This window comes from Thamnophis sirtalis, unplaced genomic scaffold (genome assembly GCF_051295495.1).
Source record: "Thamnophis sirtalis isolate CommonGarterSnake01/CBP01778 unplaced genomic scaffold, rThaSir2_p1.2 scaffold_13, whole genome shotgun sequence".
NCBI lineage: Eukaryota > Metazoa > Chordata > Lepidosauria > Squamata > Natricidae > Thamnophis > Thamnophis sirtalis.
In genome coordinates, this window is record NW_028261393.1 from 46,963,954 (window position 1) to 47,097,438 (window position 133,485).

Consider the following 133,485-nt stretch of genomic DNA (forward strand, 5'->3'; position numbering starts at 1 on the left):
GACCCCACACACCCACTTCATGGTCTGTTTCTGTTGCTCAGCTCTGGGAGAAGGTTTTGAAGTATTTCTAACAGGACTACCTGATTCTCTAACAGTTTTGTTGGCCAGCTGCTCACTTCCAGGTTCAGGTGCGCACATGTGCCCTCTGGCCAGCTGGTCTTAGCACAAAAGTGCCAAAAAGGTTAACCTTCACTCGATGCCCAAAAGGTTAATCATCACTGCCCTATACCATTTCAGACAAGGGGTTGTCCAATCTCTTCTTAAAAACCTACCATAATTTTATTTGTAAGTGTAGTTTTAATGCCTCTTGGGACTGCAAGGGCAGCTGAAATAAATGTAGACAGAAGCTTGAAAGAATTTCAAGGTCTTTAACCGGAATAGAGGAGCTGTGAGGTGACCTTGGCTACAAAGATCTTGTGGGTTTGGAGTTGAAAACTCTTGTGGGAGGTGAGCAGCTTCATTGGTCAATCCTTGCCAGATATAGCAAATGTTTCAAGGGGTCCTTGGTGCTCTATGAGCTTGGTGGTTTTCTTGCAGATGTTTCATTAACCAAAATAGATAACATCATCAGTGCTAGAAGGGAGTGGGAGAGGAGGAGGAGGAGGAGGAGGAGGAGGAGGAGGAGGAGGAGGAGGAGGAGGAGGAGGAGGAGGAGGAGGAGGAGCGGGGGGGAGAGGAGGAGGAGGAGGAAGAGGAGGAGGAGGACTGTGTGGTCCTTGGGGCTCTCTGAGCTTGGATGTTTTCTTGCAGATGTTTCATGATCCAGAATAGATAACATCATCATCCCTGATCAAAGCACTGATGACATTACCAAGTTTGGTCATGAAACATCTGCAAGAAAGCATCCAAGCTCAGAGAGCACCAAAGGAACCCCACATTTCAACCCTGAGCTACAAATATTCTCCTTTACTGGAGAAAATGTTCTCTCCAGCGTAGCAAAATCTGGAAGCATTTATAAGCTCACAACTCCTTGAGAACATTCACACTGATTTGCCAATCATGAATTGTAGGATAATTTTGTGCATTGACTAGGCTTTTCAACTTCCGGTCAAAGACAGCTAGTTTTTCCTTTGAAGAGAACAGAGACCAAAGCTACAGGCCTGACACATATCAGATGTTTCTTTTTAACTGACACAGCTTACATCCTGATAAAAATTTAATCCTCTCTCTTTCTCTCGCGCTCTCCCTCTCTTTCTCCCTCTCTTTCTTTCTCTCTTTCTCTCTCTCCCTTTCTTTCTCTTTTTTTGTCTCTTTCTTTCTCTGTCTTGCTCTCTCTCTCATGCACACTTAAAAACACTGAATCCATCTGTTTCCTTTTCTAATTGAACTATTATTTACATTTCAATGTTATTTTTTAAAAAGCATCATTTGTTTCCTTTATTTTTCATGGTGTTTTTTTTAACCGTCCCCCTTTTCGGGCGGGCTAATTTTATGAGATGAGTCCTCATGTTTCTGACTGCCTTTTTGTAACCTTCAGCTGCCATCGGAAGAGGCGAAGTTCCTTTGTTTAAGCTTTGTCCCTTTGAAGTTAGCACCTCCCAGTGAAAACCTCAACGTTTTTCAACCCAATTCTTTAAAAAAATAAAAACAGTTCCATTGGAGCATATTGCTCAGAGCAAGACCTCACTCACAGGACGGTTGCCCAGACTGAAACAAACAAGACCTCCTCCCACTTGATTCTTGCTGTGTTTTACAGTTTCATTTTCTTCTCTATCTGTCACACTTATACGCTGTTGATGTTACCTCCACCCACTTCAGACTCCAGAGACAAGACTTGAGTGGTATAAACACCACTGGGCCAAGGAAAAGCTGGGCCTTGTCTAGTTCTTCGTAAGACACCCAGATCTGACCTGCAACATACTGGATGATTCCTAGATGTTTGGTATTTCCTTGTTGGATTTTCATAGGCTTCGTGGGTTTCCCTCCCCCAGATCGACAAGCCTGGACTGGACCCAGGAAACAACTGGAGGGTAAAATTGAAGATATAGAACTGGTTTAGTAGCTTCTCCTGTTTTGTTTTGGAAAAGCAGCATGAAAGCGCAGATGTTCCAGAAAGAAAGATAAGAAAGGCACTTTTGGATGCTGAAATCTGGACTTTGCATTTCTCTCTTTCTCTCTATCACGTGCTATTTGCTTCATTGGAGAAAAGAGGAAGAGAGGTATTGTCAGCCAGATAATCTGGAAAGTTGTTTGGACTGCTCTGGACTGATCTTCCACCTTTGAGAGGTTAGCAAAAGTTGGACTCTCACTCTCACCTGCTCGATGGATTAAACCTGTTCCTGAGATTATTCTCTTGGCAGCGTCACCAGTCTGAGGAAGGACATGGCCTCAGTTTCTTACCTCCTACGAGCCTGGGTTTTCCTCTTCCTTCATGGTATGTATTGTGGTTTGAGAGCTTGGACGCTCTTTCCTGGATCTGAGAAACCAGGAGAAAGGATGTTCTCGTTTGTGTTTCTCTGGAGATTAGTTCTCATGACTTTGGTGGTATGGTGAGTACATCAAAACTAAAAGTACTTATCTGCGTTGGTTTGACCCGCAATGTAGCAACTGACAGTGAGATTTCTTTCCTGGGCACCTGCTGAAAGATCGCATGGGAGACATTTTCGTCACTTTCATTTCCTTTTCTTAGTTCTGCAGGACCTCCTGATCTGGGGGCCATGGGAAAAGTCTTGATTAGATGCGCTCCAAAGGACAAAGCAGAAAGGCATGGGGTTATGGGAAACATAGTTCCCTTCTGTACAATATTAATGTTGTTGTTTCTTCTTCTTCTTCTTCTTCTTCTTCTTCTTCTTCTTCTTCTTCTTCTTCTTCTTCTTCTTCTCCTCTCCTCCTCCTCCTCCTCCTCCTCCTCCTCCTCCTCCGCCTCCTCCTCCTCCTCCTCCTCCTCCTCCTCCTCCTCCTCCTCCTCCTCCTCCTCCTCCTCCTCCTCCTGTGTGTGTGTATGTTCCAGCATATCTCTGGAACACCTCAAGCAATTTCAACCAAACTTGGTACACAGACGACTTACTCTCTGGAAAAAAAATACTGTGGGGGATAAGATACCATTAACACCCCTCCGGATGTGTATTCTGTTAAGATACAGCCTGTTGTGCCTTAAAATGGCTTCTACTGTACTGCCTTAAAACAGCCTCTACTGTACAGCACAGTGGGGTTGCCATGGTACCATCTTGACAGTACTCCACAAGGGAGCTCCCTCTGGTAAGGGGAAAAATCCAACATTAGAAATTACGCTCTGGGGGCACAAGGGAAAACATTTTTAACTAATTTATTTGTCGCTGAAATCAGGGCTCAGGGAGAAGTTGCTCTCGCCATTGTCTCTTCAGGAATTGTGGCGATGTTAATGGAAGGAGGGAGGCCACTTGACCTTACTATTCCTCTCTAATACAGGATTGGGATAAATAAATACCCAGGCAATGTTTTAATAAAAGGGAATAATGAAGGGAAAAAAAACATGAATGCGAATTACTTGGATTACTGGGCTGTTCGACCTTCCAGGGCATTTAAAGAAGGCTTCCTTGAATGAAAAGTTTTTCCTTTCACCCTAGGCTGCATCACAAGTTATCCTACACAAATACGCTCCACATCCGAAGACACAAGAAACTGTACGACTAACCCACAGGTGAGTTCCTGAACTTTGCCCAAAATGTTTGTTCTGCTAATATGCTACCATGATTTCTCCAAAAAAAATATAAGGTTTTGGCAACTTCTGATGCCTGAGCAAAGCCCCATCCTTCCTGGTCAGAAGAGACAATCCAGTCCCACTTTTGCAGCCCCCCCCCCCCCCAAGTCCTTCAGGATCAATTTGGGGGCCAAATCCCCATTTTCAGCCATGTCTTTCTGTTTCTTCCTCTTTATGGTTTATGTCATAAAAAGTTGTGCTGAACCATTAAAAGAAAGTTTACACACCTGTTTTCTGTAAATCACCCCAGGGATGTCCACAGACAGATGGTCAGAAAAGTGGAGATGACAACCAAAACCATCCAATTGATGTCCTATGCTCATCTTTGGTTTATGGCTGTGTAGGTAGGTAGGTAGATAGGTAGATGTTCTGACCCCCTCCTCCATCCAGTAACGAAAGCCGAGACACGCTTAATGAGAATGTCCTTTAATAACAAGACCAGACTCTTGGTGGCTGAAAGCCAAGTAAACAAACAGATAAGGACCTTGGCAGCAAGGCCGACAAACCTTGGCAGCAATTCAGACAAACTCTGGCAGCAATCCAGCCTGCCAAGTTTGTTTCTCTTTAGTCCAAGCATTGACTTCTGCAAGAAGGGCGTGGCACAAGCAGTCTTTTTTATAGTCTGGAGAGTAGCCTAATGACCATCAGCTGAGCGTAATTACCTCCTGTAATTATGTAGTTGTTCTTGACGCCGAGTAGCTCTTCGACGGCGTGCATCCCGGAACAACTCACTGTTGGTTTCTGGATCACTCTCCCTTGTCTCCTCCCCACTGGTCCAAGGCTCAGACGCCACCTGGTGGCCAACCAGTCCCTCTGCGCCCTGCTCGGAGTCAGAACCCTGTCCAGGGTCCTCCACATCCTCCAGGGCCTACTCATAGGGCCCCTCGCTGTCGGAGTCTGGTGGCAGCTCCAACAGCTCCTGCTGGGCCACAACAGGTAGGTAGGTAGGTAGGTAGGTAGGTAGGTAGGTAGGTAGGTAGGTAGGTAGGTAGGCAGGGAGGCAGGCAGGCAGGCAGGAAGGAAGGAAGGAAGGAAGGAAGGAAGGAAGGAAGGAAGGAAGGAAGGAAGGAAGGAAGGAAGGAAGGAAGGAAGGAGTCCTGTACTTTTTAAATGCGTGGGGCTTTGATCACATAGTTGAGTCCCCCATTTTCCTTTCTTTGATCCTACCCACCCACACTTCGGATACCGCTGCCCCAACCTCTAAGGAAAAAAGGCAAAAATTATGATTATTCTGCTGAATTCACTACCCTGTTTTCCCCAAAATAAGACCCAACTGGAAATGAAGCCCTAGCATGATTTTTCAGGATGCTCATAATATAAACCCTACTGCCCCCCCCAAAAAATAAGCATCAGTTAAGATCATCAACCCGATGGATGCATTCAGTACCGTATTTCCCCCAAAACAAGACCTAAATGGAATATAACCCCTAATGCATTTTTGGAGCAAAAAATAATATAAGACCCGGTCTTATTTTAGGGAAACACGGTGCTTCATTACCACATCCTGGCCTATCATCCTGGAAGCTGTGCATTCTTTTCGTAAAAACCAAAGTCTTTTTCTCAACGCCTAGCTCAGCTGCTACACTTAATGGGTGCCCTGTTGGATTTATTTATCGACCATCATTTGTATGCTGCCTGCCTACCCAACGGACGGATTTGACAGGTCTTGAAGCTCTTAAGCCAGGTTATTTTTTTCTATGGCAAGGAAACAGAACAGGTGTTTCCTCCTCTTCTAACTTCCCAATCGTACCCTGGGATTTTCTCCAGATGGGTCACCCTCAAGGCCTAAATGACTCTGAACCTGTTGAAGCTTTTCAAAACCATCTGGGTACTGGCTGTATACCTAATGGTAACTCTACAGAAAAGGGACGTGGCGGCTCAGTGGCTAAGATGCTGAGTTTATCGATCAGAAAGGTTGGCAGTTTGAATCCCTAGCACTGCGTAATGGAGTGAGCTCCCGTTACTTGTCCCAGCTTCTACCAATGTAGCAGTTTGAAAGCATGTAAAAATGCAAGTAGAAAAATAGGAACCACCTTTGGTGGGAAGGTAACAGCGTTCCATGCACCTTCGGCGTTTAATCCTGACCACGGAGACGTCTTTGGACAGCGCTGGCTCTTCAGGCTTTGAAATGGAGATGAGCACCGCGCCCTAGAGTCGGGAACAACTAGCACATATGTGCGAGGGGAACCTTTACCTTAACTGTACAGGTGCTAACCTCTTTATCCTTCTGTTCTTCTCTTCTCACTCCTAAACCCTCTGCCGCCATGTTTTACTCTGCCGTAAGTACTTACCACCCACCGCGATTGTGACGAGCGAGCGTCTGAAGGCCCTACGGGAGCAGATGAAAACCCACAAGCTGTCAGCCTATATTGTGCCTAACACAGATGCACACCTGGTAAGTCAATGAAGACAGGAACAGATCCACTGGGGCAGGGATGGAGCAGCAGGGCAAGGAGATAGACCCCTTAACTATGGTTGAATTTCCACCACAGGATGAACAATAGCAATCGCAATAGCCCTTAGACTTATAGACTGTTTCACAGTCCTTTAAGCCCCTCTCTAAGCAGTTTACAGAGTCAGCCTCTTGCCCCCAACAATCTGGGTCCTCATTTTACCCACCTCGGAAGGATGGAAAGGTGAGCCAAATCAAATCAAACCTTTATTGTCAATGCACAACATGCGTACAATGAAATTGAATGATCCTCCCTTGGTGCAGCCCACTTAAGAACACAGAATATATCTCAATAAATCAGTAAGTAAAAAGAAATCCCTAAACCCAATAAGTCATAAACTAGCACACATAACATCATACATACATACTGTATGTCCTATTACATCACGCCGGTATATACATGTTGCACATTACACTGGCACTGTAGCTCTATCACATTAAGCCTGATTGTGATGTTATGTTGCATTTAAAACTCTGACAGCCCATGGATAAAAGCTATTTTTCAGCCTATTTGTTCGGCTGGCTATGCTTCTATATCTCCTTCCCGATGATAGGAGAATAAATTCTCCATTCTCAAGTGGTAAATATGAAGGAACAGTAGAGGAAGCAATGATGTAACCCCAAATTTCAAACTCCTACCATAATTCAGTTCCATCCTTTTGGGAAGTCCATGTAGAATGCTGGGAGTTTTATGTTTTAGGAGTTTTAGGAGTTTTATGAAAATTCATGTGGCCAACTTGCCATGGCCAACTATCTACAGGACAATCGCCATGGCCAACAACTTGTGGGACAACTCATTGCAGGACAAAGAGTTACACTGATATCGAAGAAATGGTGGAATAGAATCATTTAAAAAATGTCTATAGAGACTCTCAGTCATCCAAGTCACCATTGTCCCAAAGGTGCTTTTTTTTTCAAGAGGCAACTGGGCTTTCTGGTTTTTCTTTGAAGACATTTCACTTCTCACCCAAGAAGCTTCTTCAGCTTCTCTCAGAAACGTCTCCTGCGCTCAGAGCTGAAGAAGCTTCTTGGATGAGAAGCGAAACGTCTTCAGAGAAAAACCAGGAAGTCCAGTTGCCTCTTGAAAAAACAAACACCTGTGGGACACTAAAGAAAGGATGCAAAAGGAGGGACAAAATGAAATCTGAATAACAGAAATAAAAACAATTTTTGTCTATGTTAAATAATTAAATTGAATCGATCAATTGTCTTGGGGTGAATTGTCCTGCAGCATGTTGGCTGTGGTGAGTTATCCCACAATGACTTGGCCGTGGTGACTTGTCCATGGATAGTTGTCCGTGGTGAGGTGGCCACAGCAAGCTGGCCATGGCGAGTTGCCCATAGCAAATTGGCCATGGCAAGTTGGTGATTGCAAGTTGGCCGTGGTGAGTTGGTCATGGAAGTTGGCCGTGGTGAGTTGGTCATGGACAGTTGGCCGTGGTGAGTTGGTCATGGACAGTTGGCCATGGTGAGTTGGTCATGGATAGTTGGCCATGGTGAGTTGGTCATGGACAGTTGGCCATGGTGAGTTGGTCATGGAAGTTGGCCATGGTGAGTTGGTCATGGACAGTTGGCCATGGTGAGTTGGTCATGGACAGTTGGCCATGGTGAGTTTGTCATGGACAGTTGGCCATGGTGAGTTGGTCATGAACAGTTGGCCATGGTGAGTTTGTCATGGACAGTTGGCCATGGTGAGTTGGTCATGAACAGTTGGCCATGATTAGTTTGTCATGAACAGTTGGCCATGGTGAGTTGGTCATGGACAGTTGGCCATGGTGAGTTGGTCATGAACAGTTGGCCATGGTGAGTTCGTCATGGACAGTTGGCCATGGTGAGTTGGTCATGAACAGTTGGCCATGATTAGTTTGTCATGAACAGTTGGCCATGGTGAGTTGGTCATGGACAGTTGGCCATGGTGAGTTGGTCATGAACAGTTGGCCATGGTGAGTTCATCATGGACAGTTGGCTGTGGTGAGTTGGTCATGGACAGTTGGCCATGGTTAGTTCATCATGGACAGTTGGCCATGGTTAATTCATCATGGACAGTTGGCCATGCTGAGTTGGTCATGGACAGTTGACCATGGTGAGTTGGTCATGGACAGTTGGCCATGGTAAGTTGGTCATGGACAGTTGGCCATGGTAAGTTGGTCATGGACAGTTGGCCATGGTGAGTTGGTCATGGACAGTTGGCCGTGGTGAGTTGGTCATGGACAGTTGGCCATGGTGAGTTGGTCATGAACAGTTGGCCATGATTAGTTCGTCATGGACAGTTGGCCATGATTAGTTCGTCATGGACAGTTGGCCATGGTTAATTCATCATGGACAGTTGGCCATGCTGAGTTGGTCATGGACAGTTGGCTGTGGTGAGTTGGTCATGGACAGTTGGCCATGGTTAGTTCATCATGGACAGTTGGCCATGGTTAATTCATCATGGACAGTTGGCCATGGTGAGTTGGTCATGGACAGTTGGCCATGGTGAGTTGGTCATGGACAGTTGCCTGTGAAAGTTCCCATTCCAAGTCTTAGCTACAAAAGATTACTTTGGTGATTTACTAAAAAAGTACTGAATTGTCTAAAAGGAAAGAGGCTAGATAGGCCTGGGATCCCGTCTGCAAAGGACAGCCAGGAGCTGTCTCTTGTTTCTGAAAACCTTCCCATCTTCCAGAGTGAATACGTCGCAGAACGGGACAAGAGACTCACTTGGATGTCAGGTTTTTCAGGATCTGCAGGTGAGTCCCCTTCCAGAAATGCAGCCACCCTCAAATCCTAAATTTATTAGTTGAACCTCAGGTCCCCAGGAATCAAATTAGCAGCTGTTCTGAATGCTTGTCGGTAGTCCTCAACTTAACCGCAGTTCATTTAGAGACAGTTCAAAGTTACCATGGTGCTAAAAAAAAAAAGTGACCGGTGACCATTTTTCACACTTACGACCATTGCAGCTTCCGCATAGTCATATGATCAAAATTCAGACGCTTGGCAGCTGACTCCTATTTATGATGGTAGCAGTGTCCTGGGGTCGCACATGATCCCCTTTTGCGACTGTCTGACAAGCGAAATCCATGGGGAAGCCAGATTCACTTAACAATCCCGTTACTAACTTAACAACTACAATGATTCACTTAACAACTGCAGCAAGAAAGGTTGTAAAACGAGGCAAAATTCACTCAACTTTCGCTTAGCAGCAGAAATTTTGGGCTCAATTGGGGTCGTACGTCGAGGACTACCTGTAGGAACTGTGAACTAAGCAAAAAATAAAATATAATCCGTACATCCTTAACTGTCTGGTTTGGCTCTGCAACCCAACAAGACAGACACAGACTTCAACAGATAATTAGAAAAAAACATGGCTACTAACCTGTCTTCCATGGAGGACCTGTATACTACATGAGTCAAAAAGAGGGCTGTGATTACACACCCCTCAAATCCTGGACATAAATTGTTCCAACTCCTACCCTCAAAACAATGCTATAGGGCTCTACACACCAGAACAACTAGACACAAGGACAGTTTTTTTGCCAAATGCCATCACTCTGCTAAACAACTAATTCCCACAACACTCTCAAACTATTTACTAAGTCTGCATTACTATTATTCTTCTCTTCCTTCCTAGTACCTATCTATTCCCACTTATGACTATAACCATGTTGCTTGGATCTTTCAATTCATATTATTTTTATTTGTTTCCTAGTATGATTTGATAGCTTATTAGTAACCTATGACTATCACTGTGTTGTATCTTTTATTCTTGATGAATGTATTTTATTCTCCTTATGGATACTGAGAGCATATGCACCAAAGACTTGTGTGTCCTTGTGTATCCAATCACACTTGGCCAATGAAGAGTTCTATTCTGTTCTATTCTATTCTATTCTATTATTCTATTCTATTCTACCCCACCCAAACACCCTTGTCATTGTAACTTTCTTGAAAATAGCATAGTTGTGCCCTAATTCCAGGGCAAGGGGAAGCAACATAGATCATATTTTTGTTGTTTTGAATACGCAAAAGCCATTTTGCTAAGCTTACAATGGCTCGTCCCCAGTCCCAGAAGAAATGCAACATCAGATCGCTCCACCCCGTGGGTGAATTACGGCTACATTTAAGAAAGAAAGAAGAGCAAATGTCTTGATGCAACATTATAAAAACGAAAGTCTTTTTTCTTACTGAATCTTGTCTGCAGTCCAACGGCTCTATTTAATGTATTCAATATGCTTAAATGTGTTAGATGCATTCCCACTCTGCACTTTCTCAAAATCAACAAAAAGAGAGATAAAACCTCCCACGTGTAATTTCCCATGTCTGTCATCCAATCGCTGAACCTACAAATGTATGTAAACTAAAAATGTCTCGGCAGCTTTCTCCATCTAGCCTGACATTAGCAGATTTCAGAAAAGGCACACTGGAGATTTAAAACTCATGTGTAGCATTAATTGGAAAAATATTTTCACCTTCCATGGGAGCTGGATTTCAGAGAGACTAGCACCCACTCTACATTTAGGCCTAAAAATCTTAATATTGTGTGTGTGTGTTTGTGTCTGTGTGTGTGTGTTGTGTGTTGTGTGTTCCAGCATAACTCTGGAATGTCTAGAGCAATTTCAACCAAACTTGGTACACAGATGACTTACTCTCTGGAAACAAATACTGTTGGAGTAAGACACCCCTAAAACCCTTGAGGGGGGTGTTCTGTTAAGATACAGCCTGTTGTGCCTTAAAATGGCTTTCACTGTGCAGTGCAGTGGAGTTGCCATGGTAACGGCTTCACGGTAGTCCACAAGGGGGCTCCCTCTAGTTAGGGGGAAAAACCAACAGTAGAAACTACATTTGGTCTGGACATTTTCCCCTATAAATAAATACCCCGGCAATGCCGATACCCAAGTTGTCAGCTAGTTTATAATAAAAATCCACATGCTATGAAGCTTGTGCAATACGTCCCTTCATCACCAACCAGAAAATGACATCCAGGGAAACAGCAGTGAAAACTAAACTTAAGATGTTGTTTTTCCAAATAAATTTTGTCTTCGGCGCCTCTGATTTTTAGAATTTCATCCTTAGGGACTGGTGTGATCACCCTGCAGAAAGCTGCTCTCTTCACAGACAGCCGGTATTGGATCCAGGCTGAGCGTCAGATGGACTGCAATTGGGAGCTGCAGAAATCAGGTTGGTCCTTGTCTTAATTTTGTTTTAGAGCCTCCACATTCTCTCTTTTCGGTTCCATGGTGACTTGGCCATGGAGAGTTGTCCATGGTGAGGTGGCCACAGTGAGTTGTCCATGGCCAGTTGTCCATGGTGAGTTGTCCATGATGAGTTTGTCCATGGTAAATTGTACATGGCGAGTTGTCCATGGCCAATTGTCCATGGTGAATTGTCCATGATGAGATGGCCATGGTGAGTTGTCCATGATGAGTTGTCCATGATGAGTTTGTCCATGGTGAATTGTCCATGGTGAGTTGTCCATGGCAAGTTGCCAATGGTGAAGTGGCCACAGTGAGTTGTCCATGGTGAGGTGGCCACAGTGAGTTGTCCATGGTGAGTTATCCATGGTTAGTTGTCCATAGCGAGTTGTCCATGGTGACCATAGTGAGTTGGCTTGACAAGTTATGCCATTCCGATTTTCCAGCTCTTCCTTGGAAGTCCTAGAAATCAGACCTGGGTCCTCTGTCTACTCAACAAGCGCTCAATGGTCCTTCCTACAGAGGATTCACAGGCTTGCTCTTGTGACCACTGAAATGGGACTCAGCTCCTGCCACGTTGGTCCATGCTTATGACCATCTAGTCCTTCTGCTAATCCAGAGACAGAGACATGGCTCACTGATGTCTTTTCTTTTGCAGTGTGGCTCACCTCTATTGGACAATGGATACTCAACGAAGTTCCTGCTGGGGAAGCCATTGGATTGGATCCCTTCCTCTTTTCTATCGGTATGAAGCATCTCTGGAGTTTCTTGGGCATGTCAGGGCAGGCTCAAGAAGCAGATGGCTGGTCCACCAAGGAAGATGAGGCTACCTCACAGCCCTGCATTAGCAGCTTGCACTGAAATGCTGAAATGCCAGCTGTTGTGACTTCCCTCATCTCCCATTACATTCCCCTGGCTGACAGCTGTTCTGCTCTGATGTTTCAAGATCTCCCCTTCTCATTGTCTTTCCTTAGACAATTGGTACAGCTATCAACAGATCCTGGAAGGTGCAAATAGGAACTTGAGTTTCCCTGAAGTTAACCTGGTGGACCTCGTGTGGGGCAGTGAGCGGCTTCCTCCACCTACCAACACAATCTATCGACTCGCCGATGACTTCGTTGGTAGGTTTGGGGCACAAAGAAAGTGCCAAGATGAAATTGGTGGGGAGGTTGGGCCATTTTGCCCGGAGACAAAGGATGTTTGTAGTGCAATATTTGTCAGGCCCTAAGGATCGGGAACATTCATTAAGTTGGGGTACAGAAGATTTATTCAAATCTATTTTTCTATTATTTATACCATTTTTGGACTGTTATAATTTATATATATTTTATAATTATCTATTCAAATTTATTCAGATCAAGAGTCTAGTCAACTAAAGTTCAGCAATAAATTGGAGGCAGATAAGGGTCAACAAAATTCAGAAGTTGGATTTGGGGTTGGTCTTGGATCATTTGTGGCAATGTAAGGATTCTAAGCTAATGACACATTTAACTCCACCACCACCACCACCACCACCACCTCAGCTCTGTCTGCTCTTCTCTTGCAACATTTCTGGAACAGCTCAATTTGAGAAAAGTGGTCTTAGGGCAATCCCCCTCACCTTAAATTGGCTGCCTATCAATTCTGCTGTTTAATAGCACGGCTGGCCATAAGAAAAAGGTATTGTTTTTCTTGCTCTCTTGGATGCTGTTTTATAGTGAAGGCCAGGAAATTGGCATTTCCATCAGCCCGACCTCCCATTCCCATGATCTTTTCTTCCTTTAGGAAGTACCTGGCAAGAGAAGGTTGCCCACGCTCGGTCGCAGATGGAGCAACACAGCAAGAAACCCACAGCAATCTTGCTCTCTGGCCTTGAGGAGACGGCATGTAAGTCGGTTAATATTTAACAGGCTTCTATTTATATCTTTCTCTCCTAGATCCCTCTCCATCTATCTATCTATCTATCTATCTATCTATCTATCTATCTATCTATCTATCTATCTATCTATCTATCTATCTATCTATCTATTGTAGATATCTAGATATGTATGTATCAGAGGTATGTTGCTAATTTTTTTTACTACTGTTTTGGTGCTCACACGCGCGTGCAATGCCTCCCACTGCCGCTACTACCAGTTCACCCAATTCGGACCGAACTGGCAGCAAACCACCTCTGGTATGTATGTATCTGTCTGTCTATCTAGGTGTCTATCTCTCTATCTATCTATCATCTATCCATCCATCCATCTCTCTATTTCTCTATCTCTCTATCTCTCTATATCTCTATATCTCTATTTCTATCTCTATCTCTAAATCCACCAACTATCTAGCTAGCTCCAATCTTATTTTTATAAATACCTCAAGGCATTGAACATACCTAATACTCCTTCCTCCTCCTTTGTTCTTCCCAATAACAACCCAAGTTGGGCCCAAAGTCACCGAGCTGCGTTCATGCCTACATTCGTACTAGAATTCATAGTCTCCTGGTTTCTAGCCTGTAAACTCTAAGCAGTTTATAGAGTCAGCCTATTGCCCCCAACAATCTGGGTTCTCATTTGACCGACCTCAGAAGGATGGAAGGCTGAGTTAACTTTGAGCCGGTCAGAATCAAACTGCCAAACTGCTGGCAGTCAGAAGAATTAGCCTGCAATACTGCATTCTTACCACTGGGCCGCTATGGCTCTGTGCAGCATATTAAAGATTCGATTGTGTGTCTTGTTTCCTCGTTACACAAAAGCTGTCGTTATCTCCTCTTCCCATCTTTGTCTCAAATTCTTCTTCCTGGCCCCCTGCAGTGGCCTTGGCTCCTTTGCGTCCCTCTCCTGCTATTGTCTCTTCCTTTAATCACTTAACCGCTGTCCCGGTTTAATGCGGAAGTTATTAGAGATGTCTTTTTCTTCCCCTGTAGGGCTCTTCAATCTTCGAGGAGATGACATTCCTTACACCCCCGTCTTCTACGCTTACACGCTTCTCACCAAGACAGATATCAGGTACTTGATCTCCCTGCGACAATTCAGACAGCCGTCTGGTTCCCATCGTAAGTGGGGAACCTCCGCAAAATGTGGCCAAGGTCCAACGGAGCATTCAGTCACCCGCTTTCCATTCCTTTCCTTTCCCCTCCCATTCCATTTTTCTTTTGATTTCCCATCTCCGCCCCCACAGATCACCAGTGCTCAGACAATTCTCTTCTCTTGGTTTGCTGAAGAATTTTTGGGTCCCCTGGGTTCTCTTAAGCTGCCTGAGATCCTTCCTCTGTGCAGATTCATTTGGGCGGCATATATGGGAGTTGCTGAGGTCCTGGCAATGACCTCTGAAGTTCTTCAGGAAAGCAGAGGGAATAATAAAGCCCTTGGTGCCCATCTGAAAGTCTCGTAAGATCCAGGACAACCTCATGGGGCTGTCATCAGGTTTTAGGGTTTAGAGCGGTAGTGGGTTCTTACCAGTTTGGACCGGTTTGGCCCAACTGGTAGTGATATGGCAGCTTGCCCTATCACTACCGGTTCCCTGGTCTCTTCTGCTGTCACCGGCATGTTTCTGCACATGCGCAGAACAGTTTCGGTCAACTGTGCAGGCGCAGCAACGCACAGCGTAATTAATTCGTAATTTGTAATTTAATAAACTTATATGCCGCCCAATCCTGTAGGGCTCTGGGCGGCTTACAAATACGAGAATAAAACAAAAAATAAAAAAATAGGGCAAGGACAAGAACAGGTTTAAAAGGAACACAACATACACTCAACTTAGATGGGGGCTGCACCTTATACATGGGTCAACAGCCCCAGGCCTGCCGGAACAGCCAGGTTTTGGTGGCTTTTTGGAAGGCCGAGAGAGTAGGAAGGGTCCGGATCTCTGTGGGTAGATTGTTCCACAGGGCTGGAGTAGCTACAGAGAAGGCCCTCCCCTGAGGGGCCGCCAGCCGGCATTGTCCGGTCGACGGCACTTGGAGGAAGCCCAGCCTGTGAGTTCTTATGGGCTGTTGGGAGGCGTATGCGCAAGTGAAGTGAGCAGAGCGCAAGTAAAACGTCCTCTCAGCGAACCAGTAGTAAGCTGATTAGCAACCCACCTCAGGTTTAGAGCAGAGGTGGGCTGCTACGGGTTCATCCAGGTTCGTGAGACTAATATTATGGCCAGTTCAGAGAACCTCCAAATCCCACCCCTGGCTGGCCCCGCCCACCCTGCTCACCCTGCCTCTCCCACCCCAACCCACCCCTCTCAGGAGTCTCCACACGGCCCATTTTGCATGCAAGTGCAGCACCCGCATAGAGGCTCGGCGAGGGGAAAAAACAGGCCTCCTGGATGTTCCGGAAGGCCAGAAATGGACCTATTTTTTGGGCCTCTGGATGGCTTCCGGAGCCTAGGGGAGGCAGTTTTCACCCTCACAGAGTCTCAAGGAAAGCATCTAGAGACTGGGGAAGGTGAAAATGCCTCCCCCTGCTGTGATGCAGGAGGCCAATTAGGCCATGCCCACCCAGCAACTGGCCAGAGAACCCGTTGCTGAAATTTTCGAAGCCCACCCTTGGTTTAGAGCAAGGATGTCCAACCTCATCAACTTTAAGACTTGTGGACCTCAACTCCCAGAATTCTCCACGTTGGCTGGGGAATGCTGGGGATTGAAGTCCACAGGTCTTAAAGTTGACAAGGTCGGACACTCTTGGTTGGATTCCAAGTTAAATGTTGTCTGCAAACAGAATACAAGAATGTCAGAACAAGGAGGCTCCTGACCACAGCAGCAACGTGGCAGGTCCACATTTAGAGACAGTGAAAGGGTTGGTCCATGGGCTTCCAGAGCCTCTTGGCTGGGTGCCACAAAGGAATCCAAGTCCATCCAGCTGGACCTTTGAAACCATCTGGTACTTTGAACTCTGCCTAGAAATCTGAACTGATCTGGCAAGGCAAGGCTGACGTCCTTAAGGAGGAAATGAATTACAAGGCTTGTAAAATCATGGCGGGAATGGGAAAAGGGCCATGTTTATACACAGTGAACTTTGTGTAGTGGAAAGCAAGCATACATCTTGCATTTGAATTCACAGGCAGCAGAAGGAAGAGGGAAGCCTGCAGTGGGTCTGCCTGATAGAGCTTTGGGTTAAAATAACTTCACTGTTTAGGATAACGCAGATGGGGAGATTCAAAAACAAATGAACGATCCGCCATCGTCCGTGTTAGATTTGTATATGTTTTCAGCGAAGAGCAAAACAAATGCAGGGGAAGAGAGGCCTGTGTCAACCCGATGTCCTCCAGATGCCCTGCACTACAAGTTCCAAGAGCCTTTGTCCGTATGGGAATTGTAGTTCAGCGTCTCTGGAATGGGCCGAGTTCAAGGAAGCTGACTTAAGCCTTTTTCTTCACTGCTTGGAGAAGGGTTGTGGAAAGGCCTTTGAACTCATTCGTCTTCTTCTCAGTCGATGGTCAAGTAGGTTGAAAGCTGCAAGAAGTGCACTGAAATCTTGTCATGGCCAAAATTCAGCGGGTTGATGTTATCTCGATCATCAACTTTTAACCGGGGTGGGATTGAAAAATTTTAGCAACCGGTTCTCTGCCTGATTGCTGGGTGGGCGAGGCCAAGGTGGGCATGGCATACTCAGCCTCCTACACCATGGTGTGTGTGTGTGTGTATTTTTCACCCTCCCCAGACTCCAGAGTCTTTCCTTGAGCTTCCAGGAGGGCAAAAACAGCCTCCCCTGGGCCCTCCGGAGGCCAGAAATGGGTCTTTTCCCAGACTTCCAGAACTTCTGAGAGGCCCATTTTCCGCCCTCCCCAGACTCTGGAAGTGTTCCTTGAGCCTCCAGGAGGGCGAAAACAGCCTCCTCTTGGGCTCCAGAGGCCCTCTGGAGGCTGGAAATGGGGCCATTTTTGGACTTCCGGAGCTTCCGGGAGACCCATTTTTCACTCTCCCGGAGCCTCCGTGTGGGCACTTACTTGGTATCCACAATGGGCTGCATGGAGACTCCTGAGAGGGGTGGAGCAGGGTGGGGCCAGCCAGTACTTGGAACTACTGGTTTGGCGAACGAGATATAAAATTAACATCCGGTTCTCCTGAACCGGTCCAAACTGGTTGAACCCCACCCCTGCTTTTAACTGTGCCTAATTGGCAAAGGGGTTATGGGGCTAAAAGGAAGAAGCATGGCCAGGAAAATCTGCCCAACATTCGTAAAGGCCACATTTTCCTGATTAAACTCGCTTCCTTTTTTTTTTTTTCAAAAAACATTTTTATTAAGTTATAAAATATTATAAAATACAAAAGCAAATAGGAGGACAATGAGGGGAAAGGGAAGAGAAAAGTGAGGAAAGGTAGGGAAAGAAAAAGAAACATGGACTCCTGACTCTCTTGGTTACAGTAGAATAAGGCATTCACAACAAATCACAACTTTTTATTTTACCATAATATTATCAACCAGTCGTTTCTACAAAATTTCTATCAATCTAATCTGTGAAACCCAACATCAAAGTTTCATTCTTTTCCACCTCGAGCAAGGAGTTCAGAAGCGGTTTCCATGTAGAAACAAAAGTACTTCTGTACTTTTCTTTGAGCAGAGTAGTCAATTCTGACATTTCAGCCAACTCCCATCAGCTTCTGCAACCGTTCTTCTATAGGACGATTAAACTCATGTCCCGTCCCCCACATGGACATCTCAGTTTCCTTTGATTTGCCCCCAGTCTGTTTGTGAACCGGAGTCGGCTGAGCACCGAAGCACTCCAGATGTTGACAGCAGGGTGCCCGGGGTCTCCGTGTGTGAAGGTGGAAGACTACGGCCAGATAGGTGACAGCCTGAGAAAATATGCCCATCAAGACGGGGTGATCATCTGGATCGGAACAGAATACACAACTCTGGGCCTTTACAAGGAGATCCCTCAAGTAAGAGAGAAGAGCAAAGAAAGATACACTAATTCTTCTTCTCCCTCAACCTATCCTAATCTCACATTTCTCCCACGATTATAAGGAGAGTATCTCCTAACCCAGAGGTCAGCAACCCACGGCTCTCGAGCCGCATGTGGCTCTCTCATCCCTCTGCTGCGGCTCCCTGTCATCAGTCGCCACCACAATTTTGAGAGGAGTTTGCAGTTGAGGGTGAGGAAGCAGGGCACAGCAGGAAGAGACTCTATGGCAAGTCCTCCGGGATTGGGCAGCCTATAAATTTAATAAACAGTAAACAGTAAGTGGCGAGTTTTCCGGTCAGCTCCACAATTGATAGGGCTTTCGGTTAGGACAGGTAGAGGAAAAAGGATGCTGCGCTAGGAGGAGACTCTATGGTAGAGAAACCGGACTTCTGGTCGGCTTCAGAATTGAATGGGGAGCTTCCGGTTAGGACTTTTGTGGCTCTTTGAGTGTTTAAGGTTGCCGACCCCTGACTTAATGGCTCCCCACTTATGAGCTATCTCTTCTAACACCTGTTCAATCCAACAACTGAAATCCATTTTTAGAAGACCAGGGTTTAAGTAGAAGCGCAACAGAAGTTGTAAACAAGGACACGGCAAATAGAGCAAGTAGAAGAGGATAACTATCACGTGTCCATTATTACAACAGGCTATCAGCCAATTTAAAAAAAATAAATACCGAATTGGGCCTGTGCTACTATTTGCACCATGCTCCCAAGCACAAAGCAAGACCAATATAATTCTTGATTTCTAGGTGGGGGAAAAAAGAATAAATGTTTGATTTCCACTTGAGGAGGGCTTCATTCCACTTCCTTTTTCCTAGCTCTGATCCTTTAGATCGTGAATCTTCCAGAATCGTGACAAGCAAAGGAATCTGTGTTGATTGCAAAAAGGTTTGAAGATGACACGTGAAGAACAGAGGGCAGATTAATGCAACTGATTAATGGGATTTGCTGTGATGAGGGATGCAGTTGGTTAATATTTAAGCTCTGAAGGAGCCTCTTATAGATATGCTAAACCTTTCCCCAGTTTGAGCTTCTGGAGCCAACTCAGGGCCTGGGGACAGGTTAGGACTTTTTTTCTCCTCCCATCTCCAATAGTGGAAGGGTGCAGATTTCCTGAGATTCATGGACTAGCAAAAAGCTCTTGCAGGAAGTGCTCCATTCCAGGATCAACCTGACCTCAAATGAAATGTACCAACCGCAATAGCACAATAGACTTATATCCCACTTCACAGTGCTTTACAGCCCTCTCTCCAGGGGTGAAATCCAGCAGGTTCTGACAGGTTGTGGAGAACCAAGTAGCGGAAATTTTGAGTCGTTCGGAGAACCGGTGGTGGAAAGTTTGAGCAGTTCGGAGAACCAGCAAATGCCACCTCTTTTGCAATATCCTACCCCTGCCACGCCCACCAAGCCACACTCACCAAGCCACACCACACCCACCAAGCCATGCCCACAGAACCAGTAGTAAAAAAAAAATTGAATTTCACCACTGCCTCACTCTAAGCAGTTTACAGAGTCAGCCTCTTGCCCCCAACAATCTGGGTCCTCATTTCACCCAACTCGGAAGGATGGAGGCTGAGTCAACCTTGAGCCAGTCAGGGTCAAACTCCTGGCTATGGCAGAGTTAGCCTGCAATACTGCCCTCTAACCAATGTGCTGCTGTGTAGCTCTTTATGCTGAGACCCCAGTGAAGACTTGTTACCAGCTGTGCATTTACAGGTGCATCGCTCAAAAAATTGCTCTAATTCCCACAGTGCTGTCTTAGCCCTATGAAATTTACCCATGTAGTAGGCTGTATTGCTATTATCATCTTTCTCCTCTTCTCTTTTCTCCTCGTCTCGTTTTTCCTGTTCTCCTATTGTTATATTATGATTTATCACTTGTTATTTGTAGCTTATGATTAATTATTGTTAATTATGAACTATGACCTATAACTTTGTTGTTGTACATGTGTACACTAAGAGCTTATGCACCGGAGACAAATTCCTTGTGTGTCCAATCACACTTGGCCAATAAAGAATTCTATTCTATTCTATTCTACACATTATTCTAACCCTTACTCAACTCTACTCTATTCTACCCTACTCTATTCCTAATTTTATTCTGTTCTACCCCACTTCTCTATTCTATTCTTCATTATTCTATTCTATTCTACTCTATGCCTTACTCTACTCTACTCTTCCTAATTTTATTCTGTTCTATTCTATTCTTTCTCTATTCTATTCTGTTCTATTTATCTATTCTATTCTTCATTATTCTATTCTATTCTACTCTACTCTACACCTTTACTCTACTCTACTCCTAATTTTATTCTGTTCTGTTCAATTCTATTCTATTCTACTCTACATCTTACTCTACTCTACTCTACTCCACTCTACTCATAATTTTATTCTGTTCTATTCTGTTCAATTCAATTCAATTCTACTCTACTCTACACCTTACTCTACTCTACTCATAATTTTATTCTGTTCTGTTCAATTCTATTCTATTCTACTCTACTCTACACCTTACTCTACTCTACTCATAATTTTATTCTGTTCTGTTCAATTCAATTCTATTCTACTCTACACCTTACTCTACTTCACTCCTAATTTTATTCTGTTCTCTTCAGTTCAATTCTATTCTATTCTATTCTACTCTACTCTACATCTTACTCTACTCTACTCTACTCTACTCCTAATTTTATTCTGTTCTATTCTGTTCAATTCTATTCTATTCTACTCTACTCTACACCTTACTCTACTCTACTCCTAATTTTATTCTGTTCTGTTCTATTCTATTCTATTCTACTCTACTCTACACCTTACTCTACTCTACTCATAATTTTATTCTGTTCTATTCTGTTCAATTCAATTCTGTTCTACTCTACTCTACACCTTACTCTACTCCTAATTTTATTCTGTTCTGTTCAATTCTATTCTACTCTACTCTACTCCTAATTTTATTCTGTTCTATTCTATTCTATTCTATTCTATTCTATTCTACTCTACTCTACTCTGTTCTGTTCTATTCCATTCCATTCCATTCCACTCCTTTCTAAAGCCCCACATTCCTATTTGCAGGAAAGCCTCTTAGAAGACGACTACTCCCCTGTCATGCTCTCCAAGGCTGTCAAAAACTCCAAGGAGCAGAAGATGATGGAAGCCGCTCACGTATGTAATCCACAGCAGGGACACTTCCCCCGTGTGATGCAACGGCCTTGAGAGCCAAGGTCCAAAAGGGACCTTCAGGAATCAACAAAGAGGAACTCCCATAGCGGGAAAGATTTTCAGTGTTGCATTGTGAAGGTTGGGAAGCAAACTGGCCTAAAAGCTGAAGGACAGATGGGGCAGAGGGGCAGAGGTTAGAAGAACACAGTGTGTAGCTAGTCCTCAACTTATGACTACAATGGAAGCAGAATTTCCATTGCTAATTTAAGTGAGTCATAACTGAATTTATTAACTTTTTTTTTTTTTGCAATGTCTATGGAGATTCAGTCTTACAGGTCATATTTGTCCCAAAGGTGCTTTTTCAAAAGGCAACTGGACTTTTTTTCCCCCCCTTGAGAAAGAAGGAAAAAAAAGAAAGAAAGAAAAGAAGAAGAAAAAGAAAATATTTCAGTTCTCATCCAAGAACTCTTATTTAGGCTTTCTCCACTGATTCGAAGCATTCCAGGGGTGGTGACAGGACGCGGTGGTGGACGCGGTGGCCCAGTGCCTAAGATGCTGAGCTTGTCGATCAGAAAGGTCGGCAGTTCAGCGGTTCAAATCCCTAGCGCCACATAACGGAGTGAGCTCCCATGACTTGTCCCAGCTTCTGCCAACCTAGCAGTTTCAAAACAGGTAAAAATGCAAGTAGAAAAATAGGAACCACCTTTGGTGGGAAGGTAACAATAGCAATAGCAATAGCAATAGCAATAGCAATAGCAATAGCAATAGCAATAGCAATAGCAATAGCAATAGCAGTTAGACTTATATACCGCTTCATAGGGCTTTCAGCGCTCTCTAAGCGGTTTACAGATTCAGCATATTGCCCCCAACAACAATCCGGGTTCTCATTTTACCCACCTCGGAAGGATGGAAGGCTGAGTCAACCCTGAGCCGGTGAGATTTGAACAGCCGAACTGCAGAACTGCAGTCAGCTGAAGTAGCCTGCAGTGCTGCATTTAACCACTCCACCACCTTGGCGTTCCGTGCGCCTTCGGTGTTTAGTCATGCCGGCCAAATGACCACAGAGACGTCTTCAGACAGCGCTGGCTCTTCGGCTTTGAAACGGAGATGTGCACTGCCCCCTAGTGATGGGAAGCTGGCAGAAGCTAGGACAAGTTACACAGCACTAGGAATTCGAACCGCCGAACTGATGATCTTTCTGATTGACAAGCTCAGCATCTTAGTCACTGAGCCACCGTATCCCCATAAACTTCTTCTACCAGCTGGTTTTTCATCATGTGCAAAAAACTATGTGCCCAGACCTCTTCTTCCCCATTCTGCTTTTATGAATCACATTGAGAAGGAGAGTTAAAAATGTGTCAGAGGCTTTTGGTAATGTTCTCATTTCCCCCAAAGATAAAGATAAAAAAATTTTTTAAAAAGAGGCTTAGGAAGGCTGTGAGGCTGGAAATTGGTTCTTAGAATCACACTTTCGTAGCTATGTACACACGCTGTGTTTAACCTGGCTATTAAATTAACCTATTTGGAAGCAGGAGATTCTCCCCATGGACTGGATCGCACTAACCCCAAAAGCCAGATTACCACATCAGGATAAACCATTAAAAAAAATCCAAACATTATTCAAACTCACCCAAGCAGACTGTTGTGTAAATATAGCTCCAAGGGTTTTATTAAACCAGGGAAAGTGCTGAGAGAGCAGAACAAGAAGTCCCTATTTCAATCTTATTTATTTTATTTCATTATTATTTTATTTTATTATTTTTATTATTTTTTATTATTTTTATTTACAGGTGAAACTCGAAAAATTAGAATATTGTGCAAAAGTTCATTTATTTCAGTAATGCAACTTAAAAAGTGAAACTAATATATGAGATAAGACTCATTGAAGCATCCTGGTCTTTCATAACCGCTCAGCAGTGCCACAGGCTGATAGCTTCCATGCCACACCGCATTGAGGCAGTAATTGCTGCAAAAGGGGCCCAAACCAAGTACTGAGTACATATGCATGCTTATACTTTTCAGAGGTCCGATATTGTTCTATGTACAATCCTTGTTTTATTGATTGCATGTAATATTCTAATTTTCTGAGATGGTGGATTTGGGGTTTTCATGAGCTGTACGCCATAATCATCCCAATTGTGACAAATCACGGCTTGAACTATCTTGCTTTGCATGCAATGAGTCTTATCTCATATATTAGTTTCACCTTTTATGTTGCATTGCTGAAATAAATGAACTTTTGCACGATATTCTAATTTTTCGAGTTTCACCTGTATTATTTTATTTATTATTTTATTTATTTTATTTATTAGTTTGTCAAACATGTACAAGATAGCGAGGATAAGTATGAACATGGACATGAACAAAGGAAATAAGCACAAATAAATGGGGACAGTAGGACAGGGAAAGTAGGCACACTGGTACACTTATGCACGCCCCCTTTATGGACCTCTTAGGAATGGGGTGAGGCCCACGGTAGAGAGTTTAAGGTTGAAGCTGTGAGGGTTTGAGGCTGTAACAATGGAGTCAGGTAGAGCATTCCAGGCGTTGACCACTCTGTTGCTGAAGTCGTATTCTCTGCAACTGAGTTTGGAGTAGTTTACCTTGAGTTTGTATCAATTGTTTGCCCAATTGATTGTGGTTGAAGCTAAAGAAGCTGTTGACAGGTAGGACATTGTAGCAGACAATTTTGTGTACTACACTTAGATCAGACTGAAGGCGGTGCAATTCCAGATTGACCAAGCCCAAAATTTCAAGCCGGGTGGCATAAGGGATTCTATTGTGACTATTCTGACTCCGGAAAAAATAAAAAGAAAACAAGGCATGGGTGTTTTCCTATCCAAACTTGGTATTGCTACTTCTCCCCCTCCGTGCTAGTTCTCCTGCTTTAGTGCAGGGTGAGTGACAGAGGGCCTTGCCTGGGTCTCTCTTTGCTTTGCGTTGGCTCAGATACGAGATGCCGTGGCGCTGATCCGGTATTTGGTTTGGCTGGAAAAGAACGTGCCCAAGAACTCTGTGGATGAGGTGTCTGGAGCACATTACCTGGACGCGCTACGAAGGTCAGTTTGAGTGGGGCAATTTTAGGTGCCACTAATAAGCAGAGGGAAATAGTGCAACTAGTGAGGCAGATAAAACATTAGCAGAATGAATGCATCTATTCCCCCAAAAGGAATGAATGAATTAATTAATTAATTAATCTATCTTTCTCTTTCTTTCTTTCTTTCTTTCTTTCTTTCTTTCTTTCTTTCTTTCTTTCTATCCTATCATCTATCTGTCCTATCATCTATCATCCATCCATCCATCTATCTCTTTCTATCTATCCTATCATCTATCTATCTATCTTTCTACCTAACCTATCAATCTATCTGTCCCTCCGTCCATCCTATCTATCTATCTATCTATCTATCTATCTATCTATCTATCTATCTATCTATCTATCTATCTATCTATCTATCTACCTATCTATCTATTTATCTATCTATCTATCCATCTATCTTTCTACCTTTCCTATCTATCTATCTTTATTTCTACCTATCCTATCTATCTATCTCTGTCCCTCCATCCATCCATCCATCCTCTCTATCTATCTATCTATCTATCTATCTATCTATCTATCTATCTATCTATTATCTATCTATCTATCTATCTATCTATCTATCTTTCTACCTTTCATATCTCTCTATAGATCTATCTTTCTTTCTACCTATCCTATCTATCTATCTCTGTCCCTCCGTCCATCCTATCTATCTATCTATCTATCTATCTATCTATCTATCTATCTATCTATCTATCTATTATCTATTATCTATCTATCTTTCTATCTTTCTATCTTTCTATCTTTCTACCTTTCCTATCTCTCTATCGATTTATCTTTCTTTCTACCTATTCTATCTATCTATCTATCTATCTATCTATCTATCTATCTATCTATCTATCTATCTATCTATCTATATCTATACATCCATCCATACATCCATACATCCATACATCCTAGCTAGCTAGCTATCTGGTGCTGCTATCAAAATTAATTCCACAAATTGGTTGGCACCTTGATGCTTTGAATTGTCAACCAGAGATCAAATTGTTCTGATATTTTAAACTAGAGAACTCTCTTGAACTCTTGAGATATTGAATTAATGATGCAAATCAGCTAGAATATATCCTATAATCCCAGTAAGAAATTCAGCTCAATGGATGCATTGCCCTGAAGGATAATAGGAATTGTTCACGTTTTAGCTTGGTGCACTATGCAAACCCAGCGACTAGGAGCTTATTCAAGAAACTCTGATTGTTTTAACACAAGGTGGGGGTCCAGTCACAGAATGCCAGATGTCCTTCCTTCTTCCACAGGGAAGAGTCGTACTGCAAGGGGCCGAGCTTTGAGACCATCTCAGCCAGTGGCTTGAATGCAGCCTTGGCTCATTACAGGTACCGGGAAGACGAGGGGGGAAGAGGGAAGATTTTAACAGAGGGTGTAGAACAGGCAAATGTCTCCTCAATAACCATCTAAATAAGAGCTAGCAGTGTGCGGCGGCAGCCAAAAATGCCAGTGCAATCCTAAATTGCATAACAGAGGGATACAATCAAGATCAAGTGAGGTAGTAATACCACTGTATAAAGCCCTAGTAAGACCACACCTAGAGTACTACATCTAGTTTGATCACCACACTATAAAAAAGATGTTGACCCTCTAGAAAGAATGCAGAGAAGAAGCAACCAGGATGATTACGGGACTGGAGGCTAAAACATACGATGAACGGTTGCAGGAACTGGGCATGGCTACTCTAGTGAAGAGAAGGACTTGGGGAGATGTGATAGCAGCATTCTAATATTTGAGGGGCTGCCACAGAGAGGAGGGGGTCTAGCTATTTCCCAAAGCACCTGAAGGCCAGACAAGGAACAATGGATGGAGACTGAACAAGGAGCGATTCAACCTGGAAATAAGGAGAAATTTCCTGACAGTGAGAACAATCAACCCATGGAACAGAAGTTCCCTTCGGAAGTTGTGGGAGCTTCATCACTGGAGGCTTTCGAGAAGAGACTGGACTGTCCTCTGTCAGAAATAGTGCGGGGTTTGCTTGGGTGGGGAGTTGGACTAGATGATCTACAAGGTCCCTTCCAACTCTGTTAATCGGTATCTGTATCTTTCTATCTAAATGCGTGAAAGGGATTATCTTTGATACTCTTTAGAGCCGAGGTGGCACAGTGGTTAAATGCAGCACTGCAGGCTACTTCAGCTGACTGCAGTTCTGCAGTTCGGCTGTTCAAATCTCACCGGCTCAGGGTTGACTCAGCCTTCCATCCTTCCGAGGTGGGTAAAATGAGGACCTGGATTGTTGGGGGCAATAGGCTGACTCTGTAAACTGCTTAGAGAGGGCTGAAAGCCCTATGAAGCGGTATATAAGTCTAACTGCTATTACTATTGCTATTTAGCCATGGATTTCTTTGAAGGCAACGTACCTTTCCTTGTTTTTCTTTCAGCCCATCCAATTTTACCGCTCGAAAGCTGTCTCTGAATGAAATGTACTTATTGGATTCTGGAGGACAATATTTGTGAGTATGGCCATCAAGAGCCACCTTCTGGATCAAGGTCAGAGGCCAGCATTTGATGGAAAGGTTTCAAAGGATCTTCCTGGCTAAGGGTTAAAATTGGGGTGAACTCAGAGAACAGCCATTTAGTATAGTTTATTACGCTTCATTGAATTGATGTTGAGTCTTGTTACCCAGATAGATACCGTAGATAAGAGTTTTCTCCAGTAGGATCTGATCCTTCAGGTCTTCCAACCATACACCCATATAATTGAGTCCATTCACCTTGTGCTGGTTGGCACCTTCTCTTTCCTTCCTCAGCTCTTTAGCACAAAGTTGTTTTTCTTTGACTAACCATCCACTTCCTCCTTAAAGGGATGTGGTGGCTCAGTGGCTAAGACGCTGAACTTGTCGATCAGAAAGGTCGGCAGTTTGGCGGTTTGAATCCCTAGCACCGCATAACCGAGTGAGCTCCCGTTACTTGTCCCAGCTTCTGCCAATCTAGCAGTTTCAAAGCATGTAAAAAATGCAAGTAGAAAAAATAGGAACCACCTTTGGTGGGAAGGTAACAGCGTTCTGTGCACCTTTGGCATTTAGTCATGCCAGCCACATGACCATGGAGATGTCTTTGGACAGCGCTGGCTCTTTGGCTTTGAAACGGAGATGAGCACCGCCCCCTAGAGTCAGGAACGACTAGCACATATGTGCGAGGGGAACTTTTACTTTTACCTTACCACTTCCTCCTTAGTTGAAATTTTGAGGTTTAGGGGCAACAGAGTGGATCTATCAGAAGAACATTATCCAAATAAATAGTGATATTTGATCTTCACAGAGAGGAGTAAACATAATTACATACACAAGTCCTTTCTTGGAGGAAGGAACACCAGAATAGAGTTGTGAAAAATGTCATTTCAAAGTGTTCTCTTTCAGGATAAAAACAGGCAGGTATTACGAATCTACCTTTTAAAAGAAACCAGAAGTCTCCCATTCATCAAAGAATTCGAGGCAAAAGTTATTCCTTCGGAATGAAAGAATTTAGTTTTGAATTGCAGTATTGCAAAGAGCCTGATTAGGTAGGATTTATTGTGCAACATTGGGGCAATTGGTTTGTTGTTGTTAGTTGCGAAGTCGTGTCCGACCCATTGCGACCCCAGGGACAACATTCCTCCAAGCCTTCCTGTCCTCTACCATCCTCCAGAGTCCGTTTAAGCTCACGCCGACTGCTTCAGTGACTCCATCCAGTCACCTCCTTCTCTGCTGTCCCCTTCTTCTTTTGCCCTCCATCTTTCCCAGCATGAGGCTCTTCTCCAGGGAGTCCTTCCTTCTCATGAGGTGACCAAAGTGTTTGAGTTTCATCTTCAGGGTCTGACCTTCTAAAGAGCAGTCAGGGTTGATCTCCTCTAAGACTGACCGGTTTGATCACCTTGCAGTGAGGTGATTGGTTACCATTCTTATAAAATAATCCAGCATCAGGAAATCTATCCCTGATCTGGCATAGGTAACCCAGGGACCATACACCAGACCTGGCTTTACTCCTCTCTGTCCTTTAGAAGGGCTAAAACAAAGATTTTGCTCTGTAAAGCCGACACGATGGCCACAGGATTCTCCCGGGACGCCTGAAGATCGGTGGCTCGGTAGAGGGTCCGCGGAGGAAGTTCCGTCTTGACATAGCTTCTTCCTTGTTTCTCATTTCGTAGTGACGGCACCACAGACATCACTCGGACCATCCACTGGGGGGAGCCCACAGCTTTTCAGAAGGTAAGGCTGAATCTCAAACACACCTGAATGGTACACGTACGGTAGTATTGCTTTCCTCCAAAAAAAAACAGCTCCAGAGATGCCTCACTTTTTATTTCCTCGCTGTTGGCTTAGAAGGAGATTTTTCAACAGACTGCTCAGAGTTTACTTTGAGACTAAGCTTCAGCTGGCTTTCTCCAGGAAATCTAACACCTTCCTAGGGGGAGCAGAAGGACTGGGGTTCCCCCCCCCACCCATCCAAAGCATCCAATTCAGGCTCTCTGGTGAAACGAAGGGTGTCCCAAAAATCCATAATTGGCACCATATGGGAAAAGTTACAAGCACTTCTCATGAAAACAATCAAATTTCTAGCCTTTTGTCCAGCGAAGTGTAGAGTAGAATGTTCACTAAAATGTACTGTGGTGTTTTCCAACAGCTAGAGGAGAAATGCTTTATATAGACAAGAAGAAGGGATATATTATAGAGCCGTGGTGGTGCAGTGGTTAGAGTGCAGTACTGTGGGCGTCTTCTGCTGACTGCCGGCTACCTGCAATTTGGGAGTTCAAATCTCACCAGGCTCAAGGTTGACTCAGCCTTCCATCCTTCCGAGGTGGGCAAAATGAGGACCCAGACTGTGCGGGCAATATTCTGACTCTATAAACTGCTTAGAGAGGGTAGTAAAAACACTGTGAAGCGGTATATAAGTCTAAGTGCTATTGCTATCATTGCTATTATCTTCAACAAAGTACTGGATGAATAATGAGAGAGATGGAATATGGAGGTCTTGTGAGAGAGAGGCAGTGGTGGGATTCAGCCCGTTATTGGCATGCATGCATGCGTGACAATCAGCCGAGCCATGTCGTCTGGCACGCATGGCATCGCCTGTTCCTCTTTTGGGTTTCTGGCATGCATGCGCCCCGCGATGATCAGCTGGCATGCTCACACCAGAAAACAGAAGACCAGCTCTTCCAGTTTCCGGCACTGAATTCATGCCAAAAACCTGGGAGAGGAATGGGCGCGTACCAGAAAACATGACTCCGTGTGCCGCTTCGGGCATGGGTGCCAAAGGCTTGCCATCACAATTCTAGGATTCCTATAAATTCAACTGACCCTTTTCTTCCCAAATATGACTTCAGGACATCTTTTCTTCTGTAGGACGCCTACACGAGAGTGCTGATGGGAAATATTGACTTGAGCAAGCTTGTTTTCCCACCCAGAACGTCAGGTGAGAGAATATGGGAGAGAAAGGGGGGGGGAGAGAAAGCAAGGAAAGCTAACATCCTTACTGATGATTTCCCCGGTTTTCTTCTCTGGTTGTGAAGAAATCCAACAACTCTCACATTTTGGGCATAAATATAGACAGGGCTCCCTCAAGGGGTAAAGACCTTGAGAGATAATATGCAGTCTGCTCAAGCTGATGCCAGCCTGATGGGCTCCAGATGTGTTCTTGACATCCTTGGCCAGAAGGAACGGAAGCTATTTGAAGCATCTGGAAACCAGTATGTTGAAAGAAGCTGAGCTAGAATAATCGTCATTTCACCGCACGTATCTTGGACCGCCTTCTCTGCCTCCTAAACATCTTAGGCTTTAGAATACTTGCCTGCCTTTGCTTTACCGCAACAGCCTAGAATTGCATCTCCTCCAAATTTCTACTCGGTGTACGACATTCCTGTACCCTCGTTTTGTTTTTGTTTTTAATTACACATAAATAAATCAACCTAAATATTTTCCCCGCAGAGACTAAGCGAGATTTTATTTCCGCGTTGCAGGAAGAATGGTGGAAGCATTCGCTCGCCGGCCCTTGTGGGAAGCGGGGTTGAACTATGGCCATGGCACGGGCCATGGCATCGGCAACTTCCTGTCTGTTCATGAGTGTAAGTGGCATGAAGACCAGGTCAGACCGCGTGTCTTTGGCTGCTCGGGGACAGTAGGTCTGGGAGGGAACCACTGATCAGCATGAGGAATGGAGAAGCTATGGCTTTCCAGATGTTGCTACAACTGCCTCTGCAAGCTGGCGGGTCAGCTGAGAGTTGTAGCGCTGCAGCATCTGAAAGGCCTGTCTGATTATTTAATAATTCAATTCTCATTGGCTCAACTGTTTCTCCAGTCCTAGAGCAGACAGTATGATTTCATGGGGGAAAGTCTGGGGTTTTTTATATGTATGTTTACCGATAGAAGAGAATATCTGTGGCTTGGGGTTGAACTGCAAGGTCCTTGGTGCTCTCTGAGCTTCGTTGTTTTCTTGCAGATGTTTCATTACCTAACTAGGTAACCTCATCAGTGCTAGAAGGGAGAGGAGGAGGAGGAGGAGGAGGAGGAGGAGGAGGAGGAGGAGGAGGAGGAGGAGGAGGAGGAGGAGGAAGTTGAGGAGGACTGTGGAGTCCTTGGTGCTCTCTGAGCTTTGCTGTTTTCATGTAGATGTTTCATTACCTAACTAGGTAGCCTCATCAGTGCTAGGAGGAGGAGGAGGAGGAGGAGGAGGAGGAGGAGGAAGAGGAGGAGGAGGAGGAGGAAGAAGAAGAGGAAGAGGAAGTTGAGGAGGACTGTGGAGTCCTTGGTGCTCTCTCAGCTTGGTTGTCTTCTTGCAGATGTTTCATTACCCAAGTAGGTAACAGCATCAGTGCTAGAAGGCAGAGGGGTTTGCTGTCTGTTTATATACAAGTGATTTGCCCTGCCTGTTAGGAAACCCCTCTCCCTTCTAGCACTGATGCTGTTACCTAGTTGGGCAATGAAACATCTGCAAGAAGACAACCAAGCTGAGAGAGCACCATGGCCCCCATGGATAGGTTTTCCAGTTTCTCACCATTCCTCTCCACACGTTGCTAAGCACATTCCCCAAATACTTACCTGGATGAACCAGCTTTCTTGGGACAACGCTGGGTTGTCCCTCTGTCCCTCGGGTTCTGAAGAGCCCTTAGTAGGCATCGCAAAGAGGGAAAACATCAGGGGTGAAATCCATGTACCTCCACTACCAGTTTGCAAATGTTGAGTGCTCGCGTGACCTCCTCGCGTGCACAGGACCTTCCGCACATGCGCAGAATGTCAAAAGCAGGACGTGATGAGGTCCAGGTGAGTTGGGTGGAGCCTCACGCCACCACCGCTACCGGTTCACCTGAACTGGATAGATCTGGTTGAATTGCACCACTGGAATACATCCTTCTGATTCGAGATGATGGAAGCAAAATTTGAGGTGATAGAAGCAAAATTCGAGATGATGGAAGCAAAATTTGAGATGATGGAAGCAAAAGAGCTTCGTATGATAAAGAGCCCCCACTTTGCACCCAGAAAATTCCAGTTCAGGCTTTTCACACCTTCAGATAGACTTGGAAAGATTCAATTCAAAACCAGATCTAGGATTGCCATTTATGGGCTGAAAAAAAAAATCCAACCAGAAACCAGTCAAGGTTTATTGCTTTGCTGGCATCTAGTGGCAATTTGGATTTTTATAGCTCATTAGTCCTAATTTAAGTCAATTTCCACATCAACTTCGTGAATGAGGTCCAATCCCGCTTACTGAAATGATTGAAAGGTCCACATTAATTCCCTTTGAATCGTCCGTTTGATTGTACCATCAGGGTACTAATTTCATCGAAAAGACCAGCTGGAGATTGTACAAGAACTTTTATCAATCAAACCAGCTTCATCCAACGCAGCATATTCGATTTGATCATCCACTAGCAGAAACGGTATTGACTTTTTACGCAAGAGAGGTTTTGCAGAGCCACACTCCCTAATGTTTTGTGATGTGCTCCAGGTGTGGCTGTGAAACACACTGCACAACGCATGGTGAGTTTGTCAGGGAAAGTCACAAGAAGAAGAAAAAGCAGCGCCTCTTACTGTATAACGGCTTGAGTTGGCCAACTATTTTGGTTTTCAGAAATAACATTTTCCTTCCTCCATCAGGGCCTGTGGGGTTCCAGACCAGCAACGTTCCTTTGGACAAGGGGATGTTCACTTCCATAGGTAGGTCAACCTAGCTTCATTTCATTTCTTGTTCTTGGGCCATATCCGTCATTGGACGTTGGCGATCATGTTGGCGATCCTATTTTTATCAACAGCCACACGAAAAAGTTCTACTGTGTTTTGGCCAAACCAGCCCTTAGATTTTGAAGCCATGATGTTCTTTTTCTGCCTGGACCTTGTTTGCCGGTTCCACCACAAAACCGTGTTCGACTAAAGCGCGCTCGACGAAACCGCGTACCTGACGTCATCAAAGCGCGACGAAAAAAGCACGCTGTGAACGCTAAAGCTAAAATTAACCCCTAAACCTAAACCTAACCCCCCTAAACCTAACCCTAAACCTAACCCTAAACCTAACCCTTAACCTAACCCTAAACCTAACCCTAAACCTAACCCTTAACCTAACCCTAAACCTAACCCTAAACCTAACCCTAAACCTAACGCTAAATCTAACCCTAACCCTTAACCTAACCCTAACCCTAACCCTAACCCTTAACCTAACCCTAAACCTAACCCTAACCCTTAACCTAACCCTTAACCTAACCCTAACCCTAAACCTAACCCTTACCTTAACTTGAATCGGCTTTCTTTCAAAGCTCTTTGTAAAGCACCCTTTTTTCTCCGCAGTCGCTGTTGTCACGCTGCTGATGACATCAGCGACGCGGTTTAATTGGGCGCGCTTTAGTGGACCGCGGTTTTGTTGTGCCACGTGTTTGCCTTCAATTTTTCCCTGGAGGGTTAGGGTTAGATCGTATTTTTCTGGGTGTTGCATCACAGGCCCGAAATATTCTAATTTTTACTTTTTAATGGTTTTTTTTTAATATATTTTTATTCTTTTTAAACAAAACAACAGATACAAAACAAAGCAAGAGAAGAAGAAAAAGAACAACTTTCCTCCATTTCATCAAGCATGTTGTTTGGTTACAAGATTTTGTGCATCAATTCTTAAGCTCAGGATAAACATCACTGGTTTACATTAAACATAACTAAAGGTTTCACTGTCATTCAGCATTATGTGTTCAAATTTCCATTAATATTCTTTCATTTGTAACAATCCTTGTTTCCTTAAATTCATAATTATCTATCAAATAACAAGGAGTCTTTAAAGTATTACAGTGTCACTTATCTCTAAGGAGAAAGAGTGAAGAATAGAATAGAATAGTGGCGCAGTGGTTAGGGTGCAGTACTGCAGGCCACTTCAGCTGACTGTTATCTGCAGTTCAGCAGTTCAAATCTCACCGACTCAAGGTTGACTCAGCCTTCCATCCTTCCGAGGTGGGTAAAATGAGGACCCAGACTGTGGGGATGATATGCTGACTCTGTAAACCGCTTAGAGAGGGCTGAAAGCGGAATATAAGTCTAACTGCTATTGCTATTAATTTATAATATACATTCATATTTTCAATTGACCATAATGTCACCAATCATCCAGAATTCCAAGAAGAGTTTCCCATTATTAATGATTAAACCATATAGTGGTTAAGTATTTCAATTCATGTATATATCAATTATTCCTTACATCATCAATGATCCGTTTAATATACAAAGATCTTTCTAATATAAAATGGTCACTACATACAATTATACCAAAGTATTCAAATCATCCCATTCTTATTACATTAAAATCATTATTGTCCTTTATATATCATGTGAGTAGTACTCTATATCATAACAAGAAAAGAAGAAACAAAAAACTATTACAACATAAGTAAACAATTTCATTCCCAGATGTTTTTATCTAACCATTGGTAAAACAAGTCCCATACTTTTGGTTCCACCACAAATGTGCGTACGACAAAAGCGCGTGTGACTAAACCGCGGTGACAAAACCACGCCGTCAAAACCGCGGAGACGAATGAACGCTGAAGCGTGCTGACAAAAGCGCGCCGACAGAAGCGCGCCAACAGAAGCGCGCCGACAGAAGCGCGCTGTAACATAACCCTAAACCTAACCCTAAACCTAACCCTAAACCTAACCCTAAACCTAACCCTAAACCTAACCCTAAACCTAACCCTAAACCTAACCCTAAACCTAACCCTAAACCTAACCCTAAACCTAACCCTAAACCTAACCCTAAACCTAACCCTAAACCTAAACCTAACCCTAAACCTTACCTTAACTTAAATCGCGCTTCTGTGGCGCGCTGTTGTCGGCGCGCTGTTGTCGGCGCGCTTTTGACATCGCGGTTTTAGCGCCGCGGTTTTCTCGGCGCGCTTTTGACGTTCGCGGTTATGTCGTGCCACGATACTTTTTAATGGTTTTGATGACGTCCCTTGGCTTTCCCAGGAGGCTTATCACCACCTCCTTTCTGATTTTGTCAACCCAACTTATACGTAACAGCCGCCTCTAAATCCACATTTCAAATGCTTCTAATTTCTTCAAGCGGCTTTTGGTCAGAGACCGACTCTCCACTCCGTAGAGCAGGGTAGAAAAGATGTAGCATCCTCCGAGCCTGATTTTCAGTCTTAGGTTTATGTCGGGAACTGCAGAAGACCTTCTTCGTTATGAAGAATGTTGTCCAAGCTTTCTCTAGCCTTGTCTTTCCTTCAGTGTCTTTACTAACTTTATTTCATTTATTTATCACATTTATTTGCCCCGCACCTCGCGGCTCAAGGTAATTCTGAGTGTCTTGCAAGATAAAATTCCGCAAACATTTGACAATTTATAAACATAACATCGGAAATATCTCAGATTTTGTTCCTTGCTCCTTTTCTTCCTTCCTCTGCCCTCCAGAGCCTGGTTATTATCATGATGGGGAATTTGGAATCCGTCTCGAGGATGTTGCCCTTGTGGTACAAGCTAAGACCAAGGTGAGGCCCTTTTTTCCTGCCTTTGATCAGTCCACTCACAACACGCCATCCATCAAAGGATCGCCTCTGGGCAGGCGGTTGGCTATGAGAAGCTAGGAAAATCAGTCTTAGCAGTAGATATATTGCAATGCAGAGAATTAGATGTGTGGGATCTGGAATGTTACCTGTAGACCAGGGGTGGGTTCCTGCCAGTTCTAACCTCTTCTATAGAAGAGGTTCCACAAATCTACAGTGCCGTTTAGAGCCGCTTCCAGCTCCCTCCCCCCCGCCCGTCCGCATATCATCAAGATGAAGAGCGAGAGGAGGAATTCTGGGAGTTGAAGTCCACAAGTCTTAAAGCTTTCAAGTTTGAACACCCCTGGGTTTTTTTTCTAAAGGGTTTGGGGTGCAAGGGTCTTGTAACTTGACAGCTTTAAGACTTGCGTGCTTCAAATGCCAGAGTTTCTGAGCCAATATTTTGGTTGCTAAGCAAGAGCGTTGTTAAGTGAGTTTCATCACATTCAGTGGTGGGTTTCAAAAATTGTTCGAACGTACTCTGTGGGCGTGCCCTCCTTTGTAGGAGTGGCTTGTCGCCCATGTGACCGGATGGGAGTGGCTTGCCGCCCATGTGACCGGATATGAAGATGCCGACGACACTTGTCAGAACCACCTTAAATTACCTCACACACAGCACTGGCATGCATAAGAATATGATGTAAACTTGTTTTTTAAAAAGCATCTTTGGTTTGCGTTAAAACAACTTCAACACACGCAATGTTCTGATTGCACCACAAATGCAGTAGTCATCCTTACCTTTCACAGAGGCGCTGAGTTTTATAAATACGAGCATGATAGTGTAGAATAATCATATCCAAGGACCAGTGGTGGGTTTAAAAAAATTTTGAACCCTCTTCTGTAGGTGTGGCCTGCTTTCCGGGTCCCCTGGTGGAACCTCTTCTAACCGGTTCGGTAGATTTGACTAACCGGTTCTACTGAATAGGTGCGAACTGGTAGGAACCCACCTCTGAACACATTTTACAAGTTGACCATGCTCACCCAGCCACATGGCTGGCAAGCCACTCCCACCCAGTCACATGGCCAGCAAGCCACTCCCACAAAGCAGGCCACACCTACAGAAGAGGTTCTAAAAAAATTTGAAACCCACCACTGCTGTAGACTCATCCGTGGCATGCTAGAGGCACCTGGGGAAAAGGAATCTGGGATAGTGGGAAGGTAACAGCGTTCCGTGTGCCTTCGGCATTTATTCATGCCGGCCACATGACCACGGAGACATCTTCGGACAGCGTTGGCTCTTCGGCTTTGAAACAGAGATGAGCACTGCCCCCTAGAGTCGGGAACGACTAGCACATATGTGCGAGGGGAACCTTTACCTTAATACATACTTGTAATAACAGATGTATACAGTGGTTAGGACCCCAGCTGGAGAGTAGGCAGGGGATAACTCATTATCCCATGCCCAGAATTTCAATGGAAAAAACGTTTTTATTTATTTCTTCAAGAAGCAACGCATACATTCTAATGATAGGCACGCTGGAACGAACTCCCCGTGGAGATTCGCACCCTCACCACCCTCCAGGCCTTCCTCAAAGCCCTTAAAACCTGGCTGTTCCGACAGGCCTGGGGCTAAAGAACCGTGCCCCTATCTCGAATGGTATGATTGTTGCGCTTTTAAATTATGTATTGTTTTATGTTGTCAAATTGTTTGTATCCCCCCCTTCCCTTGTTTTGAGCTGTGAGCTGCCCTGAGTCCCCTTCGGGGGGAAAGGGCGGCATACAAATGAAATAAACAGTTAAACAGTTAAACAGTTGACTCAGAGGCCTTTGAAAGATGTCTCTCTGGGCTCATTCCAAGGTGCCACCCGAAGGGCAAACCAGGGGTCTTGCTTGCATGTCCTACAAGAATTGAGCCCCCTCCCCTCTTTTGATCGATTGCAGCATCCAGTGCACGAAGAGCCCTACCTGACCTTCAAAGTGGTGTCCCTGGTACCCTACGCACGGAACCTGATCAACCAGAGTCTCCTCTCCCCAGATCAGGTAAAGGAGGCCTTAGATGATGGGTAAGAGGACCAAGCCAAGGGACTAAGCCATCTTGAAATCCGCTACTGTGTTCCTGCAGATCCAGTACATCAACAAGTACTACGAGACCATCCGCACAGTCATTGGGCCTGAGCTGCAGAGACGGAACCTGGAAGAGGAACACCGGTGGCTGGAGAAGAACACGGAGCCTTTCTCTCACGGCTCCTTGCTGGCAGCTTCTCTAGGCACCTTGGTAGCGAGCACACTGGCTTCTACCGTTCTGCCGGGAGCCCAGCATTGATCCAGGAGCATCCCTACAATTTCCTTGCAACTCTCCACCCTGTGTGTTTCACCATGTGTTCCACCTCAACCCGTATCTCCCAGGCCTCCGTGTTAGGCCTCTATACGTCACTAACCATCATTCTTCCCATCTCCATTGACAGCTCCCAGTGGTGGGTTTCAAAAATTGTTCGAACCTACTCTGTGGGTATGGCCTCCTTTGTGGGAGTGGCTTGCCGCCCATGTGACCAGATGGGAGTGGCTTGCTGCCCATGTGACCGGATATGAAGATGCCGACGACACTTGTCAGAACCGCCTTAAATTACCTCACACACAGCACTGGCATGCATAAGAATATGATGTAAACTTGTTTTTTAAAAGGCATCTTTGGTTTGCGTCAAAACAACTTCAACACACGCAATGTTCTGATTGCACCACAAACGCAGTAGTCATCCTTACCTTTCACAGAGGCACTGAGTTTTATAAATATGAGCACGATAGTGTAGAATAATCATATCCAAGGACCAGTGGTGGGTTTCAAAAAAGTTTGGACCCTCTTCTGTAGGTGTGGCCTGCTTTCTGGGTCCACTGGTGGAACCTCTTCTAACCGGTTCGGTAGATTTGACAAACCGGTTCTACTGAATAGGTGCAAACTGGTAGGAACCCTCCTCTGGTTCGGAGCCAGGCTTCCCAAAATCACGAAGCAGATTTTCACATTCATGAAAGGAACTTGGGACACCTCGGTTGGTCTGGATGAAAAAAATCAGTGCCGACTCCCCTTTGGATGCGTTAATGGGTGGGAGGGGATACAGCTAGTCCTCGACTTATGACAGTTCTGTTAGTGACCGGCCCAAGGTTACACAGCACTGAAAAAAAGGGACCGACGACCACACTTTTGCGACGTTTGTAGCATGCCCATGTTGATCCCGTGGTCAAAATTTAGATGCTTGGCAACTGGTTCATATTTATGACGGTTGCAGTGTCCAGGGGTCACGCGATCCCCTTTTGCGACCTTCTGCTTGTCAGATTCACTTAACAATAGGAACACAACCGATGTGTCCCAAGTTCCTTTCATGAATGTGGAGATCTGCTTCGTGATTTTGGGAAGCCCGGGGTCAGAACAGAGAGAAACCAGAGAATGGGTTTATACACTTCCCGGGTGGAATCAGACGCAGGAGACTCTGGCGCTGCCAATGGAGACGGGAAGAATGATGGTTCATGACGTCTAGAGGCCTAACACGGAGGCCTGGGAGACACGGGTTGAGGTGGAGCACACGGTGAAACACACAAGGCAGAGGGTTGCAGGGAAGTTGTGTTCCTCACATTCGTGAACGGACACGGTCCTCTTGGAAATCGAGCCATAATAGGCACTGCTAATAAAATAACATCTAAAGAATTTCATGGAGTGTTATCTTTTTATGACTCGAAGATTGAAATGGAGGGGAAAAGGGGGGGGGGGAAACTGATGAATTCTGTGCGCCATCTGTGCCCAGGTTCCTTATCACCTCCTAAAAGCACCATATAAAAAAAATAGAGTGGGGGGGGGGTGTAGGAAGTTAGCACCCACCACTCTCCTAGAAAAATGAAATGTTTTAGGAAATATGAAAAGGGTAGAATATTTCCCCCTAAAAGAGAAGCAGAAACTCACCCCCACACACTCACACACCTTTGTCAATGGGCCATTAAGGCCTGAGCCAGTCTATTCTACATAACAAAGACCTCCCCCCTTCAGGCAGAGCCATAATAGAAATCCCAAAGCCCTTTCATTACATCACCACCCAGCAACAGCTCAACCAAGCTTGGGACTCAAAAGAAAAGACAGCCTATAAAGTTAGCTAAGATCCTCGCCTCCTGGGAGTCTGACCACCAATCAGAGTACATTTCTTACACAGGAACAGGAAGCTCTAAGGCAGAGCCCAAGAGAGGGTATAAAATTCAGGCTCTCTCAACATCTCTTCCCTTTTTTTCTTCCAAGATCTTCAAGGCATGTGACCCCCTTTTTCCCCCCAGTAACCCCACCATTAAAACCATCTTTCCAAGCAGCCTCCATGTTTCCAGTGTTTTTCTCCCCACTTGGAACTGAACCAGTGGTGGGATATGACTGGTACGCCCCGGTACGGGGGTACCAGTGCCTGCTGGGAGCACCAGGTACGGGCGTCCCGGTGCCTGCTGGGAGCACTAGGTTCCGTTCCAGGACGGTGCTCCGGAGGGCCCGGCCACCCATCCTCGCTCCTTATCTGTATTTGAGCTGTTTGGGGCTTCCGCGCACGGAGCTCACGGCACTTGCACGACGCTCTGGCGAGCAGTTGGAGCATCGTGGAGGCATCACGGGCAGTAAGTACGCTCGCCCGTACTGCACACGTTCATGTGGTGGACGCCCGACCCCGTTGCACCGTATCGGTTGCCCCAGGATCCGGAACCCACCACTGAACTGAACCTAGATGGACATTCCTTCCAACAGGGGCTTGGTGCAGAGAGGCTACTGTTGACATGAACAGTGGCTGACTGGTGGGTGACCAGGCTCATGGTTGGTTCCATCTGCAGGTTGAAGGTGAAGAAGAGTAGGAGTCCCAGATGGAAACTTGTGACTCAGCAGGAGTTTGTTGTGAGTTGAGTCGGGATGCAGGAATAACAATACAGCTGGGCCTCCTAGTATCGTCTTCTGGAGATAAAAGGACTGATGGTGCCACGCCCTGGTTGCAGAAGTCAACGTTCATTCATTCGTTCGTGGTTCGTCATTCATCGGTCATGGTTTGTTTGTGAGAGGCACTTGGATAAGTGATTTGCTTTCTGTAACCCTGATTCGAAGAGACACTTGGATAAGTGATTTGCTTTCTTTCTGTAAACCTGGTGTTGCTGTAATTAGCTCTTTGTTTTTGCATTCTCCTGCGTAACCTTTTTTGCCAGAGACTTTATTTATGTTTATTTTTGGGCTCGCAGCCAGCATGAGCCAGGACTGATAAAGTTATTTCCTTTTAAGTCTGTCTGACTGTCGTCTGTGAACGAGCGAAGAAAGGGGGTCAGAACAGAAACCCATGGTCAATGAACAACAGTTTTAAGAGAGTGGCTGTAAGGAATGACCGACCTCCATGACTCGTGGAGGGATGACTTCCAGTAGAAAGGAGGGTCTGGCCATTTGGAAATCTAAAACTCTGGGGGCTTTCGCCGGGCTTTGCCACCCACCAAGTTTGCAAATTGAAAGGGAAGCCCGCAGCAATTACCAGCTCAAAAGAAGACCTGCCCCTCCCCCCAATTTGCAGCTTAGTGGAGGGTAGCTTGGTGCTTTGCATGCAAAAAGCATGCAGGAGTTCCACCTTAGCCATTTGCATTGAGGTCTTCCAGAGAGGAATAAAACAGAATTTGTCCTCCACCAGGAAAGAATTAGGGAACTGCTGGAGGAGGAGGGGGGGAGGAAGAGAAGGGGAAGAGGAAGGAGAGGAGGAGGAGGGAAAGAGAAAGGGGAGGAAGATGAGGAGAGGGGAAAAGAGAAGGGGAAGAGGAAAAGGGGGAGGAGGGAAAGAGGGAGGGGAGTTGGAGGAGGGGAAAGAGGGAGGGGAGGAAGAGGAGGAGAGGGGGGAAAAGAGAAGAGGAAGAGGGGAAAGAGGAGGGTGGAAAGAGAAGAGGAAGATGAAGGAGAGGAGGGGAGGGAAAGATGAAGGAGAGTAGGAGGAAGGGAAAGAGGGAGGGGATGGGAGGAAGAGGAGGAGAGGGAAAAAGAGAAGAGGAGGAGGAAGAGGAAGAGGGGAAAGAGGAGGAGGGAAAGAAAAGGGAAGAGAATGAGGAGAAGAGGGAGGAGGAGGAGAGGAGAAAAGAGGAGAAGGGGAGGGGAAGGGGAGCAGCAGAGGGAAAGAGGAGCAGGAGGAGATGAAGGGGAGCAGGAGGAGAAGGGGAATGAGGAAAAGAGGAGGAGAAGGAGAATTGTAAGGGGGGAAATGGCACCCTTAGAGCAGAAAACTCTAAAACTCAGAGAAGTCCCACAGATTGTCACAGAAATGCCGGGGAATCACTTATAGTCACTGCCCTCTCCTTTGCCTTCACATCCAAATCTATGAAAATGTTCTCCAAGGGAGGAAGATCTCTCTCAGTTCATAGTACTTCGACTTTCCTCTTCTGCGTTCCTCACCGCTCGGCGGTGGTTTCCCCCCCCCCCCCTCTGACAGACCTTGTTTCGATTCTTTCTCACTCGGTGCTTCAGGTCTCAAACGTCACAGGAGTGAGAGCGGGCTGAAAGAAGACAACTCCAGAATAGCTGAGACCTCGTAGAGGCCTCAACCTAAATAATTTGTCCAAACTTGCTGCACAGCTAATCAAGGAGAGAAGCAACTTAGAACCAAGGAGAATTTTCCTAACAGTGAGAAGAATTAATCAGTGGAACAACCTGCCTCCAGAAGTTGCGAATGCTCCAACACTGGAAGTTTTTAAGAAGAGGTTGGACAACCATTTGTCTGAAGTGGTATAGGGTTCCTGCCAAAGCAGGGGGTTGGACTAGAAGACCTCCAAGGTTCCTTCCAACGCCGTCATTCTATTCTATTCTAAATCCGGGTGGTGCAAGTTGGTTGCCCAAACGATGACACAAATGTACACACATTTCCTCAGAGCAACCGAGCTCACACGCAGAGAATTGCTCACAAACTTCACTGAAATCGGCTCCACCAGGAAATGACAGGTTTTGTGACCTTTATGTCCAAATCATTATTCTGCATAAAGAAAAAAAAAGGGGGGGAAAGAACCTCATTAAAAGTTTATTAATTATGGATGGTATTCAACTTTGATATTTATGGTGGAACGGAGGCCACAAACTGAGAGTGTAATCCTGTCCTAATTAACCGGATCCGAAAGATTAAAGAACATTCCAAATCAAGCTTAGCTGGTGGTGACTTTGGGGCATCTCTACACAGCTGTCTTAGTAGTAAGGAAGTCCTACAATGGTTTTTTTTTTAAGACAGTTTGGGGATTAAAAAAATAAAATCTATGAAACTTTAGGCTATAAACAGCAATAAAACAATAACATCTCCATCTCTCTCTCTCTCTCTCTCTCTCTCTCTCTGTCTGTCTACACACAGGGTATTTACAGAGAGAGGTGAGAGAAATTGACATACAATATAACTTCCTTGCATTCAAGTGGAACAAAACCTGAGTTGTAACTTTAAAATGCTAGCAAGAAGATCTTAGTTCTTACCATTTTTAATTCAAATTCAAAATTTTGCCAGAGGTGTGTGTGTCTCCTTCCCCCCTCTGTGTGTGTGTCTGTCTGTCTGTCTGTGTCTACACACAGGGTATTTACAGAGAGAGGTGAGAGAAATTGACATACAATATAACTTCCTTGCATTCAAGTGGAACAAAACCTGAGTTGTAACTTTAAAATACTAGCAAGAAGATCTCAGTTCTTACCATTTTTAATTCAAATTCAAAATTTTGCCAGAGGTTATGACTGGAATAAATTCAGTGAACCCTGGGTGATCTTTTTTTTTTTCCTCCACCTGTCAGAAGCAATAGATGCAGTTCCTGGTCTCGTGTGCAAAAAAATGTTGAAGAATCTTCAAAGCAACAATTCCTTAGTTCTGCTGAGAGGCGGTTTGGGGAACGTTATAAAGGTAAAAGTAAGGGCAGAAGGAATCGCTTCCCTGCACTGAACATGAAAAGCTGGTTAAAAAATTAAGGACACGTGATAGACAATGTTAGATGCCCGGATTCTCTGCTCTGACTGGTGTACTACCCATCACCATAAATCTAGGAATATCAGATCTGAGTTGCAAAGATGCAGATGGCCACAAGAGGGTAGCAAAGGGTTAGATGTTCCTGTCTCTCTGCTGCCATCTGGTGGTCATCCATGCATTCTGATACTTCTGACCATCTCAATAAAACCAAAGAATTCAGCCTTGACCTACATCAGAGATGTCCAACCTTGACAATTTTAAAGCCTGTGGTCTATAGAGATTCTCAGTCCTCCAGGTCATGGTTGTCCCAAAGGTGCTTTTTTTCTGGAGGCATCTGGACTTTCTTGTTGTTTTTTTTCTTTTGAAAATATTTTGCTTCTCATCCAAGAAGTTTCTTCAGCTCTGACTGAATGGTGGGGAATGGAAGGATTGATATTCCTTGCAGACAACTGGTCATTTGCATCCTTTTAGAGGGTCCTTGAAGCACTTGGAGGTTTATCTCTGTCCTCAGGGTCACCTGAGTGGTGCAAATGGTTCCCGTAGTCTGCAATTTTTCCTCTGGAAATCCGTTCCTACTCCCACACCATGCCAAGGGTATTCATCCCAAATTGTATAGATAAAACTCCGTAGTGATTCTCAATCATCCAGGTGATGATTGTCCCAAAAGTGCTTTTTACAGGAAGCAACTGGACTTTCTTGGGTTTTCTCTGAAGACATTTCGCTTCTCATCGAGTGGATGGTGGAGAATGGAAGGATTTATATTCCTAGCAGACAGCTGGTCATTTGCATCCTTTTAGAGGGTCCTTGAAGCCGCTTGGAAGTTGATCTGTGTCTTTAGGGTCACCTGAGTGGTGCTCCTGGTTTCTGGTTTTGGGACAGCCACGACCTGGAGGACTGAGAATCTCTACAGACTTTTAGCTGTACAATTTGGGATGAACACCCTTGGAATGGTGGGGGAGCAGGGATGGATTTCCAGAGGGGGGAAAAAATTGCAGACTACTGGAACTTATTATCACCACTCAGGTGATCCTGAGGACACAGTGACACCTCCAAGTGGCCTCAACGACCCTCTAAAAGGATGCAAATGGCCAGCTGTCTGCAAGGAATATAAATCCTTCCATTCCCCATTGTCCTGTCACAGCTGAAGAAGCTTCTTGGATTTGAAGCCTGTGGATTTCAGTTCCCAGAATTCCCCAGCCTGTTAGTGGGGCATTCTGGGAGTTGAGATCCACAAGTCTTGAAAAGGTGTCCCAAAACACTTCTCCCTCCCTCCCTCCCTCCCAAAGTCATCTATTTTTTCTGTAGCTTCAGGCGAGGCCAGTCCTCATGAACGTCAGGTTGCCACTTCCTTCCTGTTTAAAATGTGCAAGCACAGGGCTGGGTCCCGCTTTCGTCTCTTGCAGAGGCCCAGCTGCTGGGAAAGGAGGCCCATGTGATGCACTGATTTCCTGCCTGTTTCCTGGCCTCTGGGCTTCTAGCGTTCCGCTGCTCTCTCTCACTCTCTCTGTCTCTCTGGCGGTCCTCCTGCATTGCCCATCCATGAATTAAGGCCCTTTGGAGGTGGCACCATGCTGCGTCGGAAGCCATCCAATGCCAGTGACAAAGACCCGGTCCAAAAGAGGAAGGTGAGTAGTGGGGGAACGGTCTGTCTGAAGCCCCTTGCAAGGCAACTTCCCGGCCGATCCATGGAAGGGGGAGTGAAAGGCAATGAAGAAGCCTAGAAGGTAGCATGGATTCCCTACGTTGGGTGTCAACCCAACAAAGGTAGAGTTTGAAGGACTCTGGAGAGGGATGCTTCGTGTCAGGTTAGACATGAAGGCATCAAAGAGCCCACGAGTCTTAAAGTTCCCAAGTTTGGATGCCCCTGCCTTAGAGACACCCACACCTGTGTTCCCCCTCCATGTTTTGAATGGTGTCATCAACTCCTTGTGTCCCTTCTTGATCTACCCACGTGGAGCAGGGAGAGGTCCACTCCATTGGGGACACCATAACAGCTACCCAAAGCATTTTTGAGAGCTCTTGTAGCAGGAGCAGGGAGGTTGTGAGTCATGCCAACAAAGAGGAGCATTGCAAGGAGTGTAGATGCATGCCGGAGAGAGGAGAAAGGGGGTGTATTGTAACAGCCCGAAAACATTTAGTGTTTTGAATAACAGTCCTTGGATGTGGTTTGACTGTGCTGCTTTCTGCTGCCAGAACCCGTTTTGTGATGACAGTGGCACTCATATAAGTCCCTAGGTGGTGAGGTTGGGTTTAACATCAAGACTGTTCCAGTAATCCACTAGAATCTACTGTCAGAGCACACAATGATCTTCCTCCGATCATAGGATTCATTACCTGTGCTGTACCAAAATCTGACTTTTGACTTTTCATGAGTTAGTTCTTTTGCTCTTTCTTTCCCTTTCTTTCTTTCTTTCCCTTTCTTTCTCTTTTTCTTTCTTCCTTTTTCTTCCTTACTTACTTCCACTCTCCCTCCTTTTTTCTTCTTTCTTTCTTTCTTTCTTCTTTCTTCTTTCTTCTTTCTTTTCCTTCTTTCCTTCCTCTCTCTCTCTCCCTCCTTTCCTTTCCCTTCCCTTCCTTTCCCTTCCCTTTCTTTGTTCTTCTTTTTTCCTTCTTTCCTTCCTTCCTCTCTCCCTCCTACTTTCCTTTCCCTTCTCTTCCTTTTTTCTTCTTTCTTTCTTCTTTCTTCTTTCTTTTCCTTCTTTCCTTCCTCTCTCTCTCTCCCTCCTTTCCTTTCCCTTTCCTTCCTTTCCCTTCCCTTTCTTCTTTCTTCTTTTTTCCTTCTTTCCTTCCTTCCTCTCTCTCTCCTCCTTTCCTTTCCCTTCTCTTCCCTTTTTTCTTCTCTTCTTTCTTCTTTTTTTTCCTTCTTTCCTTCCTTCCTCCCTTTCTTTTTATACTTTTCTAACTTATTTTGGGGGGTTCCAATTTCCTCCCCCCCCCATTTCTCTGGGTCATATTTTGTCACTGGTTTTATCAGTTGTGTTGTTTCTGTAACCCAACATTCCGACTCTCTACAGCAGCATTCGCTGGCTGGGGAATTCTGGGACTTGAAGTCCAGACATCTTCAAGTTGCCAAGGTTGAGAAACACTGCTCTACAGTTTCCCTAGCTGCCCTCTTTCCCAGTTGGAAAAAGTGACTTTTTCCAACGGAGACTTTTTCCTTCCTTGAGATTAAAGCAAGGAAAGGCAAAGTGGCTCTCGAGATCATTGGAGAGCTGATTGTAGGAAGAGAGACAAGGCGTGACCTCAAGACTGGACTACTGCAATGCGCTCTACATGGGGCAGCCCTTGAAGAGTATTCGGAGACTTCAACTCGTCCAGAACGCAGCCGCGCGAGCGATCGTGGGTGCACCTCGGTACACCCACGTTACACCTATCCTCCGCGAGCTGCACTGGCTACCGATCGGTCTCCGGATACGCTTCAAGGTGCTAGTCGTAACTTATAAAGCCCTTCATGGTATTGGATCTGGGTACTTGAGAGACCGCCTGCTGCCAATTACCTCCCACAGACCCATTAGATCTCACAGGGTTGGCCTCCTCCGGGTGCCATCTACCAGCCAATGCCACCTGGCTATTACCCGGGGGAGGGCCTTCTCTGTGGCAGCTCCAGCCCTCTGGAATGAACTCCCCGTAGGGATTCGGACCCTCACCTCTCTCCAGGCCTTCCGAAAAGCCGTCAAAACCTGGCTTTGCCGGCAGGCCTGGGGGTGATGAGTTCCCTCCCCTCTCGACATGTATGGTTGTGCGATTGTTGTCGACTTTTATTATTTGTATTTTGTCTTTTATGTTCCCCCTTATCCCCTTTGAATTGTTCGCCGCCCTGAGTCCTCCCGGAGAAGGGCGGCATACAAATAATAAAATACAAATACAAATACACTTACTCTTAGCATAATGCAGATGAGCTTAGCAAGCAACTATTAACCTTTATTTTAAAAACAAGGGCTGAAGGGCTGAAAGAAACCACTTTCTCTGCCTGTTGGGTCTTCCTTAAAATCCCTTTAAAAAAAAAAATGTCTCCCTTTATCATCTCCCTTCATTTCCTCCCTTTCTTTCTAGGACCCCAGTTCTACAAAGAGATGAGCTTAATGTCCTCACAAAATCAGCTTGGCAATAGGTTAATTTCAGGGGAAGCTGTCCATCTCAGTCTATTTCATGCATACTGAGCTACAACATCAGTCAGGGAGTTTTTGAATAGGTTTTTCAGAAAATAGCAGCTACACACTTTGGGAGAAAGCTGTGGAAATATCACAGGTTTGCCAAGTACAGGGTTTCCTTCCCCCCCACCCACCCCCGCCCACAATGTAAGGGGCCTCCAGAACAGTGGTTGGGTCTGCCGTTAGGGGTTAGTGTGTATTTGGGTCAATGGTCTGTGGTTTCGCCTCTTTCAAGAAAGAAGACTGATTTCTCGCTTATTTCTTGCTAACCGATATTTGCATGCGTGACTCTGAATATGGAACTAAGGTTGCAGCTCAGCATCCTGTAGTTGCCTCTCTCACCTCAGCATCCTGGACTGGCCCTCATGCACCGAGGCATGTATTAGGGTTTCTGGGGTCTCAGCACATGTCTTTCCAGGAACACCCAAAAGTGGACATGCACCACTTGGCATGGGCATGACTTCTTCTTTCTTCTTCTTTTTCTTTTTCTTCCTTCTTCCTTTTCCTCCTCATCCTCCTCCTCCTCCACCACCACCACCTCCTCCTCCTCTTCTATTTGGGATAGGTTTTTCATTTAGCAAAAGCTTCTATAAACAAAATAGGTTCTTCTTCCTCTTCCTCTTCCTCTTCCTCTTCTTCCTCCTCCTCCTCCTCCTCCTCCTCCTCCTCCTCCTCCTCCTCCTCCTCCTCCTCCTCCTCCTCTTCTTCTTCTTCTTCTTCTTCTTCTTCTTCTTCTTCTTCTTCTTCTTCTTCTTCTTCTTGAAGAAGGTGAGCCGAGGTGGCGCAGTGGTTAGGGTGCAGTACTGCAGGCCACTTCAGCTGACTGTTATCTGCAGTTCAGCGGTTCTAATCTCACCGGCTCAAGGTTGACTCAGCCTTCCATCCTTCCGAGGTGGGTGAAATGAGGACCCAGACTGTGGGGGTGATATGTTGACTCTGTAAACTGCTTAGAGAGGGCTGAAAGCCCTATGAAGCGGTATATAAGTCTAACTGCTATTGCTATTGCTATTGCTATTCTTCTTCTTCTTCTATTTGGGATAGAAAATAGTTTTTGATTTAGCAAAAGCTTCTATAAATAGAACATGTTCTCCTCCTCCTCCTCCTCCTCCTCCTCCTCCTCCTCCTCTTCTTCTTCTTCTTCTTCTTCTTTGGATGAGTTTTTGATTTAGCAAAAGCTTCTATAAACAAAACAACTTCCTCCTCCTCCTCCTCCTCCTCCTCCTCCTCCTCTTCTTTATCCTCCTCCACCTCTTCTTCCTCCTGTTCTATTTTGGATGAGTTTTTGATTTAGCAAAAGCTTCTATAAACAGAACAAGTTCTTCTTCTTCTTCTTCTTCTTCTTCTTCTTCTTCTTCTTCTTCTTCTTCTTCTTCTTCTTCTTCTATTTGGAATAAGTTTTGGATTTAGCAAAAGCTTCTATAAATAGAACATGTTCTCCTCCTCCTCCTCCTCCCTGCCTGGATTAGTCATCGGGTTTCTTGGCAAGGTTTCAGAAGTGGTTTGCCCTTGCCTCCTTCCTAAGGCTGAGAGAGAAGGACTGGCCCCAGGTCACCCATCTGGCTTTGTACCCAAAAGAGGACTAGAACTCACTGCCTCCCAGTTTCTAACCTGGTGCCTGAACCACTACACCAAATTGGCTCTTGATACACCAAAAGATACACCAAAAGAGAGGAAGAGGGGTCCAGCTATTTTCCAAAGCACCCAAAGGCCAGTCAAGGAACAATGGATGGAAACTGATCAAGGAGAGATTCAACCTGGAAATAAGGAGAGATTTTTTGTCAATGAGAACAATCAACCCCTGGAACAGAAGTTGCCTTCAAAAGTTGTGGGAGCTTCATCACTGGAGACTTTCAAAATTGGACTGTCATTAGTCAGAAATGATGTAGGGACTCTTGCTTGAGGGGGGGTTGGACTAGATGACCTACAAGGTCCCTTCCAACTCTGTTAATATGTTATCTGACAGATTGGCTCTTGATACAAACTGGGTTATTGCAGACACTTGATTTCTTTTTTATAACAAAAAACAGAAACCAACCCACCCTCACCCCATTGCTGCTTTTTGCTACTCTCCCAGGTGTTTGGATTCGGGAAACTGCAGTTGCTGGTCACCTGATGCTAACCCACTTCCTCTTCACAGTATTGATCTATGTGTCGATTTTGAGCAACTCTGCAAAACAGAGAGAGAGAGAGAGAGAGAAAGAGAAAGAGCTTCAGGGGGAGGGGGAGGAGCAATCAGACAGAACATAACTAGATGATCAACTTCGAAAAAGCATTGGGACAACCCAGAATTCTGAAGTGAGCAGTGACAGATGTGCAGAGGTATCTCCAAGACAATTCTGCTCTTGGATTTCATTGGTTGAGTACTCCAGGAGAGAGGAATACACAAGCATTAAAAAAAATAAACAAACCACCTTTTAATGAGATTCAGGGGTGGGTTTCAACTGGTTTGCAGCAGTCCCTGCAAACCGGTTGGTCGGCGAACCCGAAAGTAAGTAACTTCCGGGAACGGCGAAGGGTCCACTCACCCGCCCGCGCTCCTTACCCGGTTTTGACGAGTTCTGCGCTTCCACACATATGCAGGACGCATACAGCGCCTGCGCGATCCTTCAGGAGCAGCTGGAGCATCGCACAGACGCTAGTACGCATGCGTGCACCACGCGCGTGCACGAGGACGCCGCCGGCCCCGTTCCAACCGAACCGGTTGGAACGGGGTGAGAAACCCACCCCTGATGAGATTGCAAAAAAACAGAAATGGCTAGGCAGATTTGAAATCCCAGATTTGGTCTTGGAAATAAACAGCATCAAAAGCTTTTCCCTTTATGTAAGCATGTATGAGATTGCCAGCCTACCAGTTTTGGTCACCACGACGTAAAAAAGATGTGGAGACTCCAGAAAGAGTAGAGAGAAGAGCAAAGAAGATGATTAGGGGACTGGAGGTTAAAACATACAAAGAACGGTTGCAGGAACTGGGTATGTCTAGTTTAATGAAAAGAAGGACCAGGGGAGACATGATAGCAGTCTTCCAATATCTCAGGGGCTGCCACAAAGAAGAGGGAGTCAAGCTATTCTCCAAATCCCCTGAGGGTAGAACAAGAAGCAATGGGCGGAAACTAATCAAGGAGAGAAGCAACCTAGAAATGAGGAGAAACTTCCTGACAGTGAGAACAATTAATCAGTGGAAAGACTTGCCTCCAGAAGTTGAGGTTGCTCCATCACTGGAGGTTTTTAAGAAAAGATTGGACAATCATTTGTCTGAAATTGCATGGGGTTTTTTGCCTGATCAGGGGGTTGGACTAGAAGACCTCCAAGGCCCCTTCCAACTCTGTTCTTCTGCCTTTCATTCAGGAGCAAGGGATTCTGCCTAGCAATCCCTTTTCTATATTTTAGTCCCTTGCAATAGCTTGAGCTGAAAGCGAACAAATAGTCGAGAGTCACCCAGTGAGTTTCTATAGTTCAGAATGGGTTGACTTCCCTAAGTCTCCTGATTCGTATCCCAGCACTTTAATCACCACACCACTTTGGCTTTTTAATTAACAATCTTCCAGAGTTAATCCTTCTTAAGGAGCCTGACTTCCACCTCTGATATTGAGTCATCGTTCCCCCATGCCGTTCCACCTCTGTCAAAATCCTCTCTCGTTCCAGGTCAGGGTTTAACCTGTCCTTCCTTAAACATCACCCTCATTATTATTATTATTATTATCATCATCCTTCCAGAGGCAGGCAGGCAGGCAGGCACACCAGAGAAGAGGACCTGGTCCCAAGGACTTTATAATCCAAAAAGTGACAGGTTCCATCAGAGCGTGGGGTGGAGGGAGGGAAGGCAAATGTGTGTATTTTCAGCTACAGGAAAAGGTTTGAAAGAAACGTAAGTGGGAAGTAGGACAATATTTTTTTTAATGTAACCTTCCACATCATCCAGCTTGCAGACTGACTGCCTCTTCTTCTCGGGGAAGGGGAGGCACATCTGTGCACACATGTGTTGCCTTCCCACGTAAAGAGGCACTGAGGGACGGAGAAGGCAAAGGAACAATGGTCTCCTGGCAACTCCATCCACTTCTGGATTGCAGCTCCATTTGCTAACCCCTCTAACAGAGAGAGGAGCCATACAAACCGTAAGCTGCCCAGGGTTGTGGACATGACATGGGCAGCTACAGAAATGAAATGAAATAAATACCAATGGAGAAGGCTGCAAGATTCCCAAGGAATCTTGGCTTTCTCTGCTCTGCCATCCATGCTATTCCTCACCTTCTCTACCTTTCTCCCCACAGCTGTCGCTGCAGCGGTCCAGCAGCTTCAAGGATTTTGCCAAATCCAAACCCACCTCTCCGCTGGTGAACAACAAGGCATTCAGCCTCGAAGAGGAAGAGGTAACGCCCGTCCATCCATCCCCGAAACCTTAGGCTCTTTCAATGACAGCTCTGTGGGCTTCTCATCATCCCCTTTGCCACCAATCCTGGCTCAGGTCCCTCTATTATCAGTAGCCAGTGCCTCCCAATTGTATCTACCTTTGCCATTGTTCTAACCTTACAGCAGGGATGTCAAACTCAAGGCATGCAGGATGGATCCGTCCCGCGATGTGGTGCGACCTGGCTCCCAGGGCCGTCCTGGTCTACCCAATGCAAACATTGGGCCAATGTAGGTTTGGCCCGGTCTACCCAGTGTGAAGAGGAAACATGCCAGCAGTTTGGGAAATGGAATCAGGCTGGCCACACCCACCCAGTCGGCCACATTCACCCAGTTGGCCATGCCTGCCCAAGCCCCAGTGGTGGGTTTCAAAAATTGTTCGAACCTACTCTGTGGGTGTGGCCTCCTTTGTGGGAGTGGCTTGCCGCCCATGTGACCGGATATGAAGACGCCAACGACACTTGTCAGAACCACCTTAAATTACCTCACACACAGCACTGGCATGCATAAGAATATGATGTAAACTTGTTTTTTAAAAGGCATCTTTGGTTTGTGTTAAAACAACTTCAACACACGCAATGTTCTGATTGCACCATAAACGCAGTAGTCATCCTTACCTTTCACAGAGGCACTGAGTTTTATAAATACGAGCATGATAGTGTAGAATAATCATATCCAAGGACCAGTGGTGGGTTTCAAAAAATTTTGGAGCCTCTTCTATAGGTGTGGTCTGCTTTCCGGGTCCACTGGTGGAACCTCTTCTAACCGGTTCGGTAGATTTGACAAACTGGTTCTACCGAATAGGTGCGAACTGGTAGGAACCCACCTCTGCCAAGCCCCCAAGGTCAATCAACAGCTCTGAATTAGCCCTCAATTAAATTGAGTTTGACACCCCTGCCTTACAGGTAGTTCTCCACTTACGACCAAGGCTGGGCACTTCTATCCATTGCTAATCGATAACCGTGGCCAGTTTTATGACCTTTTTGCACCACTCGTTAAGCAAATCACACAATTATTAAATAAATCTGGTTTCTCCTATTGACCTTCCTTATTGTAAGTCAACTGGGAAGATCACCAATGACGATCACGTGATTCTGGCATGCTGCCATCATGGTAAACACGTTGCCAAGCATCCAAATTTTTAATCACATGACCGCACTGAGAAGGGCAGGTCATAAGTCAGTTTTGTCAAGCTCCTCTTAAGTTCAAATGACCATTACACAAGTGGTAAATTCATGGCTATCTGTAGTTGTAGTCCACTGGTTGGCCAGAGAAACCGTTTGCTTTCCAAAAGGCAGACTTCATCTGATATTGAGCCCCAAATCAGTGTCCCAAGCTAGGAAGGGCCATTCCTGAACTCAATTCATCCAAGCCCAACACCAATGAGGAGTCATCTTCTCCCTTCCTGGAAAGCCAAGGTCCATGGTTCTCTCTGCAGGCTCCTGAAGGCATCCCATCCAACCCACCACCTAGCCCAGATGACGCAGGACGCCCAAAGCTGAGCAAGCGATGGAGAGCCGCCATTTCCCGGACCATGAACCGCAAGACGGGCAAGGCAATGGCTAAAGCAATAGTAGATCAGGTGAGAGATGAGACCGTGCCCACTTCACACTGGGTTCTTGGGCGTTTGAGCGAGAGAGTGGCATAAGATGCCTGCTTCCAAAAAGTGTCTCACTATCTCACCATCGCCCAGCATTTAACTTCTTCCTCTCAGCCCATTTGCATGCTCTCTCTCTTTCTCACTCTCTCTCTCTCTCTCACACGCACACACACACACTTCCTTCTCCGTGTGGTTTTGTGAAAGCAGAAAAAAGAGCATGCAACAGTGAAGACTTGCAGGTTCTGCTCGTGAGCTCTTCAGCAGGTAACCAAACCAAGGATGCAAGCTTCTGTTGCTACCTATTTACTACACCCATCTGCACCCAACCGCAGCATGAATATGGATCTCTTTTTTTTAATAGCCTAAAATAGATTTAAGGGTGGTTACATGAAATGAAATCTCATTTCTACCTGATAAGACAGGTCCTTTTGTTTAGTGTCATGGTTCTGTCTCATATCCCCAAATCTCATTATTCCCCTCTCGTGCCAAGCGCAGCTGGGCAATGGTTTAGCCGGTCCATAGAAAAGAGGAGGAGAATTAAGTATTCTGCAAATGATTAACAGGAAGCTCCCAGGAAGATACCTTCAACAAGGGAGGTTGCTTCTCAACTCCTTTTAGAGCAACTGTGGTGGCCCACCAGCAGCCAGCAGAGCTGGCGACAGACTCGGACAATGAGGAGGTTGGGAAGGAACTTGTGCCAGTTCTGGAGCCTGGGGAAGGCTCTGATGGATGCTCTGGGTTGGACGCAGAGATAGAGCCAGGGGCTGTCCGACATTTCCCAGCCACTGGAGCCTTTGGAGGCTGATATGAGTGAGGAGGAAGAACAGCTAGGGCCTGTTCCAGATGTGCGTATATGCAGAGCTGTTAGGAGAGGTGAGCAATGGAGGACATTGACTTGAGAAGCAAAGCACACATAGATGTTGAATGGCCCCTCCCTGGCTGGGAAATAAATAGAAAGAACGGGGAGTGTTGATTGTAGGAGACAACAGTTCGTATTTCTGAAGATTTTGCTCAAGGTTTTTTGGGCCACAAAGACTGCTTGACAAAACTTCATTTGCAGCCTTTCCGCTGGGAGCTCACAGCCTTGCAATTATTGCAAGGAACTGATAAGGTCTGTTGCTGCAGTTAACTTCTTGAAAGACTCTCGCCTGAACTTTTCACTGGATGAATGCAATTCATTCACAAGAGGTAAATAAAGAGAGTTTTTTTTGTGACAAGGAGTTTCTTGCTTCTGCTAAGACTGGGTCAGAACAGCAACCTGATGACCTGTGGAGTGTGAAATGTGCAGTTCCTTCTTTTCAAACACTCTTGTGTGTGCAATATGCTCTTCCTCTTCCCCAAAAATCATGCCTGGGCTTCGTGGAGGGCAGGCCTTCAAAGGAAGCAGGGGTCAAACATAGTATCTATGGCCAACTGTGTTTGTGTCTCGGGAAGAAAGAGTTCTCCATGGTTTCACATTCATCTTGCAGGGACACGATGAATCCGAGAGTTCTGCATCTCCAGCCCACAGTCCTGTTGAAGACCACCATCCTGTCTTTCCGGGCACAACCCAGGAGATGAACAGCCCCGGTGCCTTCAATGGTAAACGGCTCACCCAGCTTCAATGTAACCTTGATTTAAGGCCTACTGTGCATGGAAGTGGTAAAGCTTGGGAATAGGCTATACCGGCCCTAAATGGGGTCTATTTAGAGGTGGAATTCAGTTGGTTCGGACTGGTTCGGACGAACCGGTTTGCTTCAACAAATCAGGTTGGCTCGCCTGCCCCGCCCCCCTGCGCTTTACTTACCTATATCCTCTCAGCTGATTTACTCTGCCGCGCCTCAGCTGTATTACTCCCCAGAAGTAACATGGAAGGTAAGTTTGGCTCAAACTTGGCACACAGACAGAGCGTGTGCAAAACACGCAGTCACCGAACCGGTTGTTAAACCGGCAGGATCCCACCACTGGGTCTATTCCAGACGAGATCTCATTCCCTTTTTACGTAAAGCAACTAAACCTTACAGAGGAAGTTCTGTGCTTCTCTGGCACCTGAGCATCCTTACTTCGTGGGAGAAAATATCTTCTGAGCGAGGGCGGGAAGAGATTCCTACGAGTTATGCTCAGCTCTGAAGAGTCCTCAGCCTTGGTGGGGAGGTTTTTCTTTGACCACAAAAAGGGAAGTGCTCTTCTGCCTCTGGCTTCTTGCCATTTCTGAGTCTCTGCTATAACCCAGGGAGTTTCTGGTGGTCTCCCATCCCTTAGCTTGACCGGACCTTTTTTTAAAATAGCCCACTGTGCCGGCGACTGCATTGCCAACCGGGCAGAATCTCAACAGTGTAGAGGAGAATGGAGCAGTTGCAACTGAATCCAACCAGATACTTCATGCAGGAGTCCAATTTGAATAGCAATAGCAATAGCAGTTAGACTTATATGCCGCTTCCTAGGGCTTTCAGCCCTCTCTAAGCGGTTTACAGAGTCAGCATATCGCCCCCAACAATCCAGGTCCTCATTTTACCCACCTCAGAAGGATGGAAGGCTGAGTCAACCTTGAGCTGGTGAGATTTGAACTGCCGAACTGCAGATAACAGTCAGCTGAAGTGGCCTGCAGTACTGCACCCTAACCACTGCGCCACCTCGGCTCTTAATTCTTAATTCTTCTTGAAGCAGAAGATTGTCTAGTCTGTAGGTCAGGGGTGTCCCCTTTTTGCTATTTGAGCATCCAAAAAGGGGCAGGTAAGGAGAAAGGGAAAGAGAAAAGAAAAAGAAAGAAAGATGAGAAGAGAGCAGGGAAGGAAAAAGAAGAGGAGAAGGAAGAGGAAAGTAAATGAAGAGGGAAGGAAAAAGAGGGAAGGAAGGAAGGAAGGAAGGAAGGAAGGAAGGAAGGAAGGAAGGAAGGAAGGAAGATTATGAGAGGAAGGAAGGGTCCGTGGGAAATCCTGCCTTAGCATTTGGCCTCCACAGCTGCCCCCGACACAAGTGACATCAAGCAGGCCACGCCCACCCTGGCTACTCCAACACACACACGGTTAAGCACAACCCTGGTGCGGCCCTCGATGAAATTGAATTTGACAGCCCTGCTGTAGGTGAATATATTCCACAAAGAGGAAGGTGGCGCAGTGGTTAGAGTGCAGTACTGCAGCCACTTCAGCTGTTAGTTGCAGTTCGGTGGTTCAAATCTCACCGGCTCAGGGTTGACTCAGCCTTCCATCCTTCCAAGGTAGGTGAAATGAGGACCCAGACTGTGGGGGTGATATGCTGACTCTGTAAACTGCTTAGAGAGGGCTGAAAGCTCTATGAAGCAGTATATAAGTCTAACTGCTATTGCTATTGCTATAAGGTCTTGCATAGTCAGCTACATGCTCACAAAGATGCTTTTGTTCAGTAGGGATCTGCCTTCCTGTAACATCATCCATTATTCTGTGTCCTGCAGTTGAGGGCCATAAGAGAAGTCTGGACAGTCTTCAAGTAACTGAAAAGATCTCTCTGTCCTTCCTCCTTCTCAAGACTAAGCCATCCCTCTTCTCTCCTTGTCTTCAGGAGATTCAGCTTCTGGTCTCTGATAGGCCTTTCCTAAACCTCTTCTGGTTTACTGTGTCCAGGACCTGATACTGTATAACATTCCAGAGATAGGGTCTATCTACTATAGAATCATCTTTTAACAACCCCATAATCCCACGCGGGGTGGAGTCTGGGCAACAGAATGGAGCTGAGTGTTTTCTGGCCAGATGCCCTTCCTGTCACCAATGCAGAGTTTTGTTCAGCAGATACATTCCCAATATAGAATTAAGTGCAAATATTACTTAACAAAACCTAGAACTACATGTGCAGAGCAATGATTCTGGTGGTTCGTAAGGTGGAGAAACTCACCCTAAGTCGAGATAGATAGTCCTTGACTTACGACCACAATTGAGCCCAAAACGTATGTTGTTAAGCGAGATGTTTGTTGGGTGAGTTTTGCTCCATTTTACAACCTTTCTTGCAATTGTTAAGTGAATCACTGCTGTTGTTAAGTTAGTAACGTGGTTGTTAAGTGAATCTGGCTTCCCCATTGACTTTGCTCGGTCACAAAAGCAGATCACACAATCCGGAGATCCTGCAATCATCATCAATATGAACCAGTTGCCAACTGTCCGAATTTTGATTATGTCACCGTGGGGGTCATTCTGCAATGATGTGTGAAAAATGGTGACAAGTCACTCTTTTCGGCGACATTGTAACTTTGATTAAAAAAAACTGTTGTAAGTCGAGAACTACTTGAATGAAACTGTCTCCAGGCTGCCACTGAGTCGGCTAACATTTCTTTCTCCTGGCTCTCGTCCCCTTCTAGAAAGGGAATTGTTCAGTCCCACCGTAAGCAGCAAGGAAGAGACCATCTCTATGCCATATGATGGACCCTTCTGTGGAAAGGCCAAGGTCCACACGGATTTTATTCCCAGCCCCTACGATAAGGACTCTCTGAAGCTTCAGGTGGGTGCTGTCAATAAGGAGCTTTGCAAGAGTGTCCCTAATGCCACTGTCAGGGATCCAAAGAGCATCCAAAATTAAATCAGAGTCCAAGGCAAAGTATTGCTCAAAGTTCCAATGCCATAGGTCAGGGGTGTCAAACTCAATCTCATTGAGGGCCACATCAGAGCCGAGGTGGCGCAGTGGTTAGAGTGCAGTACTGCAGGCCACTTCAGCTGACTGTTAGCTGCAGTTCGGCTGTTCAAATCTCACCGGCTCAAGGTTGACTCAGCCTTCCATCCTTCCGAGGTGGGTAAAATGAGGACCCGGATTGTTGTTGGGGGCAATATGCTGACTCTGTAAACCTCTTAGAGAGGGCTGAAAGCCCTATGAAGCGGTATATAAGTCTAACTGCTATTGCTATTGCTATAGAGCTGTGTTTGACCTCAGGTGGCTGGGCGGGCATGGCGGGGGTGAGTGTGGCTAGCCAGTGTAAACGGGCTCCTGTTTCGGCTGCAACGGCCTCCTGCAACACTCTGCCAGGGAAAACTGAGCTCGGCAGCGCCGCCCACAGCCCTCCTGAGCTCCATTTTGGCTAGCAGAGGCACTGCGGGGCTGTCCTTTGCTGTTTCCAGAGCGGTTCCCTGGGCCAGATCTAAGCACCCTGCGGGCTGGATCGGACCCCCGGGGCCTTGAGTTTGACACCCCTGCCGTAAGTGAAAAAGATAGAGCAGGTAATCCTTCTCCCCAAATTCATTTTCTGCGGCAAAGAAAAAGAACAAAAGCAGCAGGAGAAAATGACGGAAAGATTCTACCCAGGAAGGGTGCAAGTTTGCAAGTTTAATAACATTTATATGCCGCCCAATCCCGTAGGACTCCGGGCGGCTTACAGTACAGAAATAAGTCAAAAATAAAATACAGGGAAAGAAAAGATAGATTTAAAAACAGCACACCATACACTCCGTTCTAAATGGGGCTGGACCATATTTTGGGGTCAACAGCCCCAGGCCTGCCGGAACAGCCAGGTTTTAGTGGCTTTCCGGAAGGCCGAGAGAGTGGGAAGGGTCTGGATCCTACAGTCAAGAAACAACCCATTGTGTGCGCGCGCACTGGCCTGATGCCTGCATGAGTCGAACTGTGTGCGCACATGCATATTGCCACTCATGCGGCTCCGGTTGCAAATAGGTCACGACCCGATAGTGGACTGCAGCCCAGAGGCTGGAAACCCCTGACTTAGAATATTGTGGGTTGATAAGCATTTTTGGTGGTTGCCTGAGAGATTTAATTTCGCTTCCTATAAAACCAGGATGTCCAGTCTTGGCAACTTTTAAGACTTGTGGGCTTCAGATTTCTGACCATAGCTGGCTGGGGAGTTTAACTCCACAGGTCTTAAAGATGCCAAGGTTGGACGCCCATACAATAAAACATTGCTCTGATTTTATTAAGAAAATCTGTGCAGAGCCCATTAATACCTATACGTTGTACAATACAGTAGCTATCGGATGATTAGGTTAGTTGCTACCTTCTTTGATGTTCGCTACCGTTCCCCAGAAGTCAACATTGCAACACGATATGCTTTTTGGAAATGTGCAGCTTTTGTTTTCTTAGGAATAAGCGTCATAGGAACCCGACGCGTGTTTTGATTTGGGTTTCCTGCGCTGCATGAATCAAGCTTGTAAACCACAGCTTTAGGGCATAACGTGTTGTGCAAACCTAGACCATTGTGACATGCAGAATGAAGCATAATTGTGATGAATTGTTCAACCGGAGACCGATCAGGATCTGGTTGACAAGACGTTTTTAACGATATGGCATTTGGCACAGAAAGGGGACATCATCCACATCATTGCAAAGCCTCCCGTCGGCACCTGGACCGGCCTCCTGAACGACAAAGTGGGCTCCTTCAAATTTATCTACGTCAGCATCATCCCTGAAGAGATTGTCCCGGCTACAAAGACCTGTTCGCGGCACAGGAGCAAAAGGCCAAAACCCAAAACCTTGCAGGAGCTGTTGCAACGGATGAACCTTGAGGTGGGAACATTGCCCTGCCAATGAAGCACTAACAGGAAAAGGGGGTGGAATGACTCAGTAGGATGCCTAGTCCCCCCTTAGAAAGGAAAGCCAGTTGGGTAACTTTGGGCAAGTCTGTTTCTCAGCCCCAACCCACTTCAGAGGGTGGTTGTGGTGGGGGAAATGGAAGTTGGTAGCATCAACAGAATAATAAGAGTAGGAAGGGACATTCGAGGTCTTCTACTCCAACCTCCTGCACAAGCAGGAAACCCTATACCTTTTCAGACACATGGTTGTCCAATCTCTTCTTAAAAGCCTCCAATGATGGAGCATTCACAACTTCTGGAGGCAAGTTGTTCCACTGATTAATTGTTCTCACTGTCAGGAAATATCTCCTAAGTTGCTTTTCTCCTTGATTAGTTTCCACCCATTGCTTCTTGTCCAGGTGCTTTGAAGAATAGCGTGACTCCCTCTTCTTTGGGGCAACTCCCAAGATGTTGGAACACTGCTATGTCTCCCCTAGTCCTTCTTTTCATTCAACTAGACATACCCATAGAACAGTGGCGCAGTGGTTAGGGTGCAGTACTGCAGGCCACTTCAGCTGACTGTTATCTGCAGTTCAGCGGTTCAAATCTCACCGGCTCAAGGTTGACTCAGCCTTCCATCCTTCCGAGGTGGGTGAAATGAGGACCCAGACTGTGGGGGCGATATGCTGACTTTGTAAACCGCTTAGAGAGGGCTGAAAGCCCTATGAAGCGGTATATAAGTCTAACTGCTATTGCTATTGCTATAATTGTTCTAATTAGAACAACAGAGTTGGAAGGGACCTTGGAGGTCTTCTAGACCAGCCCCTTATTCAAGCAGAAGGCCCTATACCATTGCAGACAAATGGCTGTCCAGTCTGTTCTTAAAAACCTCCAGTGTTGGAGCACTCACAACTTCTGGAGGCAAGTTGTTCCACTGAGTAATTGTTCTCACTGTCAGGAAATGTCTCCTTAGTTCTAAGTTGCTTCTCTCCTTGATTAGTTTCCAACCATTGCTTCTTGTCCTGCCCTCAGGTGCTTTGGAGAATAGCTTGACTTCTTTTGGGCAACCCCTGAGATATTGGAACACTGCTGTCATGTCTCCCCTAGTCCTTCTAATTAAACTAGGCATACTTATAGAACCTAATTGTTCTAATTAGGTTCTAATTAGGGAGTAGTATACTGCATGGATGCAGGTGTTTCTAATTCCTGACCTCTCTTGGTGAAGCTGTGTAAGATCCCGTTGAGAAGTCAGGGTGTATGGTCATTCTCCCCCAGCAAGGACTAGAGGGTGATGGCCATGGTCTTGGCCAGCTGCTGAGGACCAGGGTAGCCAAGGCCAATACATACAATCAGCAGAACTAAATGGGTCCTGGGTTTGACCTGGGTGAGTAAGTTTCCAGGAATTCTCCTGCCTCGTATGCATCAGAGGAGTGCTACTCATCACCTCCAACACTCTGATAGCGTGCCTGGCCAGGACAATACTTTATAAACAGGAAATGGCATTGGTCCATTCTCCGAACATCTCGTGTAATATTAAAAGGGAACTGAAGGAGCGGCTGTGCGGCAGAGGTTTGGACCAGTGGTGAAATTCAATTATTATTTTTTACTGCCGGTTCTGTGGCCGTGGCTTGGTGGGTGTGGCAGGGGAAGGATACTGCAAAATCTCCATTCCCACCCCACTCCAGGGGGAAGGCTATTGCAAAATCCTCATTCCCCTATGGAGCAATATAGAAGTCTAAGGGCTATTGCCATCCCTCCCGCCTTCCTTGTGGTTGGAATGGAGTATTGCAGGGTAATTCTGCTCACTGCCAGCAGTTCAATCCTAACCGGCTCAAGTTTGACTCAGCCTTCCATCTTTCTCAGGTGGGTAAAATGAGGAGCCAGATTGTTGGGGGGGGGGGGGGCAAGAGGCAAGCTCTGTAAACCGCTCAGAGAGGGCTGCAAAGAAGACTGTGGAGTGGATATAGGTCTAGGGGCTATTGCTATTACAGGGACAGGTATAACAAATCCCACCCACCCCTCAGGTAATCTCTTCCAAGTATTACAACGGACCTGTGTCTCTTCCCCCTCCCCAATTAGGAGCACACCTCTACACTGTTACTAAATGGTTACCAGACCGTGGAGGACTTCAAGGAACTGCAAGAGAACCACCTGAATGAATTGAACATCACTGACCCACAGCATCGCACCAAACTGCTTACGGCAGCCGATCTCCTGCTGGATTATGACAGTAAGTGCCCTTTGCCTTCCAAAAGAGCTTCCTTTTGTCCTTCCTCCATTGTCATGCTGGCCACGCCCACAGAGATGTCTTCAGGCAGCGCTGGCTCTTCAGCTTTGAAACAGAGATGAGCACCGCCCCCTAGAGTCGGGGACGACTAGCACGTATGTGCAAGGGGAACCTTTACCTTTATTAACATGTAAACATGTCTCTGTAGAGGGAAGCCACCCAGTTTGGTGGTCCCGATATTTACCATGAGCTCCTGCTCATCACAAGGCAGGTTACAGAAACGTCTGTTTCTCACCCAATCAATCAATCAAAATCAAGCTGGAAGGGACCTTGGAGGTCTTCTAATCCAAAGGGCAGGACAAGAAGCAATGGGTGGAAACTAATCAAGGAGAAGCAACTTAAGAGCAATTAATCAGTGGAACAACTTGCCTCCAGAAGTTGTGAATGCTCCAACACTGGAGGTTTTTAAGGAGAGGTTGGGTAACCAGTTGTCTGAAGCGGTGTAGGGTTTCCTGCCTAAAGCAGGGGGTTGGACTAGAAGACCTCCAAGGTCCCTTTCAACTCTGTTATTCTATCCTCACCCTATGCTCAAGCAGGAGATACAGGTACAGATTAACAGAGTTGGAAGGGACCTTGGAGGTCAGCTAGTCCAAAGGGCAGGACAAAAAGCAATGGGTGGAAACTAATCAAGGAGAAGCAACTTAAGAGCAATTAATCAGTGGAACAACTTGCCTCCAGAAGTTGTGAATGCTCCAACACTGGAGGTTTTTAAGGAGAGGTTGGGTAACCAGTTGTCTGAAGCGGTGTAGGGTTTCCTGCCTAAAGCAGGGGGTTGGACTAGAAGACCTCCAAGGTCCCTTTCAACTCTGTTATTCTATTCTGACCCTCTGCTCAAGCAGGAGATACAGGTACAGATTAACAGAGTTGGAAGGGACCTTGGAGGTCAGCTAGTCCAACCCCTGCCATTCCAGTCCCTTAAGCACCCACGACGACCCAAGAAAACAAATGAGGCCAGACCATCCTTCTTCCCTTCCCAGCGCCACTTTTGGCACTGTCCAACTCTTCTTTTTTAACAGCTGGCTTCTCTCTCCTCACACAGCAAGCAGCGAGACTGAAGAGGAAGGAGGCAGCACCTCGGAGGGCCAGCTCTTTCCCGGAGAGCTCAAAGAAGACATTCCCCGTGATTCCGGCTGTTTTGAAGGGGCAGAGACTCTGGACAGTGGGCGGGAAGACGACGTGAAGCTTCAGGAGGGGCTGCCATCCCACTCTCTGACCAGTTCGAGCTGAGATGGAGGAAGGCTGCTCTCTCTGTATCCTGAGCCCCGGTTGGCTGGCTGGCTGGCTGGCAAGCACCAGCTGTTCTTCCAGGAACAACACGCCTCCGTCCCTCCCCCTGCAAAGATAACTCTTTCGCTGAGTAGGAATACAGCTCCAAGCCCTGGCTGATAAATAAGGAGAAGGCTCAGATCCAAAGTGCTCAGAGGACTGCAGCAAAGACTCTGTTGCCGGGCTCTTGCATGCCAGAGGTGCCTCTTTTCAGAGTTTGGCCTGCGGTGAGATGCTACGCTGAGACTTCCTAAGAAGCAGAGGTTTTATCACAGTTGGAAGGGACCTTGCAGGTCATCTAGTCAAACCCCCTGCCCCAGCAGGAGACCCTACATCTGCCTCTACGGAGGATTGAACTCACAAACTCTGGATTGTGAGGCGAGAGCTCCACCTCTAGGCCACAGCAGTCCATCAAACTCGCCTTTGCCTCCATGTGCCCAGTCTTCTCTTTGGGTGCAAATAGTGTTTGCTTGCCCCCCCACCCCCCAGCTCTGCGCAATCCAAATACCGCCACAAAGAACTTCTGAATGGGACTGGGGCTTCTTCCATCCTCCCCTCACTGAGAAGAGGGTCTTCACTCTTGTAGCTGTAGTTGGGAAGAGCAGGGGGGGGGGGAGAGGTACTCTGTTCTATTTCGTTTCCAATAGGTCTACTTTATTGTAAAAAGCTGGGGTTTTTTGTAGTTTTAGAACAAGATTCTAATGAAGAACAGGTAGGTGCAATTTCTAAACTGGCTTACTCTTATGACATGGCAAGCTCTATTCTCCGGTACTTATTTTTCAAATAAAGCACATTTTTCCCCTCTGGAGTGTAGTTGTGACCTGTATGTCTGTGTTGTTTTTAGAAAAATTAAAAGGTAAAATATTCCAAGGAAGGAAGGGAGGGAGGGAGGGAGAGAGAGAGAGAGAGAAGGGAGGAAGAGGAGGGAGAGAAAGAGGAAGGAAGGAAAAGAAAGAAAAAGAGAGAGAGAGAGAGAGAGAGAGAGAGAGAGAGAGAGAGAGAGAGAAAGAAAGAAAGAAAGAAAGAAAGAAAGAAAGAAAGAAAGAAAGAAAGAAAAAGAAAGAAAGAAAAAGAAAGAAAGAAAATAGAACCAGGACTCTATTATGAAGCACAACTAGGTAGCTTATTCCCCAAGGCTTCATCCAAAAAAGGGTGGAAGATCTCAAAAGACAGGTTTTGCAGAACAGGGAACGTGAAGTGAAGCAGGCCTGATCTTGAAAACTGGCAGCAAAAGGGAGATATCCGTTGCCTGCTTTTCTGCTCCGCGCCCAGGGCTGGTCTGCTTAGCACAGCTTCGTTGGTTATATCAAAAGGGGTGCACTGTACAAAAAGAAGCAACTGCGGGAAATTCTGAATCTTGCACATAAGCAGGAGCGGCCAGGCCTGGCTGCAGAACGGAGGTGAGCAGCAGGGGCCGTTTGAGGCCACAGAACAAAACTTAACAACACACCTTCCAAAACCTTCATTGAAACCACAGATGGACATAGTGGGTAGCTAGCATTCGCCCACTCCCTGAGATAACATGAAAAACCTCATCTTAAAACCGAGCAGGTGATTTCTTTCAGCAGCAAGGGGGGAAAAAACACCAGCAGCCTTTTCTGCTCTTGACACAAGGATGGACAGATACACACTTGGAAAAAGAGTTGTGTTTTCTTTCGACTGTCAATCACAGCAGGCATTGTGGAAACCGCTTCTATTTCTCTGATGCATTGAGGGCCAGGTGGGGAGGGCAGATGGTGTATTATCCCAAAATGCGCCAGGGAGGCCTTGCCAGCCTCCAATCCCGACGGCTCTGGGGCCGAATGATCGATCATCCCAAGGCGAGCAGGAATGCGAAAGATTGAATCACTGCAAAATTCTCTTCCCAGCCGTTTTTCGAGATACGGGGTTTCCCCCCCCGGATTCTCTACAGATGTAAACCAAGTTACTTCCTGGGAACTATCCCAAAGGGCTTTTTCAAAAGGAAACTGGGCTTTCCCTGAAGACGTTTCACTTCTCGTCCAAGAGGCTTCTTCGGTTCTTCTGAAGCGAAAACGTCTTCGAAGGAAAAACAAGGAAGCCCAGTTGCCTTTTGAAAAAGCCCCTTTGAGACAAGCAAGACCTGGATGATGGAGAACCTCCGGAGACATTCCGGGAAGTAGGTTTCAAAGATTCAGGCCTTCTTTGCTTCCCGCTCTAGAGACGGTAGCTACAGGTAGTCCTCGATTTACAACAGTTCAGTTAGTGACCGTTCAAAGTTACAGCGGCACTGAAAAAAGTGACTTGTGACAGTTATTCACACCTGTCACCAGCATCTCCATGGTCAGGAGATCAAAATTCAGAGGCTGGGCAGGTGGCTCATACTTATGACGGTCACAGTGTCCCGGGTCACCGTGATCCCCTTTTACGACTTTTTTTGACAAGCAAAGTCACTGGGGAAGCCGGATTCACTTAACAACCGGGTTACTAATTTAACAAATGCAACGATTCCCTTAATAACTGTGGAAAGTCATAAAATGGGGCAAACTCGAATGAATGTTTCATAGCAGCATAAATTTTGGACTCAATTGTGGTCGTAATTAAGAGGACTACCTGTACTGTACTCGGAGAACAGGCTTTAAAAAAAAAAATCATTCCCCAAACATTCTTTTGTGGGAATAAACTCCAGAGGAAATGACTTTCAGTTGGCTTCCTCTCTCAACCGAACATTAATTTTCCATCACCAAGGAGATATACTGTTCTGACCGAGGCTTCCCAAGAACATGAAGCAAATTCCCGGTCCCGAAAAAAACCCCTTTGTATTAATTGACTGTGAATTCTGCTCATTCACATCCAGCCAAGTCTTTCAAGGGAGAATTTATGGTCACAGACCTTATCTGGCTTGGAGAGCTGACAGGCCGAGATCTGCAGAACTTGGCAAGAAGCCTCGGAGAGTCACGGACCAATGAAGCGAACTAATTGTCTCCTGCAAACTCCACTCCCCTTTCACTCTTTTATTTCCTCTGGGAGGGGCCATTCATCATCCACCTGTGGCCTTACTCTGAAGTCAACCCGTTCTTTAGCTGTTCCCTTTGTATGGCAGCTCTGCAGCTGCGCACACTGGGAACAGGCTCCAGTTGTTTGTCTGCCTCAGTGCTGTCCGACTCTGAAGGCAGCTGATAACTGGCATATGGCTCTGCCCCCCCCCCCTCTGCTTCTGCCACAGAGCCCTCATCAGAGCCTTCCCCAGACTCCAGGACTGGCCCATGTTCCTCCCCAACCTCCTCACTGTCTGAATCTTCTGCCAGCTCTGCTGGCGGGCCATAAAATATACAGCCTTCAAAACATTTACCTCTGTTTTCCCATCCGACTGGCACAATCACCACAGAAGCGTATAGGATACTACAGCTTCACAATATGGTTCTATGGGCAGAGTTGATCTGCAGTGGTTCCACTTGCCCACCCCATCCAAATTCAGAGTACAGGATGGCTTCCCCGGCAGATGGGATTCTCAACGCAGAGAGAGGACTGAATAACACACAAGCATCTGGACTCAAGTCATAATTTAGTCAGGTATTTCCCAAAGCAGCTTCCAGCCCTGGATCAAAAGAGCTTTAAGAGCACAGACATCATGGGACTGTACGGAAGTCACAGACCGAGAGCCTTACCTGGTCCACTTGTACAGCGATAAACATTCTACCCACACAACACTGGCTCTTCTGCTTCCAGAGCGTTTTAACGCTGCCCTTGTGACCCCATTTCCCCAGCAGCCCTTCGGGAACTGCTAGTGAGAAGGAAGGCTCTACCCTTTCCAGGAAATAGAAGAAGATCAGAACCAATCGAAAAGGGAGGAGGGGAAAAGGGAGGGGGGAAAGGGAAGGTTGATACTGCACCACAGATTCCAATACCTGAACAGACGTTGGGGGGAGGGGGAGGGGGCAGACAAAAGGACCTCGTGGTCCCCTGGCAGGGTGTAAAATTTAGGAACTATTTGGGACCTCGAGCTGCCAATTGGCACTGTTTAGTCAGGAACGTTTAAGGAAGGCTGCGATTTCTGAACTTGGCAGGGGGGGCAGGCTTCCGTGGATCCAGCCCAACTCCATTGGCAAACGGGACCAGTCAAACACACAATACTGCAGTCACAAGGAGAGAGATGGCACAGATCACGATCACCAGGTTCCGCCTTTCTTCCCAGCACATTATTCTGTCTTCCAGGGCTGGTGGCCAGAGAGGCACTCCCTTCATTGGGCTAGAGACTGCCGACGGAGGAAGAGTCCGTCAAGCAGCAGCAGCGAGTGCCCAGCCTCTTGTGAGAAAAGGGAGCATTGGCAACTGTCAGTTTGTGGGCACTGTTCAACGACCGCTGGCGAAACAAAACCGCCTAAGGAACAACATGCTGTCCAGCCAGCTGTTCCCGTCCTTGCTCACGCTGCAGCTTCACAAGAGGCAGCCAAGTAAAAAGCACTCTCGGGTCCATCTCGGAGGCTAAGGTGTCATCTGCGCAGGATCGAGTGTCTGAACAGGTGATGATGGTTCTTCTTTTGCAGCAGCAGCAGCAACAACGGGTGGCTTTGTGGCTTCCTGGGGCACCTTGTCTGTTGGCCCAGGGAGCTGGGGAGGAAGAAAAGAAGGGAGGGGGGAGGCAATTCACAGCAGAGTCCTCGCAAACGGCTCCTTGAAAGCAAAACTATCAATCTTATGCACCTTTGGAGACACGTTAAGAGATGCGGCTTAGTATCTTGCCCATTATAGAAATCCTGTGACTTATTAAATGTGGCTTGGTGTCTTGCCCATTATAGCAATAGAACTTAGACTTATATACCATTTTACAGTGCTTGTAAAGCCCTCTTTAAGCGGTTTTACAGAGTCAGCCTATTGCCCCCAAGAATCTGGGTGCTCATTTTACCCACCTCGGAAGGATGGAAGGCTGAGTCAACCTTGAGCCTGGTGAGAGTTGAACTGCCACATTGCAGGCAGCCGGCAGTCAGCAGAAGTAGCCTGCAGTACTGCACTCTAACCACTGCACCACCGTGGCAGTCCTAGAATAGAAATCGCTTCTGGAAATCCATCCACCCCAGTAACTTCCCTCTGGGCTACTAGAAAACTGTGCTGGTGCCAAGCCTGGGAGGAGGTAGTTTTCACCCTAAGTGCACCTGTGCTTTCCACACTTACCAGGCTTTGCTCTGGGAAGGCACCGCCGCCCTCGGGGCCGCCACCGGCTTCCTGGGCACTGCATTCCTTTGCGCTTCTCTCTCCTTGCGTTCTGGGCTCAGGCCCAGCTCCGCTCCCTGAGACAACACTCTCTTGAAGCAAGATGCCCCGTCTATCCAGCACGCTATAAAGCAGAAGCGGATGATCAGGGAAAATAGACTTTTGAGTGGGGGTGGGGGGTGGGGGATGCTTATAGAGATGAGAACAGCTAAATTGCCAATAAAGGAGAAAGTGTGTAAATCAGAAGTTGAAAAAAAGAGGGGTCCTGGGTGCTTCTATGAGCTTGGTGGTTTTCTTGCAGACGTTTCATGAACGAAACTAGGTAACAGCATCAGTGCTTAGAAGGGAGAGGGATTTGAGGAGAGGAGGAGGAGGAGGAGGGGGTCTACTACTGCTGCTGCTGCTGCTTGCTGGTTTTTTTGCAGACATTTCATGGCCCAAACTAGGTAACATCATCAGTGCCAATCCACTGATCTCCAGTATTGATGAACGTTACTCAGTTTGGGTAATGAAACCTCGTGACTCAGAGAGCACCAAGGACCCCTCAACAGCTAGATTCTATCTTGTACTTAAACCTGCGGGAAGGGGCCCTTCCCTCAAACCCCTCTCCACCACAACTGCTGCACCCTTTCATACACAGGGAACAACACAGAGATGGAAGCATCACCTGGGAGGCAAAGGACCACACAGAACTTCGCAGCAGTTCTTCACAATGTTACCATGGCTGTAGGGATTCTGCACACGGTTCTTCCCTGTCCAGGAGCCTTTAATCTGAAAGAACAAGAGCAGTCTCCCAAAATCCAGAACCGATGTTAGCATCGATCTACATGATGATGTACATCCAGATCCCAAATGAAAAAGCATCTTTCAAGTTCCTCCGGCTTCTTCCAACTGATCTCTCCTGGAACTCTTGGCACCTGCTGTTTTTCTAATTACTTTGCCCTAATGAGATGCCTTCCTCATCCACAGAAGAGTTTTCCTCCCCCAGAGTCTGATACACCAGTCAAAGGCTCTTTACTGCTTGCAAATGAAAAGAAAAAAACGGCCCAGTTGAATAGGAAGGCACTATTCTGCTTGAGGATTCGAGAAAGACTGCAAATTGAAGCAAAGGGAGAGAAGATGGAAGTGCATTTATAGTCTTTACTTCAATAAATGAAGATTTCCTTTTTTTAAAAAATCTCGACATGTTTGGAAGAAAGCTTATTGTGTTCTTTGGAAGGGTATTCCAGTGGCTCCAATCCATTCAAAGGAGAATGGATATTCTTTCAAGAAACTTAGTCACGCCTGTTTAGAGCAAGGGCAGACGTCTATGAAAATAGCTCTAATAAATGTTTCCAAAAAAAGAACATTCTCACAGAGATTACGTGTGCGCGCGTGTGCGTGAGAGAGAGAGAAATGGGGAGAGGGGGAGAAAGAGGAGAGAAAGAAATGGGGAGAGGGGGAGAAAGAGGAGAGAAAATGGGGAGAGGGGGAGAAAGAGAGGGAGAGGGGGAGAAAGAGAGGGAGAGAGAGAAGAGAGGGAGAGAGAGAAGAGAGGGGGGAGAGGGAGAGGAGAAGAGGGAGAGAGGGAGTAAAAATAGGGAGAGGGAGAAAGAGAAGGAGAAAAGGAGAGAGGGGAGAGGGAGAGAAAGAAAGAGAGAGAGAGAGAGAGAGAGAGAGAGAGAGAGAGAGAGAATGTGTCTTTGGAAGTACTTACATCTTCATTCGTTGTCTGGTTCAAGGCTACCAGGAACGTGTGGAATCCAGTGAGGCCCACCACAGACCAAAGAGTGAAAAAGCAAATCAAAACCTCCAGAGCCGTGGAAAGCTCAGTTAAGGAACACAAACTCCTTACAGAATCATTAACTTCTCCAAATGCTATCCCTACCACATTCCTCCCCCCCCCCCCCGCCATCCTCCCCTCCCCTGGAGAGAGCAGGGCGGAATAATTTCTCTCCTATTTCTCTCTGGCCAACTTAAAAACGGCTACCGATCAATCAATCAGCAGAAAAGATATGTCCCTGGAGTTTCTTTCAGCGTACTCAAAAAGCCGATCTTCAGGGATTCTGCATAGATGGAAAACACAATGTATTTAATCCACAATGATTAACCACACAAAGATTGAAGGCTTTTTTCCCCCCGTCCTCACCCCCCCCTTTTCTTCCTTCCTTCCTTCCTTTCCAAGATGTCTGTCCAAAGCTTTTTGGTCCAGTTCCCTCCTCCCCTGACTACAAGCCCTACTCACTCAGGGCCACATAGACAATGTTGAAGGAGAAGATGTAGATGGTGAGGAGCGACAGCGAAAGGATGAAGAGGTAGAAATAACGGTAGTTCCTCTTTCCCACACAGTTTCCTACCCAGGGGCAATGATGATCAAAGCGCTCTGTAAAAAAAACACAAAACAGAGAAGCTTTTCCTGCTTTTCTCTTGGCTACTGTCACGGAAACTTCGGCCAGCATGTTGTCAAGTTTCACTCTCATACCAAGCCCACGCTACAATCCTTCCAGCTAACTATGGAACGGATTCATGCTCTCGCTTTCAAGGTGGGAGGAGGATTGTCAAATGGGCAACTTCTGCCTTCAAAGCTCGCTTTGTTTTTAAGAAGCGCATCTCCGTGATAGTGTGAAATACCCAGCAGCCTACAGGAAAAGAGGCTTGCCGAATTTTTATGTGTACGGTAAAGTAAACCTAACGTTGGACTATGTGGGGGAATGCCGAGGGAGCCAGAAGCAATGTGGGAGAAGGTCTAGTTTAACTGAACCTGAAAACAGTAGCAGAACACAAGGTCTGATGGGCTTACTTGAGTTCAGGTATTCTCATCCTCTTATTATAAGGAAGCTGCGTATCACCGCAGAGACTTGTGTGGAGGCTTGCGTGGCAACAAAATTACTAACTTCAAAACTCTGCTTTCGTTTCACTGAAAGTCTAGAACTTACACTTAAAGAGAGGTTTGAAGACTGGCGTCTGTAGGCATCCAGTAAGTGGAGTTGCCAGGTCCTCAATTTTGTTTTTCCTTCAATCAATAGCAAAAGGGAACACTTACTGCCTTAAAGGTAAAGGTTCCCCTCGCACATATGTGCTAGGGAGCAGTGATCACCTCTGTTTCAAAGCCAAAGAGCCAGCACTGTCTGAAGACGTCTCCGTGGTCATGTGGCCAGCATAACTAAACGCCAAAGGTGCACGAAACGCTGTTGCCTTCCCACCAAAGGTGGTCCTTGTTTTTCTACTTGCATTTTTACATGCTTTTGAACTGCTAGGTTGGCAGAAGCTGGGACAAGTAACGGGAGCTCATCCCATTATCCGGCGCTAGGGATTTGAACCGCCGAACCACCGATCTTTCTAATCGACAAGTTCAATGTCTTAGCCCCTGAGCCCCCATGTCCCTTAGTTGCTGTCTTAGAATGTCTTGAATTCTGCAGAGCAGCAGATAGCAGCTTGCTGAGGGACCATCGGGAAAACATAAGGTGCATTTTCTCAGCCCCGAAGGGACTGGATCCCAGCCTCCATCACTCACCTACACAGTTGTCGCAAATACTGCAATGTGAGGCCCGGGGTGGACGGAAGATCTTGCAGGTGTAGCAATACTTCAGCTTCACGATCTGGTTATTGATCTGGAAGTTCTTAATACGTGGAGGTGGCCGCTGGCCGGGAGGCACCGTTCCATTGGTTGCTTCTGAAATGAAAGCAGAGCGTTCTGAAATGAAAGCTGACCTTTGCCCATCTCTCCGGGCGAAACGGGGGAGGGGGGGAGAGAGAGGCAGTCTACATCCTCTGGCTGGCTGGTTTTGCCAATCGGCACCCCACGTACCTATTTCCATTTCAATGAAAGCTGCCTCATCAGGTAGGGCCCGTGGAATGACTCCTGGGTCACTGAAGCTTGTCCGCAACAGGGTTGCCATTGCAAACAAAAAGAGGATTACAGCAAAGACGGGGATGGCTGGGGAGAGGTGGATAGCAAGGTACCGGCACCTGGAATAGGAAAAAATTCAGGTCACTGAAATAACACATAAAGATGGTCGGTTCCTGTGAAGACTTAGGAAGGTTCTTAAAAGGGGGTCCAGGCAAGAATCCGGAGCACTGTAGATCTCAACTCTTTCACTAGAGGCCGTAGAAGGGACTTGTTGAAGCAGTTTGTATTTCAAGAACCCCTTTTCTAAAAACAATACTCATCCATCGCAGGATCTGTAGAGATTCTCAGTCATCTACCTTGTCCCAAGTAGCTAGACTTTCTTTGTTTTTTTCCTTTTGAAGACGTTGCGCTTCTCATCTAAAAGGCTGCAGACTGCCAGCTGTCTGCAAGGAGTATAAATCCTTCCATTCCCCACCATCCTGTCAGAGCTGCTCAAATGAGAAGTGAAACACCTTCAAAGAAAAACAAGAAAGTCCAGTTGCCTCCTGAAAAAAGCACCTTTCCGACAGCCATGACCTGGATGACTAGGAATCTCTACCGACTTTTTAACTATATAATTTGGGATGAACATCCTTTGAATGGTGTGGGAGTAGGAACGGATTTCCAGAGGAAAAAATTGCAGGCTACAGGAACCAGAAGCACCGCTCACTCAGGTGACCCTGAGGACGCCGATAAACCTCCAAGTGCCTCAAGGACCCTGATTCTAAAGGGATGCAAGTGACCCCCTGTCTGCAAGGAATATAAATCCTTCCATTTCCCCAGCTATCCTGTCAGAGTTGAAGAAGCCTCTTGGATGAGAAGTGAAATGTCTTCAAAAGAAAACCCCCCAAAGTCCAGTTGCCTCCTGAAAAAGCACCTTTGGGATGTCAATCCCACATTTGCTGAAAGCTCTTAGAACTGTCTCAGCTGTGCAAGCTTAGAACAAAATCATATTTGTATAAGGACCAACACTGATTTCTGGCTTCCTCCTGTGGCATTTATTGACACTCTAGGTTGGCACTTGTTTTTAGGGAGTTGGTTTCAAACAATCATGTGCCTGTTTTGCAAAATGACTTTTTGAAAAAAAAGAATGATGATTGAGGAAAAGCTCACACGGAAATTGTGCTCGTCTAGGGCAGTTGATCTCAGATTTCAAGCAAAACAATCAAGACATCCTTAATGAGTTAAAATGTCCGGCACTTTAAATATCAAGAGCGGAGAATAAGTGGAATAACGAGAGCAAGAATTGCTGGCTCGTGGATTAGCTTATGTACTACTAAAACTTTCATGGCTGTAACCTTTAACTGGGTGAAATGATGCACGACGGTGGCAAAACGTTTTCAACCATGTGTATCTCAAATGGATATTCACTGAAACAATGGCAATGAGCAACAGGTTGTCTAGTTTTATATATTTTAACTGCACGGGGGTCTGGTTTAGAGGGATCCCAAATGGATCATCCTCCCCATCTATCTCTCCTATTTTGGGTCTTCCGTCATAAACACATACATGACACAATGAAAATGTTGGAACACATGCATTTTTGTATCAAATTGACAGCCCTGCCCCTTGAAGAAAAAGCACATCGCCAAGAATAGTGTTCCATGCCAACATTTTTAATCTGGTTGATCTAAAAGGGAAGGCAGGAAGTATATTGAAACGTAAACAACATTTAAGCATTCATGGAAATCAGTTTACATGACTTAGATAAACCTATTCACAACACAAACATTTTGATAACATTGCTTTTTTTAATAATTAAAAAAAACCCTGAACCAACTCCAAAAGTCAAAAATATTGCTAGGGTAAGAGACCCCACCGCTTAAATAATTGCCTAAGATGAATCACAGTGATTTCTTAAAATAATCCTCCTATAGCTTTCAACACTTCTGGAAGCAAGCTTCAAATGCAAAACATTCTGGTTCTTTCTTTCAAAGTTCCATGTGAATCAGAAGCAAAACGAGTGTTTTGTTTGGAAGTGACACAATCAGCCAATTAACCTTGTCTCTCAGGCTAAACATGCATAACAAAATCAACATTAAGTTGCTATGTACTTTGGCTCTGAACTTATACAATAGTCCTCAATGGCTCTGAACTTATACAATAGTCCTCAATGATACCCTTCACCATGTCCTTTTTCACCTTGTTCTCATTTCTGCTTAAAGAGGAGAATGCCAGGATCTTATTGAAACATTAAGAAATGCAAACAAAACTATTAAAAAATTTAAAGTTCTCTTTCTTTATTTAGAAACATTTCCCCAGCATCGCAGGTGATTATAACATCGTGGTCTTTACCTGTCTAATTTCTTCTTGCAAACCTCAAGAGGGGAGAACAGATTGAAGATTCACACTGAACTAATAACATGAAGTTTTCCAACTTTCACTTTCATCAAAATTGATGAAATTGATATGATTGAATTAACCTTTCTAAAAGTTCACATACAGCAATCTTCTCTATTGTCTTTTAATGCTTATAGCAATAGCAGTAGACTTATATACCGCTTCATAGGCCTTTCAGGCCTCTCTAAGCGGTTTACAGAGAGTCAGCATATTGCCCCCAACAATCTGGGTCCTCATTTTACCCACTTCGGAAGGATGGAAGGCTGAGTCAACCCTGAGCCGGTGAGATTTGAACCGCTGACCTGCTGATCTAGCAGTAGCCTGCAGTGCTGCATTTAACCACTGCGCCACCGTGTCTTAATGCTTAAGACACATCCTCCTCAGTTTTCAAACATAACCTTTCACATATCGGGTGTAGCTATTTATTTCTAATATTTTGTATCATCAATCAGGCAGCTACATATAAAGTGCTGGACAAGACCTCTGGGTACTATACTTCCCACTTTGTATTATTGCTGATTCATGCCAAAGTGCATCCTGGGGTAATATTTCTCCTAGATTTCTCAGTGAACGATATTAAATATTTAACAGTTCTACACATTCACTGTTTTGTCACATTCTCTAACCTGGGAACAGCTTACTATACAATACTATGACAGTTTTGTTATTTGCCATGTTTACTCAAGGTGGGAGAGCAGTTTCGAAAGATATTACTCCAGGAAAATACCAATATAGTACAGGGACTAATATCAGAAAAGTGGTACAGAGACTCGGGTTCTATGCATAATGCCACAATTCTCGAATCTGGGTGTCTGAAGGTTGCTTAGGTATGAACAGCTCCTTTTGTCTATTCTACCTTCTATGATTTGGCAAGAATAAAAGGAATGAGAAGAACCACATATCATCCTGAGCTCCTTGGAGAAAAATCAGCATAGCTTATTCAGAGCTGAAGAACTGTTTCTGAAATCTTCTCCGAGGCAGGATACTCTCTGCTTCCCACTTAACATTGTTCAATTAATACAACAGCATTTGTTTGATTAAGATATCCCTTCTCCTCCTAGGACACTTGACAACTCACAAGTTACAAACGTATCAACCATCATAAAAGACAAATAATAAAATCAACAAATTGCAACTCATCACATAGCACTTAAGCTACAGAATACTCCTTTCATAAGTTGAGTATTGCCTTCTAGCCCAAAAGACCCATGGAAAAAGCAATTTTGGCTGCTTTCCCAAATAAAATCAGGTTCCCTACTTCCTCCCCCCATAACTTTAATTTGTCCTCGTGATCCTCCCTCACCCATAACATCTTTCTATCTTGGGAACTGGGTGGGAAGACTGTACTTTGGGTCAGATGCTACCCAAAATAGCAGCAACCTGAGCCATGTGGGGCTTTGGTAAGTGATCATCAAGCACCTTGAGTTGCACCCAAGAGGCTTCTGATAACGAGTGCACCTCCCACAAAATTGGTGTTGACAAGTTAGTAGGCATACAATTAAAGTTTCCCAATGGCCTTCAAGGACAGTCCCATAAAGAGTAAATTGCAATAATCCAAATGCAACATGACAAGGCCTTGAGTTAGTAATCTCCTGATCCAAAGGAGGCCACAACTCATGCATCCTGAATATGACCTTCCTGGCTGTAATTGCCAGCTTTGATGCAAGTAGGAGTCTCCAAAAGGACCTCCCCCCCCCCATCTTTTTGGACACAGCCATCCCATCGCAGGGCTAAACAAGGAAGAATTTGGAGCAAAGTAAGACTATACCTGGAACACTGCAACCAATTTAAGTCACCACACTACTTAAAAGATGTTGAGATTTTGGAAAAAGTTCAGAGAAGAGCAACTAAGATAATCAAAGGCCTGGAGACTAAATCAAATGAAGAACGGCTGCAGGCTTTGGGTCTGCCTAGTCTAAAGAAAATAATAATTAAGGGTGACATGATAGCAGTATTTAAGTATTTGAGAGGCTGCCACAAAGAAGAGTGGGTCAAATTATTCTCCAAAGCATCAGAGGGCAGGACAAGAAATAATGGTTGAAAATTAAATAAGGAGAGAAGCAACCTGAAATTAAGAAGAAACTTCCTAACAGTGAGGACAATTAACCAGTGGAACAGCTTGCTTTCAGAAATCATAGGTGCTCTATCACTGGAAGTTTTTAAGGAGACAGGAAGTCACTTCTCTGAGATGGTATAGGTTCTCCTGCTTGATCAGGGGCTGGACTAGAAGATGTCCTTTCCAGCTCTATTCTATTCTAAATTATAAGTTAACAAGAAAAATTAAAGTAAGTGGCCAAATGCCATTTAATTTTCAAGGATGAGAAGCAGACTCAGACCGGTCTGCTCCCCTCTCGCCAGCAATGCTTGAATGCTCATCAAACTGAGTTGAAAGACATGAGTGCCAACATATAATCATTTGTGTAGCAAGACTGATCCATCACTCTATTATCTTCATGAATGCAACAGTCATAAAACCCTAAGGAACCCATTACAAATGGAGGTAGCCAAGATTGGTAAGAGTGATGCAGTGTCACTACAGGAGATGGAGGCAGACAATGCCAGAATCAAGATATATAAGATTGGCCTTGGATGTATACACAAAGCACCCAGAGGACCATAAAGGATGCTATGCTTCCATAAGTCCTCTTCATGTTCAACAAGCTATCTTATTACAGAATGCCAGGAGATCTAGTGGCAAAGTCTGTATCTATATACATGTTAAAAATGAACAAATCAAAAATGATTAGTCCAAAGCAACAGGTGAAAATAGGCATGGCAAGAATAAATACTAGAAGTAAATCTTCTTTTAAAAGCATGTAGACTTTTAACAAATTCTTTTGGTAGAACTCTAACCAACCGCTCCAAAACAGAGGGTGTAGGAGAAGATACTACTGAAAGGACCTGTTTCTACTAACCACAACTGCAGCTGTGGATTTCAGATATGCTCACAGCTTTAACGGAAAACATGGGAAAAGGTACTCATTAGATACTGTAGCTCCAAAGGGGGGAGATATGGGGGATGGGGCCATACATGCCGGTTTCCTCTGGTGTTCACATTCCTTTGTAACAGATTTGGTTCCAAAAAGATAATTACGAGCCAATGAAGACAGCAGTCTATCAGTATAACAAAACTAGAATTTGCCTTCATCTGCAAAAAACTGACCCCCTACACATTTGTTTGTATATAATATGCATTAAACCACATCCTTTTCTAGAAATGAGTCTTCCTTTGGCCAAGTGACCAAGTTATGAATCTTAGAAATGAGGCAAGTGCATAAATTTCAGATAAACTCACATTAGCGTACTGGCCTCATAACAAAGCAGTTCCAAAAAGGTTCCCGCAAATTATGCTACAAACATTATTGGCAGAACACAACCTCTTTTTATTATGCCATTTCCTAAATTCATACTCTAAGCCATTCCTATCAGAATATTCCCAAAGGTGGACCATATTCTGAGAAAGAGGACCTTCTGGTCAGTAATCCTCCCCAATCCACAATAGAAATCACATCTCTTGAACAAGTGCATCCAATCTCTACTATTCAAATATCTTTGAAATCTGACACGGTATTCCGTACTAGGAAAGGATCCAAGAATTTTCTTCACTTTTTACCAGGCATTAAACGTTACAGTATTAAATTCCTTCATTTGATTTAGCTCTTTTAAATAAGAAACCACAAGAATGAAAGAACCTTTCAAAAGATAAGTTCTTGACATCTTTTAGCAAAGCCTTTTTCAAAATAAATGAGATTGATTGTTAGTATGTTCTGCTTTGACCAACTTCTTTTTGAAGAATGTACTGGTGTGGGAAGGGAGAAAACAGACAACTCTGTCGCTTTCATCCAAAGCGATCAAGACAAAAAGCAGCATATCCACCTCCGCAAGAAGCCCAATGGACTGTAGCATGCTAGAGCAGAGGTGTCAAACTCACACTGTCACGGATGGTGTCACATGACATATTGGGACTTTTTCCCCCTTCGCTAAACCGGGCGTAGGCATGGTCAGCACTTGACGTATCCAGCCCATGGACTGGGAGTTTGACAGTCCTGTGCTACAGCAACTATAAGATAATCTTGTCATTTTTTATTGTGAACACACTGGCACACATTAAAAATGAAATTCTGTTGCCTGCTCTCACAAGAAAGTACATATCTACCCATACGCATACATCACACACACATGGTTTATACATATACATACTTATGTATATTCACATATGTGTGTGCACACACACGTTAATCACTATCCATTTTGAATACATAGTGGAAAGAAGAAATTTGAGAATTCACAGGGTTGATGCTCTATGGAACAAATATGTGATTGAATCTAGATGTTCTCCTTTGGATATCACAAAGTCTCCTCCTAGAAGGCAACAAGGAAAACAGATTGTGAAGAGCAAGTGCAGCGTCCCAGATAATATTCGGGACCTTGCTCAAGCAGCAGTTAGATCTATAAGAATGTGGGCTGTTAATGAATTCCAGTCTTGTGAATAAAACATGCAAGCAAGCAGGCCAATCATGATGAACTTACTCAAAAGCAAAGAAGAGAGCGCACGTCCCCACAATGAGGAAGAGTGTCAAATAGAAGATGCCTTTCTGACGGGCCATCATAATGCGCCCATCGCAACAGAATGTATTCCTTCCTGGCAGCTTCTCCCATTTCCGCGTCACTTTCTTTCTTGCTATCAGGACAGACATGGCTGCACCTTCACTGAAGGTGGGGTAACTCGGTAATGGCCTGTCTCCACTCCGGCCACCGGGAAGCACATACCATCCTCAGCAATCCAGCCTCAGCCCCTGGAAAAGTAAGCAATGAGGAAAGGTCAACGCAACTCCTCAGGAGGCACTTAAGATTAGGAAATTGGTCCAAGCTGTTATTATTGGAAGCCAACCCTTTCTGGCACACCCACATCCTACATTTAAAGCTTTAGTCACAGTACAATTTCATTAAGCAAGACAAGTGCCTGACAAAGAAGGAAAGAATACGTGCCGTGATCCTTGGTATGAAAGAAACCTGCTTGGTCCAGTATTGGGTAATCGATCATGACATCCTCTGGCAAACAAAGCTAGTTTAAAACAATCCAAATTTACTTGGACCTCACTGCATTCCTGGCAAACCTTTGCTCTGATTCAGAGGATAAACAAGAGAGCCTAAGAACCACAGTAGCGTTTTGTGTGGCTTGTTTTCCTCCTCCTGACATATCAGTCTGTGCTACAGGGGGTAAAGCCCAATCCAGTCAAAATAATATTTCATCACTTACATTCCATTTGTAACCGCAAAATGCTGCATGGATTTCTAGGCACTCATCACAAAGTTAACACCCTGCATCACACAGAGTATTTGAGTCTAGCACAAAGCCTTTGGACCAAACCCAGACCTTCGTACACTGGCCTTAGTACTTCACTCCAAAGTTACCCAATGACTAAACCTATCTGCTTCCTTATTAAATCCGGTTCCAGAATGGTTAATAATCAACCCTCCCTCCTGTCTCTTTCCGCCCCACCTTTTCGCCTACTTGCTTTTAAGCCACACAGACAATGAGAATAAAGCATTTACCAAAAAAAACCCCAAAACAAAAAACGCCCCAAACCCTTCTCTTTTTTTCCAGCTTTGGTTTTGCAAAGTCTTCATCACCCACAGCCTCCCGGCTCCCCAACTAGGATCCTGAACAAATAAAACTGAGGATGGGCTTGATGAAGAAGCCATCAACAGACCCACTCAAATTCAGAATTGAGGCTCAAAATAACTTGGCTCTGATCAACAGCAAGCACCCGAGATTCACTTTTATTTTTTAAGGCTCAGCAACCCTTCGAGGGGTTTTTTAGCCCATGACAAAGAGCATGGGAAGAGAAAAATACTCCACCGGTTAAGATGAAAAAAGCAAAATAAAGACTACGGACTCAACTTTTTAATATATATGAACAGCTTTTTGTCTAATCCGCCTTCTATGATTTTGCAAGAATAAAAGGAATGGGAAGAACCACCACACAGCATCCCGAGCTCCTGGGAGAAAAATCAGCATAGCTTCTTCAGAGCTGAAGAACCACCTCTGAGAGATCCTTGAATCCTGCCTTTGGGAAAATTTCAGAAACAGTTCTTCAGCTCTGAATAAGCTATGCTGATTTTTCTCCAAGGAGCTCAGGATGATATGTGGTTCTTCTCATTCCTTTTATTCTTGCCAAATCATATTTATTTTACTTTTTTCAGCTTAACCGCTGGAGTGTTTTTCTCTCCCCATCCTCTTTGTCATGGGTTAAAACTCTTCCTACGTGTATAATCTATCTATGGTATATATATATATATATATATCTCATTCTATCTATCTATTTATCTATCCATCTATCTATCTCATTCTATCTATCTCTCATTCTATCTATCTATCTATCTCATTCTATCTATTTATGGTATCACTCTCTCTCTATCTCTCATTCTATCTATCTATCTCTCATTCTTTAGTTTTCAACAGCAGGAGGATGAAGGAGGGGTTCTTTTGTTCGCTTGCTTTGGGGAGGGAAGGAAGGGTCTTGATCCACGCGCGTCCATCCATGCTGGCCTCCTTCCTTCCCCGCAAAAGCAAATGCCAGGCGTGGCATAAACACGGCCCCCCCGCCATTCAGCCTCTTTCCTTCTTTATTGGCGTCCGTTTCTTTCTTTACGATTGAGGAGCGACGTCTCTTCCTCCAAGGTTGCCTCTTTCTGCAGGATGCAGCCACGCGAGTCCCGGCTTCTCTCTCTCTCTCTCTCTACGTTCCCACAAGCGTCCCCAGCAGACAAAGGCAGGGCCTCGACCCCCTCCTCCTCCTCCCCGGACCCAGCCCCACAATAACAGCCAAGACCCACAGAGATTTTCGTGCGCACCCCAAGACCCCCACCCCGCCACTGAGGAACCAACCCGACCTCGACACGCGTCTGGGCATTCCCACGTGCGCGGAGGAAAGAGCGCCCTCGATCTCCCGAGGAGGGGGGACTGTCTGGCAAAGGAAGGGAGGCCTGTCGGGCGCCGCACCCCACGTGCGGCCGGGCAGCCACACCCCCGGGCGGCCGAGACAGCGAGGCCGGAGTGGTCTGAGGAGGGTCTCTGCACCGCACAACCCACCCAGACAGACAGCCATCCGTGAAAGGCCACAGACGGGAGCGCCGCCTCTGCTCGGCTTCTCACCACGACCGGCGTTGCTCTCACCTGCCGCTCGGCGTTGCCGGGGCTGAGACCGAGGCCGGCTCCGGCCGAGGCCTTCCAGCTACTGCCGCGGCGCGATTCTGAGGGGAGGGTGACAGAGACTAGCTGCTAATTGGCCCAGCCGCGCCTCCGCACCGCCTCTTGCCTCAGTTGGGCACTGCGATTGGCCCAGCCGCCCGTCACTCGCGCTGAAGTAAAGCAACCGGGCGGAGCGGGAGGGGGAGAGGAAAGAGGGCGAGGCTGTTTTTCTTCGGCTGGCTTCTTCGCCGCTCGGTCGGAGAGTGGGCGAGGGAAGAAAGAGGCACCGCCCGACTCGGGGACTCTCCTGGAGACCCACGAGGCGGCTCGTTCTACAAATGGGAGCAGGATTTAATGTAAAAAAAAAAAAAAAAAGGGGGGGGGGGAAAGAGGCGGACTTCGTCCCCTCAGGCAGACTCTAATGTTGTGTGGAGACTCGAACCCGCCCGCTTGGCCCCGAAGGCAGCCTTTTTATTGGTCGGGCGGGCCGTCATTTGGGAAGAGCGGCGGGGCGAGCCGTCTAGTGGGCGGGGCTAAGAGCTGAAACGATTTTTTTTTTCTCGCGTCAACTAATCGAAGCGGATGGGCGGGGCCAACGTTGAATTCCTATAGTTCATTGGCTCTGGGAAGCCGCGCCCTTCCCCCCCCCGCACGATGGCCCAGATTCCAAAGGGGCGGCGCGGTCAGCGGTAGCCCCGCCCACTTGGTTATTACATTGCCCGGGACCTCGCCCTGAAATCGGAATAAGGCTTGGAGGAAGTCTTTACCAGAGTCCTTTCCCAACGCCTGGGAATGGGTATCATTGCCAATTTGCATACGATTTAAATAATTAGCATATGTAAATACCCTTGGGGCGTACCCGCACAGGACAAGAGCGGCCCCTGTACTGTAATTCCAAAGGGTGGAAAGGGCGGAACTGCTGCAAAAGTCTGGCTTCAAAGGCGGAATCGCCTGCGCGCTTTACGGCAGAGAGGACTCAACACGTGTTCTGTAGCCTGTTTGGCAAGGAAAGGTGGTTAGCAGGAAATTAACAGGATTAACAGAGTTGGAAAGGGACCTTGAAGGTCATCTAGTCCAACCCTAGTGCCCCCATGGAGGCTATGGAAGAGGAAGATCCCTCCGAGAGGGAGCTGATCCCGAGCGAGGAGGAGGACGAGGTGGAAGAGGTGAGGTTTTCCAAGAGAAGATCCCTTGGGGTGCCTTCTGGCTTCGGTCATCGTTCCCCGAATCTCTTCTGACTCTGGAAGTTTTGATTTAATGGAATCGTTCTCTGCACGGGATCGGATAAGCGGCAAGGATGCATTTCCACCAGCGACGGCAGATGGCTGCCTTTTCCTGCATTTAATGAGTGAATTGGGAAGTTTTGCCATTGTTGCATGTTGGAGGGGCGGGGGGGAATGTCCTATTACATAAAAATTAGTATGGTACTTATACTCTATAACGATTTAAATACAAGTAGTTCTTGACTTGCGACCATATTTCCATGATTTATCACTTCCATGTTTTATGTACGCTGAGATCTTATGCACCAAAGGCAAATTTTTAAAAAAATAGTAAAAAAAAATGAATTTCACCACTGGACGAATGGCTGCAAAAGCTGATGTAGTTGGCTGAAATGGCAAAATTTTGTTTCCCCTTGGAAACTGCTTCTCAACTTCGTGCTTAAAGTGGAAAATAATGAAACTTTGGTTTTGCAATTTTACCGAGTAGATTGATAGGTCTTTAGAGAAACGGCTTGTTCAAATTATTATGATGTTAATGCCTTATTTTACTGCATCAGTGAGAATCAGAAGTCGCTGTTTCTTTTTTCTTTCTTTTTCCTTCTTATCTTTCCTCGCTTTCTCTTCCCCCTTTTCCTTCCCACTGTTTTTCTATTTACTTTTTGTATTTTACAATATTTCATAACTTGGTAAAACGTTAAACTGATGAGTTCTTGCTCATTGGGGGTGTCTTTTTGTTCCCCAGGTGGACGAGGAAGGGGCAGCCAAGAAACACCGGCAATTGGTAGATGCCCTCACCGCCTTGGTTGGTGGGAAGCGGTAAGAGAGAAAGTCCTTGGTGAGGGAGACTGAGAACAAACCACCCTCAAAGATTGCCATGAAATCCTTTCCCACTAACAAGTTGGTTTACTGTCATTCCTGCAGACGACGAAAGGTTGAACGTACTGAGGCCAGCGCGCAGATTTCAGAGTTCGACGTGGGTGGTGGTGGTGAGATTTATTTATTTATTTATTTGCTTGTGTTGTGGCCCGCGGAGCTGGCAGCAGATTCAGACCTTGAGGAGGTTGGGGAGGAACAGCGACCAGTCCTGGAATCGGGGGGAAGGCTCTGAGGAGGGCTCTGTGTCGGAGGCAGAGAGGGGGCCAGAGCCGTATGCCAGTTATCAGCTGCCTTCAGAGTCATTGAGGCAGATGAACAGCTGGAGCCTGTTCCCAGTGTGCGCATGCGCAGAGTTGCCAGATGAAGGAAACAGCTAAAGAACAGGGGCTGACTTGAGAGTAAGGCCACAGGTGGATGATGAATGGCCCCTCCCAGAGGAAATAAAAGAGGAGCGAAAGGGGAGTGGAGTTTGCAGGAGACAATGAGTTTGCTTAATTGGTTCATGACTCTCCGAGACTCCTTGCCAAGTTTTGCAGATATCGGCCTGGCGGCTCTCCAAGCCAGATAAGGCCTGTGACTGTAAATCCTCCCTTGAAATACTTTGCTGGATGTGAATGAGCAGAATTCACAGCAAATTAATAAAAAGGATTTTTTGTGGGGACAAGGAGTTTGCTTCATGTTCTTGGGAAGCTTGGGTTAGAACAGCTTCTGTTAAATCCATACAACACCTTTTGATTATGTACCATCAAGTCCTAGGGACCACATAGTAAAAATTGTACTCCGCAACAGTCTATAGATAGTCCTCTTATGACCACAATTGAGCCTCAAAAATTTCTGTTGCTAAGTGAAGCATTTAGGGGCATAAGTGCACCAGCATGCCTACCATCCTTGTCCTACTGTACCATTTTTATGTGCTCTTTTAAGTGTTTATGGCTATGCTTTGCTTATTTTTATCCATTTATTTGTGCCATTTTTTTCATATGTTTTTCCCATTTGTTTCCTTGTTGACAGATTAAAATAAATAAAATAAAATAAATAAGTGAGTTTTGCCCCATTTTACGACCTTCCTTGCCAACGCTGCGAAGTGGATCACTGCGGTTGATCTCAGTTAGTAACCCAATGGTTGAATGACTCTGGCTTCCCCGTTGACTTGGCTTGTCAGAAGGTCAAAAAAGTGGTCGCATGATCTTGGGACACAGCAACGGTCATACGTATGAGTCACTTGGCCAACCGTCTGAATTTTGATCACACATTCATGGCGAGGCTTCAAAGGCCGTAACTGTGACAGTTGTGTGTAGATTAACAATGTGGACGTCGACATTCCCGGCTGAGAAATATCATGGCCTTTTGCAGGTGCCGGTGAGAAAGTCCAGCTCTCGGAGCTCCTGCAGCCAGTTTCGGCTGTGCCAGCTCTGCGCCCCGTTCAGAAACAGCTGAAAAAAGCCCAGCAGAAAAAACCGACTGAAATCCCACTTAGTAAGGAGGAGACCGAACGGGTAAGTTGAGAAGGACAATATCATTACTTATAGTATCTGTTGTTGGTAGGAATTTGCATTCTGCGTGATGGGTTCTATCAGAGTTTGCAGCAGCAATCGCATCCAGAAAGCACACACGGGTAACTGATTCAGCAGGATTCATTAACTTCTCTTTACATATAATATAATACATGAAGTAAATATATACAATACCAAAAACAGATTTTCCAAAGTAGTAGCAAATACAAGCAAACATAGGCAGAGGAGAGAACAGTTTCAGTTCCGAGCAGCAGACTAGTTTTGAGCTCAGCACAGACTCAGAGCTGCAGAGCTAAGCCGCACCCAGGCTCCTAGCTTTCTCCAGCAAATTTCAGCTTCCATTGGCTGACTTTGTAACTAAGTCCTATTCCAGTTCATGAATAACTGCACTGACAGCTTCAACCGTATGTTCATGTAGGGAACTTCTAAAGAGAGATTTTTCCCATCCTGTAGAAATCGTTACCACATTTAAACAGATTCTAGCCTGTCTTGCTGCTCTCTGCAAAGCCTTTTTTTCTAGACTCTGGTGTAGTGTACGCTTAGATAAAAAAACAAAAACTATGAATCTCTCTATATAAAAGCCAAGTACCACTCACTCATCACGAAATCTCCAGAACTGTAAAGCCTACAAACTTGAAATTTGGCACGTATGTTCCTCTTGGCTTCTAGGTGCTCACTAAGAAAGGATTTTTTTGAAATGACCATCAGATCATTAGTATTTCTTATATAGTAATTAACACGTTCTGATGCTAAGGAGTTCTACTCCCCCTCCCCACCTGAAAAGAACTCTGTTCCAACTGCCAGTGGCCTCACATTTCGTTACCTCAGTTCAAACTAGCAGATGTTCCACTTGTTCACTCAGGAGCGGTCTGGGGCTCCTTACACTACTAAACGTTGGTATCTCACCAAAATGTCTATGCCTTCCACCTAAGGAGCTGCTTCCGGATTCGACAGCGGGAGCGATATTCCCTTATGTGTTTCAGTCACCGACTACTACTGAGCCAACAGATTGAACCGGAGTGAACTGGATTTCTCCTGCATTGCCCCATCATAGTTTCGTCGTAAAGCACATGTTTCCAGCTAGTAAATATTATAAAACCAAAACTATATATAAAAATATATATATAATAAAACAAAAACAAGAATCAAATAATTAAATTTGGAATGTAAAAAAAAGGGGCAGTAAAATGAGCTTGGTAATTGACCCTTGTAATGTCTCCTTAATGGAATGCTTTGACCGTCGGGGCCAATGGGTATCCTGTTTGTCTGCAGGTGGTCAGGGAAGCTGCTTACACTCAGACGGCCGAAGCGCTGAACAAATGGGATCCCGTCGTGAAGCAGAATCGTCGGGCGGAGCAGCTGATCTTCCCGCTTCAGCAGGAGAGCGTGAGCATTGCGCCCATTGAGGAAGTGATCTCGGGTTGGCAGGTCAGTGTTATGTGGAGCCTATGATCATTAAAGTCGACCTGTTCTATAGCTGCAGCAACGTGGTTATCCCCTAAGATATACACTGTGCTCAGGGGTGAAATGGTACTGGTTCGGATTGATTCGGCTGAACCGGTAGTAAAAAAATGCTACCGGTTCGGGCAAGCCAGTATTTCCGACGATCAGGTTGGGAACGATCAGCTGCGACTGGTGATTTATATTAGCTAGAATCGTCAGATTTCCTGCTTTCTGGCTAATGTAAATCACGTGGCACAGCGGATCCCCCCCACCCCACCTCCTGTTCTACTTATGTTTGCAGGCTTCAAAATGTTCCTTTTTTAGCGCTGTGCAGGCGTGCCTCAGGCACACAAAGCATGCGCTCGGTAGCAGACTTCAGAGGATTATACTGCTGCCTGTGCTGTATTGACTATTTTAACATGCTTTTCCTAGCTCGTGATTCAGCAAATGAGAGAGGTTGGTTCCATTTATACAGGAAGTTGAGTTGTGATTGTGCTTCTTATTTTTTCTTCCTTCCTTCCTTCCTTCCTTCCTTCCTTCCTTTCTTCTTTCTTTCTTTCTTTCTTTCTTTCTTTTCTTTTCTTTTCTTTTCTTTAAGTCAGACTTTACTCCAGGCAACTACCTGAAAAAGCCCCTACAATTTTGGGACAACATTTTGGAAACAGCTTGTTCTTGTCTTCTGCCTAGGGCAGAAAGAGAATGACTGGCTCACAGTCACCCATGTAGCTTCATTGTCTTAGACAAGACTAGAGCTCCCAATCTCCTGGTTTTTATCAGTTTTTCACCACTTGGCTGGATTTTCCCATGATACTAATCCATAAATGCGGCCATGTTGCCAAGTGCCCGAAAAGTCTGTAGAGATTCTCAGTCATCCAGGTCATGGTTGTCACAAAGGTGCTTTTTTCAGGAAGCAACTGGACTTTCTGGTTTTTTCTTTTTCTTTTGAAGATGTTTCTCATCTCATCCAAGAAGCTTCTTCAGCTCTGGCTGGATGGGCCGGGGGAAAGGGGGAATGGAAGTCTGCAAGGGGTATTAATCCTTCCCTTCCCAACCATCCAGTCAGAGCTGAAGAAGCTTCTTGGATGAGAAAGGAAAACAAGAAAGTCGAGAGAGAGGGAGGGAGAGAGAGAGGGAGGGAAGGAGAGAGAGAGAGGGAGGGAGGGAGAGAGAGAGGGAGGGAGAGAGAGAGAGGGAGGGAAGGAGAGAGAGAGGGAGGGAGAGAGAGGGGGGAAGGAGAGAGGGAGGGAAGGAGAGGGAGGGAGGGAGAGAGAGAGGGAGGGAAGGAGAGAGAGGGTGGGAGAGAGAGAGGGAGGGAAGGAGAGAGAGGGAGGGAAGGTGAGAGAGAGAGGGAGGGAAGGAGAGAGAGGAGAGAGAGGGAGAGAAACCATTGGCACTTCAAATCCAATTCATAAGTAAGCCCGTAGTAGGTCTTTGAACGGTCAAAAGTCAAGGATTATATCTGTAATATTTTGATTATCTCCAACTTTCTTAATTTCAATCAATTTAAGGGAACAGATACTGTACACTTCTTGGTCACTCAATCATCTCCCAGTCCACCGGGATCCTACTTTAAGCTAGCTTTAAAAACCACCAAGATAGTCCCACACCCTTCTGTAGTCTGCCTTCAACAACAGCAGCCACCTTTCTGGTTTCATCAACCTGCGTCAAACCTAGCCTGAACGTATGTGGTTTTATGCCCTACCTGCCCCCTTTGCAGGCACGGACCCCCTTGGAGCACGAGATCTTCAGCCTTCTCCACAAAGCCCAGCAGCCGGTGAAGGATCCGCTTTTGACCCCCCAGGAAAAAGTCTCGTTGAAAGCCATGAGCCTGGAAGAGGTAAACCTTTGGCCTGGCTGAGCCCATCCCATCCTCCTTCACCTTGACTCTGCTGGGACCTCACAGAACTACCAGCCAGCTCTTCTGTGCTTTTTCCCATCTATTCCAGGCTAAGCTGCGCAGAATGGAGCTACAGAGAGCCCGGGCCTTGCAGTCCTATTACGAAGCAAAAGCCCGACGGCAAGGGAAAATAAAGAGTAAAAAGTAAGCAGCGTTGGAACGCCACAGGTGGGAAGGTGTTATAATGTAAGGAACTGGTGCTTCCCTTGAATGGGGCAGGTAGAAGAGAATAGAATAGAGTATAGAACTGTGATGGCAAACCTATGGCATACGTGCCAGAGGTGACACACAGAGCCCTCTCTGGGGTACGCGCACCGTTGCCATCTGCTCTTATGGTTTCCAATGCACCAGCCGGGTGGTCTTCGCGGGTGCTGGAGCGCCGGAAAACAGCCCCAAAAATGGCAATAAAACCTCTAGAAAATGGCCTGAAAACTGCCCAAAAACCAGCCGGAAAATGGTCCAAAAACAACTTGAAAAAGACCCAAAAAACGGTCAAAAAGCAGGCTGTTTTCAGGCCATTTTTTAGAGAGAGAGAGAGGCTTTAGAGAGATGCTTTATTTGTATGCCGCCCTTTTCCCTGGGGGGACTCAGGGCGGCTCACAACTCAAGGGGAGGGAGGACAAACAAGTCACAGACATAAAAACGATACATCATTAAAAACACCACAGTCATACAATTCGAGTGGGGTTGAAACATCCAGAGTTGGACAAGGGGTTCCTGGCCCTCCTCCAGGGCTTTGTCCACTTGACTTGTGTTGACTTTCTCGAATCCAGAAGTGGCGGCGACTCTTTCTTCACAACTTGGTTGATTACCTCCCTGGCATTCCTCTCCTTCTCACCCCCAGGTTTCACAAAATGGTTAGGAAGGGGAAGAGTCGGAAGGTCCTGCAGGAGTTTGAGACGCTGCGGAAATGCAACCCAGAGGCTGCCCTGGAACAGCTGGAGAAGATTGAGAAAGCCCGGATTGAGGTCAGGCTGGTCTTCTTCCGAACAAAGCTGAAATGAGGACTCTCTGTTTGGAGATAATCATGCAGGCGTTCTTGGTTTTCGGGGGGCACCAATGCTCCATTATGCTGACCGTTCTGTCTTTCTTTCTACAGGAGAGGATGAGCCTCAAACACCAGAATAAGGGCAGGTGGGCCAAGTCAACTGTCCTTATGGCAAAGTATGACCTCCAGGTGAGAGAGCATCGGAGAAGGTTTCCTCTGAACTTCTTAAGATGTTAAGTTGTGGTGGCGCAGTGGTTAGAGTGCAGTACTGCAGGCTAATTCTGCTGGCTGCCGACTGTCAGCAGTTTGGCACTTCGATTCTGACCAGCTCAAGGTTGACTCAGTGTTCCATCCTTCTGGCGCTGGTAAAATGAGGACGCAGATTGTTGGGGGCAAGAGGCTCCGTAAACCTATTAAGGAGGGCTGTGAAGCACTGTGAAGCAGTATGTAAGTCTAAGTGCTATTGCGATTGGTATATAAGAGCCATAGTGGTTAGAATGCAGTATTGCACACTAATTCTGCCGACTGCAGGAGTTCGATTATGACCTGCTCATTGGGGGCAATACCCTGACTCTGTAAATTGCTTAGAGAAGGCTGTAAGGCACTACGAAGCGGTATATAAGTCCAAGTGTTATTGCTATATAAGAGCCATAGTGGTGGTGTGGTTGGAATGCAATATTGCAGGCTAATTCTGCCAACTGCCAGGAGTTCAGTCCTGACCAGCTCAAGGTTGACTCAGCCTTCCATCCTTCTGAGGTTAGTAAAATGAAGACCCAGATTGTTGGGGACAAGATGCTGACACTCTAAACTGCTTAGGGAGGGCTGTAAAACACTGCAAAGCGGTATATAAGTCTGAGTGTTATTGCTATTAAATGTAGTCCCAGTATTTCTACATTCTTCTCAAGAAAGGTGAAAACCCATTCCAAAGGAGAAAATTGTCTAAGAAAAAGTAACTTTCTACTGGTTCATCATTAATGCCTGCTTTTTGCAGGAATTTCTGACTTTGGAGGTTGTAGGAATACCAGATGACAAAAGTTTACTGTTTAACACCTCATCCCTGGTAGATACGGGGCCAAAAATGTGCTTTATAAATTACATGTTGGCCCAGCGTATCAACTAGGATACATTTTTGGCGTCCTGCATAACTTGTGCTTTGCTTCTTGTTCCTTTTTCGTTCCTGGTTTGGGTTGGTGATCTCTGAAGATGTAGATAAAAACAATGAAGTCAAAAGTGAGACCTGCTTTGTGTTATCTACGATAGATAGATAGATAGATAGATAGATAGATAGATAGATAGATAGATAGATAGATAGATAGATGATAGATAGATAGATAGATAGATGATAGATAGATAGATAGATAGATAGATAGATAGATAGATAGATAGATAGATAGATATAGAGATATAGAGATATAGAGATATAGAGATAGATAGATATAGAGATAGATAGATATAGAGATAGATAGATAGATATAAGATATAGATAGAGAGAGAGAGAGAGAGATAAGATAGAGAGAGAGAGAGAGAGAGAGATAAGATAGATAGATAGATAGATAGATAGATAGATAGATAGATAGATAGATAGGGATGGATGGATGGATGGATGGATAGATAGATAGATAGATAGATAGATAGATAGATAGATAGATAGATGATAGATAGATAGATAGATAGATAGGGATGGATGGATGGATAGATAGATAGATAGATTGATTGATTGATTGATTGATTGATTGATTGATTGATTGATTGATTTGGCTGCTACGTAGTGATTTCTGCCTTTTTATTTCCCAGGCTAGGCAAGCTATGCAAGAGCAACTGGCTCAGAACAAAGAACTAACCAAGAAGGTCCCTCCAGCCTCAGAAAGTGAAGAGGAAGACGTAGGTGACAACCCTGAAGCAGAGAAGGATCTTGTTCCAGATGTGGTCAATGAGAGGCATCTCGGAATGGCTTCCAACAACCCCTGGATGTTAGGAAAAAGTCCTGCCGAATCCAAGGAGAAGCCAAGTCTCCCAGCAGAAGACAGCGAAGAGAGTGAGGAAGAAGGAGAAGAGCCACCCATGGCCAACGAGAAGGACCCCTCTCAAGGTTCTGACGGTCAGTGGCAGAGCCTTAAATGTCTTCAAGGTGAGTTGCCAAAGTATCCAGAAAAGCTTTACTCATATCTTGGGGGTCCTCTATTTCAGGGGTCACCAAACTTGGCAACTTTTAAGATGTAGGGACTCCAACTCCCAGAATTCCTCAGCCATACACCATCAATTTGTACCTGGGCTAGAGAATCTATTGGCCTCCATCAGATGTTGGTGAACTAAAGTTTTGATCGGGTTGGTCTTGAGTGAGGAATGTTAAATGGCAAGTGGAAATCTGCAGATTTCCCTTCACTGATACTTGTGCACTCATTGACGTGGTTTGCACGTTGTATGACTCCCTAGTTCAGGGGTCGCAACCTTAAACACTCAAAGAGAGCCACGAAGGTGCTAACCGGAAGCCTGCTGTTCAATTCTGGAGCCCACCGAAAGTCCGGTTCCCCCACCAGAGAGTTTCCTCCTAGTACTGCGTCCTTTTTCGTCTGCTGACCGGAAGTCCAGTTCCCTCACCATAGAGTCTTCTCCTAGCGCTGCGTCCTTTTTCCTTTTACCAACCGGCGACAGGGAGCTGCAGCGGAGGGATGAAAGAGCCACATGCGGCTCCAGAGCTGTGGGTTGCTTACCCCTGCCCTAGTTTATCTACACTACCTGAGCCAACTGGGTTGCTTTATAGAACTGTATATCAGGTGTATTTTGACTGACTTTGCATGGTGCAGTAGACTAGAATGTTGTTGGCTAATTTAGGTGTCTGAGCGTTTGCACAACCAGACAACATCCTTGTGTCAGCCTAATGAGGTGATCCATGCAAGAAGCACAGCCAGACGAAGTATGCCTACTCTACTGCATAAGGTTACATTATCAGAATCTTGCAGGTCTGAAAGTATAATTTCCCCCCTCGCCTGCACAGCCTAAACTAAAGTTAGGCTCTGTAAACTGCAGAGAAACTAAAGAGGTCCCTTCTGAGTTGTTTGCTATGCCCCCACTCCTTCTGTGGGCTCCGCTGCTGCTTCTCTGACCCTTGTGTGATCTGCCGCTCTTCCCTTCTGTCTCCCAAGGTCATTCCTTCATACCATTGTGAACCATGCTGGATGAACCCAACCCAGACAATCGGGGCGATTTGGGTTAATCAGGAGTGTTTGCCACGCAAACATAAGCAATTCCCATGTTATCCAAGCACAGGGGTGTCAAACTCAAGGCTGGGGGCTGGATCCGGCCCAGGGGAGGTGCTTAAATCCACGGGGGGGCCCTGGAAACAGCAAAGGAGCGGCTCCGGGTGTTTCAGCCAGAAAAATGAAGCTCCCTTTTCACTGGCAGAGGATTGCGTGATGCCGTCACAGCCAGAAAAAAAGAGCTCGGGAGCCCGTTTTCATTGGCAGAGTACTCAGGCCATCACAGGCGCCCTTGACATGAGTGACATCAAGCTGGCCACACCCACCCTGGCCACGCCACGCCCCCCGCACCTACTGAGGTCAAACACAATCCTGATGCGGCCTTCAACGAAATCGAGTTTGACACCCCTGTCCTAGCACATGTGAACCTATCTGAAATGGAGTTTTGCTTTAGTCCGCCCTGGCAATCTTTCTTGTGGCACGCCAGTGGCCAACAAAGTTGGCAGCAGATTCGGACAATGAGGAGGTTGGGGAGGAAGATGGGCCAGTCCTGGAGTCTGGGGAAGGCTCTGATGAGGGCTCTGTGTCGGAGGCAGAGAGGGGGCCAGGGCCGTCTGACAGTTATCAGCTGACTTCAAAGTCAGACATCAGTGAGACAGATGAACGGCTGGAGCCTGTTCCCAGTGTCTGCATGCACAGAGTTGCCACACTGAAGGTAACAGCTAAAGAGCAGGGGTCGACTTAGGAATAAGGCTACAGGTGGATGGTGAATGGTCCCTCCCAGAGGAAATAAAAAGGGAGCAAAGGGGGAGCGGAGTTTGCAGGAGACAATTAGTTCGCTTAATTGGTTTGTGACTCTCCGAGGCTCCTTGCCACGTTCTGCAGATCTCGGCCTGGCAGCTCTCTAAGCCAGATGAGGTCTGTGACCGTAAATCCTCCCTTGAAAGACTTTGCTGGATGTGAAGGAGCAGAATTCATAGTCAATTAAGAAAAGGGATTTTGATGGGGACCAGGAGTTTGCTTCCGGTTCTTGGGAAGCCTCGGTCAGGATAGTCTTTTCCTCTGATGCATGCTATCTTGATTCTTCTGGTCCAGAACCTGGCCATGGAGAGGTGCCACCAGAGGCTCCGCCGAGCCCCCCATCCGGGGAGCAGCCCTTCCTGATTGAGAAGCTGAAACGGATCCGTACCCTGGAGGATCTTGAAGAGGGCCTGGAGCCGGAAGACGTCCCCCAAGAAGACGAGATGCTGCAACCCAAAGAGACCCAGCCCGCCCAGTCAATGGGCGCCGATTCCCTGCCCCAGCCCCAGATCAGCAAGTCAAAGAAGTCAGCCAAGCAACAGACCCTGATTGACCTCAAGGCGGTCCTTGCTGGGGAACCACTTGCCACGCGGTGCCCACTTGTGCCTGCTGCTGTGCAGGATGAGGTGAGCATCAGTGGGGAAGGAGGGCAGCCTACTCAGGTAGAGCAGTGGGGTCAAACTTGATTTCATTGAAGGCTACATCAGGGTTGACCTTGGGCGTGGCCAGGGGGTGTGGCCGGCTCAACATCACCCGTAATGGGGGGAGGGGGGTTCTGTGGTGGCCAAGTGCTAAGGCATGGCTTCCTTCAGACCCTCCCTCTCATTATAACCTTCCTTCCTTCTCTTCTTTTTCCTTTCCTCTCTTTTTCCTTCCCTTCTTTCCTTATTTTTCCTTCCTTGCTCTCTATAATGAGTGAGAGACCCTCCCTCTCATTATAACCTTCATTCCTTCTCTTCTTTTTCCTTCTCTCTTCATTTTCCTCTCTTCTTCCTTCCCTTCTTTCCTTATTTTTCCTTCCTTGCTCTCTATAATGACAGGGAGACCCTCCTTCTCATTATAACCTTCCTTCCTTCTCTTTTTTTCCTTCTCTCTTCATTTTCCTTCCCTTCTTTCCTTATTTTTCCTTCGTTGCTCTCTATAATGAGAGGGAGACCCTCCCTCTCATTATAACCTTTCTTCCTTCTCTTCTTTTTCCTTCCCTCTTCATTTCCCTCTCTTTCCTTCCCCTCTTTCCTTCTTTTTCCTTCCTTCCTCTCTTCCCACCTTCCCTTCTTTTTCTTTCCTTTTTCCTCTGTTCCTTTCTCCTTTCCTGTCCCTTCTTGCATGCTCAGATGCAAAAGGGGAAACATTGTTTTGTTTTTAGTTTGTTTTGCTAGCTCTCTGCCAGCGAAAACGAGGCGGGGATGTGCCTCCCCCCCAAGCTCCATTTTTGCTGGCAGAGGCACTGCAGGCCTTTCCTTCGCTGTTTCCAGGATGACCCACAGGCCAGGTCTAAGCACCCCATGGGTTGGATCTGGGCCCCAGGCCTTGAGTTTGACACCCCTGAGGTAGAGGGCGGGAAGCCAGCACCCCCCGTTTGGTATTTTCCAACAAAGGAGAATATTTGTAGCCCTGGGGTGAAATGGGGGGGGGGGCTTGGCTCTCCCTGAGTTTGGTTGTTTTTTCTTGCAGACGTCTCATGACCAAACTAGGTAACATCATCAGTGCTAGTGATCTCATATTTTCTAGCACTAATGATGGTACCTTGATGTGTCCAGCTCGATGTGGCCGCATCCGGTTTGTGTTTGACTTTGCAGGGATGGGGAGGGGCGTGGCCAGGGGAGGCGTGGCCAGCTCGTCACTTGTGTGGGCGGCGTCTGTGGTGGCCCCAGAGCCCTGCCAGCAAAAATGGGTTCCCAAGTTCCGTTTTCGGCTGCAGCACCCTCTTGCAAGCTTCTTCCAGTGCAAACAGAGCTCGGGAGGGCCATGGGCTCCGTTTTGCCTGGCAGGGGCACCGTGGCCCGGTCCTTTGCTGTTTCTAGGGTGGCCCTACGGGCCAGATTTACCACACCCCATGGGCTGGATCCGGCCCGTGGGCTTTGAGTTTGTCACCCCTGATTTAACTGATCTCACGAGTGGCAGGAAGCAACCCGAAGGGCCCCCCCCCCATGGATGTTTGCTAGGGTCTAACACAACCTGGGCCTAAGGCTCAGTTGAAACTGGTCAGAGTGGGCTACCGCAGTTCCTCCGTACGAGCTGCTCCTTTCACTCCTTTCAATGTTGAGTCCAGATCACATTAACCCAAATTAGAAAGACAAGACAGGTCATGGGGCTGTCACAAGAATAAGCTGGTAGCTCCCGGGGGCTTCTTTCGTGCATGCACGAGAGAAGGAAACTAAGGTGTCCTTTTGTTTTTGAACTGGCCACATGTTCCTCGGTTGCTCCTAGCTGTGGACCAGTGGTGGGTTGCTTATCCCGTTCCAACCAGTTCGGTTGGAACGGGGCCAGCGGCGTCCTCGTGCACGCACGCAGTTCACGCATGCGTCTTAGCGCCTGCGTGATGCTCCAGCTACTCGCGGAGAATCGCGCAGGCGCTGTATGTGCCATGCGCCTGCGTGGAAGCGCAGAAGCCTTCAAAGACCGGTAAGGAGTGCGGGCAGGCGGGTGGGCCCTTTACTTACTTCCGGGTTCACTGACCAACCGGTTTGCGGGGACCGCCGCGAACCGGTTGAAACCCACCCCTGCTGTGGACACTCTAGTTCAGCGGTCACCCACTGGTGGTCCGCGAAAAAATTTTGGTGGCCCGCAGAAGAAACTTTGCATTTGTGCATTTTTTTTATATTGCACTAAATCAGGGATCCTCAAACTTAGGCCCCTGGGCCAGATACGGCCCAGCAAAGCAATTATTCCCGCTCACTGATGGGATGGGGTCCTTCAGGCACTTAACTCGGCTGCCTGTTTAGTAACTCCAGCCCTTCCCTCCCTCCTTCCCTGCTAGTCCAGGCGCTTCAGTGAGAGGCGCGTGAAACTTCAGGCGGGCTCCACAAAAGACAGAGTTTGCAGGGGGCCGATCTAGCGTCCGGGCTAGCTAGAAGACAAACATTCATTCTTGGCTGTATTTGAGATTCCTAGCTGCAATGGGGGAGCAAAGCTAGAGTTGACCCCGGGCGCTTTTCTCCGCTAACAGGCGGCTAAGCTAAGTGCCTGAAGGACCCCATCCCGTCACAAATTCATATTAGTGATTTTAAATTATGGATTTAATAGTCCCTGAGGTCCGAAAGCTTGGTGACCACTACTCCAGTTTGTGGTACATTATGGACAGCTCAAGCCATAGCTCCCTGGGATTGGACTTTGTGGGGAAGCAGGGTATAAGAGGTTTCCTTGGAGCCCCTTTGGGTTGTGGTTAAGATATTAGGCCAGCTTTGGTGGATTTCAAAAAATTTTTAGAACCTCTTCTGTAGGTGTGGCCTGCTTTGTGGCAGTGGCTTGCCGGCCATGTGACCTGGTGGGCGTGGCTTGGCAGTCATGTGACTGGGTGGGCGTGGCCAACATAAAATGTGGTGAAACTCACTTAACACTCTTGCTTAGCAACCAAAATGTTGGCTCAGGAACTCTGGCATTTGAAGCATGCAAGTCTTAAATATGTCAAGCTACAAGATCCTTGCACCCCTAACCCTTTATAAAAAAAATCCAGGGGTGTTCAAACTTAGCTTTAAGGCTTGTGGACTTCAACTCCCAGAATTCCTCCTCAAGTCTTGTTGGCTCAGGACCTCTGGCATTGAAGTGTGCAAGTCTTAAAGATGTCAAGTTACAAGAGCCTTGCACCCCTAACCCTTTAGGGGAAAAAAAAACCAGGGTGTTCAAACTTGACAGCTTTAAGACTTGTGGACTTCAACTCCCAGAATTCCTCCTCTCGCTCTTCATCTTGATGATGTGCGGACGGGCGGAGGGAGGGAGCTGGAACCGGTTCTAAACAGCTACAAGTCCTTGCAACCCCACCTTCTGGAAGGCTGAAACTCAGCTGCACATGTATGCTGGAGCTGACATTGGGGAACCCCATCCATTGCGATCCCACAGAGTTGGCCTCCTCAGGGTGCCGTCGGCCAGACAGTGTCGGCTAGCGACCCCCAGGGGGGAAAGCCTTCTCTGTGGGAGCGCCTTCCCTCTGCAATAAGCTGCCCCCGGAGCTTCGTATAATCCCCGACCTCCGGTCCTTCCAACGCGCCCTAAAAAGTTGGCTTTTCCAGCAAGCCGGCCTGGCCTGAACAAAATAAAATAAATGATTGATTATTGTTAATTTTAATCGAATTTAATGTTACTGTTAATCTTAATTGGGTTTGTTTTTTGGATATTCTAATTTTTTTTTAACTTTTGTAATATGTGTTGTTGTTTTTTTAATGTTGTACGCCGCCCTGAGTCCTTTGGGAGAAGGGCGGCATATAAATCCAATAAACAAACAAACAAACAAACGCCTCGCATGCCCTCAGGTATGGCTCCATAGGTTCGCCATCATGGCACTCGGCTATAAACCAAGAGACTGTGAGTTTAACTCCAGCTGCCTAGTCCCACCTCTGACAGTAAAGGCAGCTGAGTGACCTTGGGCCAGTCACACTCTCCCTGACTTTGGAAGGAGGAGGAGGAGGCGGCAAGGACAAACCACTTTGGAAATCTTGCCAAAATAACCCTGCAGGGATTAATCCTGGCGTTCCGAGGAGTTGTTACTCATCCAAAGGGCACCGAAGGAAGGCAGGTGCAGCAATCTGGGCTGGTCCTCAGAATAAAACCAGATAAAACAATCTGCCCCCAAGATATATCAGAGCCTGCTTCTTAACATTGATTTATGCAAAGGAGAATATTTGTGGCTCAGGATTGCCATGAGGGGTCCTTGGTGCTCTCTGAGCATGGATGTTTTCTTGCAGGGATTTCATGACCAAACTCGGTAACATCATCAGGGCTCTGATCAGCACTGATGATGTTATCTATTTAGCATCAATATAAGGAAGGATCCCTTATAACGTTTATTTTTTTAGCTTATGTGGGACAGAGATGCTGGGAGAGAAAAGACCGCAAATAATTTTATTTGCTGCATTCCATACTGTTTCATCTCTTTTCGGGGTCCAACAGGATCGTTATAGCAAGTTCTAAGCCTCCCAGAATTAGAATTAGAATAAGGAATTAGAATAGATTAAGGAATTAGAGTAGGAATAGGAATAGCATAGCATAGAATTAAATAGAATGGAATAGAATAGAATATTGGAATAAGGAATAGAATAGCATAGCATAGCCCTGAATAGAACAGAATAGAATAGAATATCGGAATAAGGAACAGGAATAAGGAATAGAATAGCATAGCATAGCCCAGAATAGAACAGAATAGAATAGACTATTGGAATAAGGAATTGGAATAAGGAATAGAATAGCTTAGCATAGAATAGAATATTGGAATAAGGAATTGGAATAAGGGATAGAATAGCATAGCACAGAATAGAACATAACAGAATAGAATTTTGGAATAAAGTATTGGAATAAGGTATTGGAATAAGGAATAGAATAGCATAGCATAGCACAGAATAGAATAGAATATTGGAATAAGGAATTGGAATAAGGAATAGAATAGCATAGCATAGCACAGAATAGAACAGAATAGAATATTGGAATAAGGAATTGGAATAAGGAATAGAATAGCCCAGAACAGAATAGAATAGAATATTGGAATAAGGAATTGGAATAAGGAATAGAATAGCCCAGAACAGAATAGAATAGAATATTGGAATAAGGAATTGGAATAAGGAATAGAATAGCCCAGAACAGAATAGAATAGAATATTGGAATAAGGAATTGGAATAAGGAATAGAATAGCATAGCATAGCCCAGAATAGAATAGAATATTGGAATAAGGAATAGGAATAAGGAATAGAAGGAATTTATCTTCGGTGCATAAGCTCTCAGTGTACATAAAAGCTGTAAGTGATAAACCATGATCATAGTCATCGTAAATGCATTCATCATGAATCATAAAATACAACACTTCGTGATAATCCTAGATACTAAATAAGCAATCAACAAAAATCATACCAGGAAACTAAATAAAACAATATAAATTGTAAGGATACTAGCAACAAGGTTGTAGTCATAAGTAGGAAAGGAGATAGGTTAATAGGAAGGATGAGAAGAAAATTAGTAATACAGTCTTAGTAAATAGTTTGACATGTTGAGGCAATTAGTTATTCAGTCATTGAACTTTTTTTTTAAAATCACATTTAAAATAGCCCAGAGAGGCCCCAGTTCACCCATTGCCTTGCCAGTTGACTGAAAACCTAAGCAGCAGCTTCTTCACCAGCGCCTGTTTCTATTTCCTTGGGCAGCTGGAGTCTGGCTCAAGCCAGAGGCAGATGATCCAAGAAGCCTTTGCGAGCGACAACGTCCTGGATGACTTCCTGAAAGAGAAGCGAGCAGCTGAAGAAGCCGGCAAACCGAAAGCCATTGATCTGGTGCTTCCCGGATGGGGAGAGTGGGGAGGCGTGGGGCTGCACCCAAGCAAAAAGAAAAAGAAAAGGTACTTTGGAGGAGGAGGTTGGATAGCTGTCCAGGGCCCTGCCCTGTTCTCTGCTCCATCTCTTTGCTTCTCTAACGATTAACCAATGGAACGGGTGCGATTCAAGGTACTAATTATGACCTTTAAAGCGCTCCATGGCTTAGGCCCAGGGTACCTGCGAGACCAACTACTGCCACTGGTAGCCTCCCACCGTCCAGTGCGATTCCACAGTTGGCCTCCTCAGGGTGCCGTCGGCCAGACAGTGCCGGCTAGCGACCCCCAGGGAGAGAGTCTTCTCTGGGAGCGCCTTCCCTCTGGAATGAGCTGCCCCCGGAGCTTCGTATAATCCCCGACCTCTGGTCCTTCCGACGCGCCCTAAAAAGTTGGCTTTTCCAGCAAGCCAGCCTGGCCCGAACAAAACAAAATAAATTATTGATCACTGTTAATTTTAATTCAATTTTTTTTAAAAAAAAATGTCATTGTCAATTTTAATTGGGTTTGGGATATTCTATTTAATTTTTTTTAACTTTTGTATTATGTGTTTATTTTAATGTTGTACGCCGCTCTGAGTCCTTGGGAGAAGGGCGGCATATAAATCTAAACCTAAACTTGCCACCAGAAGTTGAGGGTGCTCCATCAATGGAGGTTTTTAAGAGACTGGATAGCTATGAATGCAGTACTACTGGCTGCTTCTGCTGCCTGCCGACTGCCAGACGTTTAACAGTTCAAATCTCACCAGGCTCAAGGTTGACTCATCCTTCCGGTAAAATAAGGACCCAGATTTTTCGGGGTAAGAGGCTGACTCTGTAAACCGCTTAGGGCGGGCTGTAAAAGCACTGTAAAGTGATATATAAGTTTAAGTGCTATTGCAATCTATCGATGTATCTCCACAAGAGCTGTGGTGGTACAGTGGCTAGAATGTAGTATTGCAGATTAATTCTGCCAACTGCCAGCAGTTCGATCCTGACTACCTCAAGGATCCTGACTCTCAAATTTTCCATCTTTCTGAGATGGTAAAATGAGGACCCAAATTGTTGGGGGCAATATGCTGACTCTAAAGCGCTTAGAGAGGGCTGTTAAAGCATATATAAATCTAAGCGCTATTGCTATTTGTCCGGAATGGTATATACAGTCCCTTGCTTGAGCAGGGGGGGGGTTAGACTAGAAGACCTCCAAAGTCCTATCCAACTCTGTTATTAAATTAGGTTCCTCATCAAACCAGCGCCTGGACCCCCAAGGAAAGACCGTCACCTGCCCCATGTCCTGCTGAACGAACGGCGGAATGTTTTAGCCGCAGCTCATCAGGTGAGATCAACATTCCTTTTTCAGGATGGTTCTTCCTGTTAAAATTTTGTGTGTTTCGTTGGATGTATTGATTTGATCAACGTTGCTGCCCATCTCACAGTGGCTCCCATTTGAAAGCAAGCCAGTTGTTGGCAAGTCAACAACGCAGAGCTAAGCCGACAGATTTACAAGCCATGCTAACTGCAAATCAGATAAACCACAGACTCGCTGGTTTTTACACAAAGCACTTAATTTGGTCTTGGGAATACCTGTTTTCCTGGGTTCAGCCAATAGAATGAATTGTTAGAAGAATTAAATGGCCCGAGTTTAAAACCAACATGCGAAACTACCAAACCCATTTAGAATAAGAACTACTCCATCTTTAACCCAGTTTAAATAAATTGTGCGTACCCAATCAGTGACTAAATGCAAGGAACAGATATGGCACCTACTATATGCCTACAATAAAATCCATAGGAATCCAATGCTTAAAGAAAAAAATACATTTAAACCTTTTTTTTTTTTTTTTTTGAGGATCTTGTATAATTTCCCCCCAAAAAATTATACTAAAAGGATACTCAAAATTGTACGGGTGGAATTTTTGAAAAATTTACAAGAATTTGGGCAATTTTTAAAGGGTTTTTTTTAGCTATGCAAATACCTGAAACAATTTCTAAATCTTAACATAGTGTGTCAACCATTATTTTCTTTCTAAAAATTTAGATTCAGGCTGTATGTTGCCGAGTATCCATTTTTTACAAATGGTAAACTTGGGAAAATTAATGAAAACTACTTAAGTTTAAAAAGAATCGCTAAGGCAGAAGGCAGATTTGCCTCTGTTGCCTTATTCTGATATTGTGCAGGCTTGAATGAGCCCTCGTGGCGCAGTGGCTAAAGTGTAGTATTGCAGGCTAACTCTGCCCACAGCCGGGAGTTCGATCCTGACAGGGCTCAGTGTATAAGTCGATTGCTAATGCTAGACTCCGAAGGCAGCTGATAACTGGCCCCCTCTCGGCCTCCGACACAGAGCCCTCCTCATCAGAGCCTTCCCCAGACTCCAGGACTGGCCCATGTTCCTCCCCAACCTCCTCACTGTCCGAATCTCCTCTTAGCTCTGCTGGCCGCTGGAGGGCCACAACACTTAATAAAATTGAGTTTGACACCCTTGCTCTAGACCAGGGGTAGTCAACCTTTTTATACCTACCGCCCACTTTTGTATCTCTGTTAGTAGTAAAATTTTCTAGCCGCCCACCAATTCCACAGTAATGGTGATTTTATGAAAACCTAATGAAAATTTTTAAATAATGCTATGAATTCTTTTTTAACGTCAATTAAATTTTAAAAAAGGAAAGTGCTTCAGTATCGGACAAAACCCCTACCGCCCACCATGAAAGCTGGAACGCCCACTAGTGGGCGGTAGGGACCAGGTTGACTACCACTGCTCTAGACAGCATCTCTGCACCCCGTCTCCCAAGGTCTTTCTCGCGTACCATGACGCATCCCTTTCCTCCCACAGGTGAACCAGCTCCCTTTCCCCTTTGAGAGCACGCAACAGTTTGAACGCAGCATCCAAGTTCCGGTGGGCTCCACGTGGAACACGCGGCGGGCTTTCCAACAGCTGACCGCCCCCCGGATCATCACTCAGCCTGGCCAGATCATCCGTCCCATCACTGCAGAAGACACCAACCTGATCCATCAAAAGGACAGGTCCGCAGCTGGAGCGAAACCAGATTTGGAGTTAACCCGCCCTCTCCGCCCGCCTCGGCCCCACCGTATCCCAAAGAAGAAAGGCTGGTAGGAGTGAATTTGTGCCGATGTGACCAATGGGCACATTGGCGTCATACTGGCACTGTACAGAACGGACGTCCTGCCTCTGGACTTCTCCTTACGTGGTTTTCTTTTTTTGAAATAGTTTTTATTGAATGTTTTAATCTTTAAGGAAGACACAACAAGGGGGAAAAAGATAAAATAAGACAAAACAAAACACAGAACATTCATAACAATATACAGTAATTTTACAGCTTTCTATATCAGCTTTCCTTCTTAGCTTTCATAATTCCCCCTTCTGCATTGCCTTCCTATCACTATAACATTTTCCTATAATGTAACAAACCTAACATTAATACTTCTAATAATATTCATTATTTGTATCTCCATATATTTGTCTGGACTTCTCCTTACTTTGATGACGATCCTGTATGTATGAGGTTCTTATATACCAAGGGCTTGCCTGCCCAGTTGGAAGATATATTTGCTTTCTTTCGAGTGATTTGATTTTATTCCATACCCCTCGCCCACCCACTCCCTTTTTTAAAACGCTAAAACTATTAGCTAAAGTTAGCTAAAACTCTTTCAAATTGTCCCTTCTTGACAAATGAGCTAACTTGGGAACAAGCAGTCCTATTACCATGCAGGCATTATAATAAAGTCTGAAAGAGGTACCTTAGATCTTACAGAAGATTAAGGCACCATTTTCAGCAGTTAAAAAACCTCCATCCTTCTGCCAGGCTAATTCTTCCTGTTAAGGCTAAGGTGTATACACTTTATGGCACCCCAACTCTTGTCAAAGGAATAGAACATTTTACTCAATTGTCTGTTTAGGGCCTCTGTATTGTTGTTGTTGTTGGATGCGAAGTCGCATCCAACCCATCGTGACCCCATGGACAACGTTCCTCCAGGCCTTCCTGTCCTCTGCCATCCTCGGGAGTCCATTGAAGCTCACGCCGACTGCTTCGGTGACTCCATCCAGCCACCTCATTCTCTGCTGTCTCCTTCTTCTTTTTCCCTCTATCGTTCCCATCGTGGCTCTTTTCCAGTGAGTCCTTCCTTCTCATTAGGCGGCCAAAGTATTTGAGTTTCCTCTTCAGGATCTGGCCTTCTAAAGAGCAGTCAGGGTTGATCTCCTCTAGGACTGACCGGTTTGATCGCCTTGCAGTCCAAGGGACTCGCCTCTGTATTATTGCTCATAATTCCCCTTTTCTTTAAGGGGAAAAAAGTAATGCACAAACACCAAAAACAACATTGCAATTTAGATGGAAGGAAGAGAAGGGAAAAAAACATAAGTTTTCTTGCAAGAAACCCAGGTCTTTTACAGGTATCGAACAGAATTTTAAAAAAATGACCGGAACCAGCTAACTAATAAACAGATCTGTATGTTTTTCAAAAGTGTCTCATTGTGCTTTCTGTTTTTGTTTTTTTGTACTAATGGCAGGAGTGTGTTTTTGTAGGGGTGAATTTGTGCTTGTATTTTCTTTCCTCATTTTCTCAACAAGATACACCAAAAAAAAAAAAGATAATCAGTGCCATTCAAAATTTGCAGGCCTGGCTTTAAAAACTGGGGGTTTTGCCAGAGTTCGTAGACATCAAAAAATAAATTAAGGCCACTTGCTTCTTATGAGTTGTCTGAAGTCGTTACAATTCCCCTGCTTGCTTATTTTATTGATCCACAAGTCAACATGGGGAGAACCGTTTGTTTTTCTAAAGTTTCCAATCCTTTATGACCGAGAAAACAATTTTAGGGAAGGTTTGATGATTCAGATGCTTAGGAAGGAGAGTGGGTAAGACGGAACGACCTTTTTTTAGGAATCTGCAGGTGATGTTTTCATATCTTTACAAGCTTCCCCCTTCTTGGTGACAGGAAGAGGATAAATTTTGCAAACAAAACCAGTTGCATGTAAATTGAGTGCATTGCATCATTTTATATGTGTTGCTTCATCAAAATAGCAACATATTTTTGTTGAAGCCTATTAGCTTCAATGATGGTTAAATAAACCGGTGGTCCCACCTTCGGGGGGGGGAGGGCAGGAAAGCATTCCCCCCCCCCATTTCTTTTTTCTTTTTTAAAAAAAACCCCATTTTGGAGAATATCAGTGACATAAATCAAGCCAATGCTAAACATATCAAAAAGTCCACTCTTTTTGGACAAGGATACTGAAAAGGCATCATTAAAGGAGAATATTTGTAGCTCAGGGTTAAAATGTGGGGTCCTAAGTGCTCTCTCAGCTTGCGTGTTTCCTTGTGGACGTTTTGTTACCATACTAGGTAACCTCATCAGTGCTAGGAAAACCATAAATCCACCTTCGTGCAAATGAAAGTGCTTTCTGCCGTTTCGAACCCAGTGGCCCAAATGAGTCACAAAGGAACAGCCCAGAGAGGTGGGGCTTAATGCTGCCTTTCTCCACTCCAAGGGTCCTGAGAAAGGAAGGATGACCGTTAGAGAAGGATGAACTTAATGACCATTTTTCAGACTTATGACCGTTGCAGCATTGGTCACGTGATCAAAATTTAGATCCTTGACAACTGACTCATGTTTACGACAGTGGCAGTGTCCCGGGGTCGCGTGATCCTCCTTTACGACCACCTGACAAGCAAAATCAATGCGGAAGCCAACTGTACTACTAACTTAATGACTGCAATGATTCACTTAACAACTGCTACTAACTTAATGACTGCAATGATTCACTTAAAACGACTACTAATTTAATGACTGCAATGATTCACTTAACTGTAATACTAACTTAATGACTGCAATGATTCACTTAACAACTGTGCTAACTTAATGACTGCAATGATTCACTTAACAACTGAACTAACTTAATGTGCAATGATTCACTTAACAACTATAGTACTAACTTAATAACTGCAATGATTCACTTAAAACTGTACTACTAACATAATGACTGCAATGATTCACTTAACAACTGTACTACTAACAATGACTGCAATGATTCACTTAACAACTGTAGTACTAACATAATGACTGCAATTATTCACTTAACAACTGTGGCAAGAAAGGTCATACAATGGGGCAAAACTGACTTCACAAATGTCTACAGAAATCTGGAAGACTTGAAAGATCAGATTAGGTACAGATCATCCTGCATTAAACCATCTAAAATGGTTACTAAGAGTTGACACAGATTTAATGGCCCATAATCAATCAATTAACCAATCCCCAACAAAATTAATCAAGTGGGCAGGTAACACTACAGGTAAGTCCTTGACTTACACCTATTTGCTTAGTGACGATTCGAAGCTACAACAGCCCTGAAAAAAGTGACATATGATCATTTTTCACACTTGAGACCATTGCAGTATCCCCGTGTCATGTGACCAACTTGGTAACTGGCTCATATTTATGACGGTTGCAGTGTCCTGTGGGTCACATGATCCTCTTTTTACGACCACCCGACAAGCAAAGCCAAGGGGGAAGCCAACCGTGCTTAGCAACCGTGCTTCTAACTTCACAAAACGGCAGCTATTCTCTGAACCAACGGTGGCAAGAAAGGAGCATCAACCTTTCCATTCCCTCCAGCCAGAGCTGAAGAAGCTTCTGGGATGAGAAGCAAAACGTCTTCGGGGGGAAAAAACGAGGACATCCAGTTGACCTCTTGGGGGGGAAAAGCAGCTTTGGGACAACCGTGACCTGGATGACGGAGAATCTCCAAAGAGATAGATGGAGAATTCCAAAATTGATGGCGCATGGCTGGGGAATTCTAGGAGCTGGAAGTCCGTGGAGGCTACGAAAGGCTTCAAAATGGAAGAACAACAATGCGTTTCACCCATTCTCACTTAAGCACAGAAATCTGGGTCTCCATGGTGGTCGTAAATCGAGGACTCGCCGTATTCATTGTGCCGGGGTGGAATTATATCGCTACACTTTTTTTTTTCCTGTCGTCTCTGCCATTCTCTTCCAGACCGAAGCTTTAAACGGGGGATTTAAATCTGCAGGGCAGACAGATTGCAAGTGATCCTTGACTCCGTTCCAATATCACGGCCCCCCTCCCTCTCCGCCCACCCCTCTAAATCTGTTCAGACCTCTGTTAAATCTACTGCAGCCGGCTACTCAAAAACCCGATGACCAACACCGCCTCCCGCCCCCCCTCCACGACTTCTCCCTGTCTCATCCACCGGGAATTATCTTGACTGAAAAACCAACGTTGACCTAATTGTTTACATCTCACCCATTTGGGGCAGTATTTTCTCTTTTATTCTTGAACTTTGGGGGGGGGGGGCACATGCGCTGCTCCTGTTGAATTGCGGGCCAGAAAGGCAGACTAGTAGCCGAACAGCTGGAAGGCTTCACCTTATGCTTGCATTACAGCTAGTCCTCGGCTCAACGGCCACAACAGAGCCTCAACATCTCTGCGGCTAAACAATTGTGAAGTGAGTTTTGCCCCATTATAGGACTTCCTTTCCTTGCCACTGTTATAAAGTGAATCCCTGCCGTTCTTAAGTTGCTAAGTGAATCTGGCTTCCCCGTTGATTTCGCTTGCCCGAAGCTCGCAAAGGGGGACCATCCGGGGATACTAAAACCGCCATAAATACAAACCAGTTATCAAGCATCTGAATTTTTGATCTGGTGAGCAAGGAGACGCGGCAACGTTCATGTGAAAAATGTGTGACCCGTCAAAACCGCGGTCCACTAAAGCGCGCCCGATCAAAGCGCGTACGTGACGTCATCAGCAGCGCGACAAATAAAATTAAAAATAAATTAAATTAAAATTAAATTAAAGCAAGCCGATTCACATAAAGGTAAGGGTTAGGGTTAGGGTTAGGGTTAGGTTAAGGGTTAGGGTTAGGTTTAGGGTTACGTTAAGCGTTAGAGTTAGGGTTAGGGTTAGGGTTAGGGTTAGGGTTAGGTTAAGGGTTAGGCTTAGGGTTAGGTTTAGGATTAGGTTTGGGGGGGTTAGGGTAAGGTTTTCGCGTTAATTTTAAATTTACCGCTCACAGCGTGCCGTTTTCGTCGCACTGTGATGACGTCGCGTACGCGCTTTCATCGAGCGCGCTTTAGTCTACCGCGGATTTGTGGTGGAACCGAAAAATGATTATGTCATTTTTTTTAGTGCTGTTAATTTCAGACCGTCACTGAGTGGCTATAAATCAAGGATTATCTGTCCCCTTAATTTGCCCCCTCTGGGGGTGGGAGTGTGGTGTGAATCCAAGCAAACTGGCTAAAGCATGGTTTAATGCACTGAACGGTGTTGTATGAACAGCTGCCCTTCCTGCTCTTCTGAAGTGGAATTCCAAGGTAGACTGTTACAACCCAGGGAAGCTTCCTTGATCTAAACCAGCGGTCACCAACTACTGGTCCGGAGAAAAATTATTTGCAATTTTTATATTGCACTAAATCAGGGGTCCTCAAACTACAGATACATTTGTATTGCTGCAGAGTGTCTCCCCCTTCTGGGGGAGGTCGGTGTGGGTCGGAAGGGGGCAGAAATTCCAACTTGGGGTCTGCTCCGGCCTCCTGGTGGGGGGCTTTGGGAGAAGGCTGGAGGGAAGCACCGCTGGTGGCAAAGAGCCGGAGAGCCTTGTTCCAGTGGGACTGCATCATGGCCTGGAACTGGCTGACCATCTTAGCCCGCTGAGCCTCCAGGCGCCGGCACCTGGCCTTGCACTCCCGCAGATCTTCCTTCTACTTGGAAAGCCTATGCTTGTAGCCCTCAGTGAGGTGCTTCTGCCTAGCCTCCTTCTTGGTCAGATCCAATTTCCACTGAGCTGTTTTGCCAACTCTTTCTCCTGGTGGCTGCTTAGCTCCAACAACTGCTTCCTGTTGGGGCCCTGAGGATCCCAGGCGGGGCAGGCAAGGAGTGGTAAGCAGAGGCTGGCAAGGCGCCCCTTGATGTGAGTGACATCGAGTTGGCCATACCCACCCAGTCATATGACCACCTAGCCACACCTACCCAGCTGGTCATTAGGCAGATCATATTAGTGGTCCGCGGCATTTAAACCAGTGCTGGGTTTCAAAAAAATTTGGAACCTCTTCTGTAGGTGTGGCCTGCTTTCCGGGTCCACTGGTGGAACCTCTCCTAACTGGTTCGGTAGATTTGACGAACTGGTTCTACCGAATAGGTGCGAACTGGTAGGAACCCACCTCTGATTTAAACATATGAATTTAGTGGTCTGAAAGGCTGGTGACCCCTAATCAAAACAGACCCTTGTTAGGGGTATCTCCGTTGGGAGACAGAAAGTAGTGCAGCAGAATGTACAGCTAGAGAGAAAGAAAGTTGCTAGTAGAAACACACGAATAGAGTTTCAGACACTGCTAGTGAAACAAGTAGCTTTACTACTGATAATTGCTTCACAAGCAGTGATAGTAGATATTAGTCCAAACACAATTCAAAGAACAAACAATAGCTTACAGGCGCAGTTTACATTCCAGTCATCAAGTCATCAAGCATAGGACAAGGAGAGAGAGAGAGAGAGAGAGAGAGAGAGAGAGAGAGAGAGAGAGAGAGAGAGAGAGAGAGAGAGAGAGAGAGCTCTCTTGACTCCTTCTTATTGTAAAGTTATTTACAGTTGTTAAGTACATCCACTCATTTAAAGCAACAACGACCATTTGTTGTTGTATAAAGATATATATTGCCGACCCAACACTAGAAGTATACTCCCAACAGCCCTAATAACAACAAGGTAGACCTTGTCTCTTCCGAATATTTAGAGTGGCAACACATCCACATCAATCATCATCTGGACAGTATCTGGTGGCTTAAAAAGGATATGACTGGATCTCACTTACCTTATGGCCGGTTGTTTGGGGATAAAAAATGTTTCCCCCCCCCCCACCTCCCATGTGCAAGCAAGATACCCAAACGCTCCTTTGTTCTTTCTACCTGTAGGTAGTATGTAAAGATTCTCCGTCATCCAGGTCATGGTTGTCCCGAAGGTGCTTTTTTCAGGAGGCAACTGGACTTTCTTCTTGTTGATGTTTTTTTTAAGGCGTTTCGCTTCTCATGCAAGAAGCTTCTTCGGCTCCGACTGAATGGTGGAGAAGGGAAGGAGTAATATTCCTTGCAGACAGCTGGTCATTTGCATCCTTTTAGAGGGTCCTTGAAGCCACTTGGAGGTTTATCTATGTCCTCAGGTCACCTGAGTGGTGCTACAGGACTACAGGAGTACCATGCAAGTAACCTGAGGACACAGTGACACCTCCAGGTGGACTCAACGACCCTCTAAAAGGATGCAAATGACCAGCTGTCTGCAAGGAATATCAAACCTTCCATTCCCCACCATCCACCCCCAGCCTATTTTTGGCTGAGATGTAGACCTGGTTACAATTCCCAGCTATTCTCATCACTATATTTATATAATCATGCATCCTTAAGAGGCCCCAAATTTGTGATTCTGTATTTAAATCTCAATAATTTCCCATTGAAAGTAAATTTCATGTTCCCTCTCCATTTTTCCATATCTTGGCTTATGTTACTCTTAATTGTTTTTAAATAACAACCCTTGCTGTTCAATGTTCATTACAATTCCCTTAATCTACTATATAGAATAACAAGTGGTACATATCTCTGTTTGTTCATCATCATAGAAGTTTTCTTGGATAAGAAAACGAAACGTCTTCAAAAGAAAAAAAAAACAAGAAAATCCCATTGCCTCCTGGAAAAAAAAGGGTTCCACCACAAAACCGCGGTAGACTAAAGCACGCTCGACGAAAGCGCGTACGTGACGTCATCACAGTGCGACGAAAACATCGCGCTGTGAGCGGTAAATTTAAAATTAAAGCGAAAACCTTACCCTAAACCCCCCAAACCTAAACCTAAACCTAACCCTTAACCTAACCCTAAACCTAACCCTTAACCTAACCCTAAACCTAACCCTAACGCGTAACGTAACCCTAAACCTAACCCTAACCCTTAACCTAACCCTAACCCTTACCTTTATGTGAATCAGCTTGCTTTAATTTTATTTTAATTTTAATTTAATTTATTTTTAATTTTTTTCGTCGCGCTGCTGATGACGTCACGTAGGCGCTTTCGTCGGGCGCGCTTTAGTGGACCGCGGTTTTGACGGGTCACGAAAAAAAGCACCTTTGGGACAGCCATGACCTAGTTGACTGAGAATCTCTACAGACTTTTAGCTACACAATTTGGGGCGAACACTCTTTGAATGGTGCGGGAGGAGGAACGGATTTCCAGAGGAAAAAAGTACATTTGCAGACTACAGGAACCAGGAGCATCACTCAGGTGACCCTAAGATACAGATGAACCCCACCCCCCAAGGGGCCTCAACGACCCTCTAAAAAGATGCACATGATCGGCTGGGTGCAAGGAATATAAATCCTTCCATTCCCCGCCATCCTTATCAGAGCTGAAGAAGCTTCTTGGATGAGAAGTGAAACGTCTTCGAAAGAAAAACAGGGAAGTCCAGATGCTTCCTGAAAAAAGCATTTTTGGACTACCTGTCGGTAGGTAATTAGAATTCAAGGTTCTATCTTTCTTGATTTGGAGTGGGTGGGTATCCTATGCCACCTTTTTCTCCAGGAGAAACCAACCTCAACTTCTTTACCGAGTTGGCACAGCTAAGGTGGCACCAGGGACTGTATCCCCACCCCGCCCGAAAGGCCACCCCACACACTAACCACTACACCACCCAGTCTTTTCCTAAATCTGAGATTTCTGGGGGCAGATGATGTTGCTTCCAAGCCCCCCCCCCCCGTGCGCAGGGCTGTCTTAACTCCCGTGGGCCCCACAAGCATAGGGGCCCCATACTCGTCTGTGTATGATAACCCTGTATCCTATAAATACAGCAACATGTTTATTATATTTTACTGCGGTTTATTAATACTAACATGCATTAATAGAAATCAACACTGATAACGTATCAGAATAGAAATATCAATATATAATATTGCACACATTAACCGCTGCAAAGGATCGCCTTTGCACAAAATTGGAAACAAAAAAACTACCCTTCCCAGACGAAATGGTAATTAGGTAGATACTCGACTGTGCCAAAATGGACAGGATGACTATGGAATTAAAAGAAAGAAGAGTCGGGAGTATTATAAAATTTGGAGTGGGCTGTACAAGTGGCTAGAGAATAGAACCCAACGCGAGACATAAATCTTAAGAACTACTGATTATAACAAGAAGAAAAATGTATGTATCTAATCGCCGAGTATGTGTATTATAATATTCTATCACAATATAATTTCTGCATTAGTATTAGAATTGTTAAATTCTATGAGAAATAGAAGGGTAAAGTACAAAAGCAGAATATACATGCTGATAGGGGAAAGCTGTAAAATTATATCATATTGTCATGTCGTTTGTGTTTTTTTATCTGTTGGTATTTATTTTTTGTATTTTTTCTTGTTTTTACCCCCCTTTTTCTTTTTTTACTTGTGGTTTTTTAAACTTGAAAATGTTTAATAAAAACTATTTTTTAAAAAATGAAGACTGATAAATCTATGTTTAATTGTATGGACCATTTTACATTTTTATCCCTGGGAGGAGTTGTCGTAGGGGCCCATCAAGCTGTTAAGACGGCTCTTGCCCGGGCGCCCCTCGCTTTCGCCCGCAACGAGTCGGGCTCGATGGGGCCGGAGCTCTCGCCTCGGCCCCGTCTGGCGCGGAGCGAGCCAAAGGCGGCCGCGGCGGCACCGACTTTCCGCGGGGCTTGGATCGCCGAGCCGGATTGTCGGCGTCACGCGGGGAAACCGCCCTCGCGAGCAAAGCGCCTCCTTTCCTCCGCTTCGTCCGAAGAGCGGAGCGGCGGCGGCTTGCCTTTGCAGCCGGGGATGGAGGCGCTCGTGCCCGGCTGCAAACCCCGCCGAGCCTCGGCTGCAGACGCCAGCGGGGCCGGCTCAGCGACCGGAGCTGCGCCCTCCCCGGCCGGCCTACTTTCCGCCAGCCAGGTGGTGCTGCCCAACTCCCGCCGAGCAGCTTCCCGGGGAAACGAAACGAAGGGAGGCCGGCGCGGGCTCGCCCAAGGACTCCGTCGCTCGCCCTGCGCGCATCGACCACCCTCCCACGCGCTCCCCAAACACGGGTCTGCGGCTTCACACGTGCATACTGAGCCTATCGGCTGCTTGGAAAAGAAAGGGAAAGGGGATGGGGAAAAAAAACCCGCGTCCTGGCCGCCACTTTCTTGCGTTGGTTGCAACGCGCGGGGGTCGTGGGTGGTAGTGGGGGATTAAAAGTAACCCATTCCGACGACCACCCTTCTGCCCTTCGCCCGGAAGGGAGTTTCCACCCACCGGGTGGTCAGGCAGCTATGTAGATCAGCTCTCTTCCCACCCCCGCCCCGGGTTCTTCCTGTCTTCAGGCCCGGCCTGGCCTCTTCATGCATTATACACGTGTCGCGTCTTGGAAAAAAAACGGCCTTCACACGTGCACGCGGCGGGGCTCCAACACGCGGGTGGGGGGGAATGGAAAGATTTGCAGCCGCCCGATTGGTTTATAAGCCCCACGCTCGGGGGTGGGGAGGATTGGGGGGGGGATCCCCGGAGCTTCTGAAGATCGTTCGCGGCCACTTCCGGGATGAGGCTGTCGGAGGCGAGGAAATCGCAACTGAGCAGCCCTCTTGAGTCGATCGGGCTCAGCCTGGGTGGGGAACCGGACGCGTGTCGGCTTTCCTCCCGGGGCGAGTCTGGCTGCGGCTGTGAGCGGGCTTAGCGACAAGGTCGAACGTGAGAATCCGACCCCCGGTCTCTAAATAGGGTCGGAAACCAAAACTCATTTGGCGATGTCCAAAGTTCCCCCAAAGGAGGGGGAAACGAGGCTCCGGCTGTCCCAAATAGGGACGACCGCCGTGCACACGAAACGCTTGGGTTTTCTAATGACGATTATGCCCTTGCTTTGAATTTCTGGAGCGGGGAGGGGGATATAAATATTCATGCATATGCAAATAAACCCGCTAATAAATTAAAACCGAGAAAGCGGATTTTGAGGAGGTTTTTTTTTTAAGAGCTGCATCGAAGAGCCCCTTACTATGTGCTCGTAGGCTGCCCTTAATGGGTTGTAAGCGGCCCTTAATGGGTTGTGTGAACTGAAAGAGGTTAGAACTGCTTCTGTGTTTGGCAAGGATAGAGATATAGAGATAGATAGATAGATATAGAGATAGATAGATAGATAGATAGATAGATAGATAGATAGATAGATAGATAGATAGATAGATAGATAGATAGATAGATAGATAGATAGATAGATAGACAGACAGACAGACAGACAGACAGACAGACAGACAGACAGACAGATTTTTCTTTCGTAATCATAAAAAGAAAACCTCGCTATCTAGATGAACAGTGTGTTGTCTGAGTTCAATTAATTTTGAAGAACATAAAGACAATAAGCATATTGGTAATCATAATGTACGTATCATTAATAATAATCACATCATAATAGTGACATTCACTTTCCCATACTAGAAAAAGTTTTCATTCTATAATTAATCATTCTCTTACTCTTTGTCATTTCTAACCTCTGTTTCTGTTAGTTAGCCATGGGCAAAGCAAGTCCCATGTTTAAAAGTATTTTGTTTCTTCCTTCTCCTTTATTTTTAGGGTTCATCTGCCCATCTGCGCATTCTAACGTTTTTTATTTCACATTCATCTGAAGGGATCTTTTTCCACTTTTCCTACTTGTCTCTGCAGACACAGGTTGTCGGGAAGGCAAGGAGAGAGTGACCGATGAAGGTAAATGCAAGGGCCAAGCATTACTGGCTTTGTCGTCTTTGAGGTGCCACATGCTGGCATCACCCCAGTTCAAACAGTGAGATGTTCCCCCAGAGAACATTCTGGCTTGACCTTTTTTCTAACTTCTTTGCAAAATATTCCCAAGCATTACCAAAATAAACCCTCTTAAGAAAATGGAGTTGCTTTAAAAAAAAAAGTGGCTGTTTTAGAAGAAGAAACATTTATTTATGCATAACACATTATACGCTGCTTATTTCTGCTGGCTACGATGACCACAAGGGGAAAAAAATTCTGTTTATAAGATATTTGGAGGCTAATCCAGATTTAACACCAAGTCACCCTAGTTGCTATTGTAGGAAGTTAGCACCCACCCCCTCCTAAAAGAATGAAATATTCTAGGAAATATAAAAAAAGGCAGAATGTTATATTTCCCTGGATGAGAACTGAACCCAGAAGGACATTTCTTCCAACACTATAAAGGTCTGGACCGGAAAATTGTGAATGAGATAAATCAGAAGTTTTTCTCTAGATAAATTGGCCCTTTTTTTCCTAAATTGTGTTGGCTTGAAGGAGGACAGTGAACGATCTAGTAAGAGGTATTAACATCCTTGGCTCATTTTTCCTGTGCCTGTTTGAGAACTGGTGATGGTTTTGTAAGACCCCCCTCTCCTTCCTAACTTCAAGTGTTTCCCATTTGCAGCCAAAATAGCCATGGGTGACAGCCATCTTTCCAGGTAGTCTGGAAACACTATTTAAATCTTTCTAATGACTTTCCTTAATCTGGTGCCTCCTGACATGTTGGTCTCACTTTCCAACATCCTCTAGTCAATGGCTGTGACCACTGACGAAGATAATAACTGGCCAAACACACCTGAAAGGCCATTAGTTAGAGAAGGGAGTATGAATTGGACTGGATTGGAGTTTATTTGGCCAAGTATGATTAGACACATAAGGAATTTGTCTCTGGTAGAGAAGCACTGAGTGTACATGCCAAGCTATATTGTTGTTATTATTTCTTTTATTCATTAAACATGGAACTCAGCCAACTGAACATTCAAAAATGCATCCATTCAACATGAACATTCAAAAATGCAATTGCAATTTGTTGATGTATTGTTGTTGTTATTGTTATTATTATTCATTAAACATGAAACTCAGTCAACTGAACATTCAAAAATGCATCCCAAATACCACTGACTGGTGCTAATGGTTGATACGGGTTGCTGCCAGCATCCTAGGTATCAACCAAGTACCTTCTTAAGATGTACGATGTTCCTAGTAGTGCAGTTTTTTGCAGTTCCGCTGGTGTTATTGCAGGAAGCTGCAATTTCTAAATGTGTTTTATAAAACACTTGGACATGGTACCAAGTGTCCCGATGACAATGGGTATCACTGTTACATGTTTCATCCATAATCGGGTACTTTCGATGGCCAGCTCGCGATATTTCATGATTTTTTCCAATTCTTTTTTTTGACTCTGGCATCTCTTGGTACCGCAATATCAATAAATTGTACATTTTGGTTTTTGATGAATGTGATATCTGGCATATTGTGTTCTAAATGATGACCCATCTATTTGAAAGTCCCACAAGGTCTTCACTTTTTCATTTTCGACAGCTTTTTCCACTTCGTTGTTATCGTTGTTGTTATTTTACTTCATTGCAAATCAAAGTTATCTTTGGTCATAATTCTTGGGTGAAAACATCCAGGGTGGTATATGTTGACTTGTTCATCCTTCAAAGTGTTGTGTAAACTTAGAGAACAGGGCCCAGTCTTCTAATCTAATAGCTGTGCTCAAGCATGTGTGAACAGAACCAACAAATCATTACTCGGTGTTACCATCTTTAAATTCCATGAAAATTATATTTCAAGAGAAATCAGTAACGAAGTTATTGGTTTTCATAGCTCCATCCAGTATGCTTTCCGGGCATTGGATTAACTCTAAACATTGCAACCATGATTTTGTTATTAAATTTTTGTTTCTAGGTTGGTTCCAGAAGGTTTAGAAGCTTCTCTCTGTATTGTCTTTTATAGTGAAGATTGAACATGGACTTTACAACGGGGAGATTCTTAGCCAGGAGTAGAGGCCACAACTCCAGTTATTATAGGCCAGGTGATTTTAGGAAGCAGTGTTTTGAAGAAGGAACACACTGGTCAGAGGCCAAATCTTTCTTCCTTAACTTCTCTATCAGCACATGAGGTTCTACCAGATCTGTCCATCTAGTAATTCATCACTTGCCACATCAATCTTCTCCAAGTTGGTGCGTTGGTCAAGAGTATAACACGTAGGAACTTTTCAAACCCCAGGCAAAGAGAAAGGATGTGTAGGTAAGACTCCCTTATTTATTTATTTTTTTGTCCACTATGACAACCATGTTAGATGCTGAGAACAAGTGGGCCAAAATCACCCCAGAAAGCTTCATGCTCAAGTAGAGCCCAGCACCTTAATCCCTACACTGTATTGTAAAGGTAAAGGTTCCCTTTGCCCATATGTGCTAGTCGTTCCCGACTCTAGGGGGCGCTGCTCATTCCGTTTCAAAGCCAAAGAGCCAATGCTGTCCGAAGATGTCTCCGTGGTTATGTGGCCGACGTGACTAGACGCTGAAGGCGCACGGAATGCTGTTACCTTCCCACCAAAGGTGGTTCCTATTTTTCTACTTGCATTTTTACATGCTTTCGAACTGCTAGGTTGGCAGAAGCTGGGACAAGTAACAGGAGCTCACTCTGTTATGCGGCGCTAGGGATTCAAACCACCGAATTGCTGACCTTTCTGATCGGCAAGCTCAGCGTCTTAGCCACTGAGCCACTGCATCCCTTAATTTTATATTGCGTTATATGTTGTTATTAATATTGCGTATAACACAAGCATATGTCGTTATATGTTGTTATAATATTGTATTATATGCATCCCAGTATTGTAGACTGTATCGGTTCTGCAGACCTACAGAAGTGTCGGTTGCTTCTTCTGATCTTGCCTTTAGTACATCCTCAACTGGAATGCAGCATAGCCCACAATGGATGATTGCTTTTTATAGGCTCCAGCCTTCAAAAGAAGAACAAGGGGCACTTGCATTACAGGATAAATGTTCTCTGAACTTTAGGAGAACCTAAGGTGAAGACGAGATAGGCAACACATAAATCTAAATAAATAAATTCAATAAAGGAAGCGCTTTTGCAGGAAAGGTATCTTTCCCGCAGTATACTTTTCCAGAGACTCCTGAGAGACATCTGTGGATTATGGTTTATCTCTGGATTTTCCTGCATAGGATGGAAAGTGGGCGATGGGTACAAGATCTCCTTGGATATCTATATTCTGTAGAACTGATCTGCCTTCCGTGGATTTGTTCGATCATGTTGCGTGATAATCATGCCAGCTGGGGAGGCTACAGAACTACATCAAGGTGTTTTGAGTTGTGTAGATTTATTTTCCTTTCTTTTTTGCACTTGTCTTCTCAAGAATCCTGCCACATCTAGTTCACACAGCATACTGGATAGTTCAGAAGTGGAAAGCAACCATTGTTTATCAGTCTCTCTCTCTCTCTCTCCCTCTCTCTCTCTCTATCTATCTATCTATCTTATAATCTATCTATTCTATCATCTATCTATATCTATCTCTATCTATCTATCATCTATCTGTCTATCTATCTATCATCTATCATCCATCTATGTCTATCTATCTATCTCTATCTATCTATCTCTATCATTTATCTATCATCCATCTGTCTATCTACCTATCTATATCTATCTATCATCTATCTATCGATCTGTCTATCATCTATCATCCATCTATCTGTCTATCTATATCTATCTATCTATCTATCTATCTCTATATCTATTTATCATCTATCTATCATCCATCTATCTGTCTATCTATCTATCTATCTATATCTATCTATCTATCTATCTATCTCTATATCTATCATCTGTCAATCAATCTATCTAATATCTATTATCTATCTATATATCATTATTATTATCTATCTATCTATCTATCTATCTATCTATCTATCTATCTATCTATCTAATGAAAGTAGTCATAATCAGTAAGCCAAATTTTGGATTAACCTGTTAAATGCATTTTTCACATTTTGCAGATGTGATGCAAAGCTAAAGGGATTATCAAAACCACAGAATGAATCATTCCGAGTCCTGTTTACATTTGTGGGTCTTAAGGAGCTGAAAATTCAGCAGAGTTTCAAGGCAACACCAGTTGAATTTCTACCTCTCAGACGATGGCTAAAGGATCAGCAGTCTGGCCTCCTCCTGGGAGAGCAGCTGAAAATATATTGGGGTGGTCCCTCAATAGAGATAAAAATATCTTTTTGCATAAGATCTCAACAACCCAGCTTACTTACAATTCTTTGTTATCCCCGATCTACTCCCCTTGGCCAAGGGAGTGCACTTTGCTGTGTGAATGAGTTCCTAACCCTAGCGATGTTGTTTATGTGACAATTCAATCTGATTTTCTCAATTATCACACACTCTGGCAGGTAGGTTAAACCCCTCACCTGCAGAATCACCTGTCAATTTAGCTGCCAAAGCAAGAATGGGTGGTCTTGAACCTTAAGGTGGCCTTATGGGCAGGTTGCCCAAAGCCCCCCCCCCATGCTAACTGCAAAATCTTTCTGCGAAGCATCCATTCAGCTATGGGGGGGGGGTCTTTCCATTCCCTAATGCCTGCTGGGTGGGAGGTATCACGAGGAAAATTGGATGCCAGAAGAAATGTCCCAAAAATGAAGAGGGAGGGGGGCAGGAAGTGTGAAGGATATATAAAGGGTTCTAAGCCATTTGACTCCAGCCTCACCCACTGCCTGCTTCCGCTCAGCTCATGGATGCAGAGATGTGCCCCTCCCCATAAATTATCCAGGAAGGAATAGCCTGAACCTGACAAGGCTGCCCACTTTAAGAAGGAAGACCCATAGCAGTAATTGGCAATGGGTGAAGCCCCGTTTTCTATGCTTAGGGATGTCACTTGTGTTTATGAAAGCTGGCAGCATCGTGGTTATGGCTGCCCGTGGTTGGGTTAGTATGCTCTTCTGGATCTCGCAGGGTGGCTTGGCCAAGGAGAAGCCGACCCAGAGGAGACAGCTTGGAGAAGGTGGGTGTCACCCAAAACTCCTGGGTGCCACCAGAGCGGGAGGGAAATTCTCCTTTTTAAAAGGCCTTCCCTACTCTCATATTACAACTTCTGACGGTGACACTCTTCACCGCTCATCCTTCCGGCTTTTGTCACCTCGCGTCCCTCCGAGAATGACTTCCCACTCCTTGGGTCTTCCTAGGCAATCTTTCTCAACCCCCCTACCCAAACCCCGCCCTCCCTCCCGCCTTCCCTCTTTCATCTTATTTTATGGGGGGGGGGAGAAGTAAAATGAGGGAACCCCTAGTTTTTTTAAAAAGAAATCTGCATTTCCAACGCCGACGCCACGGGGGGCGGGGGGACACCTCGGATGTCTTCTTCTGCATTGGAGCCCAGCTTTGCCACCAATTCCCGGGCCAGGATGGGGAGAGGTCCCGGTCAGGGAATGATGGGAGTGGTAGTCCAAGCAAGGCGTCTCAAAAGAGCCCCAGCTGGGCTGGGCGGAAGGACAGAGGGGCGAGCTCCTCCGCCCCGGGGCACGGGGGAGTAAAAAAGCTGGTTGTCTCCACACTCCTCCTCCTCCTCTTCTTCTTCTTCTTCCTCCTCCTCCTCCTCCTCCTTTCCCTCCTCCCTCTCTCGGTGTGTAACTTGAGAACTAGCACCTTGGCTTCTCTCTTTTAAACTCTTCCCGGCCGTCCTTTTGTTCTCCGCTTCGCCTCCCAGGAGGGGCAGTCAACTCCCATCCCTGGGGGTGGAGGGTGGGTGGGGAGGGGGCTCGGGAGAACTTCGCAAGGCTGGCCGGGCGACCCTCGGGGTGGAGATCCCCACCTCTCCCCAGGCCCCCTTGAGAGCGGCCGTGCAACTCAACCCAACCCAACTCAACCCAATCCAGCCAGCTTGGGTTGCCAGCCGGGGAGTGGGGAAGGGGAGAAGACCTCCCCCCCCGGGCTACCCCGCCGCGCTTCTCCTGCCCCTTTCGCCCTCCTTCCACGCGCTGCCTCGGTCCGCAGACCCCTCCCCGAGCCGCCGTCCCCCGATCTCCCACAATCCTTTCTCCGAAAGCCAATCGCGCGGAGCCTGCTTGCGTACAGGGCTTGCCAGCAGAAACTCCGCCTCCTTCCCGCTTCGTGCTCCGGAGCCCTTTCTCGTCCTGGATGCCGCGGAGGAGCTCGGCGGAGCTGGCCCGAGGGACGCCGGCCGATGTCAGCGCCAGCCGAGGCTGAGAACGCCGCGCACGTGTCGGCCCTTCGCCCCCCCCCCCACCCCGCGCCCAGGTGAGCCCCGCTCGCTTCCCTTTCGCCTCCTGCTCCGCCCGGGCATCGCCTCGGCTCTCGGGACCCTCTTCGGGTGGCGTCCTTCCCACCGAATCGAGCCCAGCCAACTTTACTGGAAGGGAGGGGGGGTGTTGGAAGGAAGAAAAAGTTTCCGGGCATTGGGGAGGGGGCGCCAGGCAGAACCCAGAGATCTCCCCCCCCGCCCTCTCCCCTTCTTCTGTCCGGCGTCGCGCTAAGCCGGGGGGTTTCTCCTTAAGCCGTGATTTGGGTGGGAGAGGCACGATTGGCTGAGCTCTGGGGGGGGGACGCGCGGGCTTTAGCTAAAGTAGAGCCCCGCTTGGTTGAGTTCACCCCAACGACAACACGGCTCATCCGAAGCGGCTTTAGGGGGTCTCTCTGGGCGCTGGGTTATCCCTGCCGGTGGGGACCGCGGAGTGGGCTTCAGCTTGGCTTCATTCAAGCAATGGCACTTGGACTTATATGCCCCTTCGCGCTGCCTTTACGGCCCTTCTCTGAGCGGTTTATAGAGTCAGCCTCTTGCACCCCCGACTACCTGAGGTCCTCGTTTTACCGACCTCGGAAGGAGTCCTTCCGGGAAGGAATCAATAGCATTTAGACTTATATGCCTCTTTGCAGCCCTTCTCTGAGCAGTTTACAGAGTCGTCGGCCTATTGCACACACACAACACACACACACACACACACACACACACACACACACAGGAGACGACCTGAGGTCCTCGTTTTACCGACCTTGGCAAGATGGGAGACTGAATCAGTAGCACTTAGACTTATATACCCCTTCACAGTGCTTTTAGAACCCTTCCCTCAGCGGTTTATAGAGTCAGCCTATTATCTCCCCGACTATCTGGGATCCTCCTTTTAACGACCTCGGAAGGATGGAAAGCTGAATCAACATCAATAGTACTTAGACTTATATGCCCCTTTACAGCCCTCTCTGAGCAGTTTATAGAGTCGGCCTATTGCCCCCCCCCTCCGAACAATCTGGGTAAACACGGCAGGCTGGAGAATGAGGTGCTGCCCTTCCCAAGTTATGTAGACTGTGGCAGCTGAATTTGGTGCCTCTTGGGAAGTAAAAACTCAACTAAGCTTCCTGAGAGATGCGGTGGTTGTTTTTGTATAAGTGTGTATTAGGATAGCAGCCTGGCCAGGGTAAGCCTGCTAGGTTTTAGGAGAGAGTAAGCCCCCCTCCCTTGGACTTTTCCGCATTTGTTTTGGGGGACAAAGAAAGGCATTTGGAGACTTGACGATATGCGCAGAGTGGCCTTCTTCCTTTCGTTTAACTTTGAACATTTCGCTCTGGCCTGGCTGGGATAAAGGCTTGTGTTTTCATTCCTGTCTCTGGGCACGAGAATGCAAGGGGTGGGGTGGTGGTGTCAGAAAACCATGCCGGAAAGAGGACGGATTTGAGGAGAGAGAGTGGGGGGGAGGGAGGGAGAGACAGAGGGACAGAGACAGAGAGAAAGAGTGACAGAGAGAGAGATGGAGAGGCAGAGGGACAGAGAGAGAGACAGGGGCAGAGAGAAAGAGTGACAGAGACAGAGAGACGGAGAGACAGAGGGACAGAGAGAGAGAGTGACAGAAAGAGAGAGATGGAGAGACAGAGACAGAGAGAAAGAGTGACACAGAGAGAGAGAGAGAGAGATGGCGAGACAGAGGGACAGAGAGAAAGAGCCAGAAAAAGAGAGACAGAGAGAAAGAGTGACAGAGAGAGAGACAGAGAGACAGAGGGACAGAGAGAAAGAGACAGAGAAAGAGAAAGAGAGACGGAGAGGCAGGGACAGAGAGAGAGAGACAGAGAAACAGAAGGACAGACAGAGAGAAAGAGGGACAGAGAGACAGAGGGACACAGAGAGAGACAGAGAGAAAGAGTGACACACACAGAGAGAGAGAGAGAGATGGCGAGACAGAGGGACAGAGAGAAAGAGCCAGAAAAAGAGAGACAGAGAGAAAGAGTGACAGAGAGAGAGACCGAGAGACAGAGGGACAGAGAGAAAGAGACAGAGAAAGAGAAAGAGAGACGGAGAGGCAGGGACAGAGAGAGAGAGACAGAGAAACAGAAGGACAGACAGAGAGAAAGAGGGACAGAGAGACAGAGGGACACAGAGAGAGACAGAAAGAGAGAAAGAGACAGAGAGAGAGAAGGACAGAGACAGATGGAGAGAGAAAGACAGACAGAGAGACAGAGAGAGAGAAAGACAGAGAGGGGGGACAGAGAGAGAGAGAAAGAGAGAGAGAAGGACAGAGACAGATGGAGAGTAAGAGATGGAGACAGACGGAGAGACAGAGAGAAAAAGACAAGGAGAGGGGGACACAGAGAGAGAGAGAGGGAGAGAAAGAGAAAGAGAGAGAGAAGGATAGAGACAGATGGAGAGAGAGAGACAGAGACAGACGAAGAGACAGAGAGAGAAAAAGACAGAAAGAGGGGGGACAGAGAGAGAGAGAGAAAGAGAAAGAGAGAGAGAAACATCCCAGTGGGAAACAGAGCTTGTCAGAAACAGCCAGTTTTCTCAGAGCCTGCTTCAAAGGCTTTTACAGAGTCAAAAGGGGCTTCCTGACAAAATTGAAGTGAGAAGGCCTCTTGCCCTGTCCCTGCTGATGTGCTGTCTGTCTTGAGAGGCAGCTGGAATGAAACCTGGTGATTTGGAGACATGGCAAAGTTTGCCTTCCTTGATTGCCCCAAGGCCAACTCCAGGCCTGGGGACTTCCTCCCTCGGTCAGACAGTTTACTTTGCCTTTTGGAAATCCCAGAGGGGCCAAGACTGACTTACAGAATACACAATAACAAGTGTTGGAAGGGACCTTGGAGATCTTCTAGTCCAACCCCCTTCTCAAACAGGAGACCCTATGCCATTCCACACAAATGGTTGTCTAATCTTTCCTTAAAAACTTCCAGTGTTGGAGCACCCACAACTTTTGAACGCAAGTCATTGCACTGGTTAATTGTTCTCACTGGCAGGAAGTTTCTCCTCTAAGTTTTAGGTTGCTTCTCTCCTTGATTAGTTTTCACACATTGCTTCTTATCCTGACCTCAGGAGCTTTGGAGAATAGGTGGACCCCATCTTCTCTGGGGCAGCCCCTCAAATATCGGAAGGCTGCTTTCATGATGCCACCCCAATCCTTCTCTTCCTATCCAGTTCCTGCAACCATTCGTCCTGTGTACAGTGGGGTTGAGAGATTCAGTCAGGGTAGACAACATAAGCAACAGCTGGAGGACCAGGCATGGGGCCTTAGAGGCCAGATGTAGATGCCCCCTTTTACCTGCAGTGTCCACAGCCACCTGGTTAATTCCTCCTTTCATAATAATTAAATAATAAAATAATAATACTAACAAGCAGCAGCCATTGCTCAAATGGCCGTCGTGACCACCGGCTTCCGTTTCAATCCAATTCGCTGCCTACCTGTGTCTCATTTTCCCCTGGTGGTAAAGCTAGCCAGAAGAGAGAAAGAGACAGGTCACCCACAGATTATTCAAAGCAGTGCCCCCCCCGAACCTTTTGGGGACCAGGGACCGGTTCTGTGGAGAGAGGTTTTTCCAGGGCCTGGGGAGGGTACGGTTTCACGTGCTGCCTGCATCACACGGATGGGGCCTTGCTTGTTTGCGTGGCCCGGTTTTTCGCATGCCGTGGCACAGTGCCAGTCCATGGTTAGGGACTCCTGATTTTAATCACCTACTCGGCGTTGAAACAGAAATAGGACCGACTGTTTGCTGGCCTGTGTAGGGAGATGAAACTTACCTGTGTGATCTGCTCTGCTCTCCTTCTCCTTCGCAATCTTCTTGTTGTTCTTCTTCTCTTCCTCCTCCTCTTCTTCTTCTCCTCCTCTTTTCCTCCTCTTCTTCTCTTCCTTCTCCTCCTCTTCTTCTTTTTCTTCTTCTCCTCTTCTCCTCCTCCTCCTCTTCTCCTTCTCCTCCTCCTCTTCTTCTCCTCCTCGTCTTTTCCTCCCCCTCCCCCTCCTCTCCTCCTCCTCCTCCTCCTCCTCCTCTTCTTCTTCTTCTTCTTCTTCTTCTTCTTCTTCTTCTTCTTCTTCTTCGCAATCTTCTTGTTGTTCTTCTTCTCTTCCTCCTCCTCCTCTTCTCCTCCTTCTCTCCTCCTCTTCTCATTTTCCTCCTCCTCTTCTTCTCCTCCTCCTCTTCTCCTCCTTCTCTCCTCCTCCTCTCCTCCTCCTCCTCCTCTTGGATTAATGTGTTTGGATTAATGAAATAAAGCCAATAAGTAATTAAATGCAGCAGAATTTTTATTATCCAACATCTTCTTAAAAACTTCCAGTGTTGGAGTATTCACAACTTCTGGGGGCAAGTTGTTCCACTGATTTATTGTTCTGACTGTCAGGAAATTTCTCCTTAGTTCTAAGTTGCTCCTCTCCTTGGTTAGTTTCTCCCCATTGCTTCTTCTCCTGCCCTCAGGTGCTTTGGAGAATAGCTCGATCCCCCTCTGCTTTGGGGCAACCCCTGAGATATTGGAAGACTGCTATCATGTCACCCCTAGTCCTTCTTTTCATTAAACTAGACATACCCAGTTCCTGCAACCGTTCTTCATATGTTTTAGCCTCCAGTCCCCTAATCCTCTTTATTGCTCTTCTCTGCACTCTTTCTAGAGTCTCAGCATCTTTTCTACTTTGTGGCGACCAAAACTGGATGCAATATTCCAAGTGTGGCCTTACCAAGGCCTTATAAAGTGGTATTAACACTTCACCTGATCTTGATTCTATCCCTCTGTTGATGCAGCCTAGAACTGTGTTGGCTATTTTGGCAGCTGCCAAGAGCTGCCAGCGGAATACAAAAAACAAGAAAACAAAAATAAGAAATACAAAATAAGAAAACCATTGCAAATCTCACATTCCTTTCCCTGAGGAAACACACGTTTATAAACTTTGGGTGTGTGTTTTTTTTTTATTTCAAATGTCAGGCACCCCATGGGCAAGGTAATGGAACACAACTGCCGTATTTTAAAATAGGAGGGATTAATTCAAACGCACCCCTTGGAAATCAAAGCATCGTCGAATAATGTCAAAACTCTTGCTGAAGTGAGTAGTCTGGGGTGTCATCGGATCTTCAGGAGAAGTAAAATTCTTCCTTAACTTGCCCAGCAGAGTGTCAGAAACGTCATGTCCTCAAGGCTGGGACTTACAGCTCTGCTGAATTTCGATTCCCATATACGGTAATGTCCCGTTAGCTTGCAGTCACCTGTAAGATACCTGGGTGATGAAGACAGTCTTGAATATTATTCCTAGTTTTTTCCTTTATGTTCTGTGCATACTTTGGCTCTGATGGCCCCTCCCATCTCTTTCATTTCTGAAAAAAAAAAACAAGAACAACCCTGTTGTGGTACCATGGGCTATTTTCTAGACCACTGTTTCTCAACCTTGGCAACTTGAAGTTCTGTGTTCTTTAACTCCCAGAATTCCCGGAAATTCTGGGAGTTGAAGTCCGCCTGTCTTCAAGTTGCCAAGAGAAAGAAACGCTAGTCTAGAATCTTCCACTAAATTTTGTTGTTGTTGTTAGTTGCGAAGTCATGTCCGACCCATCACGACCCCATGGATAACGTTCCTCTAGGGCTTCCTGTCCTCTACCATCCTCTGGAGTCCATTGAAGCTCACGTTGACTGCTTCGGTGACTCCATCCAGCCACCTCTTTCTCTGCTTTCCCCTCCTTCTTTTCCCTTCAATCTTTCCCAGCATCAGGCTCTTCTCCAGGGAGTCCTTCTTCCTTCTCATTAGGTGGCCAAAGTCTTTGAGTTTCCTCTTCAGGATCTGGCCTTCTAAAGAGCAGTCAGGGTTGATCTTCTCTAGGACTGACCGGTTGGATCACCTTGCAGTCCAAGGGACTTGCAGGAGTCTCCACCAAATTAATAAAATAGCAACCTTCGCTTCTGTTTCGGTATAATCAAGATTCTCATGTTCCATTCTGTTTCTACCCTTTCCCTGGACTCTGGTTATTGTATATTGTATGATATTGCAAGAAGGAACTACCACAAAATATTGCTGTGTAGATCTAGTACTTGTTTACCATTTCACTGAATTGAATTGAGGTTGATATGAATGGAGCATGGCTTCCCAGTATATGTGTTTTTTTCCCAATATCCTTCTGGTTTTCTATTCCTCCTTTCTGTCCTGTATCGTCAGCCAGATTCTATGACTTGAATATCCTTGCTTTTATTACTTTTATTATTTGCTTTTATTGCTATTTTATTACTTAGGGTTAGATGAGCAAAGAGAGACAGTTTGGTTTTAGGATTAAGGCATCAGGTTACAAACCAGGGGATTGTGAGTTCTAGTCCTGATTTAGGCGCAAATCCAACTGGGTGACTATTGGCTAGTCTCTCTCAAAGCCTTGGGAAGGAGACAATAGCAAACCGCTTCTGAAATCTTGATAAAGAAACAGCAGTGATTTCTCTAGGCGATTGCCACGAGTTAACATTGAGATGGAGGCACTCCGAAAAATTTATTCTTAAGGTTTCCCTACTTCTTTTGTTACTTCTGAAGCCAATTCCTATTCTCAGCAAAAGGAGTGTTCTTCCTTGCCATCCTTTTTGGTTACGGGGAGCCGAACTTCACAAATAACAGCGCAATCTCTCCTTCTGACACTTCCATCCTGATTCTTCCCGCGGGGAATCAAAGCAGCTGTCACGGACCTGTCCTTCGGTCTTTATTCACACACAACGTCTTTGTACTAGATCCAGTTATCATGCCAGGCTGCAACATGTCTCGTTTCATCTTAGCATGTTGTTAAGAACTCGAGCCATTTTATAAAATCATATTTATTAATCAAAGCCAGTTGGGATTGATTTCACCATGGTTTGTTTAATCATAGACCCCAATTGGTTGAGTTCCCACAATATGTTAAGACCAAAACCAAGCTATCATGTTGTTGTTGTTAGTTATGAAATCATGTCCGACCCATCGCAACCCCATGGACAATGTTCCTTCAGGCCTTCCTGTCCTCTACCATCCTCTGGAGTCCATTTAAGCTCACTCCGACTGCTTCAGGGACTCCATCCAGCCACCTTCTCTGTCGTCTTCTTCTTCTTTTGCCCTCCATCTTTCCCAGCATGAGGCTCTTCTCCAGGGAGTCTTTCCTTCTCATTAGGTGGCCAAAGTATTTGAGTTCCATCTTCAGGATCTGGCCTTCTAAAGAGTAGTCAGGGTGGATCTCCTCTAGGACTGACCAGTTGGATCGCCTTGCAGTCCAAGTGACTCACAGGAGTCTTCTCCAGCACTATAGTTCAAAGGCCTCCATTCTTTGGCCCTCAGCCTTCCTTATGGTCCAACTTTCACAGCCATCCATTGCAAGTGAGAAGATATCACAGGATGATCTAATAAACTCGTGAATGCCATGCAAAATAGAAACTACTGCAATGCGCTCTACATGGGGCAGCCCTTGAAGAGCATTCAGAGACTTCAGCTCATCCAGAATGCAGCCGCACGAGCGATTGTGGGTGCACCTCGGTACACCCACATTACACCTATCCTCCGCGAGCTGCACTGGTTACCGATTGGTCTCCGGACACGCTTCAAGGTGCTAGTCATCACTTATAAAGCCCTTCATGGTATGGGACCTGGGTACTTGAGAGACCGCCTGCTGCCAATTACCTTCCAAAGACCCATTAGATCACACAGATTAGGCCTCCTCCGGGTTCCGTCTACTAGCCAATGTCATCTGGCTACTACCCAGGGGAGGGCCTTCTCTGTGGTGGCTCCGGCCCTCTGGAACGAACTCCCCACAGAGATTCGGACCCTCACCTCTCTCCAGGCCTTCTGAAAAGCCGTTAAAACCTGGCTGTGTCGGCAGGCCTGGGGTCGATGAGTTCCCTTCCCCTCTCGACTTGTGTGGCTGTTGGTTGTTTTAAATGCCCTGTACTTTTTGTAGTTTTTGTGTTTTTCCCTTCCCCCTCCTTGGGTTTGTGTACCGCCCTGACTCCCGCTGGGAATAGGGCGGCATATAAATAAAATGAACCTCGAACCTCGAAACTAAAATCAGACATAGTCTCAACTCCTTTTCCATTCAGCCAGCTACCCTGGCTCTTCACAAGATCCCTCCTATCAGATCTCCAGATCTATTCTAATCAATCTGGTGCTCCCCAGATGTATCAGACTATAACTCACCTTATCTCTAGCCAGAAAAGTCAGCCTTGGTTTACAAAATAGCTCACAGACATCAATTTGTTTTTTTTTGAAATCCACTTGTTTGAAGAAGAAAGACATCTTCTCTCTTTTAATATTTCTACTGCCGGAATCTCTTTATTAGATGCTATCCAAAATATATGCTGATGGGAAAAGTCCATATCCAGAAAGATGGGAGAGAGAAAAAAAAATTAAGTTTTCCAAGCAAATAAAGTTAAGAGCACATAAAAGATCTTGGGTTGAAGGTTTAGACCCGACAACAGTTTAAATTTGAGATATGAGCAAAAACAATTGGATTTCCTCCCATGTACATTGGCTGCTGCTTTCCCTTTAAATGGAACAAAGAAAGAAACTTTATAGTATTGGAAGCTCGAAGTAGGTAGACATTAGCTAGATGTAGATGAAGCAGGGTGGGGGTTGCCAGAGCTCCAGATAATAGCATGAAAACAAAAATTTTGTGCGTCCTTGAGGGCACTTTCTTAGTTTGTAAGGAGGGACGCGTCTCGCCCCTCCCACAGCAGGCAAGAAATCTTTGGCCCTCCAGACACGTATTCTCTTCTCTCCCGGCTGCATATTTTCTTTTAAGCATCCGAGAAAGTTCCTGTGAGCATAATCTTGCTTTCGAGCTGAGAAAAATTTGCACTGCTTCTTAAGAGCCCACAGTAAGGTGGGGGGGCGTGTGTACCGAATTTGGCTGATCCCTTGAAATAAACAGATTAGCAGAGTTGGAAGGAACCCTTGAGGTCTTCTAGTCCAACCCCTGCTCAAGCAGGAAACCCTAAACCATTCCAGACAAACGATTGTCCAATCTCTTCTTAAAAAACCTCCAGGGATGAAGCACCCACAACTTTTGAAGGCAAGCAGTTACACTGGTTAATTGTTCTCGCTGTTAGGAAATTTCTCTTTAGTGCTAAGTTGGTTCCCCGCTTAATTAGGTTTCCATCCATTGCTTCTTATCAATTGAGCAGAGATAGGCATGATTAATACTTGGATTGTAGACCAAGATAAAATCCTTCACTTACAGCTCAACTGGGAAGTCCAAACATTCGGTCACACATAGATACATACACAAAACACTTCCTATTGTTAAGCAAGAAACCTTGCCTGCATCTAACTGTGTAATCACCATGAGTCACACTGGGCTCATTTTGGCTAACCGGTTACAAGAGGCTCTGGAGGGAGGAGAGTAATGCAATAAGTATGCAGTTCGTATTATAGGTAGTCCCTGACCTACGGCCACACTTGAGTCCAAAATTTCTGTTGTTAAGTGAGGCATTTGTCAAGTGAGCTTTGCCCCCATTTTACCTGCCATAGTTGTTAAGCGAATCACTGCAGTTGTCAAGTTAGTAAGCTGGCTGTTAAGCGAATCTGGGTTGCCCATTGACTGCGTTTGTCATATGTCTGTCTGTCTGTCTGTCTGTCTGTCTGTCTATCTATATCTATATATCTATATCTGTATCTGTCTATCATCTATCTATCTATCTATCTATCTATCTATCTATCTATCTATCTATCTATCTATCTATCTATCTATCTACCTACCTACCTACCTACCTACCTACCTACCTACCTATCTACCTATCTCTATCTCTCTATCTATCATCTATCTATATCTATATCTATATCTATATCTATATCTATATCTATATCTATATCTATATCTATATCTATCATCTACCTATCTTTATCTATCATCTATCTATCTATCTATCTATCTATCTATCTATCTATCTCTATCTCTATCTATCATCATCTACCTATCTTTATCTATTATCTATCTGTCTATCCATCCATCCATCCATCCATCCATCCATCCATCCATCTATATCTATATCTATCTATCATCATCTACCTATCTCTATCTATAATCTATCTATCTATCTATCTATCTATCTATCTATCTATCTATCTATCTATCTATCTATCTATCTATCTATCTATCTATCTATCTATCCATCCATCCATCCATCCATCCATCCATCCATCCATCCATCCATCCATATCTATATCTATATCTATATCTATATCTATATCTATATCTATATCTATATCTATCTATCCATCCATCCATCCATATCTATATCTAAATCTATATCTATATCTAAATCTATATCTATATCTATATCTATATATCTATATCTATATCTATATCTATATCTAATCTATATCTATATCTATATCTATATCTATATCTATATCTATATCTATATCTATATCTATATCTATATCTATATCTCTATCTCTATCTCTATATCTATATCTATATCTATATCTATCTATCTATCTATCATCATCTACCTATCTCTATAATCAATCTATCTATCTATCTATCTATCTATCTATCTATCTATCTATCTATCTATCTATCTATCTATCTATCTATCTATCTATCTATCTATCTATCTATCTATCTATCTATATCTATCTAAGGTAAAGGTTTCCCTCACACATATGTGCTAGTTCTTCCTGACTCTAGGGGGCGGTGCTCATCTCCGTTTCAAAGCCAAAGAGCCAGTGTTGTCTGAAGACGTCTCCGTGGTCATGTGGCCGGCATGATTAAACACCAAAGGCTCATGGAACGCTGTTCCCTTCCCACCAAAGGTGGTCCCTATTTTTCTACTTGCATTTTTACGTGATTTCAGACTGCTAGGTTGGCAGAAGCTGGGACAAGTAACGGGAGCTCACGGGAGTCAAACCGCTGAACCGCTGACCTTTCTGATCAACAGGCTCAGCGTCTTGGCCACAGAGCTACCCTTATAATATATATACATACATATACATACACACACACACACACACACATAAACTAACATGAGTCAGTTGTCAGGCATCTGAATTTTGATGACATGATCACGGGCACGTTGCAAAAAATTGCAACTCTGAAAAACGGTCGCAAATCACGTTTTTCCCACGGCTGCTGTCCCTCCGGACGGTCACTAAACGAATTGTTGCAAGTGGAGGACTGCCTGCATTTGAAGGTGGATTGCAGGAAGCGTTTGGGGATGAAAGCCAACGGCATTTGAATTTTGGTGGCTTTGGGGAAGTTTTCTGCTTCGCTGGGTTTAACCCCAGGAGCTCAGATCGGCTGTGTCTTCGGCGAGGATCAAGATGGGTTCTTCGGCTCGGAATACATCCTGCCGCTTGGGATTCTGGCCGAGGAGCAGGATCGGTTCCTTTGGGAGTGCTCCACGGGCTCAGGAGGAGGGGAGGGGGGATGAAAGTCTTTGGCTGCTTAAGCTCGGGATGCGTTAAGAGGCCACATAACTGGCCTCGACAACACTCGGTCTTAGCGAAGCAGGAACTGGAGGATGACTTCAGCAAAAAGGGCTGCAGGAACCCATCGCGTGTCTCGACATGCAGGAGAGCGGGTGCCACCTGCAGCAAAGAACCGCAGCTCGGGATGAACCCCTGGAAGGTGCCAGCGGCTTGCGATGCCCCCTTTTCAGATGACTCCGTTGGGTTTCACTTTCCTTTAAAAAAAAAAAAAAGATGTCATTTGTTCATTCTCTACTCATTAGAACCCCCAGTTTCTCTTTAGGCCTGGGGGGATGCGAGACGATATTCCAGGTTTTTTTTTTTGAAAACCTGGGTTTAGACGTTTCAAAATGATAGTGTATGTGCAGAATGGCATGCATATATTAGGAGGGTAGAACAAGAAGCAATGGGTGGAAACTGATCAAGGAGAGAAGCAACTTAGAACTGGGGAGAAATTTCCTGATAGTTAAAACAATTAATCAGTGGAACAACTTGTCTCCTGAAGTTGTGAATGCTCCAACACTGGATGTTTTTAAGAAGG

The 133,485-nt window shown here is 45.7% G+C and overlaps 4 protein-coding genes across 6 annotated transcripts; 3 read left to right on the forward strand and 1 right to left on the reverse strand.

Moving 5' to 3' along the window:
* Positions 1-1,893: 1,893 nt before the first annotated feature.
* On the forward strand, positions 1,894-37,726 carry XPNPEP2 (X-prolyl aminopeptidase 2). Its single transcript, XM_087727078.1, has 21 exons — positions 1,894-2,374; positions 3,546-3,619; positions 5,964-6,074; positions 8,797-8,860; positions 11,184-11,288; positions 11,961-12,047; positions 12,277-12,423; positions 13,067-13,168; positions 14,190-14,271; positions 17,936-18,134; positions 21,219-21,308; positions 24,255-24,364; positions 25,656-25,733; positions 26,787-26,858; positions 28,532-28,592; positions 29,727-29,796; positions 30,341-30,445; positions 32,475-32,534; positions 35,265-35,341; positions 37,277-37,375; positions 37,458-37,726. Exons 1-21 carry the CDS (start codon positions 2,323-2,325, stop codon positions 37,656-37,658), a joined length of 2,046 nt encoding a protein of 681 aa, XP_087583204.1. The 5' UTR covers positions 1,894-2,322; the 3' UTR covers positions 37,659-37,726.
* A 6,993-nt stretch (positions 37,727-44,719) lies between these two features.
* SASH3 (SAM and SH3 domain containing 3) lies at positions 44,720-63,725 on the forward strand. The gene is made up of 8 exons (XM_087727496.1): positions 44,720-44,918; positions 51,713-51,811; positions 53,287-53,430; positions 54,918-55,029; positions 57,755-57,894; positions 59,695-59,901; positions 61,986-62,136; positions 63,233-63,725. The coding sequence occupies exons 1-8, from the start codon at positions 44,862-44,864 to the stop codon at positions 63,418-63,420; spliced, it is 1,098 nt and encodes a 365-aa protein (XP_087583622.1). The 5' UTR covers positions 44,720-44,861; the 3' UTR covers positions 63,421-63,725.
* Positions 63,726-66,965: 3,240 nt separating this feature from the next.
* On the reverse strand, positions 66,966-82,150 carry ZDHHC9 (zDHHC palmitoyltransferase 9). Of its 2 annotated transcripts, none has more exons than XM_087728203.1 (10): positions 82,017-82,150; positions 79,367-79,632; positions 72,416-72,576; positions 72,122-72,280; positions 70,853-70,990; positions 70,625-70,673; positions 70,325-70,427; positions 69,296-69,399; positions 68,590-68,752; positions 66,966-68,028 (listed from the first exon to the last, which is right to left on the reverse strand). In XM_087728203.1, exons 2-10 carry the CDS (start codon positions 79,531-79,533, stop codon positions 67,903-67,905), a joined length of 1,170 nt encoding a protein of 389 aa, XP_087584329.1. In that variant the 5' UTR covers positions 79,534-79,632; positions 82,017-82,150; the 3' UTR covers positions 66,966-67,902. The 2 variants fall into 2 exon arrangements, with proteins under 2 accessions (XP_087584329.1, XP_087584330.1); XM_087728204.1 differs by having other exon boundaries at positions 81,933-82,088.
* Positions 82,151-82,787: 637 nt separating this feature from the next.
* On the forward strand, positions 82,788-104,101 carry UTP14A (UTP14A small subunit processome component). Of its 2 annotated transcripts, none has more exons than XM_087727225.1 (14): positions 82,788-83,197; positions 83,997-84,070; positions 84,176-84,240; positions 85,484-85,626; positions 86,917-87,072; positions 88,805-88,924; positions 89,034-89,128; positions 89,829-89,952; positions 90,084-90,161; positions 91,767-92,100; positions 94,265-94,596; positions 100,318-100,508; positions 101,693-101,792; positions 103,288-104,101. In XM_087727225.1, exons 1-14 carry the CDS (start codon positions 83,123-83,125, stop codon positions 103,567-103,569), a joined length of 2,169 nt encoding a protein of 722 aa, XP_087583351.1. In that variant the 5' UTR covers positions 82,788-83,122; the 3' UTR covers positions 103,570-104,101. The 2 variants fall into 2 exon arrangements, with proteins under 2 accessions (XP_087583351.1, XP_087583352.1); XM_087727226.1 differs by having other exon boundaries at positions 84,176-84,237.
* Positions 104,102-133,485: the final 29,384 nt, after the last annotated feature.

Excerpts from the sequence above, each read along its gene's own strand:
- XPNPEP2 (XM_087727078.1), top strand. The coding sequence starts at position 2,323 with ATGGCCTCAGTTTCTTACCTCCTACGAGCCTGGGTTTTCCTCTTCCTT. Across the intron at positions 13,169-14,189 it reads TGGCCTTGAGGAGACGGCAT|GGCTCTTCAATCTTCGAGGA; the intron begins GTAAGTCGGTTA and ends CTTCCCCTGTAG. Across the intron at positions 32,535-35,264 it reads GGGGATGTTCACTTCCATAG|AGCCTGGTTATTATCATGAT; the intron begins GTAGGTCAACCT and ends TCTGCCCTCCAG.
- SASH3 (XM_087727496.1), top strand. The coding sequence starts at position 44,862 with ATGCTGCGTCGGAAGCCATCCAATGCCAGTGACAAAGACCCGGTCCAA. Across the intron at positions 51,812-53,286 it reads TCAGCCTCGAAGAGGAAGAG|GCTCCTGAAGGCATCCCATC; the intron begins GTAACGCCCGTC and ends TTCTCTCTGCAG. Across the intron at positions 53,431-54,917 it reads CTAAAGCAATAGTAGATCAG|GGACACGATGAATCCGAGAG; the intron begins GTGAGAGATGAG and ends TTCATCTTGCAG.
- ZDHHC9 (XM_087728203.1), bottom strand. The coding sequence starts at position 79,533 with ATGTCTGTCCTGATAGCAAGAAAGAAAGTGACGCGGAAATGGGAGAAG. Across the intron at positions 70,674-70,852 it reads CATTGTCTATGTGGCCCTGA|AATCCCTGAAGATCGGCTTT; the intron begins GTGAGTAGGGCT and ends CCATCTATGCAG. Across the intron at positions 68,029-68,589 it reads CCTTCCCAGAGCAAAGCCTG|CTCCCTGGGCCAACAGACAA; the intron begins GTAAGTGTGGAA and ends CTTCCTCCCCAG.
- UTP14A (XM_087727225.1), top strand. The coding sequence starts at position 83,123 with ATGGAGGCTATGGAAGAGGAAGATCCCTCCGAGAGGGAGCTGATCCCG. Across the intron at positions 85,627-86,916 it reads GTAAGGAGGAGACCGAACGG|GTGGTCAGGGAAGCTGCTTA; the intron begins GTAAGTTGAGAA and ends GTTTGTCTGCAG. Across the intron at positions 92,101-94,264 it reads GAGCCTTAAATGTCTTCAAG|AACCTGGCCATGGAGAGGTG; the intron begins GTGAGTTGCCAA and ends CTTCTGGTCCAG.